This window comes from Xenopus laevis, chromosome 2L (assembly GCF_017654675.1).
Source record: "Xenopus laevis strain J_2021 chromosome 2L, Xenopus_laevis_v10.1, whole genome shotgun sequence".
Lineage (NCBI taxonomy): Eukaryota > Metazoa > Chordata > Amphibia > Anura > Pipidae > Xenopus > Xenopus laevis.
Window position 1 is genome coordinate 8,425,853 of NC_054373.1, and position 142,111 is coordinate 8,567,963.

Genomic DNA, 142,111 nt, shown 5'->3' on the forward strand with positions numbered 1-142,111 from the left:
ACATTTTGACGACGTTTTGGAATATTGTCAATTACTTGAAACTTTAATTGCTGGACCCCATGACCCTTTTCAGCAAAATGACTAGATACCGCCTGATCTAATTTTTTAAGTTTCACTGCAGATTTGTGCTCACATATTCTATCTTTGATGGCACGGGTTGTCTGCCCTACATATAGTCGGCCACATGGGCATTTTATCACATAGACTACAAATGTAGTATTGCATGTATAGAAACCATGTATTTTTATCGGAGTGCCCTTCCGTGGATGATGTACAACATCACCTTTAAGAACATTGGAGCAACAATTGCACGACAGGCAAGGGAAAGTGCCATTGTTTCTAGGGCGTAAGACCCGTTCTTCCCTTAAATTTCCTCCCAAATCTGATTTGACCAATGTGGATCCAATGGTGTTGTTCCTTTTGTATGACATGAGTGGCATATTTTGGAAAAATTCAACCTCAGGGACCCCATCTCTTAAGTAGCAAGTAACACCAGTTTTCAAAACTCGATTCAAGTTTTTTCTCCGAAAAAACCTTGAATGTCAGGAAGGCTGCAACCAATTCTAATGATCCTAGAACATCTCCCAACTGACTAAAACAGCAATTCAGCAGGTTTTAGCTGGTGTGTAGCCAAATTCAAATTCTTAATGGGTCAGAGTATGATAAATCTTGAAAATCGTATTTGAGATTTTGAATAAAAATCAAATCGAAATTGAATATTTCCCTAGTTTTGGCAGTAGAAAAACTAGAAAATTTGAATTAGAATTTGAAATACAACCCTTGATAAATCTGCCTCTTAAATACAGTCTTTCTTTGTAAATATGGAACATTCATTTCCATTTGAGTCTCAGATAAAGTAAGCTATAGGTTTCCATTGTTTGGCTGCCAGAAACTCTTTTAAACACTATTAACATAACTTTAATTAACAGGGTGCAGCTCAGTGTACATAGGAAGCCTAGTAGTGCAGAGCATATAAAGAAGATACAGTATAACAGAAATGTGTCCACATTCATACAGTGTAAAGTGTATTTAAACCTTCATTTAATGTTTAATTTGGCTGTGATTGGGGTCCTTCAATTAACAGTGAGTGTGTCTTTCCACAATGTAGGGATTAGCTCTTGAATGGCTTGAAGCTTTTTGGCTTCTACTGCAGCAGATCTTTAATTATGATTTTTTTTACAAATATGCTTTCCGTTTTTTTCTACTGCAGCAGATGTTTAATTATGATTTTTTTTACAAATATGCTTTCCATTTTTTTCTTATTGCTTTTGAGATAAAACTGGATTATTATTTCTAGTGCCTATAACTCAAACCACAAGACACTGGCAGGGGGCACACCAGTACCTCTAGAGCATATTGTGCCAGTTCTGGCCACTGGTCAACCCTAGACACCCTAAAATCCATGGGGTCATCATCACTGTGGATGATGTCCTGCATACCCACAGACCCCATAAAGTCAGCCAACGTGTTGTCTAGCCACTGTTGGCTGCTGCTCTAGTCTGCTGCTGCCTGCTGAAGCTCAAAGAAAGTAACTGTGGGGCAAATGGTAGAGCAAATTCAGCCTTTGTTTATTTCTGATTAGCATTAAGTGTAGCCAGCCAGAATTCCACTTCTGCCCTCTACTGTAAGAGCAAACAAAGCCAGGGCCCTTTGTATGATAAATAATATTATACACTTTCTTGACTTCGAGTCTGTGTACTGTCTGTTTACTACAAGCAGACTAAGCTGGGCATGCTCACAAAAGGGCACCCCATTGACCCAGCTTTAGTTGCTGTGATTGGTGCTGTCACTATTCAGGGCTGGATTGGCCCTCTCTGGAATCTGCCTTTGTGGTTGGCTGAGTCAAACCCTGTTCTGCATTTATGACAGGGGCTGTTGCCTTTCTGGTTTACAAAGTTGTTTTTTTCTTTAACAGGAATTGAGAGATTAATTCTGAGTAATGGTGTTCTCTTACCTTGAGCTGCAGGTCTGGGGCATGTGCACTGTGACCCCAGGTCAAGACTGGTGAGCTTTACTGATAGATGTACACATAAATGAGCCGTACTTCTGCCTATCCCTCCTTACAGTGGTAGAGCAACTTTGCTGTCTCTGCAGGGCTGGTTTATTATCACCATCATCAAAGGCAACACACAGTTTTCCTTCAGAACTGTTGCAATTGTTATTCACTTGAGATGGTACCTGGGATGTACCTGTGCCTTTCATCATCATTCTCACTTACACCAAATCCTACATCAAAAGTAATACTCTGCAATTTGCCCAGTGCTCTGTCATCTGGGTTCCCTGCTGCTGATGTGTTCAGACAGTAATGCCTCCATGCCTATCTATGTATCAGACAGATCCTGTTTGGCTGAACCTAGGCCCCATGGATGTTCATACCCCAGTCTTGGGAGAGTTCTGCGCAAAAAGGAGGGAAGTCCTCAAACACAGAGGTGGCACACCTACACCACTGCCACTGCTGTCTGATGCACTATGGGTTGACCATGTATTGAGGCAAAATACTCTAGCACAAACCTACAAGTGCCAGGTGCCTTACTTGCAACCTGATGCCAGTTGCCCATTACCCACAACAGAAATATCATTTGGACTGGAAGATTTAGGGACTGCAGGCTATAGAGCAGCTCCACAGCATTGTCCACCCTTTATTCCCTCAGCCCCTCTTACGAGACTAGTAAGCACAATATGTATTAGAAGAAAAGTAATGTCATTTTGAAAAGGGTGGGGAGGAACTTGTATTAGAAAGGGAAGGGTGATAGATTGGTAAATTAAGTATCACTAAACCTGACCAGCACTAAAGGGCTTTTTGGGTCTCACAGAAGAAGAGGCAAGCAGAACTGAGAAAACAGCAGACACTGTCCCACACATTCCACTTGCTCTTTGCGCCAACAAACTCCCATACCACACTAGCTAAATCACATCAAATGCTCCTAAATCTCTATCTACCAACTAGAAACCTTCAGAGCAATTGCCGGTCAGTTAGACTTATGTTGACAAGGGAGGGGCTGGAGAGAGCTTAGATTCCATTGGTTGATGACATCTGCTACATGGGAGAATTTGTTTCCACCAAAACAGACTGCATGAGGAACTAAAGACTAATAAAGAATTATGCTGTAAATTCTTTATCTTATATTTTGGGATTTGTAACCTTTGTTTTCTGAAAACACCACAACCCGATATATTTGATGATTTGATGTAAGCCTCCATAGATACAAACAGTAGCTCCCCAATTTTTCCCAATATTTTCTCTGCTAATGTGCAGTGTATGCTCTATCTGCTTTTGCTGATGTCAGTTACCTGAACTTAGGGACTGTTACACAGACAACTCATCCATATTGTTATACAGCCATGTCAACTCATACTGGACCAGATTCAATTAAGTGAGAAAGTGAGTTTATCATGTGAAGTCATGGATGACATTCAATTTGAGATGCAATTCAATTCAGAAAAATAATTATCTCATGGTTTATCCCAGGGGTGTCCAACCAGCGGCCCGAGGGCTGCATGTGGCCCAAGATGGATGCGGCACAGCTTGAAGGAGAGAGAAAAGGAAGAGAAGGAAAAAATAGAAATAAATAAATAAATAAATAACTACATAGAAAATGAGAGTGCAATAACACTTTGTGCTCTCTAAGTCCAGACACATTAACCATCTCAGTCTGTCATCATGTTAGGAACAGGCTTACTATACCAGGTTGTAAAAATTTGGTGACCTGTGGAGTAGGGAGGTTGGGGGACTCTGCCCATTGCCCAGTTAGTAATAATAATATAATAAGTCTGTTAAATATCCAGGTGTCCCATGTTCCAATGTATAGCTCCATCGGGTTATCCAACTGGTATTGTAGTTATTTTCTTTGTATTTTCTTTAATTTTACAAATTTAAAAGTGATTGTGTATTTCATGTGTGGCCCCAGACAATTTTTCTTTTTCCAATGTGGCCCAGAGAAGCCAAAAGGTTGGACACCCCTGGTTTATCCCATGAAAACTCAAATTGAATCTCGTCCATGACTTGTCATATGATAAACCATGAGATAACTTTCTCACTGAACTGAATCTGGCCCAATATTTGAGAAGAACCCTGAATTAACCTGCACTGATATCCCTTTTGGTACTACAGGAGTCCTGTGTCTCTGCTATATGAGAAAGCAGGTACAGGTATGAGACCTGTTATCCAGAATGCTCAAGACCTAAGGTTTTCCACATATGGGATCTTCCCATAACATGGATCTTCATACCTTAAATCTACTAAAAATCATTCAAACATTGATCTGTAACCCTATCATCACCCCTTCTGGCACTTCTGACAGTGCTAGACTCCACTTATGGCACAGGGCAAATGTGAGCCACTGCACAGTGGTATTAGGAAAGACTGGGTACCTGGTACATATTAGTGCAGCTCCTCCACCTAGTAGGATCTGGGAATGCTACCACGGATGGCTTTACTAGGAAAAATAATAATACACAAAGTGATAAACTTAATAACTCTTTATTTAAAAATAAAAGGGCAACTAATACATGAAACTCTACTAACAAAGTGGCAAAAGAGACCTCATTTTGCCAGTGCAAACTATTTCACAAACTAAAGGTGAGCCCTTAAACTCAGTACAAAAAAATACAGTCTCTAAAATCTTTAAGCTCCTTTAGAACTCTCACTTTAAAGGGGACCTGTCACCCAAAAAAAAAAATGTTCCAAATCCTATTTTATCACATTATTTAAGCAAAATAAACTGTAATTAAACTATATAAATTATTTGAATCTTGTTTCCTTCAGTCTGGGAATTCATAATTATAACAAGCAGGCAGCAGCCATATTGTGGACACTGTTATTAAGACAAGTCTTGTATCATCTCAGAATCTTGTTTGTGCACCAGAATGGGGGTCCTGATGTCCATCCCCATGTCCTGGCTACACAATTAAATGGTAAAGAGAGAGGGGGAATGTGAGGAGAGCAGTGACATAGTAAATGCTGAATGGAAAGTAAAAGTAATTGACTGCCCTGCCTCTATGACTAAGGTATAGAGAAGGGGCAGACAATATTTGATTGACTGCTGAGACATTTAAATGCATTTACAACAGCTATGAATGCTTTAATAAAAAAAATTGGATTTCATGTATTATAATATATAAGGGCTTCTATTATACAGATTTTTGTGTCTGGGTGACAAGTCCACTTTCAGGGGCATATTTGTCAAAATGTGAGTTTAGAGCTTAACAAGTAAAAACTCACCCATGTTCTATTCATTCCTATGGGATTTTTAGAATTGTATTTATCAAAGGGTTAAATTTAGAACTCCTCTCAGGATTTCTCTCTCTCTCTCTCTCTCTCTCTCCAAGCACAACATATGCCTTCCCTGTACCAGCCTGATCCAAAGGACTGCTTCTGATGAGTCCTTCCAGCTCTCTAGGCCCACATGTAGCTCCCTCATATCTGGGAACTTTCTCTCTCCTCCTCATGGCTTTATCTGCCAGAAAAAACTTGAGAAAAAATGTCCATTCACTGACAATGCATTTAGAGTGAGAAAAACTTGAGAAAAAAAGACCCATTGACTTTAATGATATTGGAGTGAGAGGCAAATAAAAGTCGTTCATAGACTCATATATTTTGCTATAAAAAAATTGCCACTAATAAATGTTGTTACAAAAAAGTCACCCCTTTTCACAAATTCGTTGTTGCTTTGTGAATTTTTCAGCAGTTTCACACATTTTTTGACAAAGAGAAATGTGGCAGACTCGCTCATCATTACTGTTTAGCTGTGTGCTAGTTAGCTGCTGACTACAGATATGCAGGCTGCCATAAGATGCTGCAAGCTCAGTGCCTGCTCCACAACAGAGGACTGCTGCAGGAGGATGGTAATTGCAGGGGTCCAACTACCTCTTTATAGATCCTAATAGAATTGTTTTGCCACCAATAAGGATTAACTATGTCGTAGTTGGAATCAAGTACAAGGTAATGTTTTTTTAACAAAAAAAGCAACCATTTTTAAATGGTGAATTATTTGATTAAAATGGACTCTGTTGGCGATGACCTTACAGTAATTCCGAGCTTTCTGGATAACATATTTTCTGGGTAACCAATCCTATACATGTACACTATAAAGCCACCACCCAGGGTCAAGACCGGCTTTACTTTAATACCTATCCAAATTCTCTGATCCACAATTACAGTTCTTAGAAAAGATGGAGAGGTTTATTTTCAGTAAAAAATGTAAACTTCCTGCATACAGTTTGCCAGCCAGTAATTATATTACATAGGCAAAAACGTATTTGATCTCCTTACCTGCTGGGGGTGCTCCACTGAAGTGGCAGGTTCTTTAAGTTTGAAAAAGAACTCTGGGTTTCTATGCCCTGAAAAGAATATACTTTCTTTGCATAGGGGTTCTCCAGTTACTATGAACACAGGACCAGCTTTAGGCCAATTTGACTGATTGGGTTCAATCAAGCCCTGCACTCATGGGGGCCCTGCACCAGCCATTGGACACATCAGAACCTTTCCTCATATGTGACTGGACAAGTGAAACTCTCAAAGCATTAAATCCTAAATTTGGCTGCTCGATAATACAATCAGCTGCAGAATTAACTATGGCCTTTCCTCCAGCTTATCGTATTTCTGCACAGAAGATCCGTGGCTTAAACACTTTTTAAGAGAAGAGCACGGGGCCTGCTAGAAATAAGCAAGCTGCTGATTTTTTTCACTTTCCAGCACAAAGGCTCATAACAAGAGAGACATAGGGGATGAAACAAAAGCAGGTAAAAGTGGGGGAAATAATTGTAAAAAAACAGAAAGATAAATATTAAAAAGTACAGTTAAAGAGTAAAGTAAAGGGAAAGTAAGTAAGTAAAAGTTAAACAGGGAAATATAAATTAGTACTGTAATATGAGAAAGAAAAAGCCAAAGAATGACAGAGAAGGATACAAAGCACAATATAAGGGAAAAACTGATTTGAGCATGTGAAAAACAGTAAGAAATAGGAAGGGCAGTCTGGTTTGATAGTGGAGAAGAGAAAAAACGGCAGAGAAAAGAGCTGTGTAGACGTGGGATATGAGACAATGTTATGGAGAATAGAACAGGAGACATTGGGAGAGAAAATATACAGAAACAGTAAAGTTACGAAAGGTGGATGATCCAATGGTGAGATTGGGTGAAATATGGACAAAGGAAAGTATGGTTTATACAGTACAGTAAGCACAGAAAATGCAGGAAAGAATAAAAAGACAATTGGGGGAAAAGCAAGAGACGAAACATTAGAAAATAGATGGAATATCAGAAAAGCAGAGAACAATAAAAGAAAAAGTAAAGTTTTGGACTTGCTCATTGTATTTATATTCATCTATAAAGTATATGAATGAGGGTCTGTGCCCTGGGTTGCTTGTGTACATAGCAATTGCCTGTTGCAGTGGTATAATTATGTTTTCTTATTCTGTCAACATTGTGCTTACCAAATAGATATTGTGCTCAGTGTATAATGTATTTGGTTTTCTAGTACACACTGAAACTGAATTAGACTTTATATTATGGCTGTAGTGCTAGAAACTCTTACTATATCATCTGCTTCACCAGAAGCTCTCACTATAAAATCTGCTTTGGATAAAGGACCCACACTAGCAGGTGCATGCTTGTCTCAGAAGGCAAGAAGAGCCAAAGAGCTGAATTTCTGTGTTTTCAACCACAGCAGAGCGCAATTGCACTCTCTGCACTATGGATGCAACCCATCACAGGAGCTGCCTCAGGGCAGGCTAGGCATCCAAATCGCTCCTGTACACTACTCTAATTGTAGAATAAGTTCATGATGCACTTATCCATTTTCTTTGTGCTGATAAGACAATGGACAAAATGTAGGTTGAAAAGGATGAGAGGCTGATTAAAAAAAGGGGTAGAATAAATGGGGAGTGAAGATGGGGAGTATAATAAGCAGTGAAATAGAAGAAAAGTTAAATGATAAAATGTGGAAGGAGTGAGAATGCCACTCCTGTCACTCAGACATATTGCTTTTTTTTTTCTGTAACTCTTGTTGCAGAGGGCTGATACCACAATGTTCTGTAACTTTTTTGACACCACTTCTGTTGGTGTTACACTCCACATGTGGCACTTACCTGATGGCATGGGACAAACTTGAGCCACTCCGCAGTGGTATTGGGAGAGACTGTGCACCTGGTACTTACTAGCACAATGCCTCCATCTAGTGGGATCCGGGAATGCACCTAAGGACGGCCCCATTAGGAACAAAATAATAATACCCACACAGTATTGGTTAAACTGAATAACTCTTTATCTAAAATAAATGGCCAACTAATACATGCAGCACTCCTAACCGGTGGCAATAGGGCCTCACTAACTAATTTGCTAGCACAATTTGTCTACCTAACTAAAAGAAGGCAAAGTCATTCCACAAAACAGTCTCTGTATCTTCAAGCGCTTCTTCAGGGTATGTTCCTTTTAAACAGAATACTCACTCCAAATCCTATTTGAATGCTTTACAGTTCCTCTTCAGGTGAGTCCAGTACATCCAGACATACAGTGCAACTACAAGCCCCTTTGGATGCTCAGATAGGAATCTCCTGCTGGTTGTTCCTCCAGTCTGGATTCCTTTCACAATCTCATTGTCTGGCTTCCCTCTGCCAGCCTGTTCCAAATGACTGCTTTTGGTGGAGCTCTCTGGGCCCTCCGGCAGCTCTCTGGTCAGTTTCTGTCCACCACATGGTTCTCTCTGCCAGGCTTTTCTCTCCTGCCAGGATCTGTGACTTCCTCTTCCTGCCAGCCACTCACTAGCTGCTGTGTCACTTCCTGCTACACTAAGATCATTGAACAGCTGGTTGCTAGGTAACAGCTTACAGCACACAGACTCAGGCTCTGTGCTTGATCTCTTACAGGGATAAGTGCAAGTGTTTGCACAAATTCCCTACAGTTCAATGAAATGCTTGGATGACAGATTGTACCATGAAGTGCTGGGGGTCAATGGAGGAAGGGAGAGAAGTGAAAAGGCAGGGTTAAAGTAGCAGTCAGCAGGAGAAAGAAGCAGGCACTGGATCCCATGTTGTGCCAGTGAGTAACACAGTCAAGGGGGCCCTATCAAAATGGTCCAAATAGGTCCCCACTCTTGATAAGACCGGCCCTGTTTGCACTGATTTAGGCACCATATCATTCATCTGCTTCCTATACTATTTGGTATTTCCTCATCTCATGTTCAGGTTTTCCTTCCTGTCAGCTCACAGGGATGGGCTCTCATTCACCTCCAGGCAGAAAGTGAGTAACACGAAGGATGGAAAAGGTATCACCTGCCTCAGATAAGTAAAGAACCAACATTTCAATTATACAGACAGTATTGTGAAACTGGAGATCAATTATAAATAGGCTGTAGCTCACCTTTAGTATATGTCGTTGGATTCTCCTGCAAGGTGTCCTGTGTCCACACCCAAATTGATACAGTCAGTATTATAGTAGAAAGCAGGACAAATCCAAGGCAGTAGCTATGACTGCAAAGTGCTTTTATTGGGGAAAAATGCTCCACAACATGTTTCGGGCGTTGGCCCTTTATCAAGTGTGCAAAACCAAACACAAGGGAAGTATTTAAACTTTCCTTAACCTTTCACCTCTGGAGTGCATTCTGGGTACATACATTGACAAATGCATTTAAATTGTTGTTTCCATTAATAGCATAAATACAAATTACTTCATACAAGAATAAATATTAAATTACTTAAACAAGATGTGTTATACATTCCATATGTGATCAATAAATACATACATTCTTCAACTCCCTATAAAAAGTGTCCATGCCTTAAAATATTTCTTATGTGAATAAAATGCATTACAAGAACAGTCCTCAATCTTATCTGTGAATCATTGTGCTCTGTGTTAAGTCCAAATAAAACGACAGGCCACTGCATACATTAACCTAGCCTGAACAAAAAGGAAACTGCTCGTTAAGCCTATCCAACTACAACTTGATTCATGTTCCTAACATAGTTATCGTAACATTTTTAACATAATTTATACAATTTTACCATTTTAACAACTTCATATAGCCCCTTTACATTCTCACTTCTAGGGGAGTTAACAATAATTTCTTACTTAAATATTTGAACTTAGACTGGTACTATAAATTCTATATTTGTTAGACTCACCACCGGCGATAGTCTTATGGACATAACAGAAAACAAGCGAGAACGAGAGACTTACCTTCATTAGTAAATATGACCAACGGAGCAAAAACATAGAGAAAATAGTTAAAAAATATTGGCCAATTTTACAGCTTGATAAATTGTATGGCTCAATTTTTGTAAAAGCACCACGCTTTGCCTATAAAAGAGGCAAGACTATACGTGATATACTCTGCCCTATTAACAATCAGGGCGATAAGAGGGGACCGTTCCATGGTAATAGTTATTATTGCCATCAAAGTAGAGATCTAAGAACAAAACTAGAGGTGTCATTATCGCTTTAAAGTTACCAGAGGCGGCTTTTTGCTGCCCCTTGTATCTGGCCATTCCATGCTGGCTGGGTCAAGGTTCTCATGGCTGGAGTGGCCCTGATTTGAACAGAAGATATTTTGAGGGGGGCTGACCCTTTGCTAAAAGAGGAACTACCAAATCATCAGATCACAAGGGAGGTAAAATATTACTCTTGTCCATTGATTTTCTACTTGTACTCCCTAAAGAAGACCGTAAAAATATATTGGGTGAAGCAAAAAAACGTGGATCAGATATCATTCTATTTTAATGCTCTGAAAACAACGCACATGGAGCAATAATGTGCCTATTTGAAAAAAAATCTGCTAATCTGGAAACAGTCTCATTTGATATGAACATTGAAGCCCCTGCTAATTCACAAAAGGTGATGGAAAATCGGTCTAATTAAAAAAATCAGGCCTCTGGTTTACAGTTCTGTGGTTTTCCAAAACAGTAAATTGTGCATGTTTGATTTTCATTACCTTGTTTGTGTATGATTCATTGCAAATACCTCTGAGACAGCGATTGGACTTTCCACTATGTACACATACCAGGTGCATATAAAAAAGGATTCTAATGTTTATTTTTTCAGTTTCAAAAAGATGGCTATGATGAAGCATAGGCTTCTTTGTGTTGCTCTTCTTCTTTCAATTTTAGACTTGGCCCAGACTGAAGGTAAGAAGAGATTCATGTACTTTGCAATGTAGCATATCTTATCAAACATATATATATATATACTTGCTGAGTATCTAATATTGTCATATCAACGGTTATTCAATTTAAGGCATTATAGCCTGCACTGTGTACAACCAGCACTGTGGAAACTGTTCCTAGCTTTCTTGTATTTGTGGATGATCATCAACCAAAATATTTTCAATTATAAAGAGCACAAAAAAATAGAATTTAGGCTCTCATTGAAATAAGAAACTGGTAAGAAATTGATGTGTAAATCAATTTAATATTCCATACAATTTCTGAAATGATCACTTCACTATTCAGTAATCTGTCACTGTCTCTAAATGCACTCAGTGCTTTTTTGTTTATGAATAGTGAAATCAAATACATTATACCAGCAAAAGGAGCTGGGGTCAATTAAAACTTTAAAAAAATTGTCTCCAATGCAAAGTTTTATGTAGAGATGAAAGCTGATTGCTGAGAGGGGAACAGCGAATAGTAACTTAAATATCTAGTAGAGTATGGAACCTGTTTCCAGTATGCTTGGACCTGGGATTTTCCGGATAACGTATCTTTCTGTAAATTGGATCTTCATACTAGAAAGTCATGCAAACATTAAATTAACACAGTAGGCTTGTTTTGCTTCCATTAACAATTAATTATATCTTAGTTTTGTACAAGGTACTGTTTTATTTTTACAGAGAAAAAGGAAATCATTTTTAAAAAGTTGGATTATTTGGATAAAAAGTTGTCTATGGGAGACAACCATTCTGTTATTTGGAGCTTTCTGGATAATGGGTTTCCAGATAATGAATTCCTCACCTGTATATATCTATACCTGTATTGATATTAATGATGTGTTTGATAGGTCTCTCTTAAATAAGGTAGGAAGGTAGGATAGGTATAAAATTAGAAAATATTGAGCTCCGTATAAAATATGCAGACTGAATTGAATGTTAAACTGTGGCCAGCCTCACCCACAATCACATTAACCCTTTAACCGCCAAGCACGTACTGCATACGTGCTGGTGGTTCAGGGCTCAGGTTGCCAAGAACGTACCTCGTACGTTCTCCTGCAGCTGAGCCCTTCTCTCTGCATCGGCGGCTTTTGCCACCTCTGCAGAGAGTCAGGAGGGTTGACAGCCCCCTGGACAACGAGGCTGGGGGGCTGTCAAGCCGGATCTGCGACACGATTGTCGCAGATCCGATTTCAAAGTGGCAAATGCTGCTGCAAAAGCGCTGCTGCTGCTCTCTTACCTGATCTCTGTTGCACGTCCGCCCACTCACTTCCTGCTGTGCAGTGACTCTGCAGACATGCTGTCCTGGCTGCCTCCAGTGTTTCCAGTGATTCTCCTGCTATAAAAATGGTAAGTGCACATTTTTTTACACACTTACCTGCACCTACACATACTTACAGTACATTTATACACTTCCACACACATTTAGTAAAGATTGGTATTTTTTATTTTTTATTTTTTTATTTTAGCACACTTGGTCCCTTTTGTACACTTATTTACAATTATTTACATGTATTCGCACACTCAGACAACTTTTAGAAGTGCAAAAATATGTATACACAAAAACTCACTTTTTACTTATTCATTGTACCATTTGTTTTGCCTAAAAACAAGTTATTTTGACAGCGTGACTATTGGATAATCGATTTCGGCCACTAATTATGCTGTTGGATCATTTATTTTGTTATTTCATTGGTTTACGCTATTTTTGTGGTTTTATTGCTATTTTATCCCTGCATTATTGTTCCTTATGTATTTTTAGTATAGTTTTGCTGTTTGGTGCTTTGGTATAGAAAGATTTATTTTACTTAGTTTGATTCACCAGAATATACGCTTTCCAAAAATATATAGTTTTCTGGGGTTTTTTTACAGTTTGGGGGTCTTACGGCACATACAGATGCAGCCACTTTGGTTTGTCTGTTTGACACAGAATAACTAAACACAGATATCCCATTTATCTCATTTAACACAGAAAACTGTGTCACAACATCCCATCTAATTAAAGCATTCACCATTGTTAACAATGGTGCTTTGGTATGCTAATGAAAAGGTTAAATGCATTAAATGAGTTAAGATAACTTTAGATAACACAGTTTCTTCAATTAACTCTGAGTCATGACGCATTTAACTCACAAATCCAAGTGGCTTCATCTGTAACACACAGTTGGGGCTCTCTTTTCTGCAGCTTAGTTGGCCAGAGTGAAAATTCATATGCATGTTTTTCATTTGGGATCCGTACACGCCACATATTTTTGTAAATCTATGCATATTGGGCATCAAACTATTCAGTAGACCTCTGATGTCCATATTTAGGGTGATTTTTCTTTGTACGTAAAACATTGTGTGCGATAAATGCGGCAAACTGCAACAATTTTAGGTGATTTTCAGAAACATTGTAAAAACCTCTATGTTTAGAAAAGCTTTGCAGTTTGGTAGTTTGGTGTAGAAAGACGTTTTTATCTTTGTTGGTTTCGTCAGAATGTGTACTTTCCAAAAATATATGGTTTTGGGGGGTCTTTGCTGTTAAGAGGGTCTTGGGGCACATAATATGAAGCCAAGGGTCTATGTTCACAGAAGGCGAATCGGCAGCGGAAAAAAATCATATGCACTATTTTCATTTGAGTTCCGCATATGCCAGCTGCCTTGGTATATCAATGCATATTGGGCATCAAACTGTTCAGTAGACCCTTGGCATCAGTATTTATGGTGTTTTACAATTGTATGTAAGAAATTGGGTGAGATAAATGCGGCCAATTGCAATATTTTTAGGCAATTTTCAGAAATGTAAAAACGGTTGCTTTTATCGCCAAATTTAGGAAAGGCTTGCGACTTGGTACTTTGGAGTACAAAGACATGCATACCCAATTTGCATTCGTGGGAATGTGTACTTTCCAAAAATACATGGTTTTCTGTGGTGAATGTACTTTTTTTCTACCTTTGCTCCCCCCCCAAAACTATGTATATGTGTTGATTTTGCAGTACCTGAAATGACAGACCATATGGGGGTCTTCCTTTTGGGGCCCCTATATGCCACGTGCTTGGGTACACCTATACATATTGGGCAACAAACTGTTCAGAGGACCCTAGGCTTTCATATTTGGGGTGATTTCTCTTGATACCTAAATGAATGTGGGAAATACGATGCTGCATGGTGGAAATTTTGAGGTGATTTTTTGAAATGTCACCAAAATCCCCAAATTTAGGAATAGATTGCGGCTTGGTACTTTGGAGTAGAAAGATATGCATACCCAATTTAGATTCGTGGGAATGTGTACTTTCCGAAAATATATAGTTTTCTAGGGTGAACTTACTTTTTTCTACCCCAGGAAAGGCCCTTAAAGGAGAAGGAAGGCTACAGAGGCATTTTATTGCCAATAGATTAGCTACAATAGTGCAAGCTAGAATGCTATATTTATTCTGTAGAATGTTTTACCATACCTGAGTAAAAAGCTCTAGAAGCTCTCGGTTTGTGTAGGATAGGAGCAGCAGTATTAATGTGGTGTGACATCACTTCCTGCCTGAGTCTCTCCCTGCTCTGGGCTCAGATTACAGTAGAGAAGGGAGGGGGGGGAGGGAAGAGGAGCAAACTGAGCATGCTCTTGCCCAGGGCAATGAGGTTTAAGCTGAAGGCAGGAAGTCTGATACAGAAGCCCATGTGTACACAATAGAAGGAAAGAAATGCAGTGTTTCTTTTGACAGGGGACTCAGAGCAGCACTACTTTGGGGGTTTACTGGTATATTTATGTGGACCTTTCTGATAAGGCTTACTTAGTTTTTACCTTTCCTTCTCCTTTAAAGTGAAAGAGTGCAAATTATCTAATTATTGGCAGTAGATGTTTGCATCTAGGACAAAACGGCTGGCAGGGAAAGGGTTAAACAAGTAAAGCAAGAAAAAAAACCCTGTTTAAAAGTAGGGTTTACGGTTAATTGTTTGTAGTATACCTATTGCCTTTAAGGGAGTCTTAAAGGAATTCTGTCATGATTTTATGGTGTAGTTTTTATTTCTAAATAACATGGTTTATACTGCAAATAATTCACTCTACAATGTAAAATTTCATTCCTAACCCAACAAGTGTATTCTTTTTTTAGTTATAATACTGCTGTGAAGGCAGCCATCTCAGGTCATTTTGCCTAGTTATGTGCTTTCAGAGCCAGTGCTTTACTATTTAATTAACATAATACAAGGGATCTGAGAGTCTAAATTAAACCATGATAACTAGTTGGTGAATTTTTATGAACAATTCAGAATATTTGATACTTTGAAATGAATATGCCGCTCATGCTTCATACTTAACTTAGAATTAAGTAGACACTGTACAATGTTGTCCCTATGCCTCCTGTCTGATGTCAAACAATGTACAATTGGTTTTTTTTTCCAATGCAAGCACAATACATGATTGCTGAACTGTAAGTGGAGTCCAACAGAGGTTCCATTAAATTAAAAAAATAGATTTTCCTGACCAGGGGATTATGCATTTGAGCTCACCTTCTAGTACATGTGTATGTGTATGCAGAGATGGGCTGGGGGTTAAGAAAAACAAGTGGATCCTGCAACCTAGCCATGTCCCTATTTTTCCTATCCATTGTCAAATAATATCCAAGAGGCAGCTCTAACCATCTTAAATCAAATGAAAACACACAGATATTACAGATGGTATTGAGAGCTTAAAATGCAATTGAATTGGAAAATGTCATGGTGTTTGGCTGCAAATATATAATAAACAAGGTGTACTGTTAGGGGCAGATTTATCAAAGGTTGAGGTGAATTTTTGAAATTAAAAAATGCAAATTTTGAGTTATTTTTATGTACTTTGACTGGGGAATAGTCCAAATTTGATTCTAATATGAAAAAAATTTGAATTAAGAAACTCCTATAAACTCCAAATTTGACCCTTGATAAATCTGCCCTTAAGTGTAGTCCAGCTGGGGTTTTGGTTAAACTACATCCTAGGAAAGTTTAATGATTGATACTGCCATTCTTTCTTCATATCTAAGATTTTCCATACCTTTTACCAGCTTAGTTGCCCTTCTCTGTACCCTCTCTAATACAATAATGTCCTGTTTGAGTGATGGAGACCAAAACTGTACGGCATATTCTAGATGGGGCCTTATCAGTCCTCTATAAAGTGGAAGAATGACTGCTTCCTGCCATGAATCAATGCCCCTTTTAATACATCTCAATACCTTATTTGCCCTTGATACTGCTGACTGGCATTGTTTGCTACAGCCAAGTTTATCATCTATAAGGACTCCAAGGTTCTTTTCCATAAGGAATTTGCCTAGTGCAGTCTCATTAAGGGTATAAGTGGCTTGGATATTTTTACATCCCAGGTGAATGACTTTACATTTATCAACATTGAATCTCATTTGCCACTTAGCTGCCAAGATTGCCTGTTTGTCAAGATCCTGTTGCAAGGATGCCAAATCCTGGATGGAATTAATTTAGCTGGATAGTTTTGTGAAAACACTGATACATTACTTACAATACCCTCCCCATAATCTTTAAATAAACAAGTTAAATAAAAGTGGACCCAATACTGAGCCCAGAGGGACCCCACTAAGAACCTTACTCCAAGTAGAGAATGTCCCATTAACAACCACCCGATCCTGTAGCCAGTTTCCTATCCATGTGCAAATTACTTCATTAAGCCCAACAGAACTTAGTTTAGAAAGCAGTCGTTTGTGGGGCACAGTATCAAATGCTTTGCAAAATCCAAATAGATCACATCTACTGCTCCCACTGTCCAGCATCTTACTTACCTCATCATAAAAAGCAAATTAGTCTGACATGACCTATCCTTCATAAAGCCATGTTGATTGCTGCTCATAATGTCTTTATAACATTTTGAATGGGATCCCTTAACAAGCCTTCAAATAATTTGCCCACCACAGATGTCAAATTTACAGGCCTATAATTGCCAAGCTGAGTTCGTAATCCCTTTTTATATATTGAAATTACATCAGCTTTTCTCCAATCCATAGGTACCATATCAGATGAAAGTGAATCTGAGAAAATCAGAAATAGGGGCTTGTCTAAAACTGAACTAAGCTCTGTTAGAACCCGGGGGTGTATGCCATAAGGCCCTGGAGCCTTGTTTACATACATTTTTATTAAAGCTTTATGGATCATATACTGAGTCAGCCACTGACTAGATTGAGCAGAGCCATCAGTGCAACTATGAAGTAAGCCTGGTAATTCAGACTCCTCTATTATATACACTGAAGAAAAGAACTGATTTAGCACATGTGCCTTTTCTGTATCTGTTACAACCATACTGGTACCATTATTTAAACACTCTCAACCTGCATCTTTTCACTATTAATATATTTAAAAAACTTTTTGGGGTTAGTCTTAGACTCTGCCACAATGCACTCTTCTTTTCCTTTCTTTGCCTTCTGGATTGCTGATTTACAACATTTATTATAGTATTTATAATCATTAAATGCAGCTTCTACCCCAACAGACTTGCAGTTTTTAAATGCCTTTCTCTTCTTTCCTATTAACTTCTTTACTTCTATATTAAGCCACATAGGGTGATTCTTAGAGCTTCTACATTTACTCCTTAAGGGAATAAATTGAGAACAGTAATGATTTAATAAAATTACAACCATTCTGTTCTGTGTTTTCAGCTGAAAACTTAATGCCCCAATCAATGCTCTGAAGGGCAGCCCTCAAGGCACTAAAATTAGCTTTTCTAAAATTCATGGGTTTTTTGACCCCAGTATATATATTTGTTTTTTGCACCAGACATTAATTTATATAACATTATGGTCACTATTACACAGGGGTTCAATGACTTGCATATTTGCTATAAGTTCTGGGTCATTAGAGATCACTAGATCCAGAATAATATTTTTTCTGGTTGGCTCCTCAACAACTTGTGCCATAAAATTGTCATGCAACAAGTTTATAAACTTTTTACCCTCAACTGATCTGTCAGTACTGTTGCTCCAGTCAATATCTGGGTAATTAAAATCCCCCATTATCATTACTTTACCCAAACTAGCAGCCTTTTCTATTTGCATCAGGAGCTTCGTCTCCTCCTCCTCACTTACATTAGGGGGTCTATAGCATACTCCTACAATTAATTTGCTGGACTCTTTACAATAAGTTAAGAATTCTACCCATAAGACTTTTGCCCCCTCATTTCCTAACATAACCTCCTCCTTTATATAAGCTTTTAAATCTTGCCTAACAAACAGACATACCCCTCCTCCTTTTCTATTGCCAATGTCCCTCAAACAAAGTACAGCTGCTGATATTAACTGCCCAGTCATGCAACTCATTCAGCTATGTTTCGGCCACACCAATCACATCATGTTTTCCCTCCAGCACCAGCACCTCCAGCTCTCCCATGTTACCAGTCAGACCTCTTACATTTGCAGACATATATTTTATACTTGTACCATATTGAACACATGATCTGTGGTCCTCCCTATCCTTAACAGTATCCCCAACCATATCTCCTCCCCCATTTCCCTTCCTTTGCCCACTATCTCATCTAACCTGTCTTCCACTGAATCTTTTACTGAACCCTTCCCCCCATGCTTAGTTTAAAATCTCCTCCAACCATCTATCCATCTTCTCCCCCAAAACAGCTGCACCATATTCATTGAGGTGCTGCCCATCCCTAGCAAAGATCTGAAACAAATCACAAAGTTTATTATCTGGGAGCACTACAGTGTATATCTCTTACTCTGTGTGCATTACATTAGGGAACGTAACCCCGTAAAAACTTCAAATTCCAAGCTGCATGTAGAAACACAGAGCCCCATAAGATAAAAGAGAAAGTATTATAATAAAAATTCCAAATTTATTAATCCATTAAAATTGGCACACGGTTGTTGAAACATTAGAGAACCATAGGCTTAATGTGTTTCATGGCTATCCAGTCACTTTCTCAAAAGCATTTGCATACTCTCTCCTTCATCTTTTAGTGTTCTGTGTTTCTACATGCAACATCCCTAGCAAACAGCTTGTAGCTGACTGAGAAATCAGCCCAGTTCTCCAAAAACCCAAAACCCTCCTCCCTACACCAATCTCTCAGCCGTGCATAATCTCCCTAAGCTCCCACTGTCTTCTTAGCGTTGCCAGTGGCACAGGTAATATCTCTGAGAAAATTACCCTGGAAGTCCTCACCCTCAACTTTGCACCTAGTTTTTTTTAAATTGTTCTTGAGGTCTTCACCACCTCCTCTAACTTGGTCATTAGTACCAACAGTATGTGTACCAAGACTGCCAGGTCTTCCCCAGCCTCTCCCAATAATCTGTCCACTCATTCCTCCACATGTAAAACCCTAGCACCACGCAAGCAGACTGTTCGGCATGAAGGGTCATTACAGCAGATTACCCTATCCACCTTTCTAATAATTGAATCCCCTATAACTAAAACCTGCCTTTCCTTCCTTGCACTCCCCCACCACCCGTATTAGAGCCACTGACTCCCAGGGTGCTCCGAGAGTTAGTCTGCTCCATACATACCAGTTCAAAGCTTTCATACCCAGCATATTCAGCCAAAATTGTGTGTTGTTTTGGACAAGCTGTGGACCAGCCCCATTCTTTTTGCCAGGGGAAAAAAGTGCAATCATTAAGGAAGCTGTGCTTAAATGTATTATAACCGCAGAACATAGCAAGTTAAAACATGAAAAATTCACTCTAGTGAGAAAAAAATAAGTTACTATGTATGTGCTACAGCACATTTTACCCTTTGGGCATCAGTAAAACCTAAACATATGGGGCCTTTACGTAGTTACATAGTTAGTTACATAGGGGCAGATTTATCATAAAGGTGCGATTCGAGTTGCATTTGCCAGTGCCAGTCTTTTGTTACACTTCTAAAAACCCATAAGAATGAATGGAAAGTGGGTGAGTTTTTCTGCAGTAAACTCTAATCCAATAATTATTTCTGTTGATAAATGTGCCCCTTAGAATTGGATTTAGGATCAGGCCAACTATTTTATTTGAAATTAATTTTAAAATAATAACACAAGGAGAAATAACTATTTCCGCTCTGAAATGAAAATGGAGGAAATTGGAATGTGTAAAATGTTTTTATTTATTTGTTTCATTTATTTATGCTCAAATGTTTTTCTGCAGGCTGGATATCCTGTTCTCAGGTGTGCGATGGGGTACGTCAGTGTCCAAATGGAGAAGATGAAATGTTCTGTGGTAAGTCAAAGACTCAAAGATTTTTCATTGGTGAATGATCGATTCAGTGCAATCCGACTAATCCATCAAATTATAGTGAAGTTAGTGGGAATCTAATGATCATGCATCTTATGATTTTTCATCCGACATCTGTTAGAAAATTGATCGACCAGGTTAAAAATATTTTATTGGCCCCAGTGCAATCTATCTAGGTTTGCAGGGCCAAGCAGGCAGCTACCCTCAGTTTTCCTGGCAATATCGCTTGAAATAGTCTTTTTAGTTGATGGACAAATCATACATTGAAAAAATCGTTTCGAGATAATCGTGGTCTCACGATAACGAAAAGATCTTTTAAAAATCTTTACATCTATGGCCAGCTTTACAGTGTATTGGTACTTTATGTAAAAATTAAAGCAAGTAAAGATCATAATGCAATTCAATCTTATCCTGGGAGACTAGTTACAGATGGCTAGTAGCCAAGGCCTACTGGGTGACTGAGAATCTATTATTGCCTAATCTCTTAATGCTATGTCTGATAAGGAGCACAAATTCTGTGTCTTATTGGGGTGGAGATTTCCAACAGTTCCACCAGCAGGTCTTTCTGTTAAGTCTGTTGGTCACTTAACTTGATAGATAGCTCATCTTAGATAATTGGTATTAAGCAATGTATTTTATGCAAAAAAAAAAGGTTTACGCAATGTATTTTATGCAAAAAAAGTCACAAAAAGTCCAATGTATTTTAGATTTGCTGTAAAAATAAAAAGTTTCCATAAAAAACATCCATTGATTTCAATGTGTTTCACTAATTTTAATCCTTTTGTGAAATTTCTAGTGGTTTCGAAAATTATTTGGTGAAATGAGACAGATTCGTTCTTCACCAAAAATGGTTTAGACTGTTAAGTAACAAAACCACACTTTGGGGCAGATTTATTAAGGTTCAAGTTGTGTTTTCCATGAAAATTCGATTTTTTTTTGTTGAAAAAAACATTTTTCAACAATAAAAAATTATTCAAGTTTTAAAAAAAAACCTTAAAGTGGATCAGTCACCCAGACACAAAAATCTGTATAAAAGTCCTTTTCAAATTAAACATGTAATCCAATTTCTAATTTTTATTAAAGCATTCATAGCCAGACAATTACTTTCACTTTCCATTCAGCACTTCCTAGATATCACTGCTGTCCCCACCATCCCCCGCTCTCTTCATCATTTAATTTTGTAACCAGGGCATGGGGATGGACATCAAGTCCCCCATTCTGGTGCACAAACAAGAGTCTGAGATGATACAAAGCTTGCCTTTATAACAGTGTGCACAAAATGGCTGCTGCCTGCTTGCTATAATTATGAATTCCCAGACTGAAGGAAGCAAGATTCAAATAATTTATATAGTGTAATTAAAGTTCATTTTGCTTGACTAATGTGATAAAATAGGATTTTTAATAATTTTTTTGGTTAAGGGGTCCCATTTAAATATCTGAGATTTATTATACCACGACCTGGAAATAGCTAGCATAACAAAATTGGCCACCTCTAACTTTTTTTTCCGGAGGGTTTTGGGCCAAAAACTCAATTCAAGTTTTTTTTTACTTGATTCGACTTTCACAAGTCGATTCAAGTTTCGTAACTCAAACTCAGTCATTTGCATTTTTTACATTCAAGTTTTTTGTTAAATCAGATACCATTCATGTTGTGAGTTCATTCAAGGTTTTAAAAAGGTCACATACAGTAACTCTCCAAACAAATTTGTTTTTTAATTAGTAGTTATGGAGCAAACAGCAAGCTTTGATTACAATGATAGTTGCCTGATCCAGTCTAATAAATGCCACATGTTTTTACCCAACATATAAGTGTGAGGATAATCATGTTAAATATGTCTGGGTGGGATACTCTAACAATTCAGCATTTACTAAAAGATGCACTACAGTCATTAATATTAAATAATGTTTTTCTTGCATTACCATACATGTTTTGCTCAGCAAAGTAAGCTCCCAAGATGTGATATTACACAAGCACCAAATTAGTATCTACTCCACTGTTACTTTTGCATTACTTTTTGGGGTTGTTCATCTGTAATTTAACTTTTAATATGTTATAAAATGATTAATTCTTAGAATATTTTCAATTGTTCTTCATTTTTTCTTTATTATAATTTTTGCCTTCTTCTTCTGAGTCTTTCAAGCTTTTAAATAAAGCTTTCAAGTGGACTCCCCCTCCACTCATCTTTCTATTCAGGCCTCTCATATTTATATTTTATAGTCTCTTAGATTGCTGAAATTGTAAACTTTAGAGCTACTGAATAAAAGCTAAATAACTAAAAACCACAGATAAAAAAATTGCAAAATGTCAAACTATCACTCTCTACATCATACTATTTTTATGGGAGTTTTGCCAATTTATTTGCTGATGCCAAAACGCAGAAATTCGCCACAAATTCACGCCAGGTGAATTTTTTCACCCATCACTATGTGTGATGCCAGCACTGATGTCATGAAAGGTCACACAGTGGAACTGCTGGGCATTAGTGTCATTGGATACTAAAATATTAGTTGCTTACAACTTACTCTACCCTTTGCCTCTGTGTTAATTCAGTCTGAAGCCCATTTTGTTGTAAAATGAACATATAATGACAAGGTTCTAGATAGTACAGATGACTAGAATCTCGCGGCTATGGTCATGTACCTTGAGCTGAATCTGTTCCTTCAATCTGTTTGCAGCATTTAAACCAGCCTTATGAAGGTTACTTTAAATGTTGGTGATACTCAATTAGACTTATGTAACTCTTGACACAATATAATATTTTATATGTTGTTATTTTAATGTTGAATATTATATTGAATATTTTCAATTTATTATGAAATGTGCCATTAATGTGCCAGAATTAATATTCTGTTATTGATTGTAGCCTCAACAACAAGAAAACCAACAACACTAGAGAGTTATGGTAAGCATATTTCTCTTTCTACACTGGAACGCACGCTCACTCTCAAGCTCTCTTTTATATTGAGAAGGGTGTACTAACAGCACTTTATCTGGTGACTCTCAACACATTCATATGCACTGGAGGGGGGGAAGAGAGACAGAGGGGAATTTGTGGCTGAAGTGGGGGGCCCTAATGTAGCAGCCCTGGTGGGCCCAGACCCCCCCCCCTCAAATTCCAATGCTGCATTTATTCTTAAATTTCTATCTCTGATGAGAAGTGTGTCAGGGGGTGTAGTGAGTAATTTATAGATTTTGGAAATGAGTCCCTATTGTATATTCAAAATCCTAGTGCCAGGTGGAGCAAAATTGTCTTGTTGATGACAACTACTGGCATTCCAGTATCCAAGACCCTATAGGAATCATCCTTTCTGTGCTTTTTCCATAAGCTCTCTAACTGTGATAAAGCCATTCCCTTATTCCATTCTGGTCCTTTATATGTGATCCCTTGTCCTGGAGTTGAAAAAGTTAGTTCTAGTAAGAATCATTCTCACTCTTGGATCTCTAATTAACATTCAGATCTGCATGTTAAGGGCTAAACAAAGCTAAATAGCCAGTTTTAGGAAAGGCATTGGCCTGAACTCTGCCTTTAGCCTCTAATACTCTTTTCTACTCAAGACCTACATAATTTGTGGGTGTAAACTAGCACATGGCCCCCAGCCTGTCAATCCTGATGTAAACATTCCTGAAGGAATGGTCAAATCATAAAACATGGGGCCTATGAATAACACTTGCACTGCTCAAGGATACCAGATTCAACATATCACCGAATGGGTTTCCTTATTGAAAAAGAAAGGTGGTGGGGAGAATTTTTCAGAATTTCTGCTGCTCTGCCAAATGTTTTCTACTATTCTTCTTTATAAGACAGCTTTGGTTATATGAAAATCCTCCAAGTATAGGATGGATCATTTGCAGCAGTTGCAGCACAGAGCAACTATTAAGGAATTGGATGCGTACCATTTGGAAAAGCTGTGCTAACCACCATCCCCCTCTTCTATTTGGACTATATGAAAATCCTGGTAATCATGGGGGTAAAACCAAGATTGGGCTGAAGGATGTACTGATGAAGAAGTCCACTTCTTAAAGGGGCAGCATCTGGCACATAAACAACAAGTACTACTTCTTCCACATCCACCGCTGTTCCTGGGTCAGAAGGCAATAACACTAGATCCTACTTTAGAAACAAGATCCAGAATACTGTCATGGTTTACTGGAAGTCATTTTGGATTCCTTCTTTGCTGTGGATATATACCACAATATTACAAACAACAGAGAGTGCTGATTCTGCTTCTATATATATAAGCACTCTCTGTTGTTTGTAATATTGTGGTTTATTTCACACAAAGTGGCATTTTATCCGATGTTTCAGTCCCACATTGAGACCTTTTTCGAGGATACAGTGAATTGTGAGTGCAACAACTTAAATACCCCCCTCTGTTATTGAAATATATAGAGACTCTTACTGGTATGGTATATAAGTAAGCGCTGGATAAAGGGATCCACAATGAACCACTAAATATTTTTCAATCTCTTTTCAGCCCTTTTCTGTGCTTAATGCTGTTTAGATTTCCTTAACCACCTCACAGTAAGAGGTGGTGTATATTGCTTGGTCCTTTAAGCTACATAAAGGACATAAATTTACAAGTGCTTAAGACTTACAGTTATAGTGCCTTATAGTGGGTCGGCTGATGTCATATGTCCCTGTGTTTGGAGGCCCTGGATAGGGGTAACAGCAGGAGGACCGCCAACTCACCTCACTTCCATAAATAAAGGTATAAACTTATAAAAAGTTAAATGACCAAAGTCTCTGAGTCTTCCCCTTGGTTATCCGACCCAACGATCCTCATTTCTCCTCGAGTATAAAACAAAAAATATGATGAAAAAAAGGAAAAAAGATTTTTTATAGTGTAGTATTTACGGAGAGTTGTAGTTCCACAACCAAAATAAACTCTTTGGTGCAGTTACCCTTTACGATTCACCACATGTGGCTATTGAATGGGTACTTACAAACGTTTAGATTTATCATATGCACATCACGATTTGTAGAGAATAAAATTGTAGGGTATTCTTTCTGGACTGGAAGAGGTTAAAAATGCGCAAATATAGTGTAAAAACCCTTTTATTAAATATCATTAAAAAACAACTGGTTGCACTCACATTTTAGTAGTTACAACAGGCATATAGTCACTTTTCCGTGCAAATCCGTACTGCTGCAAGTCTTTCCTAGCGGTCCTAGGTTCCGACCAGCGTTTCCTCCACGATCCACTTGTCGCTTGTTGCTTCCTGGACGCTTGGATATGACGTCAGCCGTCTATGCTTTACGCGTTTCGTCGTCATCAGAGGCTTCACCTCACTTCCATGCTTGATATACACAGGTGACAGACTGGTCCCAGTATCCATCACATACTTATAGGTTCTGTAATGGGCACCTCAATAAAACAATTGGCCTTTTGGGCACAATCTTTTGACTCTAATATAGGCGCTACCACTGATAACAACCACTGACATGGGACCTGAGAACCTTTTATGGCATAGTACCACATGCAATAAAACAGTATATTTGTGTTCATATTTGATTTGCGGTGAAACAAAGTGCTACACAAGTGTTTGTTGAATATAAAAACAGTATGGAGGCTCCAGCACTATATTAGAGCTTGTACACATATTTGACCCTGTAGCCAAAGACCATAGCAATTCCTGTATTCACAAATGAACTCGATTTTTACTTAATCTAACACTCTTTGGATGTTCCCTACCTATTCTCCTCCAAACTATGCTTTTCTATCCCTGTCTTATCACTACACTCCAATCAACAGGTGTCAGTTATTTTTTAATTGGCAAGTAATACATATTTGCTACTTTGTTGCAATTTATCTGTTACTTGCTTACAAGTAATGCTGTGTGATTTAGCTCTACAATGGGATACCTGATTATTTTTTATACCCCTTATAATACACAAAAGTCATGAATACCCTGTAAATTATATCCTTATAAACGGTGAGTTCTGATGTCATCAGTTATAAACGGTGAGTTCTGATGTCATTTCTGTCACATGACTCACCGAAACTTGTGTATTATAATTAATAAAGTACCCCCTGTTGCAAAATATGAGGATATTAGAAGTTACCTCTGAGTTTCCTGACCTGTATAAAAACACTCGGCCTCGTGTTTTTATATGGTCATGAAACTCCTCGGTAACTTATAATATCCTTATATTTTACAAAAGGGGGTACTTTATTCACTATATAATGCATTGTGAAGGTTTTCTGCACAACAAACAATGCTGTGTTATATTTTGTTTAAACTGTCTCACCCCAGTGATTTGTGATGACATCATTTTAACACCTTTCCCACCACTACATGTTTTTAAAGGGGAACTCCAGCTTCTAAACCAAAATTTGATAAAGAGGCCCACACAACACAGAAACCCCTAATATATCCATGACAGTTACCTGTTTCTACTAAAAGTATAAACAAGTAAAAAAAATCCAGCTTTTTAACAGTTTTTTTCTTTCCGCATCATTTGAAATCCCGGCAGGGAAGAGGGGACTAAAACACTGAAGTTACAAATTGTACAACTTCTCCAGAGCTTACAGACAGCATGCAGGAACTACATAACCCAAAATGCATTGCATTGTGATGTTCTGTTCCTTATTGAAATCACGTGTGCAGGGAATTGTGGAGTTTAGAGGATGCAGGCTAAGGACAGATGACTGCTGATACAAAGTAACGGTTATCAGCCAGCTCAGCAAAATAGTAAGACAGTTTAGCAGGAGAACAGGGGGCTAGGCTCAGGGAACTGTCAGAAACCATTAAAAATCATGAAAAGTTTGCATATCTTTTAAGTGATGTATATAGCATAGTTGCTTGAAATTATGTTTACTTTTCAAAAAGCTCAAGTTTTGTTTTTGTGGAGTTCCCCTTTAAGACTAGAGTCTGTATTATTTTCTGACAAAGGCAAGAGGATTAGCCAAAATGGTAGTCTCCACCCAATAAACAACCTATGGTTTCCCCTTAAAACCTGATAGTTTGGATTCCTTCTTTGCTGTGGATATATACCACAATATTACAAACAACAGAGAGTGCTGATTCTGCTTCTATATATATATATAAGCACTCTCTGTTGTTTGTAATATTGTGGTTTATTTCACACAAAGTGGCATTTTATCCGACGTTTCAGTCCCACATTGAGACCTTTTTCGAGGATACAGTGAATTGTGAGTGCAACAACTTAAATAAATAAAATCATCAGTCCATATACAGTTCATGGATTCAAAAAATCCTTTTCTTTTCGCTTTATAATACTTCACACCATCAGATGTCATTGTATTACTCTGGGCAAGTGTAACAGAGTCCATATCAAAAAAGGAAGGAAGAAACTCATTTCATACATAGAAACAATGTCACATGCAGAGAAACACATTGTATATATTCCTGTGGAATGAAACAAAGTCATTTTGATACTTTATGTAATACTTCTGCTAAATAAAGCCTTAACAGATGGTTTCTGAAATGTTTTTCTTTAAGTTAAAAAACAGTTCCATTGCAAATGTCCACTTAATCCTTTTGGGTTAACACAGTCCAATTCATAAATTCAGAATGCTTCCGGCTTCAATAATAATTTTTCAAGGTCCCCACCCCTGGGTGGTTTGGGAATATGATCGATGGACATGCATTTGAATGTTGATGGGTCATGTTTGGCTTCTTTCCAGTGCTTAGCCACTGGTTGTTGGGCAATATCCTGTGTATGCAACCTGTACACTTGTATACTCCTGGACAGGGTGTAAGAAAATGTTGTTTTTGTGTGTATTTCCCCACTGTATCTGAAGGACTTAAATGTTCCTTGAGATTGATGTTTCTCAAGTAACTGAATTTAGTCTTTTTACAAAGAGCTGGCCACTATTCCCCGGTAATTTAGTTCTGCACCTTTTGTATCCTTGCTGTAGGGGTTATATTTACTTATCTATCACCCTTTTCTTTTGGTAAATGTATCTTTTTCTTTAGCAATAGGGATGTAGCGAACGTCGGAAAAAAAGTTCGCGAACATATTCGCGAACTTGCGCAAAAATGCGAGCGGTTCGCGAACCCCATAGACTTCAATGGGAAGGCGAACTTTAACATCTAGAAAAGACATTTCTGGCCAGAAAAATGATTTTAAAGTTGTTTAAAGGGTGCAACGACCTGGACAGTGGCATGCCAGAGGGGGATCAAGGGCAAAAATGTATCTGAAAAATCTGCCTGTGTGTGCTTGGAAGAGATAGTGTAGGGGGAGAGCTGTTAGTGATTTCAGGGACAGATGATAGTAAGTTTGCTGGCTAGTAATCTGCTTGATACTGCTCTGTATTGGAGGGACAGAAGTCTGCAGGGATTTGAGGGACATTTTAGCTTAGGTAGCTTTGCTGGCTAGTAATCTACTGTTCTCTTTAAACAACTGCCATACGTTGACCTTGTAGGCATTGTTTGCCCAGTTTTTTTGGACGCAGCCACTGAAGCACAGTTGCCAAAAAAAATATGCCATATAAATGCTGAAAATAGTAATTTTTCGCCATACGTTGACCTTGTAGACATTGTTTGCCCAGTTTTTTTGGACGCAGCCACTGAAGCACAGTTGCCAGAAAAAATATGCCATATAAATGCTGAAAATAGTCATTTTTTGCCATACGTTGACCTTGTAGGCATTGTTTGCCCAGTTTTTTTGGTCGCAGCCACTGAAGCACAGTTGCCAGAAAAAATATGCCATATAAATGCTGAAAATAGTCATTTTTTGCCATATACGTTGAGTCAACGTATGGCAAAAAATGACTATTTTCAGCATTTATATGGCATATTTTTTCTGGCCTCTGTGCTTCAGTGGCTGCGGCCAAAAAAACTGGGCAAACAATGCCTACAAGGTCAACGTATACACTACTACAGCGGTGGATACGGATTACGTAAAATATATTATGGCTGCTTGAAAAAAGTCACTCCAGTGTTTTTTCTGGAGACGGTAATATTATGGATATTTAGACAGAATGTGAACAAGGTCACACAGCTAGATGGCGGGTTGAAGAAAACAGTGTGCAAATAATGCCTACAAGGTCAACGTATACACTACTACAGCGGTGGATACGGATTACGTAAAATATATGAATGCTGCTTGAAAAAAAGTAACTCAAGTGGTTTTTCTAGAGACGATAATATTATCAATATTTAGACAGAATGTGAACAAGGTCACACAGCTAGATGGAGGGTTGAAGAAAACAGTGTGCAAATAATGCCTACAAGGTCAACGTATACACTACTACAGCGGTGGATACGGATTACGTAAAATATATTATGGCTGCTTGAAAAAAGTCACTCCGGTGTTTTTTCTGGAGACGGTAATATTATGGATATTTAGACAGAATGTGAACAAGGTCACACAGCTAGATGGAGGGTTGAAGAAAACAGTGTGCAAATAATGCCTACAAGGTCAACGTATACACTACTACAGCGGTAGTAAAATAAAAAAAAGTAAAATAAAAAAAAAATGAATATTAAAAAAAAAAATTAAAGTTGGTGCTGCTGAACTACTAGGAGCAGCAGATTAGCACACCAGTCCCACTCCCCAACACTGCTAGACTAATAGCACTGGGCTCTTATAGTAGTAGTAGTAGTAGTAGTAGTAAAACAACAAAAAAATAAATAAAAGCAGTCCTTACAAGGACTACTGTTATTGCAGCAGTCAGCAGATGAGATCAGAAGCAGGACAGCTGCCCACAGCAGCTACATACAGAGCACTGCAGTAGAAGGTAGATTACTAGCCAGCAAAGCTACCTAAGCTTAAATGTCCCTCAAACCCCTGCAGACTTCTGTCCCTCCAATAACAGAGCAGTATCAAAACGATTACTAGCCAGCAAACTTTCAACTGTCCCTGAAATCACTAACAGGCAGCAGCTCTCTCCCTACACTATCTCTTCAGCACACACAGGCAGAGTGAAAAAACGCTGCAGGGCTTCGGTTTTTATAGGGAAGGGGAGTGGTCCAGGGGAGAGCTTCCTGATTGGCTGCCATGTACCTGCTGGTCTGGGGTGAGAGGGCAAAAAAAAGCGCCAACAATGGCGAACCCAAAATGGCGAACGTCGCGCGACGTTCGCGAACTTCCGGCGAGCGCGAACACCCGATGTTCGCGCGAACAAGTTCGCCGGCGAACAGTTCGCGACATCTCTATTTAGCAATTGTTCACAGTCAACTATCATCATCATGTTAATTGTCTCTTTAATCAATTACTCTGGGTAACCCATTTCCAAAAATGTATTACCCATACATATTAGGTCCTCCCTTTTCTGTTCGGGGACACCGTCGATACAGACCACCCTCATAATTTGAGACTTGGGGAGCAAATTTAATATATGTTTAGGGTGTTGACTCATGTAGTGCAGAAGGGTATTTCTATCAGTGGCCTTCATGTTTATCCAAGTTTGTAGTTCCCCCTTTAGTTTGTAAATTTGTACATCCATAAAGCTTATTTCTTGTGAGTTATAGTTCAACGTCAGCTTAATGGGTGTGTCCAATTTATTGAGGTTGTCCACATACAATTCCAATTCATTTGATATACCAGTCCAAACAAAAAAGAGGTCATCTATGTAGCACCTTTAAACACTTCCATGCCTTTTAAATAATTCATGACCAAATGTGTTTATCTTTAAAGTCACACATAAAGGCATTGGCATAGGCAGGCGCTACCTTTGAACCCATAGCGGTTCCTGTCTGCTGTATGTAAAATTGTTTTTTGAATTTTAAGTAATTTTTCCATAATGCAAACTCCAACAGTTGTAACACAAATGCTATTGGAGGACCTTTATAATTGGAATTGTTTGTGATTAGTCTTCTTACCACTTCTATACCTGCATGGATTGCACGTATATAGGCTCTGCACATCCATTTTAACCAATATAATATGGTTAACTAGCATGTCAATACTCCTTATGACATACATAAATTCAGTAATTTCTTTTAAATAGCTCCTGCTGGATTTTATGCAAGGTTGTAGATGAGATTATTGGTTTCCCTGGAGGTTTTTCAGGATTTTTATGTACTTTTGGTAAAGTATATATGTATATGACCGGGAGCACTGGACTATTGGGTACTAAATATTTACTAATTTCCGAAACATCAAATAAAATGCCACTTTGTGTGAAATAAATAACAATATTACAAACAACAGAGAGTGCTGATCCTGCTTTTTCATGTATGAAAAATAATTGATCATAATTGAAATAATTGATCATGCACCTCTGGCTTTACTTGAGAGTGAGTGTGGGCACTGTGGGACATATATATATATATATATATATATATATATATATATATATATATATATATATAAACTCTTATCCCATGATAATGTTTTTTCCCTGCAATCGCCAACATGTCAAAAATAAAGTTACTGTAACTGCGAATGAAAATGCTTGGTGCAATTTCAGTGAATCTGTACATTTTCAAATGTTTGAATGCTACAATGAGTTTATGAAATCTCATCAGGTTTTAGGATGCAGAGTTTTCCATTTGAAATGTTTTTGAAAACAAAAAACACCAAATATTTATAGATTTGCTTCTAAATGCACTCACTAATAATTAATACTTATATTAAGGAAGTAGGATAATGCCTCTCCTTAAATCTACCTCATTAAGACATTTAATATATTTTTCAGGATTCTGCCCTATTCTTTTCACCCTAGTAAACTGACTGTGTGGAATATATTTTTTAACATGGTCAGAATGGAAGCAGTTACTTGATCAGTTACTTTACCTTAATAAACAAGCTATTCTCCAAGTGTTCTTCATTTTGTCTCACCTCATCATCTAAAAAGGACATTGGAACTCACTTGCAGGTAGAATGCAATATAAGGATCACAATAATTTTGGTAAGAAACAATGGGTTGTATGAACTCCACATTTACTACACAGACCTGCCACAGGACAAACACCATATTTATGTATCTCTGCCACTTCAAACTGCTTCTGGTGAAGCATACATCAGTGTAGTCATTTCTTAAAAGGAACATTTGCAAAAGATGTGGTCCCTTGCAGATAATCCTGTCCCTGGAATCTGAAATTATTATATAGTAATATTGAAGTAACATAATAAGTTAGATTGAAAAAAGACATATGTCCATCAAGTTTAATCTTTTACATTTATATAAAACCTGCCTAACTGCTAATTGATACAGAGGAAGGAAAAACATGATATCTGAAGCCTCTCTAATTTTACTCAGAGGGGAAAAATTCCTGACTCCAAAATGGCAATCGGACCAGTCCCTGGACCAGTCCCTGGACCAGTCCCAGACAAAGGCAAAAACCCCATCTGAAGCCTCTCCAATTTGCCTCAGAGGGGGAAAAAATCCTTCCTGACTCCAAAATGGCAATCAGACTAGTCCCTGGATCAACTTGTACTATGAGCTATATTCCATTACTCTGTATTTCCTCATATGCTAAGAATCCATCCAGCCCATTCTTAAAGCTATCTAATGTATCAGCCAGCACAAATGATTTAAAGAGTGAATTCCACATCTTCACAGCTCTCACTGTAAAAAAACCCCTTCTGAATATTTAGCCAGAATCCCTTTTCTTCTAATCAGAATGTATGCTCTCATGTTAGCTGGAAGGACCTACTGCTAAATAAAGCATCAGAGAGATTATTATATGACCCCCTTATATATTTATACATAGTTATCATATCACCCCTCAAGTGCCTCTTCCCCAGGGGCAGATAGTACTACCAGGGATATAAAGTTCATGGAACTTGGACTGTGTTTGTCCAGCAAGAGTGGGAGTGTGGGAATGTGTCCTTGTATAGACCGCCAGGAGTTGAAAGACCACATGGAAACTGCAGGGTTAATATTGAAAACTTGATTTCAATTTGCCTCTTTTACTTTACTTATATAAAGTTCTTTTTGTTTGCTTCATGGGTGTGTAATTGTTGTTTCCTAGTGGAACTACCGATAGAGGTAATCCCTGGATCTCACTGGGTAGAGGCACTGCCATTGAGAGAAATTCCCAGTACCCTTTAATTTAGCAAAAATGATTCACCACCTGTGGATGGTAAGATATTGGTGATGTACATCCTATACTGTAATACAAGTAGTTTCCAAGATAGGTGGTAACACATATTTTTACATCCCAGGTGCATGAATTTACTCTTATTAAGATTGAATCTCATCTGCAATTTAGATGCCCAGATTGCTAGCTTGTCAAGATCTGGTTGCAAGGATGCTACATTCTGGATGGCATTAATTGGGCTGCATAGATGGTGTCATTTGTAAACACTTTTGCATTACTTACAATACCATCCCCTAAGTAATTCCTGAACAAGTTAAATAAATGTGGACTCAGTACAGACCTTTGAGGGACCCTCAATAAGAACCTTACTCCAAGCAAAGAAAGTATCATTAACAACATCCCACTGTACACAATTCTGCAGCCAGTTTCTGTTGCCATGTGCAAATGTCCTCTTTAAGCCCAACAGACCTTATTTTAGAAATCAGTGGTTTGTCTGGCACTGTATCCAACACTTTGGCAGAATCAACTGCTCCTCCTGCTCATACTGCCATTCACTAGGACAAAATTTTGAATGGGATCCCTTAACAAACCTTCAAATAATTTGCCCACAATGGATGTTAAACTTACTGGCCTATAATTGCCAGGCTGAGAACATAATCCCTTTTTAAATATATGAATTAAATCAGCTTTCCTCCAATCAATAGGTACCATACCAGATGAAAGTGAATCTGAGAAAATCAGAAATAGGTGCTGGTCTAAACCAAATTAAGCTACCCTAGGGTATATTCCATCTGGCCCTGGAACCTTGTTTACATTAATTTTTAGTAAAGCTTTATGTACCATATCCTGAGTCAACAACAGACTTGTTTGAGGTGAGCTAACAGTGCTGCTATGAGATGGGGCTGGGAAGTCTGACTTTTGTATACGCTGAAGAAAAGAGCCAATTTAGCACATAATTGTCATAAATAATGTATTATACTGTATTTTTGAATTTAGTCTGATGATCCATCAACTTGTATTAAAGTATAAATCCAAGAAGCATACAGTAATTTAGTACTGTACTGTATTTCTGCCTCATGAGGTATAGAGGTATAAATACTAGCTACATTAAGACTATGCAATACCACTTCCCCTTTAATGGAACCTATTGTAGCCAATGTCAGTCAAAAAATCATAGTATCTGTCAAATAAGATTATAGTAGTTGAGGTTTTGCAGTGTGAACGTATCCAGTAAAGTGGCTGTGGTGTGGTTGGCAGGTAGGAGCCTATGTGCTGTATAATAAGGGTAATGCAGGAATGGAGCATGATAATAGACAGATGATATGTTATGTATGAAGAGGATTTATTATTGAATATAAAGAACAATGCATTACGTTAAATGCAATGTTAAAGATAAACAAAGAGTCCTTTTACCAGGCCAGGGGTCAAAGGCATTCGGCAAGCAATCAGAGATCATTAAACAGGCTGATATCTGGACAGGCAGCAAGCAAGGAAAATCCAGTAGGCAGGCTGGGGTCAGGAGCAGGTTGCAGACAAAGGATATACCAGAAAACCGGCCAAAGTCAATACCAGCAAATCAGTCGAAAACAGTCAGGGCTCAGGAACTAGGGCACAGGAACAAGACAAGGACTCAGATCAGGAACCAAGGAAGGAACAGACCAGGAATTAGGCAGGGAACTAGCAGGAACAACAGACTGACAGGCTGGATCAGGCTTGTGGGCCAGGGCCGGAACTAGGGGTAGGCAGAGAAGGCACGTGCCTAGGGCGCAAAGCTGGAGGGGCGCCAGGCACGCACCTTCTCTGCCTCTGCTATCCCCTAGTCCGGTCCCATGCGCACTCGTATTTTTTCGCACATGCGCGCTCGGGTATTGGGCGCTTTACCGGGCCAGGCTGCCTGGGGCGCCTGCCCGGGTTGGCCCGGCACTGTTGTGGGCTAAAATGATCAAGCAACATGGAGTTGCAGGAAGCTGGTTTATAAAGCCCCCTGATTGCTTGATCAATATCCACTGTGTGGAAAGGAATGTTAGAAGCCTGTTCTGGAAATTATAGAGCACAATTTCTGAGAGCCTCCAGTGGCTCACTGTGGCAATGCAGGAGAATAAAAACACATTGACCAGATTTCGATTTCCAGCAGATCCTGACAGCCTGCTGGACACAACATAGAATCTGCCACAATTGGCTATCCTGGTGGGTTATTGGGTCCTTATGAACCTTAGTTAAAATATAAATTAACCTATGGAAGCACCTTTAAATAACAGAACATATAGTCATCAATAACATTGGTGATGCATGCTATTAATTATTTTGTATATGAGTGTTATTCAACTGAAACATAATTTCCAAGGCCCAATAAAGCATGTTTGCCCTAGAGGGACCTGAACCTCTAGTGTGGAAGTTGGGGAGCAGGGACCCAGTGAATGTTGCTAGTGAGTGGCAGGAATATAATTGTTATATACTCTCTAGGAGAGTAAGACAGTGAGGGAAGAGAAAAAGAGCAGCAGGGAGTAGCTTCCTGGGCGATCTCTTAGTAGAGCTCATTGCTTTCTGTTGCAGTTACTAAACTTGGGATCTGAAATATGGTACCCTTCAGGGCCTTTTAATTTAATTAATGAAATCAGATTTAAGGTGAACACTTGTTTCTACCCATGCATGATTAGCACTATGACTTAATAGACTCTAATTTTTCCATACATTGAAATGCTTGTTCTGAAGACTTTTCCAATTGGACACCAATAATTTATATCATTATTTTACTATAATTGTAGCTCCAACAACTGCAGCAGCCCCAGGTAAGATGATTACTTCTATTTTGTTATAGTGGCTAGCTTTTTAGTACATTTAAATGCTTGTTCTTAAGTGGTTATGTTTTGATGAGGTCTATTCCAATTAAAAACAAATAATTGGTTTCTATATTTTACTCATAATTTCAGCTCCAACAATAGTAGCAGGCGAAGGTAAGATGATTTCTTCTATTTTTTTAATAGTGACTAACTTTATAGTACTTTGAAATGTGTGTTCTTAAGTGTTTTTTTTATGAGGTCATTTCTAATCAGATGCTAATTTGTATCAATATTTAATCATAATTTTAGCTCCAACAACAGCAGCAGAAGCAGCAGGTAAGTTGATTTGTTATGTTATTTCCATATTGCCTGTGTGATCTCTCAGTAGGACTGATTGCTTTCTGTTATAGTTATCAAACTTGGTTGCTAAAACATGCAACACCTTTTCAATTAAACAATATTTAAGGTTAAAACTTACTTTTACTAAGGCAATGTTAGCAGTATCACTAAAAGGTTGCCAACATTTGAATAGATTGAACGTTTGTTCTTAAATATTTTTATTTTCATGAGGTCTTTTCTAATCAGATGGCAATAATTTGTATCAATATTTAATCATAATTTTAGCTCCAACAACAGCAGCAGCCGCAGGTAAGTTGATTTGTCATACAACACCTTTTCAATTAGCAAATTAAATGAGATTTAAGGTTAAAACTTACTTCTACTAAGGCAATGTTAGCAGTCTGACTAAAAGGTGGTTAACATTTGAATAGATTGAACGTTATTTTCATGACATATTTTCCATTTGGATACAAATAACTTGTGTCATTATTTGACTCTTAATTTTAGCTCCCACAACTGCAGCAGCTGCTGCTAAGTTGGTTACTGTTGGGGGGCCTATTGGCTCCCACCAGGGAGTTGTCAGGACCGAGGAGGAAGCTATAGGGATAAAAGTCTGAGAACGTGGTACAAAAGGCTTCAGGCAAAATCTAGGTCAAAGTTCAGGCAGGGGTTCAATGGCAGGCAGAATGTATCAGAATTAAAAGCCCAGGCAAGGGTTAAAGTCCAGAAATCACAATAATAAAGCACCCAGGAACACTAACAAACAGGTCCTGTACTTGGGCAATGATTAGTTGAACTGAGCGCACTGACGTCAGTGCACCGGCGCTGCTACCCACTTGGTGCCACCATATTGGAAGTGATGCCAGAAGGAGGGGACGTGCCTCCCGGAGCTCCGGGCGGCGATCGTGTCAGTTACTTATTTTTTTAAATGGTGACTAACTTTTCAGTTCTTCTAAGTGTTTGTTTTTAAGGGACCTATAGATCATGCCGTGTTAAAAGTAGAGTGAACCCTTGCCAATGATGTTGTCCAAAACAACGAATCAGTAATTCGATTTCAACAGTTAGAAAACCAAAGTAAAGAGTGGTTAAAAAGGAGCAACATCACTGGTAATGTTTCACTCAACATTTCACACAACATGACAAATAGACCCTTTAGTGTTTCCATTTTCATGATGTCTTTTCTGATTGGATGCCAATCATTTGTATCATTATTTTACTTAATTCTAGATGCAGCAACAACAGCAGCAGCCGAGGGTACAGCAGCAGGTAAGATGATTACTTATATTTTTCCATATTGCCTGAGTGATCTCTTGGTAGGACTGATGGCTTTCTTTTGCAGTTATCAAACTTGGGTTCTGAAATGTACTGTACCATTTTAATTAATTTGTGAAATCAGATTTGAGGTGAACACCTTATTCCACTAGGGGTTGAGTTGCTCTGGGAGTTTAATGTTGGCTAACTTTTCAGTACATTTAAATTCTTGTTCTTAAGTGGGTATGTTTTGATGAGGTCTAATATAATTAAAAACAAGTAATTGGTTTCTATAATTTGTTCATAATTTCAGTTCCAGGCGAAGGTGAGATGATTTCTTCTATTTTTTAATAGTGGCTAACTTTTGATTACATTTAAGTTGGTTATTAATCAAAGGTCAAATTTGAATTTTTTAAAACTCTTATAAATGTCATTTTAATTGCTATTCAAATCTTATGTTATTCATGAAAAAAATGTAAACTTCTAAAATTTGATCAAATAGTCCCAACCCAAAAACTCAAATAACATTAATATTGAGTTTTCCTTCAAAAAATTTAATTTTTGCAGTGATAGTTTATTATGATGCACAATAATTTTTTCCACCCATGGGAGTCTATGGGGCGCCATTTTCACAGTGAAACTTGGCAAAAATTTTCACTTATTACCACTATTAACATCTTCAAATAGTTCGAGGCACCTCTGCCTTTGACTTCTGCAAGAACTCGGTAAGTTTTAAGTGGCTAATATTCAAATTGTAACTGTTTCCAGGCTCAGGTGTGATTGATCTCACATTCAAATTCATATTCGATTTAATGTTTTAAACTTGAATTTTTGAATTTTGACCCCCCCCATAAAATTGATAATTTGAATTTACTATTTACTAATCAGCCCCTAAATGTTTGTTCCTAAGTGATTTTGTTTTCATAAGTTCTGTTTCAATTAAAGGACCAGTAACATGAAATTTTTTTTTTCAAAATCCGTTAGTATAGAACGAAAAATAAACACCAAGGCAAATAAAACTTTTAGATTGCAAAGCCTTTATTAAGAGATAACTTACCAAAACTTCACTTCCTGTCCTCTTCTAAAACGGTGAAAGGGCGACCATCCATGCAGCGCTGTTCAACTTCTCCTCCCTGGCTATTCTAGTGACAGTATGTGAAGGAGGCAGAGGTCCGCTCTGCAGCGCTTCCCCTATTCCCAGCAGTCGGACTTTGACTCCAGCCTTTCCTCCTCCGACGAGGAAGAAGAAGAGGAGGAGAAGGGCAGCCTCTGCCTCTCCAGTGGCAAGTGTTGTCTGCAGAATGGTAGTAGTAGTAGGCGGAGGAGCCATGCAGGCGCACCGATCTGCTGAAAAATATCCCCAGGACTATGGTGCACAAGCACATGGATGAACCACTTGTTCTCCGTTGATGTGCCCATCTGAGTGTTTTGTAATTTCGAAAAACGGTCCACACACACCAATATTGCAGTCGGGGATTGTGCCCCTTTTATTAATGCCACCAACAATCAATAATCAACGTTTCGGGGGGACACAGCCTCCCTTCTGTGTCCCCCCGAAATGTTGATTATTGATTGTTGGTGGCATTAATAAAAGGGGCACAATCCCCGACTGCAATATTGGTGTGTGCGGACCATTTTTCGAAATTACAAAGCAGTAAGGTGACCTGGCAAGGGCAACGGGAGACCAGCACCACTACGCAGAATAAGTGGAAGGAGGTGTGCGGTAATACAAAGTTTCATTGACCCATCTGAGTGTGCCTGGGGCTGGCAGTCCCCGCTGCTGCCGGAGAAGGCAGCGATTTTAGACTCCGGTTGTTGCAGAATCCATGGATGAGGTGGGAGTGCCGAACCACTTGATACCCGTCGATGCACTACTATTGCGGGTAGCAGTGGCCAGTGTATTTAGTAAAAATAAAAACGAGCCTGTAGCATTCCCGGCTCAAAGGCGGAGCGGAATGCCAAGCCAAGGTTTGCAGGAGCTGTGCACTTGGAGAGTGCACTTGGCCGAGTGGAAAGCCTTGAGTTTGCACAGCTCTTCCACATCACACTGGTTCTTTTTCACTTGTAAATGATCTATGCGCTTGTGCACCATAGTCCTGGGAATATTCTTCAGCAGATCGGTGCACCTGCATGGCTCCTCTGCCTACTACTACTACCATTCTGCAGACAACACTTGCCGCTGGAGAGGCAGAGGCTGCCCTTCTCCTCCTCTTCTTCTTCCTCGTCGGAGGAGGAAAGGCTGGAGTCAAAGTCCGACTGCTGGGAATAGGGGAACCGCTGCAGAGCTGACCTCTGCCTCCCTCACATACTGTCACCAGAATAGCCAGGGAGGAGAAGTTGAACACCGCTGCATGGATGGTCGCCCTTTCGCCATTTTAGAAGAGGACAGGAAGTGGAGTTTTGGTAAGTTATCTCTTAATAAAGGCTTTGCAATTCAAAAGTTTTATTTGCCTTGGTGTTTATTTTTCGTTCTATACTAACGAATTTTGAAAAAAAACAAAATTTAGTGTTACTGGTCCTTTAAAAACAAATAATTAGTATCTATATCTTACTCATAATTTCAGCTCAAAAAACAGTAGCAGGCGAAGGTTAGATGATTTCTTCTATTTTGTAAAAGTGGCTAACTTCTTAGTACTTTGAAATGTTTGTTCTTAAGTACTTGTTTTTCATGAGGTTTTTTCTAATCAAATACCAATAATTTGTATCAATATTTAATCATAATTTTAGCTCCAACAACAGCAGCAGCCGCAGGTAAGTTGACTTGTTATATTTTTTCCATATTGCCTGTGTGATCTCTCAGTAGGACTAATTGCTTTCAGTTACAGTTTTCAAACTTGGTTGCTAAAACATGCAACACCTTTTTAGTTAGCAAATGAAATGAGATTTAAGGTTAAAACTTACTTCTACTAAGGCAATGTTAGCAGTATGGCTTAAAGGTGGTCAACATTTGAATAGATTGATCGTTTGTTCTGAAGAGTTTTTATTTTCATGAGGTATTTTCCATTTGGATACAAATAACTTGTATCATTATTTGACTCTTAATTTAACCTCCAACAACTGCAGCAGCCACTAGTAAGTTGGTTAATAATTTTTTTAAATGGTGGCTAACTTTTCAGTTCTTCTAAATGTTTGTTCTTAAGGGACCTATATATCATGCCATGTTAAAAGTAGAGTTACATAGTTACATAGTTAAATTGGGTTGAAAAAAGACAAAGTCCATCAAGTTCAACAACTCCAAATGAAAACCCAGCATCCATACATACATCCCTCCCTACTTTTAATTAAATTCTATATACCCATATCTATACTAACTATAGAGCTTAGTATCACAATAGCCTTTGATATTATGTCTGTCCAAAAAATCATCCAAGCCATTCTTAAAGGCATTAACTGAATCAGCCACCTGCAGAGTGAACCCTTGCCGGTGATGTTGTCCAGAGCAACGAATCAGTACTTTGATTTCAACAGTTAGAAAAGCAAAGTAAACAGTGGTGAAAAAAAGAGCAACATCACTGGTAATGTTTCACTCAACATTTCACACAGAATGACAGATAGTGTTTCCAGCAAAAGTGTTTCCATTTTCTTGATGTCTTTTCTGATTGGATGCCAATCATTTGTATCATTATTTTACTTAATTTTAGATGCAACAACAGCAGCAGGTAAGATGATTACTTATATTTTTCCATATTGCCTGAGTGATCTCTTGGTAGGACTGATGGCTTTCTTTTGCAGTTATCAAACTTGGGTTCTGAGACATACTGTAGCATTTGAATTAATTTGTGAAATCTGATTTGAGGTGAACACCTTATTCCACTAGGGATTGAGTAGCTCTAGGAGTTAATGTTGGCTAACTTTTCAGTCCATTTAAATTCTTGTTCTTAAGTGGTTGTGTTTTGAGGAGGTCTGTTATTAAACAATTAATTATAACAATTAAAAACAAATAACTGGTCTCTATAATTTGTTCATAATTTCAGCTGAAACAACAGCAGCAGCAGCAGCCGGCGGCGAAGGTGAGATGATGTCTTCTATTTTTTAATAGTGGCTAACTTTTGATTACATTTAAGGTGGTTATTTATCAAAGGTCACATTTTAGAGTGATTTGAATTTTTTAAAACTCTTATAAATGTCATTTTAATTGCTATTCAAATCTTATGTTATTCATGAAAAATTGTAAACTTCTAAAATTTGATCAAATAGTCCCAACCCAAAAACTCAAATAACATTCATATCGGGTTTTCCTTCAAAAAAATGAAATCTTTGCAGTGATAGTTTATTATGACTTGCAGAGTATTGATTGGACAGCGCACTCCAGGGCCCTCTTCATACAGAATCGCTCGTTTCCACATGAAAGTTTAAAACACATTTCCTTTATTTAAACATCTTGGTACACCGTTTACACAGCGCCATGAGGTCTGACGCGTTTCGTGTCACTGCACTTCATCAGAGACCTTAGCGCCAGGATTTGTGTTGATTCATAGTTTATTATGATGCGCAATCATTTTTTCCACCCATGGGAGTCTATGGGGCATCATTTTTGCAGTGAAACTTGGCAAAAATTCCGCTTATTACTACCATTAACATCTTTAAATAGTTCGAGGCACCTCTGCCTTTGACTTTTGCATGAACTCGGCAGGTTTTCGGTGGCAAATATTCAAACTGTAACTGTTTTCAGGCTCAGCTGTGATGAATCTCATATTCGAATTCAAATTCAATTTTGTGTTTTAAAATGGAATTTTTGAATTTTGACCCCCTATAAAATTGCAAATTTGAATTTACTACTCACACCTTAGTAAATCTGCCCCTAAATGTTTGTTCTTAAGCACTTTTGTTTTCATAAGGTCTGTTCCAATTAAAAACAAATAATTAGTATCTATATTTTACTCATAGATTCTGCACCAACAGCAGCAGCAGGTGAAGGTAAGATGATTTCTTCTATTTTGCAATAGTGGCTAACTTCTTAGTACTTTGAAATGTGTGTTCTTAAGTGGGTTTTTTTCATGATGTCTTTTCTGAATGGATGCCAATCGTTTGTATCATTATTTTACTTAATTCTAGATGCAGCAACAGCAGCAGCCGAGGGTACCGCAGCAGGTAAGACGATTACTTATATTTTTCCATATTGCCTGAGTGATCTCTTGGTAGGACTGATGGCTTTCTTTTGCAGTTATCAAACTTGGGTTCTGAGACATACTGTAGCATTTGAATTAATTTGTGAAATCAGATTTGAGGTGAACACCTTATTCCACTAGGGATTGAGTAGCTCTAGGAGTTAATGTTGGCTAACTTTTCAGTCCATTTAAATTCTTGTTCTTAAGTGGTTGTGTTTTGCGGAGGTCTGTTACAATTAAAAACAAATAATTGGTCTCTATAATTTGTTCATAATTTCAGCTGAAACAACAGCAGCAGCAGCAGCAGCCGGCGGCGAAGGTGAGATGATGTCTTCTATTTTTTAATAGTGGCTAACTTTTGATTACATTTAAGGTGGTTATTTATCAAAGGTCACATTTTAGAGTGATTTGAATTTTTTAAAACTCTTATAAATGTCATTTTAATTGCTATTCAAATCTTATGTTATTCATGAAAAATTGTAAACTTCTAAAATTTGATCAAATAGTCCCAACCCAAAAACTCAAATAACATTCATATCGGGTTTTCCTTCAAAAAAATGAAATCTTTGCAGTGATAGTTTATTATGACTTGCAGAGTATTGATTGGACAGCGCACTCCAGGGCCCTCTTCATACAGAATCGCTCGTTTCCACATGAAAGTTTAAAACACATTTCCTTTATTTAAACATCTTGGTACACCGTTTACACAGCGCCATGAGGTCTGACGCGTTTCGTGTCACTGCACTTCATCAGAGACCTTAGCGCCAGGATTTGTGTTGATTCATAGTTTATTATGATGCGCAATCATTTTTTCCACCCATGGGAGTCTATGGGGCATCATTTTTGCAGTGAAACTTGGCAAAAATTCCGCTTATTACTACCATTAACATCTTTAAATAGTTCGAGGCACCTCTGCCTTTGACTTTTGCATGAACTCGGCAGGTTTTCGGTGGCAAATATTCAAACTGTAACTGTTTTCAGGCTCAGCTGTGATGAATCTCATATTCGAATTCAAATTCAATTTTGTGTTTTAAAATGGAATTTTTGAATTTTGACCCCCTATAAAATTGCAAATTTGAATTTACTACTCACACCTTAGTAAATCTGCCCCTAAATGTTTGTTCTTAAGCACTTTTGTTTTCATAAGGTCTGTTCCAATTAAAAACAAATAATTAGTATCTATATTTTACTCATAGATTCTGCACCAACAGCAGCAGCAGCAGCAGGTGAAGGTAAGATGATTTCTTCTATTTTGCAATAGTGGCTAACTTCTTAGTACTTTGAAATGTGTGTTCTTAAGTGGGTTTTTTTCATGATGTCTTTTCTGAATGGATGCCAATCGTTTGTATCATTATTTTACTTAATTCTAGATGCAGCAACAGCAGCAGCAGCCGAGGGTACCGCAGCAGGTAAGACGATTACTTATATTTTTCCATATTGCCTGAGTGATCTCTTGGTAGGACTGATGGCTTTCTTTTGCAGTTATCAAACTTGGGTTCTGAGACATACTGTAGCATTTGAATTAATTTGTGAAATCAGATTTGAGGTGAACACCTTATTCCACTAGGGATTGAGTAGCTCTAGGAGTTAATGTTGGCTAACTTTTCAGTCCATTTAAATTCTTGTTCTTAAGTGGTTGTGTTTTGCGGAGGTCTGTTACAATTAAAAACAAATAATTGGTCTCTATAATTTGTTCATAATTTCAGCTGAAACAACAGCAGCAGCAGCAGCAGCCGGCGGCGAAGGTGAGATGATGTCTTCTATTTTTTAATAGTGGCTAACTTTTGATTACATTTAAGGTGGTTATTTATCAAAGGTCACATTTTAGAGTGATTTGAATTTTTTAAAACTCTTATAAATGTCATTTTAATTGCTATTCAAATCTTATGTTATTCATGAAAAATTGTAAACTTCTAAAATTTGATCAAATAGTCCCAACCCAAAAACTCAAATAACATTCATATTGAGTTTTCCTTCAAAAAAACGAAATCTTTGCAGTGATAGTTTATTATGACTTGCAGAGTATTGATTGGACAGCGCACTCCAGGGCCCTCTTCATACAGAATCGCTCGTTTCCACATGAAAGTTTAAAACACATTTCCTTTATTTAAACATCTTGGTACACCGTTTACACAGCGCCATGAGGTCTGACGCGTTTCGTGTCACTGCACTTCATCAGAGACCTTAGCGCCAGGATTTGTGTTGATTCATAGTTTATTATGATGCGCAATCATTTTTTCCACCCATGGGAGTCTATGGGGCATCATTTTTGCAGTGAAACTTGGCAAAAATTCCGCTTATTACTACCATTAACATCTTTAAATAGTTCGAGGCACCTCTGCCTTTGACTTTTGCATGAACTCGGCAGGTTTTCGGTGGCAAATATTCAAACTGTAACTGTTTTCAGGCTCAGCTGTGATGAATCTCATATTCGAATTCAAATTCAATTTTGTGTTTTAAAATGGAATTTTTGAATTTTGACCCCCTATAAAATTGCAAATTTGAATTTACTACTCACACCTTAGTAAATCTGCCCCTAAATGTTTGTTCTTAAGCACTTTTGTTTTCATAAGGTCTGTTCCAATTAAAAACAAATAATTAGTATCTATATTTTACTCATAGATTCTGCACCAACAGCAGCAGCAGCAGGTGAAGGTAAGATGATTTCTTCTATTTTGCAATAGTGGCTAACTTCTTAGTACTTTGAAATGTGTGTTCTTAAGTGGGTTTTTTTCATGATGTCTTTTCTGAATGGATGCCAATCGTTTGTATCATTATTTTACTTAATTCTAGATGCAGCAACAGCAGCAGCAGCCGAGGGTACCGCAGCAGGTAAGACGATTACTTATATTTTTCCATATTGCCTGAGTGATCTCTTGGTAGGACTGATGGCTTTCTTTTGCAGTTATCAAACTTGGGTTCTGAGACATACTGTAGCATTTGAATTAATTTGTGAAATCAGATTTGAGGTGAACACCTTATTCCACTAGGGATTGAGTAGCTCTAGGAGTTAATGTTGGCTAACTTTTCAGTCCATTTAAATTCTTGTTCTTAAGTGGTTGTGTTTTGCGGAGGTCTGTTACAATTAAAAACAAATAATTGGTCTCTATAATTTGTTCATAATTTCAGCTGAAACAACAGCAGCAGCAGCAGCAGCAGCCGGCGGCGAAGGTGAGATGATGTCTTCTATTTTTTAATAGTGGCTAACTTTTGATTACATTTAAGGTGGTTATTTATCAAAGGTCACATTTTAGAGTGATTTGAATTTTTTAAAACTCTTATAAATGTCATTTTAATTGCTATTCAAATCTTATGTTATTCATGAAAAATTGTAAACTTCTAAAATTTGATCAAATAGTCCCAACCCAAAAACTCAAATAACATTCATATCGGGTTTTCCTTCAAAAAAATGAAATCTTTGCAGTGATAGTTTATTATGACTTGCAGAGTATTGATTGGACAGCGCACTCCAGGGCCCTCTTCATACAGAATCGCTCGTTTCCACATGAAAGTTTAAAACACATTTCCTTTATTTAAACATCTTGGTACACCGTTTACACAGCGCCATGAGGTCTGACGCGTTTCGTGTCACTGCACTTCATCAGAGACCTTAGCGCCAGGATTTGTGTTGATTCATAGTTTATTATGATGCGCAATCATTTTTTCCACCCATGGGAGTCTATGGGGCATCATTTTTGCAGTGAAACTTGGCAAAAATTCCGCTTATTACTACCATTAACATCTTTAAATAGTTCGAGGCACCTCTGCCTTTGACTTTTGCATGAACTCGGCAGGTTTTCGGTGGCAAATATTCAAACTGTAACTGTTTTCAGGCTCAGCTGTGATGAATCTCATATTCGAATTCAAATTCAATTTTGTGTTTTAAAATGGAATTTTTGAATTTTGACCCCCTATAAAATTGCAAATTTGAATTTACTACTCACACCTTAGTAAATCTGCCCCTAAATGTTTGTTCTTAAGCACTTTTGTTTTCATAAGGTCTGTTCCAATTAAAAACAAATAATTAGTATCTATATTTTACTCATAGATTCTGCACCAACAGCAGCAGCAGCAGCAGGTGAAGGTAAGATGATTTCTTCTATTTTGCAATAGTGGCTAACTTCTTAGTACTTTGAAATGTGTGTTCTTAAGTGGGTTTTTTTCATGATGTCTTTTCTGAATGGATGCCAATCGTTTGTATCATTATTTTACTTAATTCTAGATGCAGCAAGCAGCAGCAGCCGAGGGTACCGCAGCAGGTAAGACGATTACTTATATTTTTCCATATTGCCTGAGTGATCTCTTGGTAGGACTGATGGCTTTCTTTTGCAGTTATCAAACTTGGGTTCTGAGACATACTGTAGCATTTGAATTAATTTGTGAAATCAGATTTGAGGTGAACACCTTATTCCACTAGGGATTGAGTAGCTCTAGGAGTTAATGTTGGCTAACTTTTCAGTCCATTTAAATTCTTGTTCTTAAGTGGTTGTGTTTTGCGGAGGTCTGTTACAATTAAAAACAAATAATTGGTCTCTATAATTTGTTCATAATTTCAGCTGAAACAACAGCAGCAGCAGCAGCAGCCGGCGGCGAAGGTGAGATGATGTCTTCTATTTTTTAATAGTGGCTAACTTTTGATTACATTTAAGGTGGTTATTTATCAAAGGTCACATTTTAGAGTGATTTGAATTTTTTAAAACTCTTATAAATGTCATTTTAATTGCTATTCAAATCTTATGTTATTCATGAAAAATTGTAAACTTCTAAAATTTGATCAAATAGTCCCAACCCAAAAACTCAAATAACATTCATATCGGGTTTTCCTTCAAAAAAATGAAATCTTTGCAGTGATAGTTTATTATGACTTGCAGAGTATTGATTGGACAGCGCACTCCAGGGCCCTCTTCATACAGAATCGCTCGTTTCCACATGAAAGTTTAAAACACATTTCCTTTATTTAAACATCTTGGTACACCGTTTACACAGCGCCATGAGGTCTGACGCGTTTCGTGTCACTGCACTTCATCAGAGACCTTAGCGCCAGGATTTGTGTTGATTCATAGTTTATTATGATGCGCAATCATTTTTTCCACCCATGGGAGTCTATGGGGCATCATTTTTGCAGTGAAACTTGGCAAAAATTCCGCTTATTACTACCATTAACATCTTTAAATAGTTCGAGGCACCTCTGCCTTTGACTTTTGCATGAACTCGGCAGGTTTTCGGTGGCAAATATTCAAACTGTAACTGTTTTCAGGCTCAGCTGTGATGAATCTCATATTCGAATTCAAATTCAATTTTGTGTTTTAAAATGGAATTTTTGAATTTTGACCCCCTATAAAATTGCAAATTTGAATTTACTACTCACACCTTAGTAAATCTGCCCCTAAATGTTTGTTCTTAAGCACTTTTGTTTTCATAAGGTCTGTTCCAATTAAAAACAAATAATTAGTATCTATATTTTACTCATAGATTCTGCACCAACAGCAGCAGCAGCAGCAGGTGAAGGTAAGATGATTTCTTCTATTTTGCAATAGTGGCTAACTTCTTAGTACTTTGAAATGTGTGTTCTTAAGTGGGTTTTTTTCATGATGTCTTTTCTGAATGGATGCCAATCGTTTGTATCATTATTTTACTTAATTCTAGATGCAGCAACAGCAGCAGCCGAGGGTACCGCAGCAGGTAAGACGATTACTTATATTTTTCCATATTGCCTGAGTGATCTCTTGGTAGGACTGATGGCTTTCTTTTGCAGTTATCAAACTTGGGTTCTGAGACATACTGTAGCATTTGAATTAATTTGTGAAATCAGATTTGAGGTGAACACCTTATTCCACTAGGGATTGAGTAGCTCTAGGAGTTAATGTTGGCTAACTTTTCAGTCCATTTAAATTCTTGTTCTTAAGTGGTTGTGTTTTGCGGAGGTCTGTTACAATTAAAAACAAATAATTGGTCTCTATAATTTGTTCATAATTTCAGCTGAAACAACAGCAGCAGCAGCAGCCGGCGGCGAAGGTGAGATGATGTCTTCTATTTTTTAATAGTGGCTAACTTTTGATTACATTTAAGGTGGTTATTTATCAAAGGTCACATTTTAGAGTGATTTGAATTTTTTAAAACTCTTATAAATGTCATTTTAATTGCTATTCAAATCTTATGTTATTCATGAAAAATTGTAAACTTCTAAAATTTGATCAAATAGTCCAACCCAAAACTCAAATACAAGTCTGTCAAAAAGAACAATCATACAAAGTAAAGCAACAAGAATCAGAAAAAACAAAAAGAAATAAGGAATAAGCCCCACAAAGTGATACTGAGCACACATGAGAAAGGTGAGATAAGTAGCCCACCCCTGCAACTTCTAAGTTTTAGGCCGAATCACTCTCCCCTCTGTTGGTTGTGATATAGAAAACCCAGTTACCCCAAATTTTATTGTGTAGTGGTAGTGTATTACTTATTCGAGCAGTCATTTCCTCAAATCGCTTATTGCTTTCAAGCCTGAATGTAACCTCTGTAAGTGATGGGATGTCCGAACTCTTCCATTTGGAGGTGATTGCCAAACGCGCTGCCGTCGCTACCTGGTTAACCCATTTTTGGGCAGCATTCTGGAGTCCAGTAATAGGGAGGGCTAACAGCAGATGAGGCATCTCGATAGTCAAAGAGGTTCTAAAAACCGCTGCTATTAAATCAACAATTGCCTTCCAAAAGCAAGTCAGTTTCGCGGCGAAGGTGAGATGATGTCTTCTATTTTTTAATAGTGGCTAACTTTTGATTACATTTAAGGTGGTTATTTATCAAAGGTCACATTTTAGAGTGATTTGAATTTTTTAAAACTCTTATAAATGTCATTTTAATTGCTATTCAAATCTTATGTTATTCATGAAAAATTGTAAACTTCTAAAATTTGATCAAATAGTCCCAACCCAAAAACTCAAATAACATTCATATCGAGTTTTCCTTCAAAAAATGAAATCTTTGCAGTGATAGTTTATTATGACTTGCAGAGTATTGGTTGGACAGCGCACTCCAGGGCCCTCTTCATACAGAATCGCTCGTTTCCACATGAAAGTTTAAAACACATTTCCTTTATTTAAACATCTTGGTACACCGTTTACACAGCGCCATGAGGTCTGACGCGTTTCGTGTCACTGCACTTCATCAGAGACCTTAGCGCCAGGATTTGTGTTGATTCATAGTTTATTATGATGCGCAATCATTTTTTCCACCCATGGGAGTCTATGGGGCATCATTTTTGCAGTGAAACTTGGCAAAATTCCGCTTATTACTACCATTAACATCTTTAAATAGTTCGAGGCACCTCTGCCTTGACTTTTGCATGAACTCGGCAGGTTTTCGGTGGCAAATATTCAAACTGTAACTGTTTTCAGGCTCAGCTGTGATGAATCTCATATTCGAATTCAAATTCAATTTTGTGTTTTAAAATGGAATTTTTTAATTTTGACCCCCGCATAAAATTGAAAATTTGAATTTACTATTCACACCTTAGTAAATCTCCCCCTAAATGTTTGATCCTCATTTGTTTTTTTTTTCATGAGATCTGTTCCAACTAAAAACAAATAATTGGTATCTATATTTTACTCATAATCTCAGCTCCAACAACAGCAGCTGCATGTCAGTCAATTGCTTATATTTTTTCATATTGCTAAAGTGACCTTTTAGTAGAGTTCATTGCTTTCTGTTGCAGTTACCAAACTTGGGATCTGAAATATAGTACATGTGAGGGCCTTTTAATTTAATTTATGAAATCAGATTTGAGGTGAACACCTATTTTTATTTGGGCATGATTAGCACTATGACTTAATAGACTATAATTTTTCCATACATTGAAATGCTTGTTTTGTTGCATTTTTATTTTGTTAAGGACATTTCCATTTGGACACCAATAATTTATATCATTATTTTACTCATAGTTTTAGCTCCAACAACTACGACAGCCCCAGGTAAGATGATTACTTCTTTTTTTAATTTTTAGTACATTTAAATTATTGTTCTTAAGTGGTTATGTTTTGATGAGGTCTGCTTGAATTAAAAACAAATGATTGGTTTCTATATTTTACTCATAATTTAAGCTACAACAGCAGCAGGCAAAGGTAAGATGATTTCTTCTATTTTTTAATAGTGGCTAATGTTTTAGAACTATGAAATGTGTGTTCTTAAATCATTCAATTCAAAAGTGTGGCCCTTTTTCAAATTTACACCGGCCCTCAGCCTCCATCATGAAATTTATAATAATGAGTACCCCCAGCACAGTGCAATCAAAAATCCCATAGCAGTAATATTAAGGCACATTAGTGAAATTATCTGTCACTTGGTCTATACTGCTACCTGTGTGCTGAAGGTAATAGCACATACTAGCATGTAGAGATGCACTATTTTTGCATACTTCTTTAGGGCTGAAGGTGTCACTAGACGTACTGACGTGCCAGTATGGTAAACTAAAGAAGTATGGCATCACTGCATGCTAGTAAGTGTCTATTGGTAACAACTCCAGCACACAGGCATCAGTATAGACCAATTGGCAGATCATTTCACTAATGTGCCCAAATATTACTGCTAAGATTACTCAATTCCTGTAATTTAATGTTAATAGTTCAAAGAATGTTGTGCTGAATGGTCGGCCCCCACACATTTTCATCTCACCAAATCTGGCCCACATTGCAAAATGTTTGGGCACCCCTGTCTTTAAGGTTTTTTTTTATGACGTCTTTTCTAATCGAATGCCAATAATTTGTATCAATATTTAATCATTACTTCAGCTCCAACAACAGCAGCAGCCACAGGTAAGTTGATTTGTTATAATTTTTCCATGTTGTCTGTGTGATCTCTTAGTAGGACTGGTTGCTTTCTGTTACAGTTATCAAACTTGGTTGCTAAAACATGCAACACCTTTTAAATTAGCAAATAAAATGAGATTTAAGGTTAAAAACGTACTTCTACTAAGGCTATATTAGCAGTATGACTAAAATGTGGCCAACATTTGAATAAATTGAACGTTTGTTCTGAAGTGTTTTTATTTTCATGAGGTATTTTCCATTTGGATACAAATAACTTGTATCATTATTTTACTATTTATTTTAGCTCCAACAACTGCAGCAGCTGCTGGTAAGTTGGTTACTTATTTTTTTAAATGGTGGCTAACTATTCAGTTCTTCTAAATGGTTGTTCTTAATGGACCTATATATGACGTGTTAAAAGTAGAGTGACCACTTGCCGGTGATGTTGTCCAGAGCAACTAATCAGCAATTCAATTTCAACAGTGAGAAGACCAAAGTAAAGAGTGGTTAAAAAGAAACATCACTGGTAATGTTTCACTCAACATTTCTCACAGCATGACCAATTGACCCTTTTTTGCCTGAGGGATCTCTTGGTAGGACTGATGGCTTTCTTTTGCAGTTATCAAACTTGGGATCTGAAACATACTATACTGTTTAAATTAATTTGTGAAATCAGATTTGAAGTGAACATCTTATTCCACTAGGGCAGCTCTATGAGTAGCTCTATGAGTTAATGTTGGCTAACTTTTCAGTACATGGGTCTGTTCCAATTAAAAAAAATAATTGTTTCTATATTTTACTCATTATTTCAGCTCCAACAACAGCACCAGGCAAAGGTAAGATGATTTTTTCTATTTTTTAATAGTGGCTAACTTTTGATTACATTTAAGGCAGTTATTTATCAAAGGGCAAAATTTAGAGTTATGTGAATTTTTTAAAACTCTTATAAATATAAATTTATAAATATAATTGTAATCACTATTCAAATGATATGTTATTTTTGAAAACATTTAAACTTCTAAAATTTGATTGAATAGTCCCAACCTAAAAACTCAAATAACATTCATATTGAGTTTTACTTTAAAAAAAATGAAACTTTTACTGCGTTTATTTTGTTTAATTTTTTGGATTCTATGGGGTGTCATTTTCACAGGGAAACTTGGCAAAAATTTAGCTTATTACTACTATTAACATCTTTAAATAGTTCAATGTATCTCTGCCATTGACTTGTACATGAACTTGCCAGGTTTAGGTGGCAAATATTTGAATTGTAACTGTTTCCAGGCTCTGATGTGATAAATCTCACATTCAAATTAAATTTTGTGATTTTAAATTAGAATTAGAATTTTTGAATTTTGACCCCCCATAAAATTTAAAATTTTAATTACATATTCACACCTTAGTAAATCTGCCCCATAATATTTGATCTTTAGTTTTTTTTTTATGAGGTTTGTTACAATTAAAAACAAATAAATGGTATCTATATTTTAATCATAATTTCAGCTCCAACAATAGCAGCAGCCACAGGTCAGTCGATTACTTATATTTTTTCTATTTTGTCAAAATGATCTCTTAGTAGAGCTCATTGCTTTCTGTTGCAGTTATGAGTGATGGCCAAATTAGGGGTGTTTCGCCTTGCCGAAAAATTTGCGAATTTCCTGCGAAATTTGCAAAATGGAGAAAATTTTTCGAAATGGCACCGGTGTATCATTCTTAACACCGGCGTCCGTTTTTTATGCCGCTGCAAATTTGCTGGCGAAAATGAGCCGGCGTAAAAAAAAACGGATGCCGGCGTTCATTGTTTTTTTGACGCCTGCGAATCTTAGCGGCGGTTCCACGAATCGCGGGAATTTGCTGTGAATTCGCGCCTGCCAAATAAATCTGCCCATCACTAGCAGTTACCAAACTTGGGATCAGAAATGTAAGACACGTCAGGGCCTTTTAATTTAATTTATGATTTATATCTATAAATTTAGCTCCAACAACTGCAGCAGCCCCAGGTAAGATGATTATTTCTAGTTTTTAAAAGTGACTAGCTTTTTAGTACATTTAAATTCTTGTTCTTATGAGGTTATGTTTTGATGAAATTTGTTTCAATTAAAAACAAATAATTGGTTTCTATATTTTACTTATAATTTACTCATAATTTTAGCTCCAACAACAGCAGCAAGCAAAGGTAAGATTATTGTTTCTCTATTTAATAGTGGCTAACATTTTAGTACTTTGAAATGAGTGTTTTTTTCATGAGGTCTTTTCTAATCAAATGCTAATAATTTGTATCAATATTTAATCATAATTTTAGCTCCAACAACTGCAGCAGCTGCAGGTAAGTTGATTTGTTATATTTTTTACATATTGCCTGTGTGATCTCTCTGTAGGACTGATTGCTGTCTGTTACAGTTATCAAACTCGGTTGCAACACCTTTTCAGTTAGCAAATTAAATGAGATTTAGGGCAGGACTTGACGACGCGATTGGGGCCGACATGTCACAATGTCGGCTGGAATTGTCGCTGGCGTCGGAATTGTCACCAGCGTCAGAATTGTCTTGACGCCAGCAAATTTTCACTGCAATTTTGAAAATGTATTCACCGGCGGCAAAATGCAGAAATTCGCTGCGAATTTGTGCCTGGCGAATAAATTTGTCCATCACTATATATAACGTATAATTATTAGACTCTTAATTTTAGCTCCAACAACTGAAATCTCACATTCAAATTTGATTTTGTGCTTTTAAATTATTTTTTTATTTTGACCCCCCATAAAATTGAAAATTTCAATTTACTACTCACACCTTAGTAAATCTGCCCTAAATGTTTGTTCTTAAGTGGTTTTGTTTTCGTAAGGTCTGTTCCAATTAAAAACAAATAATTAGTATATATATTTTATTCATTATTTCAGCTCATTCAACGGCAGCAGCTGCAGGTATGTTGATTACTTATATTTTTTTCCATTTTGCCTAAGTGATCTTTTGGCAGAGCTCATTGCTTTCTGTTGCAGTTTTGAAACTTGAGATCTGAAATATAATATACTTGAGGGCCTTTTAATTTAATGTATGAAAACAGATTTAAGATTTAAACACTTATTTCTACTTGGGCATTGTTAGCACTATTACTTAATAGACTATCATTTTTCCATACTGTTCTGAAGAGTTTATATTTTCTTGAGATCATTTTCAATTGGATGCCAATAATTGGTATCATTATTTTACACATCATTTTAGCTCCAACAACTGCAGCATCCGCAGGTAAGATGATTACTTCTATTTTCTAATAGTGGCTAGCTTATCAGTACATTTGGGGGCAGTTCTATCAAGGATCGAGGTGAAAATTTTAAGTAAATAAATTCAAAATTTGAGCTATCTTTGTGTACTTGGACTAGAGAATAGTCAAATGTTGATTCGAATTAGATAAAAATTGAAAATGCAAATATTGAAATTTATTATGTACTGTCTCTAAAAACGTTGACATCGACCATTCACCATCTGAAACCTGCTGAATTGCTGTTTTAGCCTATGGTGGACCTCCAAGAACCTATATGGAGTCAATTGGAGGACTTTGAAAAATCAAAGTTGTTTTTTTAAAAAAATACTTCAAATCAAATGATCCAGTACAGTTTATTCACCTGCAAAAAAACCTTTGATATTTTAAATAAATTTTGGTTGGTTTATTTTTATTAAAATTTCAAAGTTATGGGAGTTCAAAAAAACTTTCATTACTTGAAATTCGACCCTTGATAAATCTGCTGTTTGAGGTGGTTATTTATCAAAGGTCGAATTTTTAAATTAGAACAGTTTTCAGGGTCGATTTGTGATAAATGTCACATTCAAATTAGATTTTGTGCTTTAAAACTCAAATGTAGGAGTTTTGACCCCCCTATGAAAATTAAAATTCGAATTAAAATACACCATCCAAACTTTTGTAAACATGCCCCTAAATGTTTGATCTTTAGTTGTTTTTTTTTCATGAGCTCAGTTCCAATTAAAAACAAATAATTAGTATCTATATTTTACTCATAATTTTAGCTCCAACAATAGCAGCAGCCGCAGGTCAATCGATTACTTATATTTTTTTCCATTTTGCTAAAGTGATCTCTTAGTAGAGATCTTTAAATGCTAATGGGTAGGGATGGGTGAATTTTTCCGCTTTGTTTCGCTGAAAAAATGACGCCCATAGACTTGTATGGCGGTGTGCATAAAAAAAAAAAAGACGGGCGTCAAAACAATTTCGCCGCTTGACAAAATTTTTTTGACGCCCATAGATGTTAATGGGCGTCTGCGACATTTCACCGGCAGCGAATTTTTGTGAAGCGAAACGGATCAAATTCGGCCATCCCTACTAATGGGCATATTTTTCAAGGGTCGAATTTTGAATTGAAAAAACTTCTAAATTCAAATTCAAAAAGACCAACCGAAATTATGTCTACGTTTTTTGGTTGAATAGGTCAGTTTTCGATTGAATAGGTCCGTATGTGGCTGAATTTGAAACATACAAATGAAATGAATAGCGCATTCGATTGAATTTGATTCAAAGTTTTTCAAAGTCCACCAAATTACTCCAAATAAGTTCTAGAAGGTCCCCCATAGGCTAAAACCACAATTTGGCAGGTTTTAGATTCTAAGAGACAGTACATGATAAATTTCGATATACGAATTTTTTAATTTTTTTCAAATTCGAAGTACACAAAAATTCAAATTTGTTTCATTTGAAAATTCACCTCAAACTATGATAAATCTGCCCCTAAATGTCTTTGGTTGTGGTTTTAATATGAAATTATTGTATGTTTTTTTTTTTAATTTGACATCATTTTTTCATTTAGCTATATAATAATGACATTGTTTTTTTGATTATAGCTAAATCAAAGGAAAGATCTACATGTAAGCTGATATCTTATTCTCATATATATAACCTGTATGGTACTTTATAATATTCTTCTACTGCACCAAATTAGTTCCTAAAGCATTTGTTTTCAAATAAATAAACCTACATTGTTAAAGGGATACTGTCATGGGGAAAAAACTTTTTTCCAAAATGAATCAATTAATAGTGCTGCTCCAGCAGAATTCTGCACTGAAATCCATTTCTCAAAAGAACAGATTTTTTTATATTCAATTTTGAAATCTGACATGGGGCTAGACATATTGTCAATTTCCCAGCTGTCCCAAGTCATGTGACTTGTGCTCTGATAAACTTCAATCACTCTTTACTGCTGTACTGCAAGTTGGAGTGATATTACCCCCCTCCCTTTCCCCCACCAGCAGCCAAACAAAAGAACAATGGGAAGGTAACCAGATAACAGCCCCCTAACACAAGATAACAGCTGCCTGGTAGATCTAAGAACAACACTCAATAGTAAAAACCCATGTCTCACTGAGACACATTCAGTTACATTGAGAAGGAAAAACAGCAGCCTGCCAGAAAGCATTTCTCTCCTAAAGTGCAGGCACAAGTCACATGACCAGGGGCAGCTGGGAAATTGACAAAATGTCTAGCCCCATGTCAGATTTTAAAATTGAATATAAAAAAATCTGTTTGCTCTTTTGAGAAATGGATTTCAGTGCAAAATTCTGCTGGAGTAGCACTATTAACCGATGCATTTAAAAAAAAAACATGTTTCCCATATATTCCCTATATTTCCTAACATATGATACCTAAACTATTCAGTGGGCACACGTATAGGGCAGAATAACAACTTCATCATGCTTTGCCTGATGAATTAACACTAGCGCAACTTCGTACCTGAGCGCAACTTTGGATTTTAGTGAATTAGCGGTGCCCTGGCAAAACTTCGTCTGGCGAAGTGCGGCGAAGACGTCGATAGCGTATTTTCATCGCTTAGTGAATTTGCTCCTCTGTGTTGTATATGATACCAATATATATTCAAAAATATTATCACAATTTTCTATCTGGAAATACCCTTGAAGACAAATGTGCCTGCATTGCTAATGTCCCTTAGGGTCATAAGTAACTATAGCATAGAATCCACTGGGACAGAGTGTCATTCTTCATACTATATAGCAGTATAACCAAGTCCTGGGAATCTAGAATCCTATCCACTCACAGGGGCAAATTCACTAAAATTCGTAGTTGCGCCAGGCGTAACTTCGCCGCACTTCGCCAGGCGTAGTTTAGCCAGTGCTCCGCCAATTCACTAAAATCCAAAGTTGCACACAGGGGTAGTGTAAGGTTGCGAAGTTGCGCTAGTGTTGATTCGCTAAGCGAAGCGAAGTTACGCTAGCGATGGTTAATTCAAATTCAAATTTCAATGGAGGAATACGTAGAATCACTACAAATGCCTGGGATACCTTCAAAACATCAAATACATTTTTTTTTGCCCTACACATGTGCCCACTGTATAGTTAAGTTGCCATGAGTTAGGAAATGTAGGGGGGATCGAAAAAGATTTTCGATCTTTTTCGGCCTATCACCCATAATATAGAAAAAACGCCAGCGTTTTTTGGGACTTAGAGAAAATTTTAACTTTTATTGAAGCAATCCCTATCTACTCTATTGCGCTTCGCCTGGTCTGAGGTAACGAAGGAAGTCTAGCATAAAAGGTAGCGTTCAGTACACTGCGCGCGTTAGTGAATTTGCGTAGTTACGTCCATAGCGAAAATTCGCCAGGCGTAAGGGTGCGAAGTAACACTAGCGAATTTACGCCAGCGTTCGTTAGTGAATTTGCGAAGTAACGAAAATGCCCAACGCTAGCGAATTAACGCTAGCGTTCGGCGCTTTGGCGCTTAGTGAATTTGCCCCACAGTCTTTGTTCTGGTGGGTATGATTTAGGACTGATCCCACTTTGGTGTTATGGCTACATTTCGCACATAGCTTAACTATCTTGTGCTACTTAAAGGAACATTTTTTTTAGAAAATTAATCTTACCATTGATTTGAGCTAATCCAGCTGATCTTGCAGCATGTTTCCGGCCTGCTCCCCCCTCCTCCCTTTCCCCATGCAAGCTCAGCCAGTGATACAGTTAGACTCGGCTAGAAAGAAGAAAAGCTCTGTCCTCCATCCCTCTCCCAGCACCATCTTGTAAAAAACAATAAATCATTCAAAATGACTCTGAAGAATGCAGAACCCACTTCAAATTCAAAACCCACTTATTATACTGCAATTTTTTATGATACACATATTAATAAAGGTATTTAGAAGGATTATCTTTAAAATAAAAAAGTGTCACTGTTCCGTTAAGCACTTTGACAACTAACTTTGCCACTGGATATTCAATATTATCTTCAAAACACTGGCAACTAGACTAAGACACCTTGCTCCAATCTTTGGACTTATGTCCTCCCTTCCTCCCTGATGAAAAATTTGAAAACTAATGGGAGTTATACTGTATTATTGCATGATGCCTTTTTCTTACACCCTGCTGAACATCATGTGATTTTTTAAATAAAAAAATACACAAACTTTCAGTTAACAGTTGATTATTTAATTAATAAATACATCTTTACAGTGTGAAATGTTTATATAGATTTTATGTGCATTTCTTTTTTTATAGCTTCTTCAAGTGAAGAAGAACATTGTCATGTGAAACCAAGAAAAAGAGAAATGTGTGGTTCAAAAGGAATAACCAAAAAACAGTGCAAGAAAAAAAATTGCTGCTTTGATCCCAAAGGTCATGGAGGTATACATTGTTTCCATCGAAAACCAAAAGGTAATTTAAATTGTTAAAGATATTTTTTAAGCAGCAGAAATAACTATGTGTAAATGGTGTGCATGTTAAGGATTATGTTGCATAATAAGGGTCTGATTTATTGAAAATCAAGCTGGATTTTTTCCTCTATATGAAAAAAAACATGGATGCTGAAAAAATTTGCAGGTATTTTCCAAAACCTCAAATAGCTGGCGTTAATTAAAGGGAAAAAAACAAGAAAAAAATCACCAGTAAAAGCTTGGCAAGTAAAAGCTGGTGTGGTTGTACTGATGTTTTATAGCAGTTTTATAAATCTGTCCTTAAATGTTGCCTCCAGTATAAACTTTGACATATATTACTTTGACATTTGAATTAAATTTTCAGACACAAGTTAGCCTTAGTTTGACAACCTAATAAAACCTTTGTTTAAGTAAGTACTGCAAGTGTAGGTTTGAGAGATTTAACAAAAACAGGCATTGGATATTATTAGATAGCATAAGCTATTGTTAGGCTGCTATTTAGTTGAGTTCATTTAGGTATAAGGTATTGGAACCCTTGATTAATAAGCATGGGTTACAGCTTATTTCTGAAAAGTGTGATTAAATTGTTGTTCTAAAAATGTAGTACAAAAAATCCTTTAATTTATTTTTAAAGGGTTTTCTATCTTACTTTAGTATATTCATTATTTATAGTTCAAGTGAATGCAACAGCCTAGATTTTATTTAAGTGGCAGAATAGACATTGGCAAACACAATAGCAGATTGAACATAATACAATAACATCATAATACTAACTTACTATAACTTATTATAACATGTCCATCATAGCAATAACTGGTACATCTGCAAGCATTAATTCTTTGTATTTTAAGAAGCAGATTTATTAAGGTTTGAGTTGTGTTTTCCACAACAAGTTTTTGAGGTTTTTTTTTTTTTAGCCAAAACTCACATTTTCGGGTAAAAAAACTAAAAATTTTGAAGAATTCTTATACCTGACCCTAGAATTAGCCCAAATCCAAAAATACTCCATCTAACACCTGAATGCGATTAATTCCAGAAAACAGTGTTGTATGGCCTAAAAGAAAGATATTAATGACTTGAAAAAAAGTGCAGGAACATATAACTTAACTGGTAAAAGCACTGGAAGAATTAAATTATGAGGACAGACTATACTGCAAAAATATGCCCATTTCTGTTCCTTAAATCACCCATTTTATGTAGTAATTTAATGCTTCTACAGTTTTTGTGGGCAGAAGTTTTACACTTGTGGTTCAAAATATTACTCTCTTATAATAAAATTAGTAATAAAAGTGAGTAAAAATTTGAATCAGCTCTAATAACCCATTGCAACCAGCAGATAGATGTTACGTAATAGCTTAGAAAATATGTTTTACTAGACCTAGTTCAAACCATAATGAGTTTTATGGCATTAGGATTTAAACCTTAAAAGATAGAAGGTGTATTGTGAATTAGATTGTATCCCCAAATCTTATATTCCTTTGAAACTAATTTAGAAATGCTATTGTAGGATTAGTGTAATGGACTAAACTTGTTCAAATTCATTTTTAATATTTTAGTTCAGACATTGTACATACATTAATTTGTCACTTATATTTGTAGGTCACAGTCATGAAGAACATACTACAACAACAACTAAAGGCAAGGCTTTATCTTATTCTTCATAACAAAGCAAAAATTTAAACAGGTTAGCTGATTTGTGCTATACTCATATAGGGCTTACTTAATCCTTATTTATGGCTCTTATTGGCATGCCCTACATCTCCATTCTCCAAAATGGTAAATATTGTTCCCCCATGCAACAAAAATACAAATGCACAAAGTCCAATGGTACTAGCTGTCAATAAACATCTAGACACAAGGTTCAGTGTGATCATCATCTTCAATCACAACCCGTTTTCAATAAGAGAAACAAAAGAACCCCTATTCCATCAAGTATTACAAATGGTCTTCCAGAGTCGATTCTCTTTATACTACCAAAAACAACAACCACCAGAGTTAAGAAAAATAAATCATCTACTATAAAATACCACCAATCTATAATCAACCTTCAATTAATTCAACTAAAGTGCCTGTACTATTGAATCAATTCATTAAATTGCTGCTTAGAGCTCAATCAATTAGTGCCTATATATTGATTGATGGCTATATAACATGTTGGTATGAATTACTAACAATTAATCCATATTTTATTGATAAGTGATATATGTTAAAGTGCAGTGCCAATAAATAAATAAATTGATTCTCCCAAGGATAATAATTTAATAAAGTGTTAGAGTATCTGGATTGCAAGTAATCCAATGATTTATAGATAATTAATTTTCATTTCATTTAAAAAAGTGCAGTGATAATAAATTATATATCAGATCAATTCTCCCAATTGAGTGTAGCTGTAGTTAGTAAAATTAAATAATGACCATATATATATAGATAACTTGATTCCCAAACCACTCAATCCATTAGAAGATAGTAGGAAAAATTAAATAAAGAGAGGTGGAGTTGTCCCAATCACTTCTAACTAGAATTTTTCTATCCCTGGGACAGCACGAAGTTGGAGAAGACAGGGTAACCAGGACTGTGGTCTGCCTAAAAAAACACAAATCCTTGGTCCCCTTGGAGTCCCAGTGGGAATCAATTTATCTGTTCATATATGGTCATTATTTAATTTTTCTAACTACAACTGCACTCAATTGGGAGAATTAATTTGATATATAATTTATTAGCACTGCACTTTAAAAAGTAATTATCTATAAATTATTGGAATAATTGCAATCCAGATACTCTAGCACTTTATTAAATTATTATCCCTGGGGGCATGGCTTAATGGCATACTCCTGACTTGAGCCACCTGTAAAGCTTGAAACAAGGCCTTAAAAACCTCCAAGAAATGGGGAAACACCACAAAAAGGGTGAGCAGTCTTCCCAAACCAGCACACATGGCGCACAAAGCACAATGTTCCCGTTTCTGGGCAGGAGATCTAGAGCCTGTGCAGAAGCATGTGGTTCCAAGATGGTGCATGCAGCAACCTGGAGCTCCAGCCCCACTGGATCAGCATGCTCTGGCTTCAAGCTGATAGAGTCCCTTCTGACTTGTGGGCCATCCTTTCTTCTCTCCCAACCAAAGAAGACCTCTGCGCAATGGCAAAGATGCTTCGGGAATCTCAGAGAGCAGACATGGCACACATTAAAATGGAGCTGTGTGCAATAGAAGAGGCGCATAGCAAAATGGATGCCAGGCTGAAGGCCGCAGAGCAGGCTCACAACAAACCAACACAATGGGTCAACGATCACCATGAGTACATATACATGCTACGCAGGCATATTGAGGACTTAGACAATCGCAGACACCGCAACAACTTGAGGATTCATGGTATTCTGGAATCTGTAACCAACGCTGATCTACCCCAAACGGTTCACTCTTTAACACTATCTTGGACAGAGACATTAGCACGCACATCGAATTGGACAGGATTCATAATTCACTGGGCACCCTGAGACTCAGGGCTGAAAAACCCAGAGATGTGATCTGTTGGTTACATAAATTTACTATAAAGGAGGACATTTCAGGATTAGGAAGTCTCTATATTTCAGGATTTAGCATGTCTTACAATATAGCAAAGAGGGGCACTCAGACCCTTAACTACCATTTTATGGAAGAAGGGCATTGTCTATAATGGTGCTTCCCCCTTCGCCCTAATCGTAAGGAAAAATGAGAAACAGATCAGCCTTAAAGAATCGGATGAGCTGGAGGCCTTCTGCAAGCAAATTGGCCTGCCATAAATGGATGTCAAGGAATGGAGAGATCTAGCCTATTGTGGAGATTTTCTGGACACTCTATATACAGCACAATGGCAAAAACCTCCCAAGAAGCACAGGCACACACCAGTGAGTACCCCAGATAGAACAGAATGAATAATACTGCTTGCCAGCATAAAGTGTCTACTGTCTCCGGAAGAATGGATATTCAATACTTGAGTCCCCATATGGACAAAACTCAGCAAACGAGTCAGATTATGATCAGGCACAATCTGAACAATCAAAAAAGACTTAATAGGAACTTTTTTTTTACATAGTACTACATGGATGCCCTTGGTTACCATGATGATTATCATACTGTCCAGTCTCTCAGACTTTACGCACTTCTAATATTGCAAACCTAATTCACATAAAACCAGCACCCTCCCTGCCTTTCTCATGTGCCCTCTGGAATGCACGGTCAATCTGCAATAAACTAACAGCAGTCCATGACCTCTTTATAGCTAAATCCCTTCACCTTCTTGCAATCACTGAAACATGGCTCTCCCCCTCAGACACTGCTTCACCTGCTGCCCTCTGCTATGGAGGCTTCTCACTTACTCACACTCCTAGACTGGATGGCCGTCATGGCGGTGGGGTGGGATTTCTTCTCTCCCCAAAATGTAGGTTTCAAAATCTAACTACACCGACTTCTCTCTCCTTCACTTCTTTTGAAGTCCACAGCATACGTTTGTTTTCTCCAATCTCTCTGCGTGTTGCTGTCATATATCGCCCCCCCAGGTCCCTATTCCACCTTCTTGGATCACTTTGCTGCCTGGCTTCCATACTTTCTCTCCAGTGAGACACCTGCTCTCATTTTGGGGGACTTCAACATCCCCATTGACAACTCTGCTTCTGCTGCCACCTCTAAACTTCTCTCTCTAACAGCTTCTTTTGGTCTCTCTCAGTGGACCGACTCACCTACTCACACCGAGGGTCATGCTCTTGACCTTATATTCTGCCACTCATGCTGCCCATCCAACTTAATTAACTCTCCCTACCCTCTGTCTGACCATCATCTACTCTCCTTTCAGATACTGCTTTCACCTGCACCTTCACAACCATCTCTCTCTACCCACACGTATAGAAACCTTAATGCCTTTGAACCACAACAATTATCAACAGTATCAGCACAATCCATATCTCATATTAATACTCTCTCTTGTCCCAATATGGCAGCTTCTCTCTACAACGATGCCCTTTCAACAGCACTTGACTCCCTTGCACCTTCTACCACCCTTCACAGTCGGCCAGCTAAACCCCAACCCTGGCACACTAGTGTAACACGGTACCTCAGAAGATGTAGTAGATCAGCTGAGCGACGGTGGAGAAAGTCACGAACTGATCCTGACTTCATCCACTTCAAATTCATGCTCTCCTGCTATAACCGAGCTCTATCATTAGCCAAAGAACAATACTTCTCTTATCTAATATCTACTATGTCCTCCAAACCACAGCAGCTGTTTGCCACATTTAACTCACTCCTATGCCCCCCTCCACCTCCTCCACCTATTAATGTTACCGCCCAAGACCTTGCTCATTTCTTTAATGAAAAAATCGATCTCATTAGGTTGAGCATACCGTCCGACAACAATCTCAGACCAACGTGCAGTCCACTCACATCTACTTTGCACTCCTTCACCCCTGCAACTCTAGATGAAGTTAGCAAACTTCTAGCCAGCTCAAAACCCACCACCTGCTCCCTTGACCCCATACCCTCTCACCTTCTCCACCCAATCTCTGATACACTCTCTCCTGCACTTACCCACCTATTCAATCTTTCACTCTCTACTGGTACCTTTCCATCATTATACAAACAAGCACTAATCACTCCTATCCTCAAAAAACCTTCCCTTGATCCCAGCTCTCCCGCTAACTATCGACCGGTCTCCCTTCTTCCATTCGCATCCAAATTACTAGAAAGGCTTGTTTACAAACGCCTGATCCAGCATCTCACTCACAACTCCCTCCTCGACCCCTTGCAATCTTTCCATCATTATACAAACAAGCACTAATCACTCCTATCCTCAAAAAACCTTCCCTTGATCCCAGCTCTCCCGCTAACTATCGACCGGTCTCCCTTCTTCCATTCGCATCCAAATTACTAGAAAGGCTTGTTTACAAACGCCTGATCCAGCATCTCACTCACAACTCCCTCCTCGACCCCTTGCAATCTTTCCATCATTATACAAACAAGCACTAATCACTCCTATCCTCAAAAAACCTTCCCTTGATCCCAGCTCTCCCGCTAACTATCGACCGGTCTCCCTTCTTCCATTCGCATCCAAATTACTAGAAAGGCTTGTTTACAAACGCCTGATCCAGCATCTCATTCACAACTCCCTCCTCGACCCCTTGCAATCTGGCTTCCGCCCATCACACTCGACTGAAACTGCACTCACCAATGTAACCAATGATCTTCTATTGGCAAAGTCTAAAGGTCATTATTCCATTCTAATCCTTCTAGATCTCTCTGCAGCCTTTGACACAGTTGACCACACACTCCTCCTTGACATTCTACACTCATCTGGCATTCGGGACACTGCTCTTTCATGGTTTACATCTTATCTGTCTGACCGTTCCTTTAAAGTTTCCTTCTCTAACTCTACTTCTACTACATTCCCACTCTCTGTTGGAGTTCCTCAAGGCTCTGTTCTTGGCCCCCTGCTGTTCTCGCTCTATACAACTTCACTAGGAAAACTCATTCAGTCATTTGGACTTCAGTATCACCTTTATGCTGATGACACCCAACTCTACTTGTCTACTCCTGATCTTTCTAATTCTGTCCTTTCCCAAGTCACAGACTGTCTCTCTGCTGTCTCCTCCTGGATGTCACAGCGCCACCTGAAACTGAACCTTTCTAAAACAGAACTCATCATATTTCCTCCAAGATCTTCCCCTGTCCCTCAGATATCACTCACCGTAAACAACACCACCTTTCATTCCACCACACAGGCACGCTGCCTAGGAGTCATCTTAGACTCTCATCTGTCTTTTTCACCACACATTCAAACACTTGCAAAATCTTGCCGTATTCAACTGCGCAACATTGCTCGAATACGACCATATCTCAGTTCAGAATCAACTAAAACACTGATTCAGTCTCTCATCATCTCCCGCCTTGATTACTGCAACTTACTCCTCACAGGTATTCCAACAAGTCACCTTTCACAACTCCAATCTATTCTAAACGCGGCCGCTAGACTCATTCATCTAGCTCGCCGCTCAACATCAGCTGCTCCCATATGTATGTCCCTTCACTGGCTCCCAATCTCTTCTAGAATCAAATTCAAATTACTTACACTCACATTCAAGGCCCTTAATAATGAAACCCCTCCCTATATTTCATCTCTAATCTCCAAATACACTCCTTCACGAAAACTACGCTCTGCTTCTGATCTTCGCCTCACTTTTCCTCTGGTCACTTCTGCCCATTCTCGTCTACAAGACTTCTCTCGGGCTTCTGCTTTTCTCTGGAACTCTCTACCACAAGCTGTCAGACTTTCTCCTTCTTTCCAAACTTTCAAGCGCTCCTTAAAGACCCACCTGTTTAAAGAGGCCTATTCGATGTACCTTAATTAATCATTGCTGTATCAAAAATGACAAAGTGTTTATACAATCCTAATGTCTCAATTGTACCCTAACCTTTTAGTTTGTAAACCCTATTGTACTCTGTAATCCTTGTCTGTTATCCACCATTTATTCCCTATTTGCTATAACTGCAGTAAAGCACTGCGTATCTTGACAGCGCTATATATTTCATCCACTCTACCCCTCCCCCACATTCTCATACCCCCCCTTTTCTCTCTCTCTCTCTCTCTCTCTCTCTCTCTCTCTCTCTCTCTCTCTCTCTCTCTCTCTCTCTCTCCACATCTCCCCAGGTTGTTTGCTGTTTCATATTTCTTTTTTTCTCCTTTCTTTTATTTTTCTCTCCCCTCTCTTATTCCTTCTCATTTCTAAGCTGATAAGCTAGAGACAAGAAGCCCAAATGGGACCACAATTGTTATTATGTATTATACTTCTTCCTGTAAAGGGTCAGCAAGGCTAGAACCCCTAGTAGATACCTCTTCAGGACACTCCAGCATACCACACAGAAAATTAGAAACTTTCAAAAAACAACTCAGAGCCCGCACCCTGATAGATACCTCATCAATCCCACAACAAGAGGTTATACATACTATTCCCAACTGCACAATGTATACGCTAGGCTTGACCACATTTTTATCGGCCACTCAGACATAACTCTGCTTAAAGATGCCAACATAGATATAATATCATGGTCCGATCATGCCCTATAACCTGCACCTTAATACATACACAAAACCTGCATATGTCCCCCCACTAGCATCTAAATGACTCCTTTTTATGCGATCAACAAGTGAAAAAAGAGATAAGTCAAACACTAAAGTTATACTTTGCTGAAAATAAATGTGAAGGGATGAATCCTTGGATGCTTTGGTTAGCACACAAATGTGTAGTAAGAAGAGAGTTAATTAAGATAGGTGCTAGAAAGAAGGCAGAGCCAAACGCTGCATTCAAAGATTAATTAATTAATTACTAAAATTCGCTCCTTAGAAGCGCAGCACAAACAATCTAAGATAAGCTCACATACATTTTTGATGCCCTTATATTAGCGAGAAAAGATGATACTTACTAGAGCCATTGAACTAAATAAAAAAATTTCTTTGAACATGACATTAATATGGGAGATTGCTTGCAGCCATGCTCAAGAAAAAACAACTGTGTAATCATATAACACAGATCAGAACCCCTCAAGGCCAATTAGTTACTAACACAGCAGATATAGCTGAAGTTTTTAGGCAATTTTACATAAAACTTTATCAGCTACCCAAATCTAACACACAGGGCCTTTCTACTGAGGAGAAGATAAAAGCCAGTAGAAATTACATATGTAGTGCCAATACTCCCAGAATTACCTCTGAAGCACATAGGGTTCTGGAATCCCCAATCTCTAAGAAGGAAATTGGAACTTAAAACTACTAAAGCGGGTAAGGCCCCTGGCCCTGATGGCATTACCATTTTTTACTATAAAGAGCTGGAAAACCATCTCATTTCCCATTTACTTTCAGCATTTAACTTAATATCTACAGGAAATACTTTCCCTAAAGAAGCATTAGAGGTCCATGTCACATTAATACAGAAAAAAGGTAAAGATCCATTAGACCCAAGTAACTTTAGACCTACTGTATATCATTATTTAACACGATACTAAATTGTGTGCTAGTTCTGGCTATACAGCTAAATCAAATATTATCCCATTTGATTAGTCGGATTTGTTTTAGGATGAGAGGCCAGGGATAATACTAACAGATTGTTTAGCATAATCCAATACTCCAATGCAGGCATCCCTTTAGTAATGTTGTCCACAGACACAGAGAAAGTGTTTGAGTGGACTGGGACTTTCTTACTGCTACATTGCAAGAACTTAACCTAGGCCCTAATATGATAAATTGGATTTCCTTATTCTTATTCACCAACCCAACAGCCAAATTAAAGATAAACAGGGATCTTTTGGCACCCTTCGACATCAGAAACAGAACATAACAGGGCTGCCCCCTCTCCCCCCTGCTCTTTATACTCACCTCAGAAAGCCTTCTTAACAAAGTTAGGGCAAACACGGACATAAATGGATTCCATGTAGGCTCCAAGGAACAAAAAACCCTAGAATTTCCCTTCTAAATTTACAAATAGAGCTCCAAAATTATAATAGATATAGCAATTTCAAGATTAATTTATCAAAATAGGTGGCCTTTAACATATCACACTCACACTCAGATTATATTGCTATTCTACAAAACTTTCCTATAAAACCCGCTCGCACATACTTTACATATCTAGGAATAAAGATTTTCTCTGACCCCAAACAAACAGCAGAACAAAATTATAAGGACTTTTAACAAGCCATCTCAAGAGACTTACATAAATGGTCTAAGCCAGCCTTATCTTGGATAGGCAGAATAAACGTGTTGAAGATGAATATTCTCCCCCATTTCTTATATCTGTCACAATCAATTCCATTCCCCCCCAAATCAATGTTCCAAGCACTAAACAGTGTAACCAGTAAATACTAGTAATGGCCGAGTTTATTCGCCAGGCGCAAATTTGCGGCAAATTCCTGAGATTCAGCACCGGCGAATAAATTTGCGAAACCACTGCGAAAATTCACCTTTGCATTTTCGCCAGCAAATTTGCGCCAGTGTCAAAAAAATGGATGAGATCAAAAACGAGACGGCGGTGCCGTTTTGCAATTTTTTTGCTGTTTCGCAAATTTCACAGAAAATTTCCGAATTTTTTGGCGAAGTGAAACATCCAAAATTCCCCATCACTAGTACATACATATGGATGAACAAAAACCCCAGAATTGCTCGCAAAAAGCTCTCAGCAGCTAAAAAACATGGAGGATTAGGTCTTCCCGACTGGGAAAATTATCACAAAGCTGCCATTCTGACTAGATGTTTAGATTGGTCCTTCCATAGACAGAATAACACTATGGGCGAGCTTATGGTTATCACACACAAACAAAATATACAGAGATAGAATAGACTACAAGCTTAGATATACGCAAGAAAACTGGGATGGACTGGTTAAATCGGGCAAATGGCCCTCCTTTACAAACCCCAGTATTTGGCAATCCCGCTTTTACATCTGGATTAAATCTAGATAATTACAAAGGATGGAAGCGCCATTTATTCCGGGAACCAATTAAAAACCATAATAATTAGAAAATAATTACAGACCAAAAAATATCAGACTTAGATAGGTTTAAATACCGCCAAATTAGACATTTTATCACCTCAATATTTCTGGCATAAACACAGAGACAAGAACCTACAGAAATGGAACAGATATGGTCTGCAGAGAATGCACCAACGAAAGTGATTTCTCTTTTGTACCGTATAGGAATATTGCAGATCTTTCTCCACACCCAGCTTATTTCAAAACAAAATGGGAAAATTAACTAGCTACTACTATACACTCAGACACTTGTGAAAAAATCACACAACTAATGCATGCCTCATCTCCATGTATAAAAATGCAGTAATTCAACTACAAATTATATACACAGTGGTATACATACCTCACCAAGCTAGAGAAAATCTATGGGACGGTCTCGCCTCTATGCTAGGGATGCAAAGTCAGCCAAGGAACTCTATCACACATTTTTTGGAGCTGCCCTATCATAAAACCATATTGGGACACGATACAAGAAACTATTTTAGAGATAACAGGGACTGTTATACTACACACAACAGAAAGTATAATATCCCAAAACGCTCCGCCCGATTGGTTCAGGAAAAGGGTGCAACTTTCCTCGATCAGGTCACCGGTATCCTGATATCTGTAACTTGATTTGTAAAGAAATGAGGAGAGCACTCTGCAAGCAATTAATGCTGTGGTTATCTTTTTATTGCTTCTTGCTTATTATTATTATTATTGCTTATTACTACACACAACATTCATGCTCTACATACTGTATAAAAAATCATTGACACCGGTATTACTAGACACTGCTAAAGCGCTAATTCCACTAAGATAGAAACAAACAAATCAACTGTTAATTAAAGACTGGTTCAATAAAGTGTTGGAAGTCTATAGATGTGAGCAGTTGAGGCCTACAATAAAAAACACTCGGACGAGTGTTTTAATAAACAATTAATAAATAGTTTTTTAAATTAATATATGTACAGAACAATAAAGGGTTAATTTTTGGATCTGGAATGTGAATCCAAAATAATTAAGTTCCCTAACATGGTAGGAGAAACCTAAGCAGCCATATGAGAAATGTTATAATTTAATCTAGCCAAAGGATAACAGCCTTCGGGCGGTTTTCCCTTCAAATGAATGGAATAAGAAGGTGCGGTTTCCATGGTAACATGGTAACAAGTTCGGCCTGCTACAAGCTCACACGAGAATGGGATGACTAGAGTCAGTGTGTATTCAAGTCACGCGATACTTCTCCCCATGACGCACAACGCGGAAGTGACTTAAACCACGCTTCCGAGGGGACTCGGTTATTGCGCCTTGACAAAGCCAGTATATAGCGAAACACGTGTCGGCATTTTGAATCTAGTTGATTTCAATCTTTTAATATTTTTTAAAAATTCGGGTTCAATGGGAATGGAAGGGGTGGTTGATAATTAATTCAGTACTCGGTTCACTTTTTCTTCTCTCTCGCAATACTGAATTTACAGGAGGCCATGGATTTGTGTTTTTTTAGGCCATCATAGCTCTCGACAGTTTAGGGTTTAGATTAACAAACAAGACCACAGTCCCAGTTGCTCTGCCTTCTTTGCCTTTGTGGTGTCCCAGGGATTAGAAACAAATTAGGTAGTAGATTTGGGACAACTCCACCTCTCTCCATTATCTTATTTCATTTCAAGAAACTGAGTATTGTTTTTAAATTGTATCCTTATTAATTTATAATCAATTACCATTATCATTATTAATTTATAATGAATTACCTGAGTTATAATGAATTATTGAATTAGCACTGTCAAGCACTTTATTGATTAATTGTTGTCCAATTTTGGACGCAGTTACCTCAATCACTCATCATATAATATTGCCACAATTTTTAATCGATTCATTGTGGCTGGATTTATTCAAAGGTTTTTAATTGTAATTTAACTGAATTAATTTAATTGCACTGCACTTTATTTATAATTTATTTTCATCTCTTATTCCTATCTATTATATAATGAATTTATAGCATGGCACTTTAAGCTAATACCAATTCATGGGATTGGTCTAACGTTAATAACAGGGCTTGCACTGCAACATATGCAATTTTTTATCTAACAGGTATTGAAACAATTTATATAAGTAACAGCTAAATTAAGATTGTAAGCGGGGTACTTTTTCTCTTTGTTTTTGCTACCAGTTGAGGCCTACAGCATTGAAGGAAACAGGAAATTTTTGTAAAAAATGGTTTTACTGGACCCAGTATTTGGGTTCTGACCACTACCTGCAGCTCAGCCAAACCTGAAGTCAGAAATAGCAATGGTGAGCATTCCAGGACGTGCTCTTTAGTAAGCTATAATTGTGATACACTGAGAGTCAAACATCCTTACCCCATCCATCAGCTTTCTCCCCCAGACGCTTCCATTGCAGGTAAAGGATATGCTTTAGTGTAAGCCGTAAACCGACCTGAATGTGGGGATTCCTGGACAGTATAAATATATCCCTATACCCCACTCTCTCCCTTCTAATCTCTCTCTGTTCCATTTACATGGAATGTTATATTTCAAAGTTCCCAATATTATTTGGTTTTATTGCCATTAATGTGCTAGTTGGCACAACCCAGCATGTTTTCCTGTATGACTAGACTGAAGCAATCCAAATGGAAGGCAGTTGGCCATGCTGGAGGAATGAACATGATAGAGCAGCAGAAATATCAGCTAGTTCAAACTGATCACCGTGCGGATCATCACTGTTTTGTCCTGTTTCTTTCTGTGCTGACATGAGATTGTTATTTGACATGGAATGTATAAAACCAATAACAAATTTTAGTTAAAAAAAATCATTATCCCTGGGAAGATCAATGAATGTATTTATTGGCACTGCACTTTAACATATATCACTTATCAATAAGATATGAATTACTTGTTAGTAATTCATACCAGCACTTTAAATAGATATCAATCAATTTGTATATAATCAATCAAAGGCACTAATAGATTGAGCTCTAAGCAGCAATTTAATGAATTGATTCAATTACACAGGAACGTTAGTTGAATTAATTAAAGGTTGATTATAGATTGGTGGTATTTGATAGTGGATCGTGTATTTTTCTTAACACCAGTGGTTGTTGTTTTTGGAAGCATAAAGAGAATCAACTCTGGAAGACCATTTGTAGTACTTGATGGAATAGGGGTTCTTTCTCTTATTGAAATTGTTAATCAAGTTATACTGATTAAATCTGATCTCGATTCTAATACAGTGGTGTGAAAAACTATTTGCCCCCTTCCTGATTTCTTATTCTTTTGCATGTTTGTCACACAAAATGTTTCTGATCATCAAACACATTTAACTATTAGTCAAAGATAACACAAGTAAACACAAAATGCAGTTTTTAAATGAGGGTTTTTATTATTTAGGGAGAAAAGAAATCCAAACCTGTGTGAAAAAGTAATTGCCCCCTGAACCTAATAACTGGTTGGGCCACCCTTAGCAGCAATAACTGCAATCAAGCGTTTGCGATAACTTGCAACGAGTCTTTTACAGCGCTCTTTGACTGGGAAAACATGGATATGTTTTTGGTTTTCATGTGATTCCAAACAGATAGAGCTGTAATGGTAGTATGATACATATTGGATGTTTGTGCTATTACTGACACACTATCTGACTACAAAAGTTGTTGCAATGTTAGAGGAGTTATTGCTTGCTGATATATATAGCCAATGTTTATGACTTACTGGAAGATTCCACATTGTAATCTGCTCCATAATTGCAGCCTTATAGCACTTTTTGAGGTTTGGAATGCCAAACCCACCTTTTCTAAATATTTGCGTTGGATCTTGGGCTTTTTGTCACCCCAAATAAAATTATTAAACGTCTTCTGTGCTTGGTGTATAAATGCCTTGGTAATGGTAATAGAAAGTGTTCTGAATAAATAAAGGAGTTTAGGCAAGGCAATCATTTTGACTGTAGCCATCCTGCCTAATCATGAGATATGAAGTGGGCTCCATTTCTGAAATTGGGATTGTATTTCCGCATGACCCTTAAGATAGTTTCACTTGTAGGTTTCTGAATGAGATTTACAAAGTTCAACACCCAAGTATGCAATTGAATGTTGTTTCCATTGGAATGGGTATGATTGCTGTAAATTGGATAGTTGGATTGTTGATAGCTCTAGTTGAAGTGCTTGAGTTTTGGCTATGTTTAATTTATAATAAGAAATTTCACTAAATTCAGATAAAATTTGGAAAGTGATGGGAAGTGATGATTCCGGGTTGGTAAGGGATAGCAAAATATCGCCTGCAAAAAGCACTATCTTGAAATGTGAGTTGCCTGATATTGCTTGACAATAGTGATGGCCGAATTTGCGAAAAATTCGCGAAACGATTTTTTCGATGCTGGCCTCTGTTTTCGGTGCCGGCGTCCGTTTTTTTCCCGAATTTTTTTGGACGCCTGCGAATTTTCGCCAGCAAATTTTTGCGGGTGTTTCACTAATTTTTTCGCCGACGTCGAATCGCGAAAATTCGCTACGAGTTCGCGCCTGGTGAATAAATTCGCCCATCACTACTTGAGAATTTCTAATCATATTGGCTAATGGCTCTAAAATGAGATTGAATTTCAGGGGAGAAAGTGGGTATCCCTGTCTTTTGCCATTCGTGATACTAAATTAATTTGACAGGAAGCCTATATTAATCACCTGAGCTGAAGGTTTTGTATAAAGTGCCATTATGGCATGATAAATCTTCCCTTGGAATCCATATGCTTGGAGCACCTCTGCCATATATTGCCAGTGGACTCTATCAAATGCTTTTCCTGCATCGAGTGCTACGAGGACTGTTGAAATTTTTTTTTGTAGATTTTTTGTTAACATTTTTCTTGTATTGTCTGTGCCTTGTCTACCTTTATTAAAACCTGTTTGGTATTGATGTATAATGCCCGGTAAGATTTCCTTCAATCTGTTGATATAGTGGTAATTGTGGCTTTCAACATTTCTTCTCTAAATTCATCCATTTGAAGAATATGGTTAAATAGTAGCATTAATTGATGAACTAATATTGTTTGAAATGGCTTATAATATTGAATTGTTAGCCCATCTGGACCTGGGGCTTGTCCATTTGGATTTGCATGTAATGCTTCTCAAATTTCTTGATCAGTAATCAGGGTATTAAGCAGATTCAATTGTTCGGACAGTAATCATGGGAGGTTAGCTCTCTTGAGAAATTCTTTTACTTTTTTGATTTAATGGCTGGGGAGTCATAGGATCGAGATTCAAAGTTGTATAAAGTTGAATAGTAGCTTGCAAAAATGGTTGCTATTTACTTAGGATTTGTTTTTTGTATTCCCTCTGTGTCTGAAATATGATCTATTGCTTGATTAGCCTGCTTCTGTTTTACAAATTAGCAAGATGTTTGGAGGCTTTGTTGCTTTTTTTTTTTTCTGTTGTAATGTAGTTTTTGCAAAAGGAAATCCATTTTTTCTAGTTCTAGTTCATGAATTTTGCTTCTGGATTCTGTGATTAACTTAACCAGTACATTTGATGTGTCTGTCTTGTTTTTTGTTTCTAGGTCTTTTAGTTGTCGAGTTAAGTTATTTATTGTTGGCTCTCACTGTTTTTTAACATTAGATGCGTGTTTGATTAGATGACCTCGAAGTACAGACTTGTGTGTGCACCATAAAGTTGTGGATGAGACCTCCCCATTTGAGTTGTTTTGGATATAGTCTTATAGTTCTTGTGTGCATTGCCACACTGTCATTTTGTGCCACAATAATGATTCATTGATCCGCAGCGCGTAACAGTGGAATGATGGAAGAGAGATTTGAATTTGCATGTAATGGGAGCGGAGTTGTGTTGACTTTCTGTCCAGTTCTGCTGGAATTGGATACGACATATAGTAAATATTGTAACCAGGCTTTCAACAAATGGTATACAGTTGTTGGTAAGAGAGAGAGAGGGGTTAAGAAAAGTAAAGATTTGCTAGTAGGAAAAAAGAAAAGAGAGAAAAAAGCCAAAATATGAATAAACATGTTATTTTGTTATTTCATTGATTTTCCTGATTTTATTTTTGTGATTTTATTGCAGTTTTATGCTTGCATTGTTTGTCATGTTTTATTTGGCATAGCTTTTCAGTATGATAGTTTGGAGTACAAATACATTTTTTGCAATTTTCAGAATGTGTACTTTACAAAAATATATTGTTTCAGGGGGTCTTTGTGCTGTTAGGAGGGTCTTGTGGCACATAATACGCAGTCAAGGAGCTTTTCCTGCAGAAGGTGAAAAGACAGCAGAGAAAATTCAAATGCACTAATTTTATTTGGGGTCAGCACATGCCTGCTGCTTTGGTATATCTATGCATTTTGGGCATCAGACTGTTCAGAAGACCCTTGATGTCAATATTTAGGGTATTTTACAATAAATGGATAAGAAATTGGGTGATATAAATGCGGTCAATTGCAAGAAATGGCGATTTTCAGAAATATCATGAAAAACCACTGTATTTAGTGTAGTTTTGCAGTATGGTAGTTTGGCTTAGAAAGACATAATTACCTATTTTGTATTTTTTAGAATGTGTACTTTCCAAAGATATATGGTTTTCAGGGGTCACCATCATTTTTTGTTCCATATTATCCCACATAAAACATGCAGTGTTTATAAATTAGTGTAAATGAAAGAAATTAAATACGTATGCACAAGAAAGATTTTGGGGTCTTTACATGTCATACTTTGATAAACCTATGTACATTGGGCATCAAACTGTTCAGAGGACCCCATGCTTTCATATTTGGGGTGATTTATCTTGATATCTAATAGTATGTTGGAAATAAGATGCTCTGCAGGGTGGAAGTTTTGAAGTGATTTTTGGAAGTGTCACCAAAATTGCCAAATTTAGGAAAGGTTAGCGGCTTGGTGCTTTGGAGTAGAAAGACATGCATACCCTTTTATGATTCTGGTGAATATGTACTTTCTGAAAATATATGGTTTTCTGGGGTGAATGTACATTTTTCTACCTACCCCACCCCAAAATTATGTAAATGTGTTGATTTTGCAGTACCTGAAATGACAGACCATTTTTGTCATGAATATTCTATTGCACAACAAATTGTGTTGTAGCCCATAATTTTTGGCACAAACTACATTAGAGTATATGGGTGTTTTTTTATGTGGCACTTTGTTTCTGCTGTGGGGCTACCCATAAAAATTGGGAAGGCAAAAGCTCATGTTTTTTTTTCTACGAGTGATGCAACCTGGATTTGTGATCAAGTGATGTGAGTGCTTATATATATGTGTGTGTATATTTTTTTTATCACTGCTGAAAAATGTGCAAAACCACGTAAACCCGAGAAATTCACAAAACCTTTTTTGTCATGAATATTCTGTTGCGCAACAAATTATTTTGTAGTCCATCATTCTTGGCACAAACTACATTAGAGTATATGGGTGTTTTTATGTGACACTTTATTTCTGCTTTGGGGCTACCAATAAAAATCGGGAAGGCAAACCTGGATTTGTGATCAAGTGTTGTGAGTGCTTATATATATGTGTGTGTATATTTTTTTATATTTACTGTTACATCACTAATTGTGTTCAAAAAGTTGCAAATAGATGGAAAAGTCAGTCCTTTAGTTCAATCTACTCCTGCCGATCATACTTCAGACTGTAGAATACTTCGCAATATATAGAAAAATGGATCAGCGCCTCTGGCATAGGCGACAAACAAACATCAGGAAAAAAAGAAGAAAAAACAGAAAATATATAGTGTAGTAATTTTGTAATTTTGGAATCAGACACCAAGCAAATTCACTAACATTCGTAGTTTCGTCAGGTGCAACTTCGCCGCACTTCGCCGCACTTCGCCGCACTTCGCCAGCGCTTCGCAAATTCACTAAAATCCGAAGTTGCGCTCAGGGGTAGCGTAAGGTTGCGAAGTTGCGCTAGCGTTGATTCGCTATGTAAAGCAAAGTTACGCTAGCGAAGGCTAATTTGCATACGGCGCGAAATTCAAATTTCAATGGAGGAATACGTATCAGCACTACAAATGCTAAGAAAACCTTCAAATCATCAAATAAAATTTTTATTTTGCCCTACACATGTGCCCACTGTCTAGGTAAGTTGCCATGAGTCAGGAAATGTAGGGGGGAAGGAGGGGAGCCCCAAAAAATTTTTCGATCTTTTTCAGCCTATCACCCATAATGTAGAAAACACGCCAGCGTTTTTTGGGACAATCCCTATCTACTCTATTGCGCTTCGCCAGGTCTGAGGTGGCGAAGGAAGTCTAGTGTAAAAGGTAGCGTTCAGTACACTGCGCAAGTTAGTGAATTTGCGTAGTTACATCGCTAGCGAAACTTCGCCTGGCGTAAGGGTGCGAAGTAACACTAGCGAAACTACACCAGCGTTCGTTAGTGAATTTGCGCAGTAACGAAAATGCCAAACGCTAGCGAATTAACGCTAGCGTTCGGCGCTTCAGCGCTTAGTGAATTTGTCCCAAGTGTTGTTATGAGGAAGCTGATTGGACCAGCGAAACGCGTCAGGCGGTGGGGACAGAACGGCGGTTTGCAGGAAAGCAGCCATGAGGGCTATTACAGATACAACTGGGCAACCTGCGCAAAACAGCCTTTTTTATGAAAATGTATACAAAGAATAACAAAAATGTGAGTGAAATATTTTAAATTTATTAGAAGTTTTATTAAAGCAAAATTACACGATACAAGTCTCTTTTCTATGTGAGAGGACAAGGAGTGACGGAGGAGAAAAGGAGCGTGAATATCATTACGGGCAGACTAAAGATCTGCTATGAAGTAAAGTTGTAAAAATACTTACATACAGTACATATTTCATTAGTCCTAAATCTTAAAGGGGTGGTTTACCTTTACGTTAACTTTAAGTATGTTATAGAATTCTAAGCAACTTTCAAATTGGTCAATTGGCTTCATTATTTATTTTATATAGTTTTTAAATTATTTGCCTTCTTCTTCTGACTCTTTCCTGCTTTCACTGTCACTGGCTTCATCTAAAAAAACAAATGCTCTATAAGGCTACAAATGTATTATTATTGCTTTTTATTACATCATCTTTCTATTAAGGCCAGTCTCCTATTCATATTCCAGTCTCTTGTTTTAATTCTAGCAACCAGGTGAAATTGCAAACTGGAGAGCTGCTGAATAAAAAGCTAAATAACTCAAACACCACAAATAATAAAAATACAAAAAACAATTGCAAATTGTCTCAGAATATCACTCTCTACATCATACTAAAAGTTTATTTAAAGGTGAACAAGCCTTTAAATATCTTATCATAGGTAAAAGGTATTTAAAACTTGTAAAACTATATTCTTGAGGAGGAAAACCAGGGGTACAACATCACTAACACATGCATTATATCCCTGCTAACAAAGTGTGTTACCTGCCCATGGGGGGCAAATACTTGGCAGAGCTGCCTCATCTGCTGCCTCTGCACTGAAGTACCCCACATTTGCCCCTGAGTACCCCTGGTACTGTGCTTCAGTAGGTAATTGCTAACCACCTACCACTGCTATACAAGGCACTCCACCATGTGCACGGTAGAATTTCAGCACATCCGCATGTCACAGATCAGCTGTGGTGACATATGATACTGCTGCTGCATCCATGCCAAAGACACGTTGGCAGTGGGGGACCTGTGAAAGTGGCGACATACCCTACGTGCCTTTTCCAGTAAGTCACCCAACCATTGGTAGCACTTCAGGAAGCACTGCACCACAAGGCTGAGTACATCTGCAAAGCAAGGCACATGGGTCAGTCAGCCTAGTGGCGGCCAGCCTCTGCTCCATCTGAGTCTGGAAGGCAGCCATGAGCACAGGTGCAGTATGACTCCTCTCCCCCAGGCAGAGGAGTTGTAGCACAGCCTGAAGCATAACTGTGGGGATGATTCAGGAGTGAAGCATGCTTGACAAAGGGTTACTACCCTGAAACATTGCACAATTGCAAATAAATACACAAGGGTTTTCCCTGTTTGAATCAGCGGTGAGTGCCAGTGATTTTCTTGGAACAGTCCTATGTGCGCCAGTTGCCCCAATGCGACCCAATTCCACCTGCTGCTGTGGTTGCTGCTGCTGTTATTGCTGCTGCTGTGGTTGCAGCTGCTGCTGCACTACAGTGCCCAGACTAGGCATGGGAGGTGAGCAGTCTAGCTCTGACTCAGAGCTTGAGTCAGTTGCACTGACTCAGAAAAAAAACTGCACAAACTCCTCTAGCTAAATAGCACACACAACTTTCCTATCTCCTACTCTAACCAATACCAAAAAAGCAACCTCTGCACCTCTTTATATAGATAGTGGGAGGGCTCAGATCTAATTTGCTACTGTGGAAGGAAAGGGGAAGGCAAAAATGATGTTACCATTTGTACTTTTTTTCGCGCATGCCTTTGGCATTAAAATCTGGCGCACAACAAAAGAAATTGCTGTGAGACGTGTGGCGAATTCCCAGCAAATTTGACTCAGGCTATTTTTTTGGCCCATCCCTAATGGTCTATTTATCATTTGGATAGGATCAAAAATTGTATCTGCTAATACATGTTGTCTTATGTATGATGCATTGGCAGATGAGAAGTCAAGAGGAACTTCAGTACCTTCATGCAGTTGTAGTAAATTCCAAGATAATATAGGTATAGATAATAGATTGATATTTTTTATTTACTGTCAGTTCATTAAATATGGGTCTACTATGCTTTGTACTATGAACTTTTTTTGATAAGTGATTTTTATCTGTAACTTTTCCTCAGTTTCAAATCTTAAATTTGTTTTCTCTTATGTGTTGTTCTTGTTTATCACATCATATCAACAGAGTTGAGGAAAAGTAGATATTTTCAAGTTCTTCAAATTTTACTTGATTCATATCCATAAAATTGTTGGTAAACATTGTTACAGTATGTGATATGCAATATAACACCTCTATATAATTTTAAGGTTCCCTGGCCTTGTGTAGTGTAATGTATTTGCTGCAGCATATACGGCCATTGTACTTTAACTGCACGCCGTATGCAAATTAGCCAATGCTATTGTAACTTCGAATTGCTGAGTGTATTTTTGCTAGCACAACTTCGCCAGCATTCTGTACACTGTGTGAATCTTCGGATCTTCGTGAATTAGCGTTGTCCAGGCAAATTTAAGCCTGTCGAAGTTTTGCGATATGCGTGAAGCCAGCGATGGCTAATTTTTGCCGGTTAGTGAATTTGCCCCATAGTTTCCTATTTCAGAGAGATGAAGCATATATTATATTTTTGCAACAGATCCCCTTTAAACCATCAAACCTTGTGCTTGAGTAACATTGTAGCCAGTTATACATATTGTTACATCTTATCTCCAATTGCTGACAAAATATCCTTCAGGGCCAGATTTAATTCAGTAACAAAAAGTTTGTGAATCATGTGAAAACTCATTGAGGAGATTCAAAAAATCCTAATTCAGTTCCAGTTTTTTCTTATAGTCTTCAATAGTGTTTTCACATGATAAATAGTGATGGGCAAATAATTTTGCCACGCATGGATTTGCGGCAAATTTTTGCTTTTAATATATCACTCATGATTTTTACCTCAACAACAACAACTAAAGGTAATGTTATGGTACTTCTTATTACAACAGTGTCAAACTCCAGCATAAATAAGGTGCCTAACCTGTTGGCAATACAACTCACTTGGTAATGTGGTTCTCCACATTATGGGTTCTAAGGAATACACAGTGTACATTGGCCTGAAGGAGTTTTAGCCTATTCCTCCTTACAGAGCAACTTCAAATTAGGGATATTGGTTGGTTTCCTCAAATGAACTTCCCATTTCAGTTCCTTGTAAAACATTTCTGTAGGGTTAAAGTCATGACTTACCATTTTACAACACCAACTTTAGTCTACTTTAACCATTCTTCGCTAGATGAACTGTACTAGGGGACATTGTCTTTCTGAATTGAGCTTTCATTCATTTGCTGGTACAATTCAGAATTCATAGTTGCATAGTTCCATCAATGATGACAAGTTGTACTGGTTCAAAGACCACAAGCAGGTACAACCATGATGCTGCCATATCCATTTTTTACAGACAATCCCCAGAAGCCTACTTTAGCTTGACCTCTGCCACAGGCTATACAAGGTTATAAAAACAGTTTGGCCCATTAGCCAATAGCCTATGCTGACCGCAGTAAAGTCAAAACCCACACGGGAACAAAAAGAACAAGGCTCCTTCAACTACTACTACTAAAGATTAAGGTTTTTTTTTTTAGGAAATGTGTACTTCATTGGATGGTTTTATAGAGCGGATGGAGAAATGTATGTTGTAACTAATCCCTTGAATTGTTTTAAACTAAATTTTATCTTATGATCTTTTAGAACAGACTAATAGCCACTTTTTAAATGTGCCTATAGTTTATAAGGTATGCACCATACATTAAGAGTTTGTGCTAGTTTAATATATAACTAGTTAATATTAAAAGTTAATATTTAATGTATTTGCAAAATTCCCCCAAAAAACAAAATCATTTCATAAGTTACGGGTTTGCAGTTTACTGCCTAGGTTAAGGTATATTGGCCTTGAATATATTTTTGTGCTTGCATAAAGAGTTGGCTGAACAAAACTGTAATCATAAGGCACTGTGGGACACACCCACATATCCTGCTTGACATTACAGTGGAACTGGATTGGTAGCGATGAATTCTTTAAACCTTGTACCTACTACGGTATTATTCCCACTTTGCCAGACATTTGGGTCATTCACTGCCTTACCAAAACATACTTATATTGGAAAAGTGAAATGCTTAACCTGTAATACTATTACATTAATCTATATCACCTAGTCTTACAAGACTTGATTTTGCAAATGCTACTGGTGCTTAAACTGAGGCCACTCCCTATGAACAATGTAGGGGCATGTAACTTCTAAGCTGTGTTTAGTACATGAGGATGTACTAGAACATTAACCATTCTGGTATCTTGTAAGTATTAAAATGTAAGTGAGGATTTATTAAGGCGATAAGTAATTTATCTGCATTTCAAATAGAAGGATTTCATTGACTGAGCTTATTTATTAAAACTTCTGCTTTTTTAAAACATGTAAGCAAATGGTAATGTATGCCTTCATTGCAATTCAAAACTCTTTTTCTCTGAGTTCATTATTTTTATTTTCTTACTCTATCAGCTCCAACAACCATACAGATAGGTAAGATTTTTATCTCATTCTTTCTCAATATCTAGTATATGGATCTGGTCAAAAACAGAATGTAAGGGTTGCCAGGTGCTTAACAAAAGGAGTTTTTTTAATTTGTTGACACAGATATGGGTTACTTTTTGCTTTGTTTTTTTCTTGTTTTTAACTTTACTGATGAGCTTTAGGGTCAAATGAATAACAGAAGGGGTCATGATAATATATAAATGATTCAGTACGTATATAGGGGTGTTTCTCACATGAACAGTAATTATCTTATTATGTTAATCATTAGATGACATTGACATCACAGTTTCCCGCTAGTTTATGTATATAATGCATCCCTGTTTGTGACCAATACACTTTGCAAAAGGCCAAAATGTTAGGCTGTAAACTTTGCAATAAAAACATTCTTATTTATATGAATAAGACCTGATACTGCACCCAGGCATATGAACTTTTTATTCAGGAGTGCTGGCTTTCCGTGGTGTTTTATATATATATATATATATACACATATACACACACACATATTCCTGTGTGTTCCTGAAGATGGCTCAAGTAGTGGAGCTGAAAACATTGAGAATAAAATCTTTTTTGTTTATTTTTTATGAAGTCGTGCTGGTGCGGTTTCTCTTCTTACTATAATTACTGGTGTTCCTAACCAGCACACAGGCATTGGATTGCGATTGACCATGTGCACCGTTCCTAAGTTTACTGCTATACACACACATATATATATATATATATATGTGTGTGTGTGTAGATATACCGTTAAAGCATTTGATATAGAACTAAAATTAAATTAAGTAACATTTGCCACAAATATATTACTGTCTCCTACTTCCCCACTTTGATGAATCAGTGCCACCTCAATCAAAACCTAAAAAAGTGATCATTGTTGAGCTTAAATGTGTTAATTTTCCAGCCTGTACTCTTTCCACTTATACAGTATTGATAAATTCTTTCTTTCACATACTTATGCATGATCTCATCACAATAACCTGTATCTATAACTCCCAACTCTGCCCACTACAATCTGTACAAATTCAGCTATTAAAATTTTTCTCCTCTCATCTAAGACAAAACAGTACCCTTTACTAATGAAATCTTTATCTGGGCTTCCCATTAAGCAAATAACTTTCAAGGCCCTTCATTAATTTTATTAATTCCATTCCTTTAAAGCAATTGTAATTTGTATTAATGTGTATTTGTTGTTCTATTGATTCCTGTTTACTAAATGAAAACACTATTCTGCTGTGCAGAGCTACATGCACAAGTAACACTATATACAGTAAATAAAAATATACATACACACATAAAGCCAGGAAAAAATAAAAAATTTACTTTTAAATTTTTAAATGTGATTTCATTTTTCTCTGTAATAATAAAACAGTACCTTTTACTTGATCCAAACTTAAGACTTAATTTTTACATGATTTTCTAGTAGCGCTAAAGTTTGAAGATCCAAATTACAGAAAATATCCATTATCCAGAAAACCCCATGTCCCAAGCATTCTAAATAACAGGTCCCATACCTGTATACTTAGGGGCATATTTATCAAGGGTCGAATTTCGAATTGAAAAAACGTAGAAATTCAAATTCAAAAAGACCAACCGAAATTAAGTTGAAGGTTTTTTTTTTGACTGAATAGGTCCGTTTTCAATCGAATAGGTCCTTATTCGGCTGAATTCGAATAGTACAAATCGAAGGAATAGCGCATTCGATCGAATTTGTCCACCGATTGACTCCAAATTGGTTCTAGGTCCCCCATAGGCTAAAACAGCAATTCGGCAGGTTTTAGATGGGGAATGATTGAAGTTTTAAAGAGACAGTACATGATACATTTCGATATTCGAATTTTTGCATTTTTTTCAAATTCTAATCAAATTTGGACTAATCGTTAGTCAAAGGATACAAAAAATAGCTTGAAATTTGAATTTTAAGGTTTTTTGGTCGAATAGGTCAGTTTTAGATCGAATAGGTCCATATTCGGCTGAATTCGAATTGTACGAATCAAAGTAATAGCGCATTCGATCGAATTCAATATTTTTTTGCAAAAAAACCTTAGATTTTTCAATTGACTCCAAATAGGTTCTAGGGGGTCCCCCACATTCTAAAACAGCAATTCAGCAGGTTTTAGATGGCAAATGATTGAAGTCGATTTTTTAAAGAGACAGTACATGATAAATTTTGATATTTGAATTTACAAATCTTTTTAAAATTCAAATCAAATTTGGACTATTCCCTAGTCAAAGTACACAAAAATAGTTCGAAATTAGATTTTTTTTCATTTGAAAATTCACCTCGACCTTTGATACATCTGCCCCTTAGACATATGCATTTATTTATTTATTTAAGATAATCAAGGAAACATTTAAATGTCACTCATAATTCATTCTGCTTCTTTCTCCTTCTATGCTATGCTTAAGAAAATAGAGAGAAAAAGGTAGAGGAAAAGGAAAAATATATTTGAACTTCATGAAAGTGCAAAGCAAACATTTAGATAAAAGTGCTTTAATGAAAGGTGTTTAAGATGCAACTCACTTTAGGAAAAGCACAAGTTGCCTACTATACCTTTGGATGTAAATGAGCCCTAGAATCTTAAACAAAAAACTGCTCAGCATCTCTTTGCATCAGAATTATTTATTAGGGTAAATCTGCATTTTCCCTACACCATAGTTGCCCCAAACTTCTGTTCTATAGGACTATTTTAGTTGTCTAAAAGGCAGTAGGCCAGCAATACTTTAATGTTTGAATCAGCAATAATATAGGGGTTATTTATTAAACCTCAATTTTATTTTGTCAGACTTTTTGGGACAAAAAACCCTCTAATTTTTCAAGATTCATTTTACCCTAATGCTGCAAAAAGCCATAATCTGAAAATCCACAATCTCAGACCTCAATCATGTATAATTAAAAGGGAGTGGCACCTGTCCCAATTTGAAGATATTGTGGTTTGCACTGGGTTTAGCCCAATAAATCTATATTCTATAATTCTATATTTATGGGGGTTTTGGGCAAAACCCCCTGTAACAAAACTGGGAGGTAGTTCCATCCACCAGGTGTACTAAGTGGGAAAAATAAAAAGAAGACTATAAAAATTACTAATACTTCCAGGCTAATCCAAAGAGGCCTACTCTAGCTTCACCTCTGCAACAGGCACAACTCAAAACCAGCCTGAATGCACCCAGGTCCTCTGACCCCACGGATGGTGCTTCACTGGATCTCTCCAAAACTGGAGTTGCCCCAAAACTTTAGAAAGCGCCACAGTGCTTGGGTAGCATGTGACCACCTGGTGATTAATATGCCCACTCACCTACACCCCAAATCCTATCTGTCTGGGCCCACTGAGATCCTATAAACCTGTAGGTCTCAGAGGTACCAGACAGCCTAGAGCCCCACTACAAATTAACAATGTAAGCAAAGTTACTATGCAAACCCCAAAAAGAATAAAAATGTAGGTACTTTTCATTAGCCAAGCCAGTTGAGTTATTAATTGGAATTTAATAGGAGAAGTTCACAGCACACAATATAGCAATATATAATACACATACAGTACACTAAAGGAAATGTGAAAAATGTTCAAAAAAAACTTCCACTTACATCCCTATTGTAAGAAACTGTAAATAGCCTCAGTAGAGGTTTAGCTTAATCCTGGTTTTGGAGATCCAGGGAGTCCTTGCACAACTTGTTGACTGGGTTGCTTCCTCTGCATAGACTAAATTGGGCGAGGCTGTGCAAGGGTTTTCCCAAAAGCAGGGGCACATTCCCAGGGATGATTGACAAGTCCCTGAGCCACTCAGATGGGTCTATACTAGGCTATCAGGACAGTTTGGCCTATCAGCCAATCACCTTCACTGCCTGAAGTTGAGCCAAAATCCTCACAGTCCTCAGAGAACAAAGAAAAAATCGCTCCCTGGTGGATATACATACAGTACACACCCTTTGGGGGGGAGGGGGGGAGTGGGACACAGGGAGAGGGGTCTTCTTGCAGCAATGGGCCATAAAATAGCAGGAGGTAATAAACCTGTACAGAGCCTGCAATGTCTAACACCCCTTAAAACACACACAAAAGAAATATAAATTGTCACACCCCCAAAAATTAAGTGGTTCATGAAGAAAGTCTGATAAAATCGTATGATTTGGGGTTTTTTGCTTGATTTTATTGTTTTTTTCACTGAGCTTTTTCTAGTTTAATTATGAGATACATTTGGATTTTAGTAAATAATCTTTCCAATTCCATTGAAAGTGAACCTGGTGATTTATGAAGTGGACAGGGGCTTATATTCCTCTATTTTAAGTACTTACTGAAATTGTATTGACTTAAAGGTATTCTTTGTTGAACTATGAAGACTATGAAACACGTTAGGCGCCATAATGGGGTAGTTTTTGACTTTTAATATGTGAAATAAACTTATACTTTTTATCTTGAAGCATGGTTCTTGGATTATTTTTCAAAAGTTATGAAGACTATGAAGTCTATTTTGTGGACTTCTACCTCCAGTTCACCTGATGGCCTAACTGCTATCAGTATGTCCATTTTGGTTTTGTAGTAATGCGTACATGCATAAATCTCAAATATAAAGATGTGATCTGCTCAAATCCATCTTTATTTACTCCACTATTCCATAACCCAGCCTTTGCTCCATGCCATGACCTGAAATCCTTCAGTTTTTGGCTAGACAATGACTTTTCTGATATAAATAGCTTGACCAGACTTGGAAGCATACTAATGTTGGAGGACCTGCGAAACAAACACTCTATTCCCTTCCGCTAACATTATAAATATCTACAACCCAGCAACTTTATACAATCACAAGTGGGCAAGACCCCTAAACAAAAGGCATTCTTCGAATATCTCTGTGCACATCCCCATAACTATGCCAAACTTAGATCACATGCCATCCCAGATAAAAACAAATGCATGGAATGCTGGGAAAAAAAGACTTAATGCTGTGCAAGACATAAATCAATGGGAAATTATACTTGATCGTATCAGAAAGGCATCTATCAACACAATTAGCAAAGAGAACGCATATAAAATACTGTATGGCTGGTATCTGACTCTGGCAAAATATACACAGAATATATAGCTCTGACCTAACTACTTTAGGGGTTGTGAAGCGGTGGGAATGTCCACAAATCTCCAACTTATGGAAAGAAATCTTTGCTCTCTTAAGCATCCTACTAGAGAAAAATGTTAGACCAGATCCCCGGTTAGCGCTTCTCACCTTTAAATCTGACTCCCTCACCAAGACGGAATACAAATTATGCTCACAAATTTGCCTAGCATCCGGATGCACTATAGCACACAAATGGAAGGGAGGCATTCCTACACTACTGGAAGTTAAAAGGAGGATCTGATGGGTGTCCTCAATGTAAAAACTTACTGCAAAGATACACCACAAAATGGACAACTACAATGCATTTTTGACTCCTTGGTTAACCATGTGTGAAACCCAAATCCCCTCAAACTTTGCAAGATCTGCAACTTGAAGTAAACAATATATGGGACTACTTTATCGCTATTGCCCCAGACTGATAGCTAGGATAGCTATGCTAGTTATAAATACTATGCCTTGTGAAGAGTGCACTTTCAAATGGGCGAGAGTCCAAAATCCCTCCCTCTTACCCCCTCTACCCTCTTCTTTCCTTTCCTGTAATTTTCAGCCCAAACATATGATATGTAACGAAAAAATAAATATAACATTTGACTGTCAAAATGTTAAATAAAAAGTTTAAATTAAATGTAAAATAAATGCATTCAGATGGTCACTTTGAATTCATTTTTGACCCAAAGTGCATAGAAGCCCATTGAAAACAATGTTGACTTAAAGATGTAAAGTACATTGCCAAAAATGCCACTTCATACAAATGAAATCCTTCTAGACAATTACATAAATAATTACCAAATATAGGTCATTGGAAATAAATAATCTTGGAACCTCTTTTGTTTGGTTGTTCTAATTAAAATATTTGTAATGCTTTTGAATGTGATGCCTTTATTTCACATCTCTGATAAGAAGGGCATTATTTCATTTGAGTGCTCATAAAATGGCTCTCAATTGGTGGTACATCCACTCTTCCTTAATAACTATTCCTTTTTTCTTTTATTCCTTGAATATTTTACTTTAATTTAGTTTCTATTGCTTTTTTGAAGTTTCAACATGTTCATTAGATCATATTTATATTGTACTCATGATTGTAGCTCCAACAGAACTACAAGTGAAATATGTGCTTTCACTGTTTCACGGTGAGTTTATTGGGTAAATAGCAAAATATATCCTATAACTATTTCCTGTACCATAGATCTTACAAATAGTATATATATCTATACATATATGTATATATATATATATATATATATATATATATATATATATATATATATATATATATATATATATATATCTAATTCTCCAATGAGTATCCGCACTCCAAGGCAATATAGAAAAGAGAGGGGTGCACGGTAGTTTTGCATACACCAATAGTTTCCAAACCAGCACTCCCTTTAGTGAAAAAATTTAATTGTTATTGCATAGTATCTACTTCCGACGTTTCAGTCCCCATTGGGACCTTTTTCAAGGATGATATTATATAGTTTGTCCCATGTGTAAAATGTTTTTTTTTTTTTATTAAAGTAACTTAACATTATTACTAGCTTTGGTAAAAACTAAATGACACTGCCTACAGTAAAAATAACCCCAAAAAAACATCTGGGTTGAGACAACTAAGTGCAAAACTAGTATTCATATTATATTTTCAATAACCTTGCATTAATCAAGCCAGCTTTGTTGTTTTCTTTCTAGTCATTCAATTTTAATTCAAATCTCTCTGAAAAGCTGTAGCACCATGCATGAAACTGGAACGGGGAAAAAGCAAGTGACAAAAAAACCTCTACAAAACTCATGTGACTTTTTCTTGAATGCTTGCTAATTTAAGAAAGAACTGCAAAAGGATACAGAACGGAAGTTGCATGCCCATGAGAATCAGTTGTTCGATTGGTTTTCAATGAGGCTAAAACTTGAATATTTTAATAATTTGACAAAATAAAGAAATAAAGTTGTTTTCCCATTGATGTCTATTAAACCTCACCAGCTTTTACTTGCTGAGTCTGGCACTATTTCTCTTTACTAAATACCAACTATTTGATGTTCTGAAAAATATTCTTGAGTATATTCATTCTTGCATTTCTCGTCAGTTTTTTCTCAAATCGTGAAATAAATACAAACTTAAATTTGATAAATCGGCCCCTTAGTTTTGTACACTTTATTGTTACTTACAATTCAAGGGGCCAAGGTCACACCCTTGCAACATCGGGCCAACTAGAAAGTGTTAGATTTATTAGGACTCTTCTTTTCAAGTTTTAACATTTTCATTCAATCATTCATTTATAATTGTACTTATGATTGCAGCTACAACAACAACTACTCCTACCACTACTACTACTACTACTAAAGGTAATTACTACTACTAATTGACAATTAAGCTTTCACTGTTTGAGTTTTTGGGTGGATATGGAAGTGTATCCTATACCCATGAGTTCTTATATGGCATGTACAATACTTCATAAATATTGTACTCATGGTTTCAGCTACTCCTACCACTACTACTACTATTCCTACCACTACTACTACTACTAAAGGTAATTTTTTTAAATGAGATATAAACTTTCACTGTTTAAGTTTATTGGGTGCATAGGGAAATGTATCCTATACCCAATAGTTGTTATATGGAATCTATAAAGAGGCAAAATAATACTTTTGTCCTTTATGTGAAATAATAGATAATAATAAAGAACGTATTATTATTAATTTTATTAGAGACCAACATTGCCTAGAGTAGAAAAGATTGTTTACCAATAACCCCCAAAGAAGAATGGTCCCAATAAAATATTTTTATGTTTGTTAAGTTATGTTTTCCCAAGTGCATAACCTTGCATTTATCAAGCCTTGATTGCCATTTTCTATCCAGTCATCCAATTTATTCAAATCACTTTGCATGGTGACAACATCCTGCATGGATATAAGGTTCACATAATTAAGTGTCTTTAACAGAAACAGTACTTAGAATTCCAAACTCAGAACAAATCACAAAGCAAAGCACCACGGTCAAGTCCAAAAAATTAGCTTTGATTAGTGTCAGTGTACAGCCTCCTGTCATATGTAGCCTTCTGTAGATTCTTTCAAGATTCTGCCTGTTTCAGCAGGATTCAGATTCAGTCGAATCCAAGTACCTGGACAAATTGAATCAGAATTAAAAAAAAATCACGTGACTTTTTGTCACACAAACAAGAAAATAAAAAAGTACACACACACACACACACACACACACACACACACACACACACACACACACACACACACACACACACACACACACACACACACACACACACACACACACACACACACACACACACACACACACACACACACACACACACACACACACACACATATATATAATTTAGATATATTTTCATATGCTGTATATAATATATATATATATATATATATATATATATATATTTATTGCTTCTTTTAAGTCTTAACATTTTCATTCAATCCTTCATGTGTAATTGCACTTATGGTTGCAGCTACAACAACTACTCCTACCACTACTACTACTACTACTAAAGGTAATTTTTTTAAATAAATGACAATTAAGCTTTCACTGTTTGAGTTTTTGGGTGGATATAGAAATGTATCCTATACCCATAAGTTCTTATATGGCATCTGCAATACTTATATATATATATTGTACTCATGGTTTCCGCTACAACTACTCCTACCACTACTACTACTACTCCTACCACTACTACTACTAAAGGTAATTTTCTTTTAAATGATATATAAGCTTTCACTGTTTTAGTTTATTGGGTGCATAGGGAAATGTATCCTTTCCCATGAGTTCTAATATGGGATCTATAAAGACGCAAAATTGGGGGGGTTGTGAAAGCACTCATAAGGCTAAATCAAAGTATGTTTAAGTATAATGGAAGTGCTACTTACAATGCACTTCCCTGGGCCCCTGTCTCATAAGTAATTCAGTATAAATGCAAGTGCATGTGTTTACAAAACAGGGGTTTTTTAGTTACAAAGTTATGATCATAAAGTTGAAAAGCCACCATACCACGTCAAGGTAAACCCCATATCGCGGTCCCTAACTTGTTTATTCCCAGGTCATAATATAAAAAGACAATTCTCTGCATAATAGCATTACCTGTATTCAGTGTTTGATGAACATTGGTTTCAATCTGAAGCCTAAATCCTCCCCCGCCGCCGTTAAGGCTTTTAAGAGAGAGAGATCACCCAAACCAACGCCCATATTTAAAAGCATAGGACCACCATTAGTATATAGGGGTGGGTATGGGGTGCTATTAAAAACCACATGAAGCTAAGCCACAGCTTCAGGCTAATACAATGATCAAAATTGGGGGGTTGTGGAAGCACTCATAAGGCTAAATCAAAGCATGTTTAAGTATAATGGAAGTGCTACTTACAATGCACTTCCCTGGGTCCCTGTCTCATAAGTAATTCAGTATAAATGCAAGTGCATGTGTTTACAAAACAGGGGTTTTTTAGTTACAAAGTTATGATCATAAAGTTGAAAAGCCACCATACCACGTCAAGGTAAAATAATACTTTTGTCCTTTATGTGAAATGTGAAATTATTTTTTTGAACAAGAACTTATTATTATTAATTTTAGTTGAGACCAACATTGCCTAGAGTAGCAAATATTGTTTACCAGATAACCCCCAAAGAGGATTAGCTAGCAAGGCTCTCAATAAAATATTTTTATGTTTGTTATGTTTTCCCAAGTGCATAACCTTGCATTTATCAAGCCTTATCAAGCCATTTTCTATCCGGTCATTCAATTTATTCAAATCACTTTGCACTGTGACAACATCCTGCATGGATATTAGGTTCACATAATTTAGTGTCATTAACAGAAACAGTATTTAGAATTCCAAACTCAGAACAAATCACAAAGCAAAGCACCATGGTCAAGTCCAAGTACAAAAAATAGTTTTGTTTTGTGTCAGTTTACAGCCTCCTGTTATATGTAGCCTTCTGTAGATTCTGCCTGTTTCAACAGGATTCAGATTCAGCTGAATCCAAGTGCCTGGACAAACTGAATCAGAATTTTAAAAAAAACACATGGCTTTTTGTCACACAAACAAGGAAGTAAAAAAAAAAAAAAAAAATATATATATATATATATATATATATATATATATATATATATATATATATATATATAGTTTAGCGTATATACTCGAGTATAAGCCAACCCAAGTATAAGCCGAGGTACCTAATTTTACCTATGAAAACTGGGAAAACTTATTGACTCGAGTATAAGCCTAGACACAACTACAGCCCTATCTCCCAGCAGTGCACATTCCGCCAAAGCAACCCCCAGTGATCAACCGGACTTCTTTGCAAAGTTGATGGTGACAGAGAATTGCCAAATGCAGTACTGTGTGTATTGTCCCACTACCATGTGCAAAGGGGTCTGTGTGATATTGCCATCACTGTTAATCTTTTGTATAACCAACAGAGGGCAATGTGTGATATTGCCATCACTGTTAATCCTTCATATAACCAACAGAAGGTGCTGTGTGATATTGCAGTCACTGTTATTCTTTCATATAACCAACAGAGGGTGCTGTGTGATATTGCAGTCACTGTTATTCTTTCATATAACCAAAAGATGGCGCTGTGTGATATTGCAGTCACTGTTATTCTTTCATATAACCAACAGAGGGTGCACTGTTATTCTTTTATATAACCAACAGAGGGTGCTGTGCGATATTGCAGTCACATTTATTCTTTCATATAACCAACAGATGGTGCTGTGTGATATTGCAGTCACTGTTATTCTTTCATATAACCAACAGATGGTGTTGTGTGATATTGCAGTCACTGTTATTCTTTCATATAACCAACAGAGGGCACACTGTTATTCTTTCATATAACCAACAGAGGGCGCTGTGTGATATTGCAGTCTCTCCCCAAGTGAAGTGTTGGTATAGGAATGATTAAAAGTGACTACAATCTCAGCTGACTCAAGTATAACCTGAGGTAGACTTTTTAAGCACATTTTGGATGCTGAAAAACTCGGCTTATACTCGACTATATACGGTAAATATATTTTCATATGCTGTATAAAATATATATATATATATTTATTGCTTCTTTTAAGTTTTAACATTTTCATTCAAACCTTCATATGTAATTGCACTTATGGTTGCAGCTACAACAACAACTACTCCTACCACTACTACTACTACTACTAAAGGTAATTTATTTTAAAAATGACAATTAAGCTTTCACTGTTTGAGTTTTTTGGTGGATATAGAAATGTATCCTATACCCATAAGTTCTTATATGGCATCTGCAATACATATATATATAAATATATTTTGTACTCATGGTTTCAGCTACAACAACTACTCCTACCACTACTACTACTACTACTCCTACCACTACTACAACTACTAAAGGTAATTTTTTTTAATTATATGTAGGCTTTCACTGTTTGAGTTGATTGGGTGCATAGGGAAATGTATCCTATACCCATGAGTTCTTATATGGGATCTATAAAGAGGCAAAATAATACTTTTGTCCTTTATGTGAAATTATTTTTTTGTACAAGAACTTATTATTATTAATTTTAGTTGAGACCAACATTGCCTAGAGTAGAAAAGATTGTTTACCAGATAACCCCCAAAGAGGAATAGCTAGCAAGGCCCTCAATAAAATATTTTTATGTTTGTTAAGTTATGTTTTCCCAAGTGCATAACCTTGTCATCCAATTTATCCAAATCACTTTGCACGGTGGCAACATCCTGCACGGATATTAGTTTTGCACAATTAAGAGGTAGATTTATCAAAGGTCGAAAAAGGTGAAAATTCTAATTTAAAAAATTTGAATTTCAACCTAATTTTTATGTACTTCAACTAGGGAATAGTCCAAATTCGATTCAAATTTGCAAAAAAAAAAAATCAAAATTTTGAATATCGAAATGTATCATGTACTGTCTCTTTAAAAAATTTAGCTGCGACCATTTGCCATCTAAAACCTGGCCAAACTGATTCAGAATCCAAAAAAAAATCACTTGACTTTTCGTCACACAAACAAGGTAAAGTAAAAAAAAAGTACATATATAATTTATATATATAAATATTAAAAAAAAAAAAAAAAAAATATATATATATATATATATATATATATATATATATATATATATATATATACACCGCTTGGTCGGTGCACACAGAACACAAAATGGATACCTAGGTGCTGGAGCATTATATCATAATATTATCAAAACAGCAAACAGTCCACACTCATAGGTCTTAGTGATACAACAAGTATATTTTTTTCAACATGTTGACTGTTTACTGTTTTGATGCCAAGAACAGTAGAAAAGGTGCTGTGGCCCTTCTCAGTACAGTGCTGAGAGGGGGAAGGAAGACTTTCCGCAAAAGGAAAAAGGTGGTTAAACATGACCTTTGCCAGAATATTTCTGATGTATGGAGAAGAGTGATGGGGCACCAGTTCTCAACCTGTTTTTTATTTATATATATATATTTTAATGCTTCTTTTCAAGTTATAACATTTTCATTCAATCTTTTATATATAATTGTACTTATGGTTGCAGCTACAACAACAACAACTACTCCTACCACTACTACTACCACTACTACTAAAGGTAATTTTTTAAAAAAAAAAATACAATTAAGCTTTCACTGTTTGAGTTTTTGGGTGGATATAGAAATATATCCTATACCCATGAGTTCTTATATGGCATCTACAATACTTTATATATATATTGTACTCATGGTTTCAGCTACAACTACTCCTACCACTACTACTACTACTCCTACCACTACTACTACTAAAGGTAATTTTTTTTAAAATGATATATAAGCTTTCACTGTTTCAGTTTATTGGGTGCATAGGCAAATGTATCCTATACCCATAAGTTCTTATATGGGATCTATAAAGAGGCAAAATAATACTTGTCCTTTATGTGAAATATTTTTTTTTGTACAAGAACTTATTATTATTAATTTTAGTTGAGACCAACATTGCCTTGTATATTGTTCTGTCTGTAGAGTAATTATTTTGACGCGCGTCTTTTTTTTTGGGCGCACGCTGCCATACAAGTCTATGGGCGTCATTTTTTCGGCAAAAAAATTCGCCCATCCCTATTCCCTAGCAAAGTACCCAAAAATTAGCTTGAAATTTGAATTTTTTAAATTTTCACTTCGACCTGTTATAAATCTGACCCCAAGGGGCTGATTCACTAAGCTCGAGTGAAGGATTCGAATGAAAAATACTTCGAATTTCGAAGTATTTTTTGGGTACTTCGACCATCGAATTGGTTAAATTCGTTCGAATTCGAACGAAATCGAACGAATCGAACGAAAAATCGTTCGACTATTCGACCATTCGATAGTCGAAGTACTTCCCCTTTAAAAAAAACTTCGACCCCCTACTTCGGCAGCTAAAAGCTACCGAAGTCAATGTTAGCCTATGGGGAAGGTCCCCATAGGCTTGCCTGTGATTTTTTGATCGAAGGATTTTCCTTCGATCGTTGGATTAAAATCCTTCGAATCGTTCGATTCGAAGGATTTAATCGTTCGATCGAACGGAAAATACTTCGATCGATCGATCGCAGGATTAGCGCTAAATCCTTCGACTTCGATATTCGAAGTCGAAGGATTTCAATCCGAGGGTCGAATTTCGAAGTATTTTTAACTTCGAAATTCGACCCTTAGTGAATCGGCCCCCAAGTGTCATTAACAGAAACAGTACTTAGAATTCTGAACTTTAGAACAAATCACAAAGCAAAGCACCAAAGTCAAATCGAAGCACAACAATTAGTCATATGTAGCCTTCTGTAGATAAAAATATGAATTCAGCATGGTGTTTATATTCATAAATTTGTATTCATATTGATCTAGGGACATATTTTCTCCTTGTCTTAATCTAAGTCTGTACTTAGGCTGCAACTGAAACACACTGCATTCCCTCATTATAGAAAATATAAATATAAACCTTATTAATAGTGATGGGCAAATATAACCTGTTTTGCTTTGATGAAAATTTGTGAAATGCTGAATATTTGCTAGAATGCAATGAAGTCTATGGGCCACATTTTTTTTTTGTTGCGTAATTTTTTTTTACCCATTGGAGTCTATGGGCATTATTTTTGTGTTAAAGCTTTACTATTTATTAACAAAAATATGTGCAACATTGCACCAGGTCAGATTCCCATTAGGGATGTAGCGAACCGCCGATAATGTGTTCGCGAACGCCGTTCGCGAACACCGGCAAAAAATGCGAACAGTTCGCGAACAGTTCGCGAACTTCGAACATCCGAAAATCGTTCGATTCGAACGATCGGAGGATTTTAATCGTTCGATCGAACGATTTTCGTTCGAATCGAACGAAAATCGTTCGATTTTAGCGATCGAATGATCGAATGGTCGAACGATTTTGACGCGAACGCCTATTGGCGAACGTCGCGCGACGTTCGCGAACTTGCGGCGGACGCGAACAGCCGATGTTCGCGCGAACAAGTTCGCCGCCGAACAGTCCGCAACATCCCTAATTCCCATAAAATCCAATCAACATTCGATTTTAAGAGACTACTAAGATCACTAATTGAATTCAAAGATTTGGTTGGTTGTTATGGGAAACTTCACTGGCACAATTTAGAACCTATGTTTGTAAATCAATCACAGTATATTAATATATTTTTGTTGAAACATGTCTGATTTGTTGGTAAACTTTGAAATTACAATCTAATCCTAATAGCTACTACAACAACAACATCAGGGGGTAAGTCATATCTTTCCTATAAATAATATGTATTATTCTGTCCAAACATGTACTTTAATGACTCAGTATTTTTTTGCAGAAGGAGCAGTTAATGCTAGCCTATTTAACATTGAGCAATTTGTGTAGGTAACTATGAGGAATATTGTTGCTGCTCTACTTTTGTCATCCTCTTTCATTTTTTTTAAACTGAAAATGTGTTTTTTGGCAAAAAAAAATAACCTTGAAAACTCGAATTTCACCCTTAATAAATCTGCCCTTAGGTGTCTGTGAGATTTTCCTACATAACTAAGTCCCATGTGCTTGGCAGTTCAATGAATGCTTCATACTCAGAGATGCCTTTGTAAATAGAAAGAAAATGACAATGAGGTATAAGGTATTTAGGGGCATATTTATCAAGGATCACTTTCGATAGTCTAAGTATTTTTTCCAGCGAAAACGGCCGTATTCGATCGAAGTACGATCAAAGTAAAATCGTGCGATCAAACGATTTAACCTTTTGAATCAAACAATTAAAAAAAAACATAGACTTCTCAAAACTTGCCCAGAAGCCTCAGATAGGTTCTAGGAGGTCCCCCATAGGCTAAACAGCAGTTCGGCAGGTTTAAGGTGGTGAAGTGGCGAAGTCAAAGTTTTTTAAAGAGACAGCACTTCGATTTTCGAGTGGTCGAATTTTCGAAGGTTTTTCAATTCGAATCGAAGTCGAATTTGGTCTATTCGATTGTTGAAGTACCCAAAAATTACTTAGAAATTCAAAGGTTTTTAATTAGAAAATTCATTTTGACCTTTGATAAATCTGCCCCTTAAAGTAAGCTTGTATAATTTTAATGCTTTTTTATTTCATACAGAATGTAAAATGGAGCCCAGTAAAAGAGCAGACTGTGGTTATCCAGGCATTACTGAGTCCCAATGCAGGAATAAGGGTTGCTGCTTTGATTCAAGCATTCCCCAAACTAAATGGTGCTTCTACTCACTACCACAAGGTAAACTCCTTTGAAAAGGTATTATATATATATCCAAAATATCTGGGATTGTTAATAGCCATTTCTGTTGTCCAACGTGTACATGACATTTGTGCCCTATACTTTTGATGCAAGAAAGGGAACCCTGGAGCTACCAACTGGCCTGGAGCTGGCAGTAACTTCAGGGTTCCACTGTTTCAACAGGCACTGTTGAAAAACAGTGGAAAGCTGGGTACCAATAACCAATAAATATAATACATTTGGTTCACATTCCTGTATCTCTGTTTCCTATAGTGCTTTATTCCATACATTTCATCAAAGTTTCAGCATTATTTAATCTTAAATGAGACCCCAGACAGTGATCATATTTGCTCAAAACCAGATTCTTGGTAATGCTGGCACCAAACATATGGTGGCACGAAGCTAATTATAGATACTGCTGAAATATGAAATATTTTGTAGAATATGTGTCACAGTTTAAGCACTTAGCTGTATTCATGCATGGGAACATGGGAAAAATTCAAATTCTTAACGATGGGAGTTGCTTTTCAAACCTTGGGGGCAGATTTATCAAATTGTGAAAATAGAATTCACTATACTAAGGGGGGGGGGGGTGTTTACTAAAACTAGAATGTTTCCTGATTTCTTTTATTAAAACAAAGTTGACCTAGCTCCCATCCCCAAATGTAACTAATTTATCAAAAAATCAGATCAAAAAAGTCTGCTGGGAAAAAGTCTCGACAAAATTGTGCAACAGTTTGAATTGTATGGCTTTTTGTAAAATTTGACCCTCATATCATGCAATTTTTTGAGTTGTTGTGCAAAAACCCAGACCCATTTTGTAAAAGGTACATCTACGATTGACTTCTACATGACTTTGACAGGTATTTTAAATTTGGATTTTTAGTAGTTTTGGGGTATCATAAATAACTTGTATTTTTCCCCTAAAAAACTTAACAATAAAAAGATTGAGGCTTCATAAAAAGGCCCCTAAAACTACACTGCTCTATTTATTTCCATGGGATTTTTAGAGGTGCATTTATCCACTGGTGAAAGAGTAACCATTTCATTAATTTGCCTCTAAAAATCCCATACAAATGAATAGAGAGTAATGGAATTTTACTATGGTGAGATCTAATTTCACATTTTAATAAATATACCCCTTAGGGGCCTTTTTTTTAAACTTGAATTTTTAGAAGAAAAAAGACATGCCCAGGTTGCAGAAAGTCAGAATCCAAAAATATGCTAGCTAAAACCTGTTACTATCATGTAGAAGCCAATGGCAGATGTTTCTGAAGATGTTTCTTGACATTGATATCTGCACTGGTTTTTTAGTCTGAAAAGTCTGGGTTTTTGGTTGACAAACCGAAAAAATCTAATGATTTGGGTGTCAAACACCCCAACAATTTGCACAATTCAAATTGTATATTTTGTCTAGACTTTTCCCGCATCAACTTTTTTGAGCTGCTTTTTGATAAATGAGTTAAATTCATGGATAGGCGTTAAGTCAACTTAAATTTGAGTTTTAGTAAATACTCCCCTTAGTGTGGCCAAAATGAGATCACTCCAGCCAACATAAACCCAGTGTCGGACTGGCCCACAGGGATACCAGGAAAACTCCCGGTGGGCCAAGGTGTCAGTGGGCCCTGGTGCTGCTAAATATTTGGCCTATTTCAAGGCCATTCCCTATTTCTAGGAGAACAAAGAGGCTAAATAGATGGAATAATAGATTATAGTATGTAAAACTATAAATAGAGGTTGAGCTAGGAGAGGAATAATGGTACTGACAGTGGGCCCCTGGTCTAAATTTTCTTGGTGGGCCCCTGGTCTAAGGTTTTTGGATGGGCCCCTGGTATCCCAGTCCGACACTGCATAAACCCCCTCCAACAGATAGTGTGTCACACTTATAAATATTGCAGTGTTATTCTTCTAATTTGCAGCATGCAAACTGTAGTATATGTGTTACAAATGTACAGAAGTAAATGGTAAACAGTTTGTATGTTGAGAGTTTGGGCATCAACTTATTTTTAATATTACAGTTGCAGACTGCAAAGTGGCACCAAGTTCTAGAGTAGATTGTGGCTTTGGAGGAATTACTGCAGACCAATGCAGGCAACGGAACTGCTGCTTTGATTCTAGTATATCAGGAACCAAATGGTGCTTCTATTCCACTTCACAAGGTATTTCCTTTCTTAAAAATATTTTCAAATTTGTGCAGGAGTAATGCTCACCCAGGCAGTCAAGAATACTATTTTTGTCAACAAATGTAATGTTTCTATTATAAAAAAACTCTATACAAGTTGTATTGTAAAGCCAAAAAGGTCTTAATTAACAGTACCAGATTTTTAAATACTGATTTTACATCTAAGCCCTTCTCTACCTTAGTTTATTCATTAATAAATCGATTTGAGAAATATTACCAACATAAGGTTATTGAGCTCCATGTACTTTGTAAAGCTCAGCAGGTGCATTCCTTTTTCCATGGTTTGACTTTTACTTTAAACCAGAAGTCAGAGGCTGTCCTGGATCACCTGCACCAATATACTGCACTGCTACTGAATGATGATGACATAGAAGGAGAATGTGCATACTAACAAAGTCATCTTAATAATTGCAGGTAACACTATGTGTTCAGGCCCACCTACAAAGAGAAGGGACTGTGGTTATCCAGGAATTTCTTCCAGCGTCTGTATAAACAGAGGGTGCTGTTGGGATAACTCTGTTATGAATGTGCCCTGGTGTTTCTACCGGACATAAAAAGGTAAACATAGCAGAAAATTACTACTGTGCTTATGTATATAGCACATACATTATGTATGTGCATATTTAGGGGCATATTTATCAAGGGTCGAATTTGAATTGAAAAAACATCTAAATTCGAATTCAAAAAGACCAACCGAAATGAAGTTGAAGTTTTTTTTGGACTGAATAGGTCCGTTTGCAATCGAATAGGTCCGTATTCGGCCGATTTCGAATCGTACGAATCAAAGGAATAGCGCATTCGATAGAATTTGTCCACCAATTGACTCCAAATAGGTTCTAGGAGGTCCCCCATAGGCTAAAACAGCAATTTGTCAGGTTTTAGATGGCGAACGATCGAAGTTTTAAAGAGACAGTACATTCTCGATATTCGATATTCTAATTTTTTGAATTTTTTTCAAATTTGAATCAAATTTGGACTAATCCCTAGTCGAAGTACACAAAAAATAGCTTGAAATTTGAATTTTTTTCATTCAAAAATTCACCTCGACCTTTGATAAATCTGCCCCTATATATGTGTGCAAATGAAAGAAAAGCTTTTTAAAGAAACATGTCTGTTTTACTTAATAATTTAAACTTCTATCAAACTTGGGATGATGTAAAAAAAAACTCTTTATTGCTGTACTTTCAAGACAAAGACTTTACAACTTGGTTAGCAGATAGCTGAGGGTTCTGCCATTCCATAACCTCCCCTGTGTAAAGTAAGCTGCTAATGCTAACTATCTTCATGTCCTCTAACATTTATATTAAGCTATAACAGATGTGTCCTACCTCAGGCTAGACCTGTACTATGGGCAAAATGTTTTAAACCATCACAGACCAGGTTTCTGCTGGGAAACAGCAGGTAAACAGCTCATCACCTTTATAGTGGCTCTATCTATAATTTTCACGCAGCCAGAGAATTCTTTCTACACCCTTTATAGACTCCAGGTCTTAGAACCAAAACTTTACTAGAATTGTCTTGGGTATTCCCATTAATGTCACATTTTAGTTGTTGCTCAATTTAAGTGGAAATTCAAGTATAAGGATACTATGAAGGGGGAAAAGTAGCTGGTTTCAAAATAAATCAGTTGAAATAGAAAATCTATGCTGGATACTTAAATCAGTGAAAAAAACTGCTTAGTGCTGTAATCAATCAAAACTCTTCTTCTTCTACTAAACATAACTAGTCACTGATTAGTTTATTAGTTAATGCTGAGAAAGATAGATAGGTATTCTAGTCTGATATAGGCACCAGCATCTGCATTTATCATTGGTGGGTTTACATTTAACGAATGCACCAACCATGACAGTTGTCTCAGTTATTAGTCCTGATTTGCAGATCCATAGTATGGGTTTAAGCAACAAGTAGGAAGAACAAATTAAGGCATAGCTCTGATAACTGAGCACAACCAGGGCAAACAATACAATTTAAGCCAATGTTTTCATGATTTTAAAGTGTTCAATGTTTTTTAATTGTACAATGTCTGAATTTTGTTTCAGGTCTTCAGTGAAATATGGTGTCAATGACTGGATTTACAAAGAAAACTTTTTGAGCACATTTACTATTTCCGATCTTTAAAAGAATATTTGATAAAGAATGTATACTAGAAGCCACTCTTGTATTGTGTTTTTTTGATTACATCCAAATAAAAGCTTTTGTAACCATAAATATTGCTTCCCTATTATTTATAATTTGTTATGTTTTCTCTTTTACCATAAAGGTTATACATAGATGTTTTAAAAATCCTTTTATTCTAATTAAAAGGCCTTTTTCTTTGCTTGATGGCAGATGGGTTTGGCTAGATGTGTATGGATATAGCAGTTTGTGTTGAGTGTTCAGTTTCTATCTGTATTCTGCTATATGTTCATTCTGGTCATTCCTATACAACTATCATGTGCAGGAAAAGGCATGCACTCTTTAAAGACCCCATGTAAACAACTCCCTATATACGTGCAACCCATGAACAAAATTACATGTAACATATCTAAAAACAACTGGACTTGCTGAGTAATGTCAAAACAGCAGCAACCAAGCCCAACAGGAACACCAATAGAAATAACCACCCGGAGACACAAAGTAGGCGAAACATAGTCATCCCATATGTAGCTGGAGTGTCTGAGAAACTCAGGAGGATTTTTAACAAACACCACGTCCCTGTGTTTTTCAAACCTAGCAACACATTGAGACAAAAACTGGTCCACCGAAAGGATCCAACCCCTAAAGAAAAACAAAGTAATGTGGTATACGGAGTCCAGTGTAGCGAGGAGTGCACAGATCTACACATTGGGGAGACAAAACAACTGCTCACCAAGTGAATGGCTCAGCACAGGAGGGCAAACTCTACAGGGCAAAACTCAGCTGTTTTCTATACTTAAAAGACAAGGGACACTCCTTTGAAGATAGCAAGGTCCAAATATTGGATAAAGAAGACCGCTAGTTTGAATGAGGCGTGAAAGAGACGATTCATGTCAAGTTGGAGAAACCATCCCTGAACAGAGGCGGGGGCCTTCAGAACACTTCACAAATTTGCCCATGGGCAGTTACCTATAGCAACCAATCAGTGATTAGCTTTTTGAAGCCAGCTGAAAGTAGAACAATGAATGAAGCGTGGTTGCCATGGGTAACTGTCCATGGGCAAATGTGCCTAGTGTTGATAAGTGACTCCCCTCCTCCCCTCTATTCTGTGTGTTTCCAACCTGTACATAACTGTCTTGTGCTGCTGTCTGATCATTTACTTATAACAATATATCTTAAATGCTCAACATAAAGTAATAGATGTGAAGGTTGATACAAACTTTAATAGTAATGTAATAGTAGAATTTTCTTTTATTTAAAGTACAACAGTATGCTCCTTGGTTCCACAGCAAATAGGCATCAGTCACAAATGTACATGCCCAGCTGGACATAATCTATAGTCCATAATACATTTTTATACACTATGCAACTCCCTAACTCTATTACCTTATAAAAGTTATACAAACAGTATACATTAATATTTACGGTTATGTTATTCCATAATAGCAGCTGTAGGTTTGTTTTCCTGCATATTGATATATTATCAGGTGCAGAGAGCTGAGAGGGAATAAATGCAGCAGTCCTGGGACAATTTATGATTAATTGCAGGGAGTTGCAAGGAAATAAATGCAGATATTCTGGGACAATTTATGATCAGGTGCTGGAAGTTGCAAGGGAAAATCAAGCTGTTCCGGAACAATTGATGGTCAGGCAGAGGGAATTGCGAGGGAATACATGCAGCTGTTCTGAAACTATTTATGATTAGGTGCATAGAGTTGCAAGGTAAAATGCAGCTATTTTGGAACAATTTATGTTTGGGTGCAGGGAGTTACAAGGAAATAAAAACAGTTATTCTGGAACATTCTATGATCAGCTGCTGGGAGCTGCAATAGAAAATGCAGCTGTTGTGGAACAGTTTATGGTCAGGTGCAGGGTGTTGCAAGGGAATAAATGCAGCTGTTCTGGAATAATTTATGATCAGGTGCAGGGAGTTGCAAGGGAATATATACAGCTGATGTTTTGGAATTGTATAACATATAATAACAGGTGCAGGGAGTTACAAAGGAAAACCAAAAAAAGATGTTGATTGCTTTCTGTATACAACATAATATTGTGTAGAAAAATGACTAAGATATTTACACTAAGGGGCAAATTTATCAAGGGTAGAATTGAAAATTTTAACTTTTAAATTTGAATTTCGAGTTTATTTTATTGTAATTCAACTAAAGAATAGTACAAATTTGATTTGAGTTTAAAAACAAAAATCTAAATTCGAATTTCAAAATGTATCATGTACTGACCCTTTTAAAAATTCAAATTTGACTATCTGCCATCAAAAACCTGCTGAATTGGTGCTGTGTCCTATGGGGAATTTCCTACAATCAATTTGGAGCCATTTGATGGACTTTTGAAATCAAATAATTTTTTTGGTGAAAAAACTCGAATCAAATTTGATTCAAATTCGATTTGATTTTGCAGGTCGATCCTATTCAACTGAATTTAAAAGTTGTTATTAAATTTTGATTGGTCATTTTTTTTAGAATTTTAATTCATGGGATTTTATTGGAGTTTTTTTTTATAAACTCCCTTAAACTCTAAATTCAACGCCTTGATAAATATGTCCCTAACTGCAGATACACATTGCCCCAGAAAAGAATAAAATACTTTTAGTAGCAGATTATGTTTTATTTATACAGAAGTTGTTTCCCCAATTATTGTAGGGCAAGTGAAAGGAACAAGCAGTGTAGGGAAAGGGGAGGAGGGAGGAAACAGAACAGGGCAGAGAGGGGGTTAAATTAACAGGGGCAGAGGGAGAGAAAGGAACTGGACAGAGAGGTGGTGGAATGAACAGGGCAGATAGGGAGAGAAAGGAGCAGTTCAGTAAAGGGAAGGTAAAACAAGCAGTAAGAGTTAACAGATGTCTGCAGGGAAGGACTGAGTGTGACATTACAAACATGCCCACTCCTCCCTCACTGACTGTTGTTCTGTAGAATAGGAAGAAAGAGCCAGCAGCTGCAGACTCAGATATTGGAGAGTCCTGAAAAGGAAGTTGCAAAGGGAGAGGGCTGAGCACAGTTTTCAAGCTAATACAGACATTTTTTGACCCAAAGGTATATTTTACTTTATACAGATGAAGCCAGAACGGATTGTACATCTAACGCGCTGTAGCTCATCAAGATAAACGCACTGGTTGCGTTAAGTGCAGGGAAACACGCTGTGCCGACGTTTAGAAATCTTTAGAGTGAAAATGAAAATATGCGCAATTCCAGTAATGAACACCAGGTGGCGCCTGAACAACTTTTCCATTCTAAGCGCAAGGTATTTCTTTAGCTACCGACCGGCTTTAGTGAGTCACAGTGCAGAACGATTGTGGCATGCTCTCAATGTAAGCTAGAGAAAGGGGGCTCTTCAGGTGTTCACAAACAGAATAAAAATAATTTGAATAGAAGTGTGATAATGTGCACATTACTAGGAAAGAAGATCTGCAGAGGAAGTAAAACAAAAAATTGTAATCAATTAAAAAAGAATTAAAAATGTATATAAATAATCAAAAGTAAGTCCCAATGCCTCTTCCATCCACCCCTGAGCTTAATTTTCCCAATTACTATGCCCTGTTTATTTTTTTTATTTTTTTTAATGTGTGAATTATATCACAGATAAAGTAAAGTCCTCAACAAACACTTATCAGTAACATTGTGGTTTTTGCTTCTGCTGCCAAAGGTACTGGGTTCAATACCCATCTATACTGTACATTTTACAACATATTAAGCTCAATCATGTATATTAAAGAAAATAAGGAATGAAAAGACACAGTGCCACCATCAATTTGGCTCAAGCTATTTCATGACATTTAGCCCCACCAAAAAAAGTCAATTCCTGGATAATCAATAATTTAATGCTTAATATGTCATAAAATTAAAATTTTACATGTCAAAACTAATTAGAGAAATGAATAAAATTAAAGGCAGAAAAGGGAATTGAACTCATGACCTCTTACTTTAAAAGCAAACACCTAAACCATTTGGCCACCAGTAATTTGGCTGATGTGAAATAGTCAAAACTATCCCTTATCTGTGATGTACTGAAAAGCAAAAGCTGCAGCATCAACTAAATATCAATATACATATGAAGGGCAAAATTGCCACAATACCTGGAAAAACTTAATCCACACGTAAATGAAGAGAAGCTTAATGTGCTGCTAATACCTGGCCAACTACAGTGTCTATGTGGAAATGCTGCTGCTGCTGCTGACATTTTCAAAATTACTGCTGCTACTGTTGGTGTTTTATTCCTCAATAGGGACAGGTGACTCTGCCTTTTTTTACCGAAAATTCGCAAAACAGTGGGTAAAGCATTGCATTCTTGCAAGTGACTTTTTCCAAACTGCATGACTTTATTTACTGTATATTACAGTTTATGAACATTTTTTCATGGCAAAATATTTCACCCATCGTTTTTCTCAACTACTGTTTCATAAAATGGTTAATACACTCCACTGCGACTGTCAGTACACAGCGGAGCGTAGGTAGACCAAGTAACATAACTAGAGGAGGGTGAGTCCTAGTGCAGCCGGGCCGGGGTTGCCACCTGGCCAGTATTTTACAGGCCTGGCCGGTAAAAATGATGGTTGATCCCAATGGTATTAATAGGGAAAAAAGATAAATATATAGGAAGGCCGGTATTTTTTTCTGGAAAAGATGGCAACCCTATCCCCCCCCCTCTGTACGATATTTTCTGCCCGGGGGGCCCTGAGGGGGTGATGGCCCTGGCCAGGCCCGGACTGGCAAACTGTGGGTTCTGGCAAATGCCAGAAGGGTAGCTATAGGATCCCATAGAAAGTCAGTATTTAGTGGGCTGATTGGGCCTCTGTGTACCTGAAATGCCAGGGCCTATTTTAATTCTCAGTTTGCACCTGGCCCTGGCCCAATTGCACCCCCTGCTCCCCCGGTAGTTGCACCACTAGGTTGACCCAATAACATGAAAGCAGTTATTTTCAGGCTGACGTCCACTCTGCTGTATGTTTCTCTACACAAGCACAAGCTGTGCAGATGAAAAGAGCTGGGGCAGGGAGCTCCATTGCTTCTCTTAGCTTGCAAACTGCAAAAAATATGCAGCCAGGAAGCAGCAGAGCTAACGCTCCATGTGTGATCCATAACTGATGAGTGCCCTAGAGGACCACACTGAGAGATAAGTGGCAGCCGTGCATACTGATCATGAAACCCTTAAATCTTTTATGTCTTTTCAAAGACTTATAAAATAGGTCCAGAAGAGTCAAAATTCACCTCCAAGGAGTCCCGGAGACTGAGACAGACTTAGAACAAATTTTCACTCAATCTTTACGAAACTCGCAAAAGTACCACTGGAGCCTTCCATCTTACCTGTAAACATATTATTCCCCTATCAGCTGACATATTTGCCCCCGCTACACTGAAAAAAGTAGTAGGCTAATGACAGATGTCACCCAGCAGGCCTCGAATGGCAATCTATGAGTTCTGCCAAATGCCAGAGGGGCTGCTGTAATTCCCCATAGACAGTTATTATTTAGTAGGCTGTTTGGGCCTCTGTGTACTTTAAATGACAGGAACTCCATTGCTGAGACTCCTCACATACTTGTCTGAAACTGTAACGAGATCACTTAGCTCTAAACCATCCCCCACTCCTCTCACAGGTAATCCCAACAATCAGAAAGCCAGCAGCTACTATATGTTTCCCCCTTAACAAATGTTAATTGCACTTTACACTTCCTAGCAGGACATTGAGACACAGTGGAGAGGGGATGGGCAGGGAGTATCAACAGCCCCATTCCTGCTGTTCTGCTTTGTGGCAATGGTAACACATTAAGACAGTGATCCCCAACCAGTAGCTCGCTAGGAACATGTTGCTCTCTAACCCCTTGGATGTTGCTCTCAGTGGCCTCAAAGCAGGTGCTTATTTTTGAATTCCGAGCTTGTAAGCAAGTTTCATTGCATAAAAACTAAGTATAGTGCCAAGAATAGTCTCCTGTAGGCTGCCAGTCCACATAGGGGCTACCAAATTGCCAATCACAGCCCTTATTTGGCACCGCAAGTGACTTTTTCATGCTTGTGTTGCTCCCACACTCTTTTTACATCTGAATGTTGCTCACGGGCAAAAAAGGTTGGGGACCCCTGCATTAAGAGCAAGGGAACACAGACCCCTGATTTGTGGAGAGGCTTTCTAGATTTTCATTTGAATGGTCTCACACTTTCATTACCGGCACTGAGTTTAGCCCATTTTTACTCATTTTCTACTAAATTATCTTATTTCTTACACATGAGCGTTTTTACCTGCGCTCCCCTGCGTTCCGTTTTTCGGCGTTCAGCCGCAGGGGAGCGCAGGAATAGACGCATTTAATTATTTCAAATGGGGCTGTACTCACACAGGCGCATGTAGGCGCCGAACGCAGGTTGAGACGCAACATGCTGCATTTTTCCTGCGTTCAGCGCCTACATGCGCCTGTGTGAGTACAGCCCCATTTGAAATAATTAAATGCGTCTATTCCTGCGCTCCCCTGTGGCTGAACGCCGAAAAACGGAACGCAGGGGAGCGCAGGTAAAAACGCTCATGTGTAAGAGCCCTTAAGGGTTTCATGATCAGTATGCACAGCTGCCACTTATCTCTCAGTGTGGTCCTCTAGGGCACTCATCAGTTATGGATTGCACATGGAGCGTTAGCTCTGCTGCTTCCTGGCTGCATATTTTTTGCAGTTTGCAAGCTAAGAGAAGCAATGGAGCTCCCTGCCCCAGCTCTTTTCATCTGCACAGCTTGTGCTTGTGTATAGAAACATACAGCAGAGTGGACGTCAGCCTGAAAATAACTGCTTTCATGTTTTTGGGTCAACCTAGTGGTGCAACTACCAGGGGGAGCAGGGGGTGCAATTGGGCCAGGGCCAGGTGCGGACTGAGAATTAAAATAGGCCCTGGCATTTCAGGTACACAGAGGCCCAATCAGCCCACATAGAGGCCCAATCAGCCCCCACCAGCCCACTAAATACTGACTTTCTATGGGATCTTATAGCAGCCCCTCTGGCATTTGCCAAAACCCACAGTTTGCCAGTCCGGGCCTGGCCAGGGCCATCACCCCCTCAGGGCCCCCCCGGCAGCTCGGCAGCGCTGATTTCCGGGCAGAAAATATCGTACGGAGGGGGGGGGGTGGGGATAGGGTTGCCATCTTTTCCAGAAAAAAATACCGGCCTTCCTATATATTTATCTTTTTTCCCTATTAATACCATTGGGATCAACCATCAATTTTACCGGCCAGGCCTGTAAAATACTGGCCAGGTGGCAACCCCGGCCCGGCTGCACTAGGACTCACCCCCTCTAGTTATGTTACTTGGTCTACCTACGCTCCGCTGTGTACTGACAGTCGCAGTGGAGTGTATTAAACATTTTATGATACAGTAGTTGAGAAAAACGATGGGTGAAATATTTTGCCATGAAAAAATGTTCATAAACTGTAATATACAGTAAATAAAGTCATGCAGTTTGGAAAAAGTCACTTGCAAGAATGCAATGCTTTACCCACTGTTTTGCGAATTTTCGGTAAAAAAAGGCAGAGTCACCTGTCCCTATTGAGGAATAAAACACCAACAGTAGCAGCAGTAATTTTGAAAATGTCAGCAGCAGCAGCAGCATTTCCACATAGACACTGTAGTTGGCCAGGTATTAGCAGCACATTAAGCTTCTCTTCATTTACGTGTGGATTAAGTTTTTCCAGGTATTGTGGCAATTTTGCCCTTCATATGTATATTGATATTTAGTTGATGTTGCAGCTTTTGCTTTTCAGTACATCACAGATAAGGGATAGTTTTGACTACTTCACATCAGCCAAATTACTGGTGGCCAAATGGTGTAGGTGTTTGCTTTTAAAGTAAGAGGTCATGAGTTCAATTCCCTTTTCTGCCTTTAATTTTATTCATTTCTCTAATTAGTTTTGACATGTAAAATTTTAATTTTATGACACATTAAGCATTAAATTATTGATTATCCAGGAATTGACTTTTTTTGGTGGGGCAAAATGTCATGAAATTGCTTGAGCCAAATTGATGGTGGCACTGTGTCTTTTCATTCCTTATTTTCTTTAATATACATGATTGAGCTTAATATGTTGTAAAATGTACAGTATAATTTTAAATATCAATTACAGAAAATTGTTGGACTTCGGGTATAGATGGGTATTGAACCCAGTACCTTTGTCAGCAAAAGGAAAAACCTAACCTAATGCACCACCACAATGTTACTGATAAATGTTTGTTCAGGACTTTACTTTATCTGTGATGTAATTCACACATTAAAAAAAAAAAATAAATAAAAAAAATAATCAGGGCATAGTAATGGGAAAGTTAAGCTCAGGGGTGGATGGAAGAGGCATTGGGACTTACTTTTGATTATTTATTTATATATTTTTTAATTCTTTTTTAATTGATTACAATTTTTTTTTTACTTCCTCAGCACTTATACTCTGCAGATCTTCTTTCCTAGTAATGTGCACATAATCACACTTCTATTCAAATTATTTTTATTCTGTTTGTGAACACCTGAAGAGCCCCCTTTCTCTAGCTTACATTGAGAGCATGCCACGATCGTTCTGCACTGTGACTCACTAAGGGCTCTTACACATGAGCGTTCTGACCTGCGCTCCCCTGCGTTCCGTTTTTTGGCGTTCAGCCGCAGGGGAGCGCAGGAATAGACGCAAGTCATTATTTGAAATGGGGCTGTACTCACTCAGGCGCGTGTAGGCGCCGAACGCAGGAAAAATGCAGCATGTTGCGTCTGAACCTGCGTTCGACGCCTACACGCGCCTGAGTGAGTACAGCCCCATTTCAAATAATGACTTGCGTCTATTCCTGCGCTCCCCTGCGGCTGAACGCCAAAAAACGGAACGCAGGGGAGCGCAGGTCAGAACGCTCATGTGTAAGAGCCCTAAAGCCGGTCGGTAGCTAAAGAAATACCTTGCGCTTAGAATGGAAAAGTTGTTCATTACTGGAATTGCGCCTATTTTCATTTTCACTCTAATGATTTCTAAACGTCGGCACAGCGTGTTTCCCTGCACTTAACATGACCAGCGCGTTTATCTTGATGAGCTACATCGCGTTAGATGTACAATCCATTCTGGCTTCATCTGTATGTCCTATGCCTTCAGAATGGCGCATCGGTTGCTTTTACCGCCAGTCGTCGTTCAAATCTGCAATCACATTTCCGTCCTCTACCCTCTCTTCTCAGCCAGCAGTCACAGGAACTCCACCCACAGCATTCTGACCTCAGCCTTCCGACCTTAGCCCTCCATCCTCTGGAGGAGGAAGATGGAGGGCTGAGGGCAAAAGACCAAGGGCAGAAGGCTGAGGGCAGAAGGCTGAGAGTGGAGTTTGTATGACTGACAGCTGAGAAGGGAGGGTAGAGGACGGAGGTGTGACTGCAGATTTGGACAATGACTGATGCTAAAAGCAACCGATGCGCCATTCCGAAGGCATAGGACATCACATAAAGGAGGTGTGTTTCGCTGCAGAATGTCCTAAAATGCGTTCCGTAAGAGCCAGCCTAAGATTCCTCCTCTCTGCTGTGAGTGTTCCTGCTGATTTGTTTGAGTAGGAAGCTAGGGATTTCACCTATAAAATATTAACCCAAATAGGGAATTGCATAGTCAGAGCACAGGGAGTTAGTTAACTCTTTACAGTCAGACATCATAGTGACTGGAACTAGTGCAGCTGCCTGAGCTATTGCTAGGGAAGTAATTCCTGTAGGATAGATAGGACTTCAGCCCTGTAGTGAGTTGCCAGCGTGTACACCGGATCTGGACTGTGGATTTCCCATCAGCCTCTGTGACACTCGCAGTGGATCTCCTCAGGAATTCAGGAAGCCTTTTCCTACTCCAGCATTCCAAGCTCAGGTGGATTAAAGCTGCCAGACTGCTCCCCTGCACCGGCTCTGCCTCACATGATTTATTCCTTTTTTCATTACCACTGGGAGTTGGTGAGACCTTTACTTTACACATCCCGGGGTGCATCAGTCTGGTGTTGCAACACATAACTCTGATCATACTACTTTGATATATCCCCTCAGACCATTCTTAAAGTGACAGTGGACATTTTCATACAAAGGGTGATACTTATTATATTGTCTAATATTCATTGTACTATTGTTATTTCACTGTTCTTATTGCATTGCATATATTGCAATTCTAATATTACATATTACTGCATATCTGCCTATATTGTGGTTTATTGTCTGCTACAATTGGTACCAAAATCACTGCTATTGCAGTTCCCAGGGAGTTATATGTCCACCAATATCTGGTATTAGCCCTGGGTGGAGGCACTTGATTTATCTAAACCCCGCAATTCTCCCACTTAGCAGAGGCTTGGGATCTATACTGTTAGTGCCACAGTGTGGCCCTGGATATTCCTGCCAAGAAAGGGTTAAGCTGGCCATAGACGCAAAGATCTGATCGTACAAATCGAGGATTCGTACGATTTTCGTGGAGAGTCCCGACATTTTTCGTCCGGCGGAGATCGGTCGTTTGGTCAATCGGACAGGTTAGAAAATTTCTGTCGGCTGCCGATAATATCTCTGCGTGTATTGCCGATAGTACGATTTTCAGTGGGAGACTGTCACTAGCTTTGGTAAGATAATTATAAACTCATTACACAATGGTATTTTACCCCACAGAAACTAAGTAAAATGTTCAGTAAAACAGCCAATAAATGCTGGAGTATGGAAGAGGTTGGTTCTATAACACACATATGGTTTGAATGCCCCAAAATTAAAAACATTTTGGAGATAAATCTACAAAATAATGCACTCAATAACCCCATTACAAACACATTTGAACATTCCTGCTCTGCTAGTTCTAATACAAAAACACCTGTTATTGTTCATTATTCAAGCAGCCAAAGGTCTGATACCAAAGAAATGGAGAAGTATAAATATACCCACAACCCAGGAATGGATATCACTAATGGAAGACATCAAGAAATTTGAGGAAATAAGAACAATAAGACAAGGAACATATGGGAAAACTAAAAGCATATGGGAACCTTGGGCACTTTATAAAAGTAATTTAGCACAAGCTAACATCTGTATTAAACTGAAATGAATGACATATATAACCAAACTCAAGGTATAGGTTCGATAAGCAATAAGATTTATACAGATACAGTCAGTGGAAATTGACAGAGATTTAAGCGACTGTTTACCCCTTTCCCTCCTTTACTCCCCCACCCACCAAGTTTTATCCCCAAAGGGATAGTACATAGAATACCATAAGTAATATTATACCAGTAGACATGTTAACTGTACTTATGATATGTATTTTTTTTTTTTACAATGCAATACAGACATTGAACATCCATAGCCTTTTGTTTAGTATACAGTAGTGTCTAATTCAAACATCAATCTTCAAGATTTCATAGGTATATCCCATAAGCAAAAAGAAAAAAAGAAAAAAAAGAAAGAAACAGTAGTAATCAAGGAATAAAAGAAAAAGCTATCAGAAAACTAGGATGCTCAACTCCAATTGGGAAAGGTCAAGACTTGGGGGTTTCAGGCATCAGCCTCCATAGTAGTCAAATAATAATTCCAATTGCCCCATACATTGCTGTGTAACTGTAACGTATTATTTAGTCTAGCAGTCATTTCCTCAATTTATTTGTTTTTTTCCAGTCTGGGAATTACTTCCTGGATTGTGGGAATTATTGGAGACTTCCATTTGGAAGTTATAGTCAATCTAGCCACTGTAGCTACTTGATTGATCCACTTTTGGGCTGCATTGTTAAGTTTTGGAATTGGGAGGGCTAACAGCAAATGGGGCATCTCAACAGAAATGGGTATCTTTAATACTCATGTTATTAAATTCACAACGGCTGCCCAATAATTTGTTAATTTTGGACATGTCCATAGAGTGTGGTGTAATGTTCCCTTAAGCTGACACCCTCTCCAGCACATAGGACTGCTTTGCGGAGACACTTCTGAAGATTCTATCTGGAGTAAGATACTACTTCATCATGGTTTTGTATATACTTTCTTTCTGCTGGGTACAGACTACTATTTTACGGGCATTCTCACAGATTCCACCCTATTGGTACATTGTCAGTTCCTTTTCCTATACTGACTCCGAATATTGCATATAAGAGTGCTTAGGGAAAGGTAGGGCAATCATTAGGTTGTACAGTTGTGAGATAAGACCCTTACATGGAAAGGCACCTCCCAATATTTTCTCAAAGGTTTTTAACTGGATCTGGGGTTGCTGTCCAAATAGTGTTGTGATGTAATGCCTAATTTGTAGATATCCCAATTTCCTATCCGAATTTCGATTGCACTTTGTGTGGAGTTCATCATATGAATAAATTTTCCCCCCTATTGGATTAATAAAATCTTTAATTCTGTATAGAGCATGGATATTCCACCCTGCTTGGAAAAATTTGCTCTGACCCGGGACAATCTCCAGATTTGCTGAAAGCAGAGTTAATGCTGATGGAGATTTACAGATATGGTATCTTTTGAGGCACTGTTTCCATATTGCTAAAGTGAAACTTATGGTTTTCGGAGCCAAAACTGGTAATTGTATTCTTGGTTTGTTAGTCAGGATTAAATTACTGATATGGTAGGGAAGGGTCCATGTGGCTTCTAATGCAGACCATCGCGTAAATGTGATGCTTTGTAGTATTTTTGGATATCTAGAACTGCTAGGCCACTTTGTTTTCTCCCTGTTAGCAACACTGAACATGGTATTCTAGCTTTTGTAGCACCCCAAATATACTTAAATATCAATTTTTGTATATGACTCAGCTTGGGTGTAGAAATTTGGACTGGGACGGTTTCAAATAGATATAGTAATTTAGGAAATATAGTCATTTTTACCGCAGCTATGTGTTCGAACCACATATATAAATATTATATTGCTTCCACTCCAGCATGTCCTTTGCTATCTGTGCCGTCAAGGGGGGGGGGGGATTTGCTTGATATATTTGGTGGTAGTCTGCAGTCAATATTACTCCCAGGTAATTTATGTGGGCTGTTTGCCATTTGTAATGAAAGTCTGCCTGTAGGGCTTTCATAGAGGTTTTATCTACCTGAATTGCTAGTGCTTCTGACTTTGCCCAATTTATTATATATCCCGCCACTGAGCTATAAAGTTGTAAAAGATTGTGAAGGTTAGGCAAAGAGATAATAGGGTTGCTGAGTGTTAACATGATATCATCTGCAAAGAGTGATATTTTGTACTCCTCACCCCTTCACTGTTATCCCTGTGATGTCTGGGTGTTCCCTTATTCTATCTGGTAGGGGTTCTATGCTAAGCGCATACAGTAAGGGGGAGAGAGGGCACCCCTGCTTCGTACCATTTCTTATATGGATTGGGGCTCCATCATCCCCATTTAATTTTAAATAGGTGGAGGGTGTTGGATATAGTAGTTTGATAGCCTGAAGAAAGGGCCCCTGGAATCCCATGTATTGGAGTAGTTGAGTCATGTACGTCCAGTCTAACCTGTCAAAGACTTTCTCAGTACAACAGATGGAATGCCTTGTGAGTGAATAATGTCCATGAGGTCCATTGCCCTGGGAGTGTTATCACCTGCTTGCCTACCCTTCACAAAGACAACCTGGTCTGGGTTGATCAGTCTAGGTAAAAGTGGGGTTAATTGATGAGCTAACAATTTAGCGAATATTTTTTAAATCGCTATTGAGAAGTGCTATAGGTCTATAGTTTCCACATAAAGATGGATCCTTACCCTCCTTAGGCAGCACAGTTATATACAAGTACAAGAGGTCCTCTGCACTCAACCCATTATCAATATATTTAAGACAGAGACATTTTGTGCATACTGCTACTGAAAAATGCCTTACCCTTTAAACAAAACAGGGATTGTTTGTCCATATATTGCAATATATTTAAGCTGGGCAACTAGTCAAAGTCATCCCATATCTGGCCAGTCCTATGCTCAATTTTCATCTGATTCATTAAGAATTCACTTGCTTAATTATACATTTTACAAAGGGACTAAGTTTTACCTGCAACTTACTAGCTGATTTCAAAGTAAAACTCCCAAACTTGGCTGCCCTTTTATTAGACACCAGTGGGATCACCTGACTATAGCTGGGAAGGGTGGGAGCTACAACATGGAGCTGGTCACTGCTCCTGTATAACACTGGTGTCTAATAAAAGGGCAGCCAAGTTTGGGAGTTTTACTTTGAAAGCAGCTAGTAAGTTGCAGGTAAAACTTAGTCCCTTTGTAAAATGTATAATTAAGCAAGTGAATTCTTAATGAATCAGATGAAAATTGAGCATAGGACTGGCCAGATATGGGATGACTTTGACGTAGTTGGCCAGCTTAAATATATTGCAATATATGGACAAACAATCCCTGTTTTGTTTAAAGGGTAAGGCATTTTTCAGTAGCAGTATGCACAAAATGTCTCTGTCTTAAATATATTGATAATGGGTTGAGTACAAAGGACCTCTTGTATTTGTCTATATGTATTTTGTGGTCACAGCCTCATTGCACCCCCGCCTAATGTTTTTAAAAATTAGTGGTGAGCGCAACTTTCCCTTGTTTGTTACAGCACAGTTATATAAGAGGTTAACATGGAATCTGGTATGTTTTCCTGAAGAAAGGTGTTAAACAGTTCTGTTAGAATCGGGAAAAGGATTGTCTGAAATGTCCTATAATATCTGTTGGACAGACCATCTGGCCCTGGGGATTTATGAAGCGGAAGAAATTTCAGAACACTAATAACCTCTTCATTAAAAAACCTCTTTATTTAGTTCTTCTAGCTCTTCCTCTGAAAGGGTGGGTAAGTGTCAGTCATCTAAGAATTTAACTATTTGTTGCAATTTAGCATTATCAGTGCTTGTATTTATAGGAAATAAGTTGTATAATGGGGTATAGTAGGAGTGGAACGTCTGTGAGATTTTTGGAAGGGTTATGAAGTACTTCTCCAGTATTAGAATCTTTAATATTTTTTGTGTGCCTCCCATATTAAGGCAGTTGATTCTATGGATCCTTTATTGTGTGTAAAATATTCTTTTAAATGTTTTTCTATTGATTCCCTAGAGCTTAGGTCGTTCAAAATAGTCTCATTCAGTCTCCAGTGTATTTGTTTGTGGATCATAAGAGGGACGGACAAATTTAAGGTTATGGGAGCATGATCTAACCACGAAATTGCTTGAATAGTGGCAGTCATGGGGTATTGCAGACAGTTCAGAGACACCAAAAAGTAGTCTAACCTCATAGAGGTTTTATGGGGAGATGAATAAAAAGTGTATCTCTTGTCCCTAGGGTTGTTGATATGCCATGAGTCAATTAGTGCATGGGACCTGATTAATGCTCGTAATTGTTTGGCTTTTTGTGGTACTTGAGATGAATGGGAATATCTATTTGTTCCGATAAAACCAGATTGAAATCTCCTCCTATTATCAAGATTGGTGACAGGTATTTGTTAATCAATGATAGAGTTTTACGAACCATTTGTATCTGTTTGACATTTGGGATGTACACATTAAGAGTTATTGGGGTACCAACATAGGAGCCCTGTAACAAAATAAAATGTCCCTTTGGATCTGCTATTTGGGGACAGTTCTTATGAATCAGTATCATAACCCCGGCTTTTTTGTGGGGGCCTGAAGCCTGGTAAATTCTAGTGCATACATGCGATTTAAGCCGGTTATTTTCAGAGACCTTAAAGTATGTTTCCTGCAGAAAGGCTACTTCTGCTTTAAATCTGTGAATCTCTTTTAAGGTTAGGGTTCTCTTTCTAGGACTATTGAGTCCCTTAACATTCAAAGAGATGAGGTGAATCATTTTAAAGTTTCAGATAGGGGGTATTGCTCTGTGGAGCTCAAACGTTGGTGCAAATAAACTTTGTATAGGTACATCAATACACGTCAATCTGGATATACAACATTTTTATAGTAGACCAGTAGAAGAGGTAGATGGTCTGAGTAAATGTGAGTCCTCTGAAAGTAACATAAAATAAGAGCAATAAGAAAACCGGATGAACCCCCATTAAAGATCTATTCAATTTTCCAGTTGCAATTGTAATATCAGATAGTAATAAAAATTGTAAAAACTTTTTCCATACATATCTTTCAACATTACTAGTGATGGGCGAATTTGCGCCGTTTCGCTTTGCCGAAACGGCGAAAAATTCGCGAAACGGGGCCGGCGTCCGTTTTTTGCAAAAAAAATTTTTTTGCCGCAAATTCGCGCGTGGCGAATAAATTCGCCCATCACTAAACATTACCCACATAGCAACACGAGTTGGTCTCTGTCCCATAAAAGTGGCAAATTGTGACTGGTTGTAGAGCTCCCAAAAAAAAAAGGAAATAATATACCAAAAATAACTGTCAACAAAAACCAACAATAAATTTGAATAAACATTGGTGTTAACTAAACTTGGGTAACTTGGGACACTCTAGGTAAACTACCTTCAGATACCAGTGTCATTGGGAATGTCTAGGCAGAAAAGATCGGATGAATATGAATTTCCCTCCACAGCTAAGACATAATAATTTAACTACTTAAAAGTAGTTTTTGAGCAACAGCGAGCTTTAAGAAAGATATTTCCTTCTGATCTCAGGATCCGTCATGTAGGTGAGTTGGACCGTGATGCTGAAATATGTGATGATCGGATCCAGCGTGGGCTTGCTGTTTCCCATTCTGGTGTCATCTTTGATGGGTGTACTTTAGGGGTTTCTTTGGATGTATTTAAAGTTGGCAAACCAAGGCTCTTCAAAACTTTATCACTCTTCGTGGGATCCACAAGGATATGTTGTTGGCCCTTTATGTTGGTGATTAATTTGAAAGGAAAACCCAAATTTTAAGGGATGTTCTGTGCTCAAAGACATTGAGTCACTGGTTTGAGTTCTCTTCTTTTTGCCAATGTAATGGGGACGATATCGTTGTTGAGTTTCTTTAAGGACATTTTCTTTGCTTTCGAAATAGTGACAATACACTATGATATCTCTGGGGTTTATTTGGTCAGGTTTCTTAAGACCTAAGGCTCTATGTGCCCTGTCAAATCTCTATGCCTCCGGGCAGAGTTTGGAGATCAGAGCTCTCAAATATTGCCTGATGTCTTTTGGTGCAATGCTCTCTGGAACCCCTCTAATCCTGAGGTTTTGTCGGTGGTTCCTATTTTCCAAGTCCTCACAGTATGATTTGAGGTTGGCTAGTTCCTCTTGTATAGTAAGCTGGTCATCCTCCAAAGAGTTGTGTCTTAGAATCAGGTTATCAGATATAGTCTCTAACTTGTAAACCCTCTGGCCCAGTGAGTGCAGTTCTGTCTTAAATTCTTGCATTGCATTTTTAACTACCCCTGCTATTGCCACTGATAGTAACTTATGTAATACTGAGAGTGGTTGTGCAAAGATTTTAGCTGTTACCAGTATGGATGCTTGTTCCTCATCCATATCACTGAGGTATGGGTCAGGCCTATTGTACTGCATTATTGAGCCTGAGGGGGAGTTGGTATGCCCAGTATGCTCTGCAGGCGGGTCCAGGTTGGAGTGTTGCTTGCTCAAACCAATTGTCTGGTGTCAGCTTGTCATCAGGAGCGCTGAATGTATATGTGCCCTCCGGATCAGGCTTCTCACCTCCTTGCTGAGGCCTATGTAGTTTGCCTTTGGTAGCTGATTTAAGCCAGGACGAAGACTGCATATGTGTTTTGGCGGGGGAGCTAGCAACAGAGTCTCGTTCTAGATCTGAGTCAGGGTCCACGCCGCCATCTTGGTTTTTGCGCAGCTTTTTTTACCAGGCGATTTGTGAAGAAAAGGCAATAATGTGCCTACCAGATCTCTGATCTTTTTCTTGCCCATGTATTAGCGTTGTCATAAAATGTTTCCCTGATCTCTTGGTGACAATTTATAGCTTAAATTAAGGGATATATAGGCCCCTACTTCTTTTCTGAACCCCCAATCCACAATGAAAATAAAATAAAGAATTTATAAAAAAAAAATGAATTATTTTCAATGTAAATAGTGTAATTTAGGAATAAAAAGTACACCATAAAAAGCATAACAGAATCTCTTTAAGCACTTGAAGGAAGTGACAATGCATGGGGTCATGGTTATAATATATAACTATCTTTCCTTTCTTCCTTCCTCCTTCCTCCTTTAACAGGCCTCCCCCTAGCAACAGTCCTGCATGTGTGAAAGCTTCAACATAAACAAACCCTTGTGCTTTTAAATGCAAATGAGCTGGGGCCATGTCAATGGCTAAACAATGCTCTGTGCTGCTTAGATATAATTACTGTATATACTCGAGTAAAAGCCGACCCAAGTATAAGCCGAGGTACCTAATTTTACCTACAATAACTGGGAAAACGTATTGACTTGAGTATAAGCCTAGGGTGAGAAATACATTTTAAGACATCTTCAGCAGAACACACGCTCCTGATCCCAACTGTGTGCAGGTGCCAGTGAACTACAAGCCAGTGAACTGAGCACAGTGGGGGCTGAAGCTGAAGGAAGGCTGGAGAGACTGAGGTTGAAGTTGAGTTGTGTGGCCAGACCAGACATGACAGGAAAGTTGCAGCAAGTTCTACTCCGCACACACTCACCTCCATGGTCTGTGCCAGCTCCCAGGGCCAGCACCCTCCCCCCAGTACATAATAGCAGCTAAAAATAAATATCAAAATTAACATTTTTCTCATAAAAAAATAAACTGAAATGCCCATAACAATATTAAATTAAAATATCCTCTTCAACTCTCCAGTTTAGAATTTCAGCACTGATCTGGTTGCTAGGAGCTGCATTACCTTAGCAACTAAGCAGTGGTTTGTCAGAAGAAGAGAGCAAATAATTTTGAAAACTACAAAATAAAAAATGGCAAATTACAACAAGAAAAGAGTTATAAACCATAAATAAATACAGCCAGGCAGACTGAGCAATAAATATATAGGTTTCTTACTAGTAGTCTTCTTGCTGATCTGATTGGGGGTGGAATTTGGAAAGCTACCAGACAGTTTCTCTAGATAGAGCCTAGCACAGAGAAACCCTTTTCCTTCCTCATGGACAGGACCGAGAATGAGTGGGTGGGGTATTCAAATGACTAGAAGTGAGCCGGTAAATTGATGCTGCAGGTCTTTGGCTGTCTATTCAGCTGCCTGCTTGCTCTGTTGTGATGCAGCCTGGATGGAGGTCCATAGCAGGCAGAAGTTAGCCATGCAGTGGGATCAGTCAGCAGAGTGTGACAGACATGTGCAGCAGGCACAGTGGGCCCACTTCTGATCATTTACTGCTGTAGTGCTTCTGTTAAGGTGGGGCCCACCACATGATACCTAATTATATCTTATAAAGAAGTAACCAGAGGGGCCCAGCAAGGCCAGGGCCTACTGGGTTTTATCCCGCAGCCTTTCGGTTTCGTAGCCTTTCGCATACTGAGTATAAGCCGAGGTAGAGTTTTTCAGCACATTTTGGGTGATGAAAAACTCGGCTTATACTAAAGTCAATCACAGGAATGCACAGTTAAGGTAATTAAGGTCCAAACAATGAAGCAGAAGCGGGGGTTGTGTGTTGTTGTATACCATGTGTGTGCCAAGAAGGGAAGTGTCACACCAATCAAATGAAAACTTGATTGGTGTGCCGCACTGTCGAATTATACCCTTAGGGTAAAACTCCACAAGCAATTTTCATCAGATTTTGTGGGTCAGATTTTATCTTATCCTCTGTGCAAGCAACAGCACAAGGTTTTGTAGGATGCTACAAATCTGATCCCTCTAGAATATAAAGTTGGATCAGATGAAGTTGGATGGTGTCTTTTCTTGATGTGTTTATATCCGACAGTCAATATATTTCAATGAGAAAATAAAAGTCTTTCTGACACCATACATTTTCATATTTTTGGATGAATACTTAGCATGCAGCATTTGCATCCTACAGTGGTGTCGTGTGGGATGGAAAATTTTGCATTTAGTTTATGCATCAGATTTTTCAATCAGTCCCATTATATTTTGACCCATGCAAATATATCCGATTTGTCAGATGCATTTTGTCAATTCTATACCATTCTACAAAAACGATAGTGGAATTTAGCCTATACTAATCATTTGATGGCATTGAAGAATAGTTATAGAGGCAAAATATTTTGCCATGAAAAATTGCCCTTAGGCTCTAGAGTCTATAATGTACAGTAATAAAATGTGGTTTGGAAACATTTAGTTGCTAAATGTTCTAAAATTGCTGGAGAGTCTGGTAGATTGATGGTGCTACCATGTATTTAATTTTTTTTGTTTGCTTTAATATAACATGATTGGCTTAATGTGTCATCAAATGTGTGTGTGTAAATGTGTAAAAAAGGGGCATTTAACATTTCTAGGTGAAGGGGGGGTCCTTAGCAGTCCTGGGGGATCTTTAGCAGAGCAGGAGTTGCATATCACAGAGCAGGGGGGTCCATGGCACAGAGTCTGCCAGGAAGTGTTCAGGTGAGTGGGCCTAAGAGTGTGAGATTATAGTGTAATTTTAGTGTGTCTTGCTATCAGATACCTTTATGCCATGGTCATCTTCCTGCAACTCCTAGCAGTGTGTGTGTGCAACTCTTTCTTGGCTGGAATATCCAGGGCCACACTGTGATACTAAGAGTATAGATCCCAATTCTCCACTCCCAAGTGGGAGATTTTTGGGGTTTGGATAAGTTAGGTGCCTCCACCCAGGGCTAAAACCAGCAATTGGTGGACATACATAGTTACATAGTTACATAGTTACATAGTTAAATTGGGTTGAAAAAAGACAAAGTCCATCAAGTTCAACCCCTCCAAATGAAAACCAAGCATCCATACACATACCCCTCCCTACTTTTAATTAAATTCTATATACCCATACCTATACTAACTATAGAGCTTAGTATCACAATAGCCTTTGATATTATATCTGTCCAAAAAATCATCCAAGCCATTCTTAAAGGCATTAACTGAATCAGCCATCACAACGACAGTGCATTCCACAACCTCACTGTCCTGACTGTGAAGAACCCCCTACGTTGCTTCAAATGAAAGTTATTTTCTTCTAGTCTAAAGAGGTGGCCTCTGGTACGGTGATCCACTTTATGGGTAAAAAGGTCCCCTGCTATTTGTCTATAATGTCCTCTAATGTACTTGTAAAGTGTAATCATGTCCCCTCACAAGCGCCTTTTTTTCCATAGAAATTTAGTTGTACTTAGTCTCTGCACTCTCTCCAGCTCATTACTATCCCTTGTAAGGACTGGAGTCCAAAACTGCACTGCATACTCCATATGAGGCCTCACCAGGGACCTATAAAGAGGCAAAATTATGTTTTCATCCCTCCTCCTCCCGCTGATGCTGCTCAACAACATAGGGGAAGGGGTGTGGAAGGGGACAAAGTCCTATCTGGTGGGACAAGCAGAAGCACCATGGGAAACATGTCCCATTGTTTCATTTAATCTTTTATGCTGCATCTCTGTCACTTATTGGACGTCCTTTCTAATAACATCTAAAAAAAGCATTTAAAACAACTAAAAGTGCATTTTCTCTAATATATTTATCTACCTATACTGTTTTTCATCACCAAGGTGTGCCATATCTAACATCCATCGGTGCCCTTTCTAATAACATCTGCAAAAGCACTGAAAAACAAGTGCATTTTCTCTAACATATTACTATGATCATGCTGCAGTGTTGACCAACTCTTAAGAAAAAAATTTATCTTTTGTATGGGTAAACAAATTTTAATAATTGTAACCATATGTCTACAATTTCCATTGTCTATTTATCACTAATGTAGTGTTGCTTCAAAGGTAACATCTGCTAATCAGGTTCTGTTTGTATGTGCGTTATATGTTATGTTCATTCATGTAAGTGTCAACACTTTCATGTGAAAAAACTGTACTTTGTGTTTTGCACTAGAAGTATTGTTGGCCATCGATAGCCTACATAGCCTGCCTAGCACTGATAATATGGACTAATCTATACCTCTTCCTCCTTCACTAGCCTGTGATACTTTAAGAGCAAGTCACAGGTGTATGTTATGCCTTAAAGGCACAAAGCATTGGTTTTTACTTTGCACTACAAGTATTGTTGCCTGTCCATGGCCTGCTAAGCACTGATAATATGGGCTAATCTCTACCTCCTCCTGAGTCCCAAAAAGAACAGGACACGGGTGTGTGTTATGCCTTAAAGGCACAAAGCATTGATTTTTAATTTGCAATTAGAAGTATTGTTGGCTATCCATTGCCTACATTGCCTGCCCAGCACTAATAACATGGGTGAATCTCTACCTTCTCCTACTCCACAAGCCTTTGCTACTTAAAGAGTGTCACAGGTGTATGTTATGCCTAAAAAAGCACAAAGTGTTGGTTTTTAATTTGCACTAGAACAATTGTTGGCTGACCTAGTCACCATTAACCTCTTATTTTGTATTGACAAGTGTAATGTTGATGTCATATTGATTATCATATTCTTGCTTCTCCTTGACAAACAGCTTTGTGTCCTTAATTTATCTTAAGTTGCCAAGCATGGCCACAGGAGTGCATTAGGAATCTGATGCTAGAAATGCTTGCCAGTAACCCACTAAACCCTTTGTAAAGCTCTGTCCTTTGGTCAGTGGGGGCTGCTACATATTGAAATGCATGTTGAGACTGAATTCCTCCCGTGTCTTATAGCTAGGGTACATTTTTATATTTGATGTTAAAAATGTTTACATGGTGTTAAACAAACAAGCAAACTTTTGTCATCAATACATCTTGCTTTTTTATTGTTACAAAAATGATATTTTGCCAAACATTTTTGTCAGTAAACCCCACAAAAACAAAAACTGTGTCTGTTTCTTTAGTATCACAATTGCCTTTGATATTATGTCTGTCCAAAAAATCCAAGCCCCTCTTAAAGTCATTAACTGAATCAGCAACACAACATCACCCGGCAGTGCATTACACAACCTCACTTTCCTGACTGTGAAGAACCCCCTACGTTGCTTCAAATGGGAGTTGGGAGTTTCCTTAAATGAGAAGGATCTTGGGGCTTTTGTAGATAACAAGTTGTCTAATTCTGGGCAGTGTCATTCTGTGGCTACTAAAGCAAATAAAATTCTGTATTGCATAAAAAAGGACATTAACTCAAGGGATGAAAAACATTATTATGTCTCTTTATAGGTCCCTGGTGAGGCCTGGAGTATGCAGTGCAGTTTTGGACTCCAGTCCTTAAGAGGGATATAAATGAGCTGGAGAGAGTGCAGAGACTAAGTGCAACTAAACTGGTTAGAGGGAGGGAAGACTTAAATTATGAGGGGAGACTGACAAGGTTGGGGTTGTTTTCTTTTTCCTTGGAAAAAAGGTGCTTGCAAGGCAACATGATTACACTTTACAAGTACATAAGAGGACATTATAGACAAATATCAGAGGATCTTTTTACCCATGAAGAGAATCACTGTACAAGAGGCCTCCCCTTCAGACTAGAAGAAAAGAAGTTTCATTAAAAGGAACAGAGTAGGGGGTTCGTCACAGTGAGGACAGTGAGGTTGTGGAATTCACTGCCGGGTGATGTTGTGATGCTGATTCAGTTAATGACTATAAGAGGGACTTGGATGATTTTTTGGACAGACATAATATCAAAGGCTATTGTGATACTAAACTCCATAGTTAGTATAGATATGGGTATATATAGTTTATGTGAAAGTAGGGAGGGGTGTGTGTATAGATGCTGAGTTTTGATTTGGAGGGGTTGAACTTGATGGACTTTGTCTTTTTTCAACCCGATTTAACTACGTAACTATGTAACAGAAACAGAAATATTACTTTTAAACTCCTTGTTGATGTCTTGCTTGCTATGTATAATTAATGGGTGGTAGACATTGTATATTGTTTTTGATGTTGTACAAATTATGCCATTTGTTCTATGGTGTTGTTTATGTGAATTTTTTTCTGCATAAAAGTAAAACAAAAATTTTTTTTAAAACCACTCGTTTTTTTGAGTTTCCGAACATATGGACAAATTACTTTTAAACTAGCCACACAAAAGCCTGTCATTTTAAGGAACTCCCTGGTTTTGAACCAGGGACATATTGGTTTCCAGACATTGCTCCAGGTGGTCCTCCGGTTCAAGCCATTACTCCAGGTGGTCCCCCTGTGTTGGTTCCTGTCCCCGATGGTTCTCCGGTTCTTGTCGCTGGTGGTTTTCCAGTCCTTGATCCTGATGGCTCTTCAGCCTCTGACCCTTGCGTTCTCCAGTCCTTGATCCTGATAGCTTTTTTAGTCTCTGATCCTGATGGCTCTTCAGTTTCTGATCCTGGCAGCTCTTCAGATGAACTGTTTATTAAGAGGCTGAAATTCTTTATTTTGATTTTTTTATTTGATAAAAAGTGTGTTATGTCTTTTGTATCACCGGAGGGCAATATGGAAAAGGGGGGTTATTGTAAGGAACTCTCTGGTTTTGAACCAGGGACCTGTTGGATTCCAGACACTGCTCCTCTTGATTGAGCAACAGGAGGTGGGTTGGGTTTTGCCTGGACTGCTGCTTTGCTGCCTCCTGATCAGCCTGTACTAGTGCACGCCCTCTACCCAGCTGAGGGCAATGATTCATTAGATCACTACTTTAGCATGTTCCCCCAACCCCCTTTGCTGGATTATTAGTTCAAACTGACTCCAAGCCTTGTGACCTGTGAATTCCTGCAATCCTGTATCCTGATATCCTGCCATGTTCTTGAGTCTTGTTATCCTGTTTCCCTGCTCCAGAAAATATCCCGGTAAACCTTATCTTGTTCCTGTTCCTTTTTTGTATTCGATCTCCCGGTTCTGACCTTTGGCTTGAATATTGGACTTTGCATGAACTCTGCCCGTCTTGACCTTTTTGCCTGAATCTGATTCTGTTTGTCTGCTGCCTGCCCTTGAATTTCAGCTTGTTTTTGGACTTGTGTTTTGCTGCCTTTTTTCTGCATAAGCCTGCATATATTTTTTTGTTCAATAAATACTGCTAAGTTACCGAGCATATTGGCTCCTGTCTGCAAACCTAACCGTCATCCCTAACAGTCATTTCTAAACAAACACTGTTACTTACTGAGAAAATGCTTTTTGAAGGCGAGATTCCCTGCAAGTTCAAACTGATCAAAACAGCTCTCACTTTGCAATCCATTTTCTGTTAAATTTCTGTCCAGGTGATGAGTCCACTTTAATGTGCCATAAGACCTTTCCATGTGTAGAGGCTGCAGAGTCATACAAATAAAAGTTTAATATCTTTGCTACATTTTTTTATTAGCAGAGTAAGTGGTAAATACCTTAATGTACAAGTTAGTGGAAGATGTAATCGCATGAGCAAACAATGAGTCACTGTTCATGTCCATGACTGTATCCTCTGGGGGTAAGCACCAATATTGTGCCAAGTAGTGTACGATTTGTCTTAGAGAAGCATAACACAGAAGGATGCCAGGAACCTGAAATCACAAGCAGAGAGAATGGTTTTGTTTTATTGTTTCTTAAACAAAGTCTAACAATATATCTGCATACAGCTTAAAATGTTCCAGGCAAATATTCACTGCTAGGGGCACACTATCAGCAGCCTCAAGACAAGAAAAAAAGTATTTTTTTCATATATCCATTCAAGACAATGTACTAAAACATCTATTATATAATGCATGTTGATGGTTGAAGGATTATATTGGAGCTATTGGAGTCAATTGAATGACATATAAATCCCCCGACAAGCCTTACATATTAAGGCTCCTATAAAGACTCTAGAGGTTATCAAAAAAAGTATCTCCAAATTTGCACTTGGTATTCAGTCTATAATAATTTATTAATTAATTAATTTGTTCTCAAGGCTCCTGCTTCAAAATTCAAACCTCATACAGATTTACAAATAGATAATCTTTAATTCACACATACAAAAACACCTTTAGCAGTAAAATTTAAGATTTGATCAGTAATAACAAAATATTAATCAAATATCAACAATTGGAATTCATGGATAGTAAATCAGTAGTATAAGCATGTTATTGACTTGATTGAGATAATTAATGAATATCCCAAAAAAACGAAAAATGAAAAAAAGTGAAAAAAAGTCCAGCAAAAAGTTCAAATATCCTGTTAAAAGAATTTTCAAGGAGAATATTAATATCTTTACTTTTCCAGTATGTGGCTACAAAGTATCAGGTGCCTCCCCTGACTGCAAAAGATTTTTTTGAAACCAAGTCCACTTGCAACAAAGTGTAACGACTTGCAACAGAGTGTAGCAGTAACTGCTGTTTGTTGAAGCAGTGTCCGATATTATTTCTTTAAAGTTCCCAATGAACCAAAAGGTGCAATGCCTGTAACCCTTTCGGGTAACCAGACACAAATGTTATTGCTGGTATACGTTACCGCGTTTTATTGCAGTGAAGATCACTCGGTAAATGGCACCACCAGCCGCGCCGTTTAAGTGCTGCTAAAGGCCACCTCAGGACAAAAGCAACACGCGTCGCATCTCACTTCCAATCCGTCCCGCAGGGCGTCCGCATGCCCACCGACAGAGCTCCTCCAAGCTACAATCGCTAGGGCTTGTGGTCGCTCCAGGCAGTCTCTCCTCAATTGCCGATTGGAGTCATCTGTGAGTACTTCAGAGGCGCTGGTTATGGGAAACATTAGCAGGGGAGGATCAACCTTCTCCTTGAAAAAATACACGCCAACGCGCGTTTCACCGTCTCAGGCTTCGTCAGGGTGTGATGATGTCAGCATGATAGAGCCTTTTAAAGCCCTGTATGGCGAAATACGTCATGCTGTCATGACAACTGATTTACATATTTTTTGGGTGTTCTTTTTGTGCTCATCAGTTAACTCTATAATTTACATTCCAAGTTATCGTGGTTAATGACCCCTGTATGCGGTTGATTACATCAAATACAAACATGTCACAAAACATTTAGCAATTTATTTTATATAGAAATATTCTTGGATCATGCATCTAGTTAGATTCTCAATATGAAAGGTTCACTTATGGTTTACAGTATCTACTGAAATATTTCTGTAGATACTGTAAACCATAAAAATATGTAAATCAGTTGTCATGACAGCATGACGTATTTCGCCATACAGGGCTTTAAAAGGCTCTATCATGCTGACATCATCACGCCCTGACGAAGCCTGAGACGGTGAAACGCGTAGTTTTTCAAGGAGAAGGTTGATCCTCCCCTGCTAATGTTTCCCATAACCAGCGCCTCTGAAGTACTCACAGATGACTCCAATCGGCAATTGAGGAGAGACTGCCTGGAGCGACCACAAGCCCTAGCGATTGTAGCTTGGAGGAGCTCTGTCGGTGGGCATGCGGACGCCCTGCGGGACGGATTGGAAGTGAGATGCGACGCGTGTTGCTTTTGTCCTGAGGTGGCCTTTAGCAGCACTTAAACGGCGCGGCTGGTGGTGCCATTTACCGAGTGATCTTCACTGCAATAAAACGCGGTAACGTATACCAGCAATAACATTTGTGTCTGGTTACCCGAAAGGGTTACAGGCATTGCACCTTTTGGTTCATTGGGAATTTTAAAGAAATAATATCGGACACTGCTTCAACAAACAGCAGTTACTGCTACACTCTGTTGCAAGTCGTTACACTTTGTTGCAAGTGGACTTGGTTTCAAAAAAATCTTTTGCAGTCAGGGGAGGCACCTGATACTTTGTAGCCACATACTGGAAAAGTAAAGATATTAATATTCTCCTTGAAAATTCTTTTAACAGGATATTTGAACTTTTTGCTGGACTTTTTTTCACTTTTTTTCATTATTAATATTTTGTTATTACTGATCAAATCTTAAATTTTACTGCTAAAGGTGTTTTTGTATGTGTGAATTAAAGATTATCTATTTGTAAATCTGTATGAGGTTTGAATTTTGAAGCAGGAGCCTTGAGAACAAATTAATTAATTAATAAATTATTATAGACTGAATACCGAGTGCAAATTTGGAGATACGTTTTTTGATAACCTCTATAGTTTCGTATTTTTTGTCTCCTGCACCACCTTAATTTTTGAGGTTGTGTAAGTTGAATCAATGAATTAGAGAGTGCAGTACCACACATTATATTTCCTATAAAGACTCTACCTTAGATTTATTACAAAACATTATTGGGGGACTATTAGCTTTAAAGGGAAAGTGACAACATTGCCAGTGGAGTAAAATGCTTTCAAAGGTAACTTAAAAGTTTGTAAAGCTTCACAAACAATATTTAGACTTAGGAATAAGGGTCCTTCAAAATGTGTCCTTGATGATAAAAATTTACTATTTATGTGCTTTGTTAAACTTACAAGTAAAGTGGGCATTGATGAGCCTCTCATGCACTCTTATCATCATACCCCTCAATCTCAGGGTCCAGATCATCAATGTCTGCTGGAAGTCCATGCTGCATTTCCACATTGTGCAACATGAAAAAAGCAATGATGATGGCTGAAACCTTTCTGGAGGAATAAAGCAGAGCACCTCCAGTGTGTTGACTGTAGCATGCTATAGCTATGTCTGTTGAGTAATACAGGTATGGGACCTGTTATCCAGAATGCTCGGGACCTGGGGTTTTCTGGATAATGGATCTTTTCATAATTTGGATCTTTGTACCTCAAAGGAGTAGGAAAGGCTTACAGAACTTAGGGGTGCCAAATGTTGAGCACCCCAAGTGATTGTATTAACATACCTGAAACCCTGGGCCAGTGCTTCTATCGGCAGAAAACTGCACTGGAATATTTTAAAGTGATTTCTATAAAAGGGAACAGATAAATTACCCACAAGCCAGCCCTCGGGTAATTCTCCTCAGGTGAAGTTGTCATGGATAGTGATAAGCGAATACATTTGCCAGGCGCACATTCACTGTGGATTTCCGCGTTTTGGCGCTGGCAAATTAATTCATGAAACTGCCACAAAGATTCGCCAGTATCAGAAAAGTTACTAGTGTCAAAATCGTTGTGTGTCAACATCATTCGGACTCCCATTGACTTTAGTGGCAGAGTCACAATTGATGCCATTGACAGAATTGACGCAGGCATCAAAATTCCAGTTTCGTTGGAAATTCACAAATTTTTCGGCTAGGCAAAATGGGACAAATTCATCCATCACTAGTCATGGATAGCTGACTGACACAGGATAGTAGCATCTTTGACACTTCCAGGAAAGCCAGATCTCACACTCATGATGGGAATCACGTACCACCTGCACATTGATGGAATGGGAGTGTTTCTGATTACAGTAGCACTCCTGTTGATGGTGAGGTGGTGCGAGCGAAATATGAGTACAATCAGTGACTGGCCAATTGGGAAAAAATGTTGCTTCAATCTTATCCACTTGGCCTGGTTTAAGGGGAAGAAAACTAGCCTTTGTGAGTGCTGCAGTAGTGCCCTCAGCACGTGCATTCGTTTTCTGCTGAAGGTGGGCTGGCTCATGCCAATAAGGCATGAAGATACTTGCTGGATCTTCCCAGGAAATGCAAAACTTCCAGGAGCTTGCAGATCCCAGGCAGTCCCTGAGACCAGGCAGTCATAGGTTCAATGTGCTGGCTGATGAGGCCATAAACCTGGAGAAGTTGCATGGCTCAGGCAGTACAGCTTCACAATAATGATATGTGAGCCAGCCTTAAACCCAGGGGACCCACATGTTTATCTGTGGGTCAGGCAGGTGGAGATTGTCTCCTGCCCTCCCTGCCCATGAACTAGCACAGCTGGCTTCCCCTACTTGCAACCATCATTGTTTTGCCCCTTTTGTGATGTCACTGCAGGGCTGCTATAAATAGAGGGGGAATGGTGGGCTTTGTCAGATATGGGTTGGGAGGGGGCAGGTTAGGGTCGGTGTAATGAAAGTACCTGTGCGGCGGGGTCGCCAACCGCACCATCGCTGGGGACGCCCGCCGCATGGACCTCAAGCGACGGCGCCATGTTGTTCTAGGGCGCGCACCTCTTAAAGGTGCAAGCACATTGACGTGTTTTCGCCAGCACGTTTTGGAGCGAATTTTGAATACTATTTAAGGGCCATTCAGTGTACAGCCCTTTCCCCATGATAGAACTGTGTTCTGTGGTTCCTGTGCCTTGTGCCATTATCAGTTATTCTGATTCTGATCCTGATTCTTCGTGTTTGACCCAGCCTGTTCCTGACTACTCTCCAATCTGTATCCTGACCCTTGCCTGCCTACGACAACTCTTCTAGCTTAACCCCTTGATTGACTACCCAGTTTTGACCCTTGCCTGCCTGACAATTCTGATATCCGCCTGCCTCTACCAAGCTTGTCTGACCATCCTTCTGCCTAATCCTTTGTACCGCGACCTTCGGCCCAAAAGACTCTACTACCAGCTGTGCCCCTTTGCCAGCAAGGACATCTAGCCTTGTACCTCTCGTTAAGTCCAGGTGGCACCCAAGTAAGCTGAGGGCTCCTCCCGAAGCCCAAAGGTGGTCACACTACTGGTGAAGCCGAGCCGAGACCAGGGTACTTGGCACTTGTTCTGGTATTGGGTGCCGGTCGTGACAGTCGGGTGTGGGTGGAGAATTTCTCAATCCACCTATGTACCACTACTTTACAACCTCCTCATCAGGCAGCTGGTCAAGAGAAAGTATTGACCTCCTAAAGCGACAAAGCCATCTTCAACCAACTCCAAACACTCTCTTTCAAACTTAAATAGCATCAGGTGAGGGTTTTTTGGTTACCCAGTGTTTCCCAGTATTCCCTGCAGCCTTTAATCATTTCCTGAACCCCAAGGATAGATAGTCTAAATGAAACTTTTGAATTTTAAAAATTCAAATATTTAAATTTTTGTAGTCTCTCAGGGAATTTGGCAGGGTAAAACAGGCAAAAAAAAGGGTTGCTAAAGAAAATTTATAAAATTGTGATAAATCTCAAAATTCTAATTACAGCTTTAAAGTTTGGGATTAATTTATTTGAATTTTGAGTTGCCAGGTGTTTGAAAATTGTATTCAAATACTTGCATTCTAGATTTCTAGTTAATAAATATCGAAAATACGAATGACAACTCGAAAATCTTGAAAAAAACTCTCTCGACCTTTAATAAACCTGCCCATTAGAGTAGACACATTTCTAGAGACACGTATAAACACACACAGGATTTTATCCTTCTTTAGCTAGTACTTTTAATTTTAAAAAGTAAATACTTATATTAAATTGGAGACCAGTCAAACAAAAACATGGCCAGTTCATGAGATTAATGTTAGTTAAAATAAATTATATTAAGAACAGTTATGAAATTTAAAGTACAGATATTTTAATTAAATTAACTATTAAAAGAGTGATCAGCTGATGCCGAATTTATATGACATGAGAAGATTTAATTAGGCAAAATGAAATGATCACAGAGGATTCCTCAGACAGACACAGCTATGCCCACAGTATTGTTTAAGGGATAGAAATAGGGGTGTCTATGCTCTGTGTCAAGCATTGCCAATATATTATTTTAAATCAGTAGAATTTCATTATTTGATTTCGTGCCAATATACTTCTAGACATGACAGCAGGCAATAGCTAACAGTGCTTCTTCAATTTAGAATATTTAAGTTTGCAAACATCAGGTTTAAAATAATTGGCAAACTGTGGGGTTTCTCTATGTTTTTGATTTTAAATGGCTATAAACTATTCTTGATTCTATAGCAGATGAGGTATAACTACTGTATATACAATTATAAAATGGTTACTATGTTTCAACATAACCTATAGGAGCAGATTTATTAAGGTTTGAGTTGTGTTTTTCACAAATTTTGTCACGAAAATCCAGAACCAATGCTAAGATATACCACTACGAACAACCCAAGCAAGTCCCGGAAGATGTCATTGACAAATTCCTGGAACACTGCGGGGGCATTGCAAAGACCGAACAGCATGATGAAATATTTGTAGTGGCCATCCCTAGTGTTAAGGCCATTTTCCACTCATCCCCTTCCCTAATGCGAATGAGGTTATACGCACCTCTAAGATCAAGTTTAGAATAGATGGTAGCATTTTTAACCTGATCAGATAACTCAGAGATTAATGGAAGAGGATAGCCATTTTTGATTGTTATTTTATTAAGGCACCGATAATCAATGCATGGACGAAGATCTCCATCGTTCTTGCACACAAAAAAGAACCCAGCACCTGCAGGGGAAATAAGAGGGTCTAATGAAACCTCTCTCAAGGGTTTCTTTGATATAGTCTTTCATTGCCTGGGCCTCGGACAAAGAAAGGTGATATGTTCTCCCTTTAGGGGGAGTAGACCCAGGAATGAGGTCAATTGGGCAGTCATAATGCCTATGTGGAGGTAAAGTTTCAGCAGCTTTCTTAGAGAATACATCAGAGAAGTCAGCATAAGCTGTGGGTAAACCCTCTAAAGAAGTAACTGCCACCAACTGAGGAGGGCTTAGACAGGAGCTTTTACACATAAGACCCCACTGAATTATCTCCCCAGATACCCAATCTACGTGGGGATTGTGTACCTGAAACTCCGGGCCAGTGCTTCTAATGGCAGAAAACTGCACTGGAAATTTTTAAAGTGATTTCTATAAAAGGGAAATAACTTACCCACAAGCCAGCCCTTGGGCATTTCTCCTCAGGTCAAGTGGTCATTGATAGTGATAAGCGAATACATTTGCCAGGTGCACATTCACTGTGAATTTCCATGTTTTGCCGCTGGTGAATTAATTTACGAAACTGCCACAAAGATTCGCCAGCACCAAAAAATTTTGGACATGCGTCAGAAAAGTTGCTAGTGTCAAAACTGTTGCGTGTCAACATTATTCGGACGCCCATTGAATTTAACAGCAGAGTCACAATTGATGCAGGCGTCAAATTTCCAGTTTTCGCTAATTTCGCTGAAAATTCACAAATTTTTCGGCTAGGCAAAATGGGACAAATTCATCCATCACTAGTCATGGATAGCTGACTGATGCAAGATAGTAGCATTTTTGACACTTCCAGTAAAGCCAGATCTCACACTCATGATGGGAATCACGTACCACCTGCACATTGATGGAATGGGAGTGTTTCTGATTACAGTAGCACTCCTGTTGACGGTGAGGTGGTGTGAGCGAAACATGAGTGCAATCAGTGACTGGCCAACTAGGAAAAAATGTTGCTTCAATCTTATCCACTCGGCCTGGTTTAAGGGAAAGAAAACTAGCCTTTCTGAGTGCTGCAGTAGTGCCCTCAGCACTTGCATTAGTTTTCTGCTGAAGGTGGGCTGGCTCATGCCAATGAGGCATGAAGATACTTGCTGGAAACTACCAGTTCCCAGGAAATGCAAAACTTCCAGCAACATGCAGATCCCAGGCTGTCCTTGAGACCAGGCAGTCAAATGTTCAATGTGCTGGCTGATGAGGCCATAAACCTGGAGACGTTGCATGGCTCAGGCAGTACAGCTTCACAATAATGATGTGTGAGCCAGCCTTAAACCCAGGGGACCCACATGTTTATCTGTGGGTCAGGCAGGTGGAGCTCGTCTCCTGCTCTCCCTGCCCATGCACTGCACAGCTGGCTTCCACCACCTAAATTTATATACTTGCAACCATCATTGTTTTGCCCCTTTTGTGATGTCACTGCAGAGCTGCTATAAATAGAGGGGGAATGGTGGGCTTTGCCAGATATGGGTTGGGAGGGGGCAGGTTAGGGTTGGGTGTGGGTCGAGAATTTCTCAACGCACATATGTACCACTAATTTACAACCTCCTCATCAGGCAGCTGGTCAAGGGATAGTATTGGCCTTCTAAAGTGACGAGGCCATCTTCAACCACCTCCAAACCATCTCTTTCAAATTAAAATAGCATCAGGTGAGGGTTTTTTTGGTTACCCAGTGTTTCACAGTATTCCCTGCAGCCTTTAATCATTTCCTGAACCCCAAGGATAGATAGCCTAAATGAAACGCTTGCATTTTAAAAATTCAAATATTTTAATTTTCGTAGTCTCTCAGGGAATTTGGCAGGTCAAAACAGGCAAAAAAAAAAGGGTTGCTAAAGAAAATTTATAAAATTGTGATAAATCTCAAAATTCTAATTACAGCTTTCCAGTTTGGGATTCATTTATTTGAATTTTGAGTTGCCAGGTGTTCGAAAATCGTATTCAAATACTTGCATTCTAGATTTCTAGTTAATCAATATCGAAAATACGAATAACAACTCGAACATCTTGAAAAACTCTCTTGACCTTTAATAAATCTGCCCATTAGAGTAGACACATTTCTAGAGACACGTATAAACACACACAGGATTTCCATCATTAGCTAGTACTTTTAATTTTAAAAAGTAAATACTTAAATTAAATTGGAGACCAGTCAAATAAAAACATGGCCGGTTCATGAGATTAATGTTAGTGAAAATAAATTATATTAAGAACAGTTATGAAATTTAGAGTACAGATATTTTAATTAAATTAACTATTAAAAGAGTGATCAGATGTCGAATTTATATGACATGAGAAGATTTAATTAGGCAAAATGTAATGATCACAGAGGATTCCTCAGGCAGACACAGCTATGCCCACAGTATTGTTTAAGGGATAGAAATAGGGGTGTCTATTCTCTGTGCTCTGTGCCGAGCATTGCCAATATATTATTTTAAATCAGTAGAATTTCATTATTTGATGTTGTGCCAATATATTTCTAGACAAGACAGCAGGCAATAGCTAACAGTGCTTCTTCAATTTAGAATATTTTAGTTTGTAAACATTAGGTTGAAATAATTGACAAACTGTGGGGTCTTTCTATGTTTTTGATTTTAAATGGCTATAAACTGTTCTTGATTCTATAGCAGATGAGGTATAAATACTGTATATAAAATTTTTAAATGGTTACTATGTTTCAACATAACCTATAGGGGAAGATTTATTACGTTTTAAGTTGTGTTTTTCACAAATTTTGTCACGATCTGCACCCAAAATCCAGAACCAATGCGAAGATATACCACTACGAACAACCCAAGCAAATCCCGGAAGATGTCATTGACAAATTCTTGGAACACTGCGGGAGCATTGCAAAGACCGAACGGCATGACAAAATATTTTTAGTGGCCATCCCTAGTGTTAAAGGCCATTTTCCACTCATCCCCTTCCCTAATGTGAATGAAGTTATACGCACCTCTAAGATCAAGTTTAGTAGTAGATGGTAGCATTTTTAACCTGATAAAATAACTCAGAGATTAATGGAAGGGGATAGCCATTTTCTTTGATATAGTCTTTCATTGCCTGGGCCTCGGGCAAAGAACGGGTATATGTTCTCTCTTTAGGTGGAGTAGACCCAGGAATGAGGTCAATTGGGCAGTCACAATGCTTATGTGGAGGTAAAATTTCAGCAGCTTTCTTAGAGAATACATCAGAGAAGTCGGCATAAGATGTGGGTAAACCCTCCAAAGAAGTAACTGCCACCAACTGAGGAGGGCTTAGACAGGAGCTTTTACACATAAGACCCCACTGAATTATCTCCCCAGATACCCAATCTATGTGGGGATTGTGTACCTGTAACCATAGCAACCCTAGAATTAAAGAAGATGAAGAGCCCTCGATAATGTGGAAGTATAGCTCCAAATGTATGTTGTTAGAACACATAGTTAATGCTACAGTTTTCTTAGTTACCAAAACCTGACCCCAAGGGACTCTTGTCAATGGCCAAAATTCTCATAGGAGGAATAAAGGGTACTAAGGGGATATTATACCTTACTGCGAAGGCAGCATCCAAAAAATTCCCTGCCGCCCCAGAATCCACAAAAGCAGAGATTTTGACAGAACCAGTGGGCCAGGATAACATAACAGGTACCATAATCCTAGAGGAAAATTGGGGAGAGGAAACTTCTTAACCCAAATGGAGCTCCCCTTCTCCATTTAGGCTTTGACGTTTCCCGGCCTCTTAGGACACTGATTAAGAAAATAACCCTTTTCCCCACAGTATATACACAGACCCTGAGACCACCTGCGGGCTTTTTCCTCAGGAGACAAGTGAGTGATGCCTAACTGCATGGGTTCCTCCTGAGGCAGAGGCACAGAGGGATTAGAAGGCTTAACACTGGTATACCCAGTAAGAAAAGAAGTCCCCTTTTCAGCCCTTCTCTCCCTTTGTCTTCTATCAACCTGGATGGCTAGACACATTAGATCATCCAGAGTAGCAGAGGGTGATTAACTAGGCTGTCTTTTACAGCTTCAGAAAGCCCTAGACGAAATTGGCTACAAAGGGCCATGTCGTTCCAACCAGTCTCTACAGACCACCAGCGGAAGTCGATGCAATACTCATCTACTGCCCTTTTCCCCTGGCGTAATTTACGAATCGCAGGATCTGTGGAAGACCCGGATCATCGTAAAGCATTGCCATACAATTAAAGAATGTTTATGGCAAAATTCTATTGATATTTTGGTGAATACTTTAGCTTTCCTGAATATACTGTCCCTGGATCTCCTGGATGATGTTATTCCCTCTGACTATTCCCAGAACCAGTACCAGTCCATACTATTTTAAGTCCTGAAAATATTGCTATGTGCTGGTTGGGCACAACCCTACTTAATATTTCCTCCTTGCAGAAACTGGCTAACAAAGCAATACCATTCATTAAGCTTACATCAGAGGTCAGGGTCACTCAGACTACATTTAAACATATCTTGGCTCCATGGCTGGATTTAGGTTTGTAACAGTATTGTATACATATTTTTCTTTCTATCATTCTAAGCATAATGTGGCATTATTCTGGCACTGCCACTGTCTAAGCTCTATTTATATACTGTTTATTAACTCTATGATACTTTCCATGTCACAATCACTGTTACTTTGTTTTTGTAATTCGTAAATAAAAATGTTAGCCTTATTCAAATGATGTGTTTTCGACACATTGGCCAATTACATGACCACAATTACATGAATTGGTAAATTGTTTGTTTAACAACTGTATTCTGGTTATAATACATGGTGAATTTTGTTAATAAAAATATATAAATATATCACACACTGCACTTGCGTTTGTATATAAGCCATTTAGACTGCGCCACTTCATTAAACATGTTTCCATAACTTTCTGCTTAATTTCTGTCTTTCATTCAGGTGTTTGGTGTGTTGTGGATTGTTTCAGCAGAATACACATACTAAAGAACTATTATAGTAAATTAGAACCATGAATTAGAACCATAAAATGACTTTTAGAGTGAATTCATGGAAGGGTTTATTGTGTATTGGTTATATACTTTGCTATCAGTGATAGGTAGCACATGAATGCAAGAAGAAGCCCAGGACATGCAATGCCTGTTATTATATATTTAAAGTTCATCAAATTAGTCTTACTGTGTTCACATACAGTAATATCTTGAGCGAACTTACGTTCCAAGTACTAAATTTCTCCCAACACCATTTTGAACCCAACTAGGATTGCCTGTCTATAGCAGGGGGTCCACCTTAAGATACTCTGATAAAGAGCAGCATAGAATGTGGACATAGTCATGAATTTGTTGTAGAACTGTGTATGTTATTTACTCTGTACCAGAGCCATGTCTAGTACCAAGCAAATACACTGACATTCATAATTCATTCTTTATTATTTTTTCTCTGAACTATTAGAGCAGAAAAAGTGGCACAGCAATTTAATTAAACTCATGTAAATGGATATGCAGTATTGAATACTTTTTTGCTTACATTGAAATAGAGAATTGTCCAACAAAATAAAATATTGGCTTATCCAGTCCCTGCATGAATTAAATGAAATTCTGATACTATATAAAATATACAGATAAGGTTTCATATATGCAATATGAACATACTATAGCATACTGTATATAATCACTATGGCAAGAGGTAAGGACAGGTTTGGCCTCTGTCTAGTGATACTACAATCTACAGCTAGACCCCTATACAGAATTAATCCAAGAATGGGCACTAAGACCTTTGGACACTTCTGTGTAAATGATCACTAGAACTTGGAAAACAAAAACAAAAAATGATCTTAATCATCCATGAAAGTTAAAATAATAACCATTAATGGGTCAGTTACACTTGTGTGTTCATTAATCATAAAATCAAACAACATGGCAGTATGTTCTCTGTGACTATGTGGCATGTAAGTGGTTAACTTTTTAGTGCCAGGTTTGTTAACTGAAAAGGATGTTCTAAACATATTGTGCATTTTCATACACAAATGTAATATTGTTTTCAATAAACATCAGTTCCCCACCTACAGCAGCCTCTAACAGTCCAAGTTTGTTATTTCACAAGGTATGCAACAAAACCTGTTTTCTAAAGTCTTTTCCATTTGACCAAGGACACCCCAACATTATATAGTATCGCACAACTGCACAGCCTTAAATATTTCCAAAGTAAACCTAGGAGTTTTAAGAGTATTGAACTTGATTACTTGGTCTACTTGAATGCAAAACTGCAGGCATTGTTGGGTAGCCATCCAACCAGTGATATTGTAGCCTTTCAAAATAGATAGCAGTACAACTGTTTACAAAAAATTATTTGACTATTTTAAAAATAACTGCCTTACTAAGTGGTAAAAAATGATGAAAGTGTGGTTCACTAGTTAACCAGTCCAGGTGCTGCAGTAATTGGCCACTTAAAACTCAACTTTTATTCGTGATGTGTTAAAAAGACAATGCTGCTATATATACACAACTCATCACTGAGAATAGGTCCCAGTAATGCTAGGCAGTGCCCATAAAAATACAGACAATGTTAAAAACACATAGGCTGGAGCGGTGAGACAAAAACAGTGAGCTGCTGAACCTGCAGCCCCCATTGGTCAAAAGTGAGGTATGTCAAAGTTGTGACCTTAATAGTATATCAAATAAAGCTGCGCCTCATTATAATCTGGTCAGTTGCTTCAAACAAGTCGTTCAGTAAAAGGCGCCATCACTATATTAACAGCTTTTCTGTATGCCAATAAAGTTCCAGCCACCCTGACCTCCCTTCCGCTTATTAACCCAGAATTTCTACCTGGCTACAATGGGAGCGTATGGGAGCTGATCTCCCACCGTCCACCTATGCCCGCCTGATGCGTTTCACAGGAGATCCGGCTTCCTCAAGGGCATAAGTAGTTTGCGCGTGTTTTCTGCCAGTTTAAATAGGATTCTGATTCAATTGCGGTTTGGGTTGCGTGAGTCCTTCCGCATGCTTCACTTATGTCATGTGACGTGTGATAGCTTCCCTATGCATGGGCCATTGTAGCTTGTGAACCTGTTTGCTCCTGCGTCGCCCTATAATAGCCCTTACTTTAGCTTGCTTACTTGTATTATTAGTGCCACGAAAATTATTTGAAAAAGATTTTTAGCACATAT

At 37.9% G+C, this 142,111-nt stretch overlaps 1 protein-coding gene across 1 annotated transcript; it reads left to right on the top strand.

Annotated features, from left to right (window-relative positions):
- The first annotated feature begins 11,052 nt into the window (after positions 1 to 11,052).
- On the top strand, positions 11,053 to 103,090 carry LOC108707398 (integumentary mucin C.1). Its single transcript, XM_041581506.1, has 22 exons — positions 11,053 to 11,115; positions 20,229 to 20,300; positions 23,180 to 23,218; positions 36,039 to 36,062; positions 36,204 to 36,227; positions 53,699 to 53,722; positions 53,849 to 53,872; positions 54,446 to 54,469; positions 54,768 to 54,791; positions 56,397 to 56,420; positions 59,051 to 59,206; positions 60,805 to 60,843; positions 82,851 to 82,871; positions 90,276 to 90,320; positions 94,121 to 94,165; positions 94,308 to 94,370; positions 95,532 to 95,582; positions 97,697 to 97,720; positions 98,566 to 98,700; positions 100,719 to 100,859; positions 101,297 to 101,440; positions 102,922 to 103,090. Exons 2-21 carry the CDS (start codon positions 20,291 to 20,293, stop codon positions 101,434 to 101,436), a joined length of 1,077 nt encoding a protein of 358 aa, XP_041437440.1. The 5' UTR covers positions 11,053 to 11,115; positions 20,229 to 20,290; the 3' UTR covers positions 101,437 to 101,440; positions 102,922 to 103,090.
- Positions 103,091 to 142,111: the final 39,021 nt, after the last annotated feature.

Excerpts from the sequence above, each read along its gene's own strand:
- LOC108707398 (XM_041581506.1), top strand. Across the intron at positions 53,873-54,445 it reads AACAACTGCAGCAGCTGCAG|CTCATTCAACGGCAGCAGCT; the intron begins GTAAGTTGATTT and ends TCATTATTTCAG. Across the intron at positions 54,792-56,396 it reads AACAACTGCAGCATCCGCAG|CTAAATCAAAGGAAAGATCT; the intron begins GTAAGATGATTA and ends TTTTGATTATAG.